Source organism: Magnolia sinica, chromosome 5, assembly GCF_029962835.1.
Source record: "Magnolia sinica isolate HGM2019 chromosome 5, MsV1, whole genome shotgun sequence".
NCBI classification, from domain to species: Eukaryota; Viridiplantae; Streptophyta; class Magnoliopsida; order Magnoliales; family Magnoliaceae; genus Magnolia; species Magnolia sinica.
The window spans coordinates 108,250,556-108,394,734 of record NC_080577.1 but is presented as its reverse complement, the minus strand read 5'-3'; the positions used below and the strand labels follow the sequence as shown (position 1 = coordinate 108,394,734).

General features: G+C 40.1%; 5 protein-coding genes across 14 annotated transcripts; 2 read left to right on the top strand and 3 right to left on the bottom strand.

Annotated features, from left to right (window-relative positions):
• The first annotated feature begins 4,622 nt into the window (after positions 1 to 4,622).
• LOC131247426 (uncharacterized) lies at positions 4,623 to 6,176 on the top strand. 4 transcript variants are annotated; one of them, XM_058247723.1, is made up of 3 exons: positions 4,623 to 4,670; positions 5,126 to 5,268; positions 5,524 to 6,175. In XM_058247723.1, the coding sequence occupies exons 1-3, from the start codon at positions 4,656 to 4,658 to the stop codon at positions 6,020 to 6,022; spliced, it is 657 nt and encodes a 218-aa protein (XP_058103706.1). In that variant the 5' UTR covers positions 4,623 to 4,655; the 3' UTR covers positions 6,023 to 6,175. The 4 variants fall into 4 exon arrangements, 3 of the variants coding, with proteins under 3 accessions (XP_058103706.1, XP_058103705.1, XP_058103704.1); XM_058247722.1 differs by lacking the exon at positions 4,623 to 4,670 and adding an exon at positions 4,678 to 4,877 and having other exon boundaries at positions 5,524 to 6,176; XR_009171729.1 differs by lacking the exons at positions 4,623 to 4,670; positions 5,524 to 6,175 and adding an exon at positions 4,678 to 4,905 and having other exon boundaries at positions 5,126 to 5,444.
• A 4,297-nt stretch (positions 6,177 to 10,473) lies between these two features.
• LOC131246635 (probable galactinol--sucrose galactosyltransferase 6) lies at positions 10,474 to 14,683 on the bottom strand. The gene is made up of 8 exons (XM_058246962.1): positions 14,423 to 14,683; positions 14,183 to 14,231; positions 13,277 to 13,522; positions 12,051 to 13,172; positions 11,650 to 11,859; positions 11,394 to 11,528; positions 10,992 to 11,301; positions 10,474 to 10,883 (listed from the first exon to the last, which is right to left on the bottom strand). Exons 3-8 carry the CDS (start codon positions 13,465 to 13,467, stop codon positions 10,503 to 10,505), a joined length of 2,349 nt encoding a protein of 782 aa, XP_058102945.1. The 5' UTR covers positions 13,468 to 13,522; positions 14,183 to 14,231; positions 14,423 to 14,683; the 3' UTR covers positions 10,474 to 10,502.
• Positions 14,684 to 44,842: 30,159 nt separating this feature from the next.
• On the top strand, positions 44,843 to 57,513 carry LOC131246633 (uncharacterized). Of its 7 annotated transcripts, XM_058246959.1 has the most exons (5): positions 44,843 to 44,904; positions 47,227 to 47,485; positions 54,609 to 54,665; positions 54,772 to 54,859; positions 54,945 to 57,513. In XM_058246959.1, exon 5 carries the CDS (start codon positions 55,012 to 55,014, stop codon positions 57,295 to 57,297), a length of 2,286 nt encoding a protein of 761 aa, XP_058102942.1. In that variant the 5' UTR covers positions 44,843 to 44,904; positions 47,227 to 47,485; positions 54,609 to 54,665; positions 54,772 to 54,859; positions 54,945 to 55,011; the 3' UTR covers positions 57,298 to 57,513. The 7 variants fall into 7 exon arrangements, with proteins under 7 accessions (XP_058102942.1, XP_058102941.1, XP_058102940.1 ...); XM_058246958.1 differs by lacking the exon at positions 47,227 to 47,485 and having other exon boundaries at positions 54,609 to 54,669; XM_058246957.1 differs by having other exon boundaries at positions 54,609 to 54,646; positions 54,772 to 57,513.
• A 4,031-nt stretch (positions 57,514 to 61,544) lies between these two features.
• LOC131246632 (alpha-mannosidase At3g26720-like) lies at positions 61,545 to 126,327 on the bottom strand. Its single transcript, XM_058246953.1, has 29 exons — positions 126,009 to 126,327; positions 125,200 to 125,283; positions 124,950 to 125,038; positions 112,678 to 112,852; positions 108,259 to 108,378; positions 107,996 to 108,079; positions 107,837 to 107,908; positions 100,140 to 100,253; positions 99,080 to 99,180; positions 98,886 to 98,979; positions 98,613 to 98,780; positions 98,414 to 98,503; positions 96,043 to 96,108; positions 95,902 to 95,958; positions 94,390 to 94,609; positions 93,920 to 94,068; positions 93,558 to 93,626; positions 93,374 to 93,433; positions 93,173 to 93,244; positions 80,319 to 80,366; positions 80,053 to 80,172; positions 79,763 to 79,828; positions 79,012 to 79,124; positions 78,790 to 78,874; positions 76,607 to 76,717; positions 76,434 to 76,529; positions 64,518 to 64,565; positions 63,863 to 63,931; positions 61,545 to 61,898 (listed from the first exon to the last, which is right to left on the bottom strand). The coding sequence occupies exons 1-29, from the start codon at positions 126,201 to 126,203 to the stop codon at positions 61,683 to 61,685; spliced, it is 3,051 nt and encodes a 1,016-aa protein (XP_058102936.1). The 5' UTR covers positions 126,204 to 126,327; the 3' UTR covers positions 61,545 to 61,682.
• Positions 73,300 to 74,650, bottom strand: LOC131246634 (uncharacterized). The gene is made up of 2 exons (XM_058246961.1): positions 73,667 to 74,650; positions 73,300 to 73,430 (listed from the first exon to the last, which is right to left on the bottom strand). Exons 1-2 carry the CDS (start codon positions 74,202 to 74,204, stop codon positions 73,393 to 73,395), a joined length of 576 nt encoding a protein of 191 aa, XP_058102944.1. The 5' UTR covers positions 74,205 to 74,650; the 3' UTR covers positions 73,300 to 73,392.
• Positions 126,328 to 144,179: the final 17,852 nt, after the last annotated feature.

Here is a 144,179-nt window from a genome sequence, read left to right as displayed (position 1 = left end):
GCTAGGCTACCAACAAAAGCCTTCATCCAGCTAGAAGGATGTCCATCATCCTAGCAGTTATAGACCTAGTCCAAGCCTTAGTATCAACGGTTGATGTGCTAGCTTAGACAAGGATGGCTGGCATCGAATAAGGCATCAGGCATCATCTATGTGATGTGGTTTTCATAGTGCTTTTGCTTGCGGAAGGGTGGAGAAAATGCTTTTGGATGTGGTGGTTTTTGTAATGTTTCGGCTCGGTTGTAACTTGTAAATTAAGGTATCCAGTACAAAAAAAACCTGCTGTGGGGTAAGTAACTCTGTTGATTGTCGACAGATTTACAAGAAAGTGGAATATTCTTAGTAGGAGATTATTTATAAATGAAAAGAAAAATTGGTACATATGGAGGTCCACGGATTCTACATCCCACAAGCATAAGATACGTGGGTTGTTTTTAAAAGCTATCAACTGTACCAGGTTTGAACATCTATTTGTTAGATTGGAAACTTTTGTCGATGAGATTAGTTAGATACAAGTCAATATCTGCTTTGCGATTTTGGGTTATTTTGGACATATCTGTGATGCATAAACCATTTCCATCTGGTGTGTTTTTTTTTCTTTTTCTTTTTCCCTTCTTAATCTTATGCAATCATTTCATTTGTTTGTTGAATACCGTGAGTGAGAAAATGCCCTTCTATCACAGGATTACAAAATTCGAGGAGCTCGTGGCATTGGGAAGTACATTGCTCGTTGGGTTTCACCAAGAGCTAGGTGAGTTCCATTCATCTTATGGTTTTTCTCTTGCTACATATTCTAGTTTTAAGTGTCATCACTCAACTCGACTCGAAGCTCGAACTCGACTCGAACTCGACCAGATCGATTCTTACAGGTTTCCTCATCCGATTCGAAGCTTTGTTTGGTTTTTTCATCAGGTTTTGTTTTGATTCTCTTAAGATTTTTGAATTTTTCATCAATGGAGGATCAAGAACAGAATCCATTACTCTCTCACCCAACAAACTCGAGCTCGACTCGAGGTAAAGTCGACTCGAACCACTAGCTTGACTCGAACTCAATTCGACAGCTTTGGCAATCATGCCAAGCTTCAGTGTTGAGCTCGAGGCTAAGCTCGAGCTCGAGCTTGAACTCGAGTACATCATGGACAAGCCAAGCCAAGCTTGGCCCACCTCAACTCGACTCCGTGAGTAAGAAAATGTCCTTCTATCACAGGATTACAAAATTCGAGGAGCTCATGGCATTGGGAAGTAGGTTGCTCGTTGGGTTTCACCAAGAGCTAGGTGAGTTCCATTCGTCTTATGGTTTTTCTCTTACTACATATTTTAATTTTAAGTGTCATCACTCACTGACTATACATATGACAGTCATATTTGGCAATCTAGAGACTGTCCAAATCTTGGGTGGTTGGCCCTATTGTTGATGGAGCTATCCCTAAATATCACACAAATTATTTGATCTTAAACATCTGACTTGCCTATTGATAGTTACCAGTGATTTTTATCCACCCATGTGATGGACACCATTTCAGTGGTTAGGAAGTTCAATCAACATAGTTTTGTTGGACTAAACCATGTTAGATTATTTAGGTCACTATTGAAGAGCTGATGAGTGGTCACACATGCTAAGGTCGCATGATATGAACCAAGTATGTGCTTACAGATAGCCCAAGTATGAACCAAGTAAAAACGACATTTGATCTTAAACTCTGTTAAAGAGCTGCTGAGTGGTCACAAATGATATGAACCAAGTATTCGCTTACAGATAGATTATTTAGGTGGGAAGTTGTACATTTGAGGTTAATCTTTCTCAATGGCTGGCAGTTGAACTTAATGATCATTGAATACATATATTGCTTGGAATACCTTTATTATCTTTGATAGTTCGAAGGTTGCCTCACTATATTGGACCCTATGAGGCAAACGAGCTAGAGTTATGTATCATCAAGAGGAGAAATTTGTGAGGTTAGTTTGTTTAAATATGTACACATACTACTTTTACTCAAGTACTCCAATATCCAGAGATTCCAGTTGTGTATTCCTTCCAATTATTCTTTTTTGTGAGGTAATTCCTTCCATATTAGAATGCTTTTCATATATTTTAATGCACAAGATATAAGAAGCTCTTAAAATTAAAGAAATAATTGTGATTCAAGAAGTATAAGCATTTCAAACATCAAAATACTTTGGATTACTTACCTTTTATTCCTACTTGACTATGAGGAAAAATTGAGGAAATGTTGTTTTTTTTTTTTTTGTAAAATGTTATTTTTACTGCATGTACTTTCCAAGTATTTGTCACCTACAACTAATTTGTTACTATTCTGAAATCTCATGCTCAACAACTTAATTGCTTGAGAAGATGTCCTTGTATTCTTTCTATTAAGACTCATTAATGTTATATTAATAACTTAAATTGCATAAAATGGCAACTTGTGTTGTTTCCTGGGATGTTCTTATGGAATCTCTAAGAGTCAAGGACCCTTTCTGCCTGGAGCTATCAGTTTCAAACTTCCAATATAGCCTTGTTAGTAAAATGGTGGATGATAATAGGTCCTTTCATGTTTGTAGGTGGAGGATAGTTGATACTTGCCCCTGTTTTGGGTACATTTTAGTGGTAGTTTTATCTGTATATGTATAGCAATCATATCCCTGATCCAGACTACTTTTTTCTTCCAATTCATGTTGATTGAGACTGACGTTGACATTAAAAAAAAAAAGTAGTTTGCTGTCTTAAAAACTGGACCAAACAACAAATAGGGGATGTAAGTGATCACAACCAATTCAAACTAGTTTTGACCATCGCAATCTTTGTAATCTTACATATAATTCAATTTATAAACTGCCAGTTAAAACTGTTTAGTCAACTGTTAATAATGTTACTAGTAAAAACTGGTTTGAATGGGTTTATGTCTTGCCATTTTTGACATATTCTATATGATTAGGAACCTTCAAGTATCATCTTGATTTATTGGTTTGCAACAGGTAAAGATTTGGGAAGACAGGAAGGCATTGCCACATGTGCACTAGGACCCTCTAATTCCTGCTTTTTCTTTGGCCCATTTGGGACTTAATTCACCTTTCTTAGTACATCTTTGTTACATATTTTGACTTAGAAGTTATTGTATCAAATGACAAAACTTCTATTACAAATTTACAATTATATGCCACATGTGCAATTTGTAAGTAATTTCTAAGCTTTTATACCAACTTCGACTGAATTAACAGAACTTTCATTCGAGGCCAATAGTTTGTAGAGATGGGGATATTTTGCATTAATGATGATGATACAGATCATTCATCTGGTGGATCCCAATGTTAATGTTCAACAGATCAGAAATCTACTCTATTGAACAATCACAGCTATCTGATCGATGGACTTCCTCGAGTTGCATATGTATATCTCTAGTTGCTGCATCATTTCATCGACAATTTGATCTTTACAAATGTTTCTGCATCATAAATACTGGGAATGTAATTACAATTTGATCATTACCAGTCTACAATTTGATCTTTGCTATTAACTAAATTATGTATTTCAAGGTTATTTTCTACATCAACGCAAGGCAGAGATGACAGATTTCCTGAGAAAGGTCAGTTTTTTTTTTTCTCTAAAGAGCAATGATGTATAAATGCATTTATGTAGAATGTTTCTTGTTGCTTGCTTTCTGCAGGTTCATATGTATGTAGATTCTCAGGAAAAGGTTATAGCTCAGTATCAGGTAACACCATTTTAATCTGGGTTTTTGTTTTTTGCTTTTTTTTTTTTGTTTTTGTTTTTTGTTTTTTTTTTGTTTTTTTTTTTTTTTGCCAAACACAGAAAAAAAGGAACCCATCATGCGGTCAAATCTTTATTTTCTACTGCCCTTTCTTATACAGAAATTGTCAAATTCTTGTCTGCAGTATTTGAATTCAAAGACAGCTGTTGGTCTATAATTGATTTGTGAATTGCCTGTAAGAAACTCTGAGTATTGGCTGATAATCCCTACCTTATGTAAGAACTTTGAAGTTGTTAGCATTTATTCTTTCATCATTTAAATTCAGAAGCATTGATTAACTTAACTGATGGAGGTTAAAGATTTTAAAAATAAAGTTAATATATGGTTGGAAGCACAATTGACTATGCCATTTCTGTTATAATAGTTACTGATGTAACATTGGTCACCGTGGCACATTTGTGCATTATTTAAGTTTCACCTGTCACATAAGATGTTCTATTTGGCACTTTTCAAACTTGTATTGCATAGCCACTCCACTGAAATATCCTTTTCATTTTTATCGTTTTAAAACTTTCTCCAAGGAGATAAAGAGGGCATTTGTGGATCTATAATGAAAGGGTGGCAATGGATTCCAACAGGAAACCAATTCCAAGTATTTACATGAGCCCAAATGCAAGAATTTGCATCTCCCTATGGTTTTCATTTCCATAGTGGATATTTTCTAGACACCCAAACCACTTTTTATGAATTGAAGTGGTTAGGATTTTGCTGTCTATTGGTGAATCTTTATGGTTTTTAGATGATGCCATGGTTGATTTTGGCTGGGCATATTCTTCTGGAATGAAAATTGACATGTTTGATCTGTTTTGTCTTTGCAAGCACTAGCATCTCAATCTCAGTGACTCAACTTGTTGTAGGAGTTGTTTGCCGATATAGCTTTAGAGGTTGATGTTTGAGCTAGAGGTAAGGAGCCAATGCATTCTCTGCTTTTCTTTCTCTCTTGAGTGTGTATGCTCAGTCGTTCTGTTTTGGCCAAAAGTTGTTGGCTGGGGCTCATCTTCAATTGGAGATTTCCTTAGTGTTTCTCTTCAACAACAGTTGGCTATTCATTAGTTATTAAGTTGGCTGAATTTGATGCTTTCTCTTTCACTAATAGTTGACTGGATGCAAGTGAGCTTTGTAATATTACAAGTTGTAAGTAAGGAAATCCAAGGAAATACCCAAGAAATACCCAAGCTGATTTTTTTGTAAAAAAAAATGCACCTCTTAGTTGAATTTGTGCATCTATATCTGTACATGATATACTCCTATTTGATGTTTTTTTTTGGAAAGATTCCTTTTGAATGTTTATCTATACTTTCAAAGAACAAAAATTATATTTAGTAGTTCTCAATGAATGTGGGTATTGGTACTTTCAGGTAGGTGTTGCAGAACTTAAAGTTGCAGTTGAAAGGAGTGGGGGGTTGGTTGTGCTGGCGGAAAGCTTTGGCCATTCTGTTTTTAAGGATTCTCTCAAATGCATTTTTCAGTCCACTGACTACGACTTTGGTCTATCATTTAAGTAAGGCATTGTCTCATAGTGAATTCATATTCCTGATTGTAACTTAGCATTTGTTGTTATCTGGTATCCATACTAGTTTTATTTTTTCTGATTCTGTAAGGAATCACATCTTGCTGTGTGATATAGTTTCTCCAAATGCATCCTAACATAAGCCTGGCATTGCTAGTATTAAGCTATGAATGCTTGTTTTTCCTTTTACTACATTTCCAATTAATGTTGTTTTGACTTCTTGCATGCATGTGCTGATTGGTACAGGCTTCAGATGAATTTGTTAAGAGGCGTGAAGAGATGTGCCCAAGTGTGTGTTGAGAAGGTCTTTATGTCTTTCGAATCCACTGTTCGTAAGAGGGCAAGCGAAATGGTATGGTCTTTGTTCAATCGTAACATGCCTCTGGCAATTGAACTGAGTGCAATAAGAATTGTTGACGGATCAAAAAGTGAATTACTATCTCAATCGAAGCATTTGGAGGTCCTCCATATGCTAAATTCACTGAAACTTCTTTTCCCTTTTCTCTCAAAGAAAGTCACTATTAAATTGTTGCTGGATTTATATAAGCTCTTGGGTTGCCATTTCTCCCCACTCACGCGGCACATTCTTGATATTCTTGGAGTACTTTTTGAATTTTCAAGAGTAGACATTCCTGTATTAGAAGTCGATAACATTATAGTTTCACTTGTATCACATGTATCTTATGGTGGGGAGAATCCAGTAGACACTGTTATGTCTGCATCAGCCTTGTTAAAGACTAGATGAGAATCTCAGTCCACTAGTTAGAATGCAAGATAAACAGCACTGATGAAGAAGATTTATGTTGTAGGAGACTGAAACATGGAACTCAAAATAAACATGGCATTGGTTACATGGGTTTCTTGTGTATGATTCTTGAGCAGCATCAAACACATGTTCATTGGATGGCCAACCTTTTTTATTTATTTTTATTTCATGACTCATGTGACCATCAGAATTAAGCTTCTAGATTATACCGACAGGCCCCAAACATCAGGTGCATTGAGGACTTTATAAGTCACACACCTACAACCTGATTGGAGTAGAGCTTGACACCATCCAAAAGACCATGAAATGCTCCTTGTAGAAGATATGTTATGTATGTTGAACTTCTTGGAAGTTGTGTATCTTTGGAAAAAAAATGTGCTCTGTCAAGATATGCCACGGCCATGGATATGCTTGCACTAACGCAAAGCAGCTACTCCAATGTAGTTTTTACCATCCTTGCTTCTCTGTTCTAGCTATTTCAGTTTTCTAGCACCACATTCCTGTCTTTGCCTAACAATATTTATATCACTCCACTATGTGCACTAATGAGCACGCATGCCTTTATCAGTTATGCATTCAAATTATTCTTTGTGATTATGATTGCAGGCTGATCACAAGGATCCAATGGCCATAGCTTGCATTAAAGATCTCAGGCCAGGTGGGTACTTGCTTGCAAATAGGGGAAATAACATATTTTCTCCTTATATAAGGGGAGGATGAGTGTAAATGGTGATCCATTAATCCTCAAATACTAGAATAGAAGGGGTTTTCTCCTTGTATAAGAGAAGGATGAATCATATGAGCATTAGGCTACACTGTGATTTGGAAGCTTTCAATAGTCTAAGACTTCATATATGCAATGCGCCTTAAAAGCCAGAGTAGCCCCTATATAGTGAATTTTATCCATCCAAGTGGGGCCCAACAGAGCAATGAGCTTGGATTTACCAAAAAAAAAAAGAAGATGAAGAGAATGCCAATCATGCATTAGATGCCCCAGTTGTTTCTGAAAAGATGCCTGATTGGATTATTTTGTTCTTTTAACTTATGTAATTCAAGAAGTTACCTCTTATTTAGTTTGGTTATTAAAGTTACATAAGTATCTCTTAAGAAAAAGTTAGCTACTTCTTTTGCTTTTCCACTTCCAAAAGCAACTTATTTCCTTTATTTCAGTCTTTGGGGCCTTTAGGAACCCGCAAGGGAGTGGTAGTTTCTCTGCATTTGGTGGTAGCAATGCCATGGGAATTGAAAAACCATCCAACCTTTTCACGTAGATGAGAAGATAGAAAGTCTCTGACAAGATTTGCAATTGAAAACCAGGTAACCAGTTGAATACCAATGCCTATTTTCTCATGACTAATAGCATTAGTTCTAGATCAAATGAAAATCCCCTGTTCTCTATTGCGTTATTCAATCCTCTAGACTAACACCTTATCATTGATAAGGAAAATTCTTAAAAGCTGGGGGGGTAGGCTCCTACAGAAAATTCTTACTGGCTCTTGTAGGTCGTTTTGAAGGAAAGCACAATAAAAAGAAAATTGCTTTTTGGGTATTGGAATATCTGCATTGTTTTTGAGGACCAGAGAAGCTATTGTTTTTTTTTTTTTTTTTGGGGTCTTGGGTTTTAATTGCATATGATTTGAAGAATGTGAAAAAGTAACATTCTTTTTGGGCCTTGAATTGGTTGGAAGAAAGATGGTTTTGTTTTAGCTGTTGTTAGAGGAACTGAATTTCGTGTTGGGTTTTGAAATTTCTTGTGTTATAGATGATTTAAGGCCTAGGTAAGTGATTTTGGATTGGTTATTAGGTTTTGATTTCATATGATTTGGATAAGTTGAAAAATGTCATTTTTTGGGCCTTGAATTGGTTTATAAGGATGTTTTTTTAGCTGTTTATGGAAGCATTCAATGCAGTATCATTAAGAAAATCCCAAGAAGGAAATTTATTGCTAAAGATGGAAAATTGTTTACAGCCATAAGCGATGAAACTTTTCATTGCCAAAAGTCTCATTTGTTTTTTAGCGATGAAACGTCTCGTAGTTAAAACTAAATCCTCGACAGACAATTTTCATCGCATAAAGTATCATCGACGTTTTTTTAACTACAAAAATTTTCGTAGCTAAAAGTAAACCTTTCTATTTTCTTCAAAAACTATTCAGAGCCTTTAGCGATGGACATTTTCGTCGCTAAATGTCCTAACCACGTTTTTTAGCTACAAAAAGTTTCGTAGCTAAAAGTAAACCTTTCGATTTTTTTTCAAAAATTGTTCAGAGCCTTTAGCGACGAACATGTTCGTCACGTCCTAACCCCGTCTTTTAGCTACAAAAAGTTTCGTAGCTAAAAGTAAACATATCAATTTTTTTCAACAACTGTTCACAGTCTTTAGCGATGAAATTTTTCATTGCTAAAAGTCGTATCCACGTTTTTAGCTAAAAGTAATCCGATTTTTTTAAAAAGTAGGTGAGGCCCAATGTAATGTATATGAAGCCTTTGTGTGGGCCCAACGGGATGTGTATTAGGCCCTTATGTGAGGCCATGGACCCACTATATGTTTAGCTCTATGTGGGCCACTCCTTGGGAGCAATGTTGATTAAATGTCCACATTGATGGGCAATGATGGTTAAATGTCCACATTGTGACCTTCCCTTAGGTCATTGTTAGGCCCATTCTCATCCTTCTCTAGTGGGTTGACCCAAATCACTGGGCCCCATGATATGTGCATGATCCATCTATTCATATTGGACTAACCCAAGATATTGGGCCCCCATTGGTTGCTAGTAAGATTATTTTCTTTTATCTTAGAGTCCATCTAGGACTTATTTGGCCCTCCTAAGGTATCTAATGGGACATATGATAGTATGGTGAAGGAAGCCCGTTTCGGATCCTTAGACTTATAGGTAGGCCACCTAGGCCCAACCTTGATTTGAGAAGAGTTCATCACCGTAGACAGAGGGATCCGTGCTATCGGATTTGGTATATCCACAGTTGAGGGTCAATCTTTATGTTATAGTTTAGATCGGTTGTCCATCTATAGACCCCACCTTGTATATAGGTCGGTTATCGATACCGATTATGAGTATGTGATAGCATAGTATCATGATACATGTTCATACGCATTATCTGCATGTTTGTTATGAGATGTGGTTGACCATTGCATGTGTCATTGGGCAGGTTGTTTATGACACTCCCTGATAGGCGGAGTTGTCCCGCATAAGCGCACTGTATGCGAAGGATTGATGCATGACTAGATTGTGTGACTCATGCACATTGCATTATGTATTGTGATTACTGTACGCCCTAGCGACATTAGGGCCATAGCCTCCATAGGCATACCATGGATGGCAGGATTAGACACCGAAAATCTTCTCTTTACATGGGGCGCGATAGATGTCCATAAGTAAAGGTCCCTAAACCTAACAGTACCGGAAGATGCTCCAACGTCGAGACCGAGTGGATGTATGAGCGCATGAGGGCCGAATACCAGGAGGCCGCATCTTCCACTGTATCGTGGTCGGTTGGAAGGGGGTGTGACCTTACCCACCCGAGGGTAGGGGCAATTGCTAGACTGAGTATGACCAGCTCGTAAATGGGTCCGCTATCGACATGCCAGATAAATATTGGCTAATTATTGGCCAAGCGGATAGTGAGGTCTCTTCCGCTTGCACGGTTGTGCGTTCAGTGTAAGGCGACAATGTGGTGTATAGTGTATTAGACCCCGGTGATTATCTAGAGAGAATTATACTGATATATAATGCTCTAGAGATGAGCTGGATTGATATGTGGATTGGTATGCTTGAGCTGCATCTTGCACATGACATTGACTATGCAGGCCTTGCATCGTATAGCCTTGGTGTGGCCGATAGCATTTATGCCTTGCATCGCATGGCTATGGTGTGGTCGATAGCATTCATGCATTGCATCGCATAACTTTGGTACGAGTGATTGCATTCATGGACTTATCAGTATGTTTCCGCATTACTCTGATATTACATACTTGCATTTCTACCTTGTGTACACACTTTCACCATTCTCTAAACTTTTTATAAGCTTATACACAATAGATGCATGCAGGTGACGCCAGAACGCAGTCATAACTGAGCAGGAGCAAGAGCGTGCAGCCGAGCTTTTAGAGTTCCGATATTGTTATTGTATTTCCCTTTATACGCATTGCACTTAAAGCTTTTAATCATAGTGGATTTTGCGATAGAGTTTTGGTTATTGTTCGTGGGTTATGCTTGTCATGGAATAAATTCATGCTTAACATCCTCCTTGTGGTATCCCAGGGGTATTACGGAGGCTGTCGGCGCCGGATTGGCGATCGAGAATTCTGCGAGCCCGGTTTCTGAGTTTGGGTCGTGACACCACCACCTCACTGGTCACCATGCTTTCATTCCCAATACTCAAAAACTTACAAAATTTGTTAACAGGAGTACATACACCCCCAAGTATACTATCATATCAATTTATACCTCAATTACTACATTGTGGAAGTTTTTATCGCCCCCTAGGATGTTAACCAAATTGAGAGTCAATAGCCCACAAGAAGAATCATAAGAGAAGTTGACAGGGTCTGATCCCACCAGACACTTCCTGGGCTTTGCTGATAAGTAAGCACCGAGCGTGCCACACCCTTTCACCTCCATGAAAACTGTCCCCACTGCTTCGGAGCTCCTATTCTCAAATGGCTGAAGAGAAATCCCATTTGCTTCCCCCATAAAACCTGAATCCAGTTCAGTTAAGGCAGCGCAATCTCCGACTTGGTATCTCAGCCCTTGTATCGCTCCTCCAGCATTGAACATGTCCACCAATCCCAATGGTGCAAAACTAAATCCGGGCATAAAGACCTGCATTGCATAGAAAAGATGGTTAAGACCGTGTGCGAGCAGCACACATCCTTTCTTCTTCTTCTTCTTCTTTTTTTCCTGATATAAATTTGAAATTTAAAGACAAACCTTGATAGGCGAAATGGTGAAAATTTCATGTTCTAAGACTTTGAGGGACACAGGCAGGACAGCACTGTTAGGGAGGCAGACCAGATCCCTGCCCCTGTGACGGTAGATGATGCAATCCCCATTCCAATCAGGGTCAATTGATGCCTCTGATAGAAGATGGACGTCGCGGCCGCTAACAGCACATGATAGGACCTCGGCCTGGGTATGGTGGAATACGTTCTTCTTCTCAATGCTACTCCATGCTGCACCTTGGCAGTTGTATACGCCCAGGACTCCAGTGTACTTGTTCATGTTCCATATCTTCAGCAGACTGAAACAAAAATCACCCCATTACAAATGAATAAATCCAATAAGTAATGGGTTTTGAGGAGAACCGAAAAAATGGGTGGTTGTGATTGGTACCTCACTCCATCGCGAGTTGGGTCAGCGAAGAGACAATCACGGGTGGGCCGACCAGGGAGACGGGCTCGGAGAATGGAGCCATCAGGCAAGACCAGCTTCTTCAACAGCTCAAAGTTGTGCTCCCCAGGCTTATCACTATTTTAATTAGATAAATGCAAATGATTAAGAAGAACAAATAAGAAGTAAATATCACAAACCAATTTGAATATACAGAGCGGGCTAATTGCAGTTTGCTAGCAAGGGGATAGATGATCACCTGACATAAATGGGTCCTCCGCTAATTGCCCTAGCTGATGCATGGTACTCCGCAGCAGGGTGGAGGGAATGGAACATGTCCCAATCCGGTTGCATGAACTCGCCGAGGAAGATGCTGTTGTAGGCCACAGCTGCTATGTGGATTGTGTGTGACATTGGATCCCGGGGAAAGAAATCATCTGAAGCTCTCACCACTGCCGTCTGTTTCGAGCTGTTTCATTGACAAACCCGTAATACAAAAAGAAAAAAAAATTAAAAACCCAAAAAATGAAATCTGAAAATGAAAAATACTTAAGGACCTGTTTGGCAGACACACAAAAAAAAAAAAAGGTTTATCTTCTTTTAGTTAATCATAATTATGTATTATTAGAGATCATATCTCCAATATGAATTAAGCCTTACCAGTAGAGTGCATCAGTGTTGTGGCTCATGCAAGCAATGCATCCGTTGTCCGGAAAATTCTTAGCGATGGACGCATCCAGCGCCTGGTGATACTGCCTTGTGAGTTGCACTCTCCCACCCAATCCAGCCCCAAGCGTCTCTAAAATGCACTGCACATCCACCTTGACACCATCCACCGCAGCCGACGCCAAGTACCCATGCAGCTCATTATAGAATCGGTACACATTCTTGGGATTCACCAGCCCCAAGCCCTGCAATGTCATTACCTCCGTCTTCATACCTGGATCATTCTCCGCCACTCCCTGCGATATCAGAGGGTACTGCATTTTCGATCCATACTGCTCCATTCCCTGAACACCGGGCCGCACCCCACCCCAATACCCTGTGATCGCGTGCCACACGTACACATACTTGAGTCCGTACTTCTCCTTGGCAATCTTCACGATGTTTTGGATCCCAATTGAAGGATCATCCCTAGTTTGGAACTTGTTGTTCTCTTTGATGTTTGTCAACCGTGGTAGGGGCTTATAATCAAGCTCTTTCTGATCGGGTTGAGGATCGGTTCCCACCGACTGCCATCCATCATCAATGATCACGAATTTGGGGGGAGTCCCACCTGCTGCCAGACTCTGCAATCCGGATTCTACGCCTTCCTGAGTGACGTCTTGATAGAATGCGTCCCACGTGCACCAACCAAAGTAATCCATGATGCTAGGGAGCTTCTTCTCGTGCCGCTGGCGGAATGTCTTCAGGTGTGACTTCACGGCCTCGATTGCTTCTGTGATGGCTGCGAATGGGTCAATCCCCGCACTGATGAAGAGGGAGTGGGTGAAAGATGAGGCTTTTGTATCAGAATCACCGCTTTCAATGCAGAGCTCAAGCTCATCTTGGGGGTTGCCTTGGAGGCAGGCCCGGAATGGGCCTTCAGTAAGAGGGAGAAAGACGGTGTAGACGATCTGGTTCTCATCATCTCTACTGCTATCGGCCAATTCGAGATAGGACCCACCTTTGGTTTCCACCAATAAGAATTGGGTTTCAAGTGGGACGTCCCGGCCTTGATCACCCATCCTCTGGGCCATCCACCATAGTTTGAATCGGAAGCATGACAGAAATCGGATGTCCCTGCGAAAATACCCAAGTAGAAAAACACTAAATTCTCTGCTTTTTTTTTTTTTTTCAATTGGATTGTTTATGGTAGTAACAATCGACGCAATTGTGTACAATACCTGAGAGTGCCGAGAGAAATCACGTGCCGGCTACTGTTTTCTGGAAATTGGGCCCCGACGAAAATACCTTCAACAGGGCTAGATGTCGCAGCAGAAGTGGAAATTACATTATCGGGCACGCCGGAAAGGATCATGCGGTCCTTGACAAAGAGTTTCTTCTCGGCAATTCTAACTGCCGGGGTGATCGTCATCTTTCTTCTTCTGATTTATCTATTCTCCTACTAAAAGAGAATTTAGCCTACGTTCCTGCAAAACACAAACACCCCAAAATCAGATCTTTCTGCTTTTCAAATAGCAAAAACCAATTACAAAAAAGAAAAAAAAGAAAAAAAAAAAAGTAAAGGAAGAAGAGGAAGATCCATTCATCAAGTTCGTTTTGCGTTGTATTGGCAGGCAATCGGAACCGTTGCTCTGCCAGCCATACTCCTACAGATGGGCCGAGGTTAAAAATCACACCGAATGGATGATCCTGGCATCTGTTGCTGGAGTTGAGAACGTTAGCCATTTTTAATTTCAACCGTCCTTTTTAAACGCCTACAATCGATGATCAGGATCATCTGTTCAAATCGATCTTTTGGATTGACCCATCCACGGTAATGCCCAACAGATGGACGGTGCCCCTAATCTGATCACCGTGATGCATGTTGGACGAGTACATAACGATGTACAGTGGAGAGTTGACAATTTTTATTCTCAACGGTACGTTCGAATGCCACGAATCCATGTAAAGAAACACCCATTCGTCATGATTCTCGAAACCAAAATGCCCATCCAACGCGGTGCCATCAGATGATTTCTTTCAAATCGTCGAACTTGGCGGCATGTACACTGGAACAACATCCAGCAACGTATATACGGAGTTCATCGCGATGTATGAAAGTCAGACTCACATCCATCCATCTATACCTGTCTTGTCTGCGGGAGGACTCGATCAAACGTCGAGAAACTGCAATGCCTAAACACGATCCAAAACACAGAACCCATCAACGATGGTAAAAAGGTGTGATAAAAATAAAAATAAAAATGAGTCCGTTTGGAAGTGAGAGATAGATGAACAGATTGTAATGATATTGTTTACAATCCAATTCGATCGTGCATCCAAACGCGGGAAAAGAATTCAGGAAAGAGAGAATGAATGGAATATACCAGAGAAAGGGGACGTTCTGGAGAGACGAGGAGAAAGACGGGAAACGGAGAAAGGGAAAGACAGAGAAGAAAGCAAGGGAAGGAATGAGAGGAAAAGGGCATGGGGGGTGGAATTTATTGAGGTAGATCGAGGACTACAGTACTGAAATCCAACCCCCTTCATCTTCTCTCTGCCTCTCGGCCTTGTCGTCACCTGTAAGAGAGCTGAGTTTTTTATGCCCTGTTAGTAACGGCACCAAAACGTTCGGAGCTCCCCAATGACTGCTAATCATCTCTGACTTAAGTACTTTCGAACGGAACCGTTAATTTTGACGGAGGATCAGATCGCCACGTTGGATCCACGCCCTGCCGATCCAGAACACGCTAGTCGAATGATGCACTGCTGTGCTGGATCCACGTCGGTTCAACACTGACGTCTCGTTTTCCGTCCGCATCGGTTTTCGTGTGGAACGGAGTTGTTTTACGAGAAATTTACGACTGTGGACCCCACCTTTTATCCAGTGGTTTTTTTTTATTAAAATACGCAGTTGGACCTCCTCGTACGAAGTCGGAATTTCAGGACGAAAATACCCCCACCTTCCTTTCGAAGACGAGCGCTGACGCTCCTCTAACCGAGAGTTGTACGAACGGCTCAAAAGAGATCAAAGTTACGTGGCCCCACAGCCATGTATTTATTATATCCACAACGTTCATCCATATTTCGAGATAATTTCGGAGCATTATCCCAAAAAAAAAAAATCATATCCAAAGATCAACTGGACCACACCACAGATAGCAGCGGGAAAATTGATTTTCACCGTTAAAAATTTTGTAGGGCCCATCATGACATTTATTTTCCATCCAATCTATTCATAAGGCCACAAAGGTCTTTATGAAGAGGAAAAACAAATTTCATAATGATCCAGAATTCTGTAACCCCTAAAAGGGTTTCAATGGTAGACGTTCAATTCCCCACTGCTTTTTACAGTGTGGTCCACTTGATAGTTAGATCTATCTTATTTTTCGTCTCAAGCTTTAATATGAGCTCGCCAAATAGATGGACGGTTTGGATATAACACAGACTTCATGATGGGACCTACAAAAGTATCGTTGTAAAAAAAAAAAAAAAATCATCACAGAAGGCTATGGCACCACCGCCCGTTTGGCGGCAGGTTCGGCGGCAGTGCCGCTGAACCGGCGGTAGCGCTGCGGTAGTATGACTTTTTTTTTTTAATTATTATTACATGGAGAACTTTTTCTCCTTACATTTTTCTCCAATACATAATTAAGTGTGTGTGTGTATAAGTGTATAAAAATATTTTTCTGTCTTTCAATTCATTTCTTTGTCTATTTATTTAACAAGCATATCTCCTGAACTAGAATGATTTACTTAATTTACCACATATGATTTTGGGGTAGGAGAAGCAAATTAAGCCAACCAACCTAGTTATTTTTTAAGATTCCATCGGGTCGATGGTCGAAAATCCATTTCATTCAGTTCGTGGTCAATTTCAATCACTTCGCGGTCAAACTGGAAATTCAGCGGGACAAATATAAAATTAAACGAAGCAAACATGAAATTGGGTGGGGAAAACTAGAAATTTAGCGGGTAAAACATGAAATTGAGCAGGGCAAACATGAAATTAGGGCTAAAAGTCGGGCCAGTTGGTTCGGGTTGGTGCTCAACCCTAACCCAACCCAAGGTTCCTATACCTAAACCTTGACCTAACCCAACCCAATCTTGGGTTGGGAATTCTCAACCCAAGCCCAACCCAAGAGAGCTCGACGGGTTGATTAGGTTAGTCGAGTGTATACATGTCTATTTGGGAGAGAAATCCGATATATCTTATTAGCTTAAGCCCTTGGAAATGACGTGGACAAATGAAACCCAACATCACTAGTGTACCTTCTACACATACAATCCACACTCAATTATAATTTATATGTAACTAATATATTGATTAGGTTCAGGTTGGGTCAAGCAACCTGAGACCTCAACCCAAACCCAACCTAAGTTTTATCGGGTTGGTGTTTGTATAGCCCAAGCTTAAGATCGAACCTGATATATCTTGTCCGAGCCTAACCCAATGTCGGGTCGGTCACAGGTCGGTTGGGTTGAACCCGCCCAACTTTCAGTCATACATGAAATTGAGGGGGGCAAACTAGAAATTCAGAGAGGCAAACATGAAATTGAGCGGAGGAAACTATAAAATCAGCGGGACAAACTTAAAAAAGAAGGTTGATCTAGAAAATCAATGGGCAAACTTCAAAGCAGGGCAAATTAGAAAATCAATGGGGCAAAACATGAAATCAATGGGGCAAACTAGAAAATCACACTGGGCAAACTAGAAAATCAGCAGGACAAACTAAAAAATCAGCGGGGCAAAATATGAAATCAGCGGGGCAAACTAGAAAATCAGCGGGGCAAACTATGAAATCAACGAGGTAAGCTAGAAAATCAGTAGGGCAAACTAGAAAATCAGCAGGGCAACTACTAGAAAATTAGCGGGGTAAACTACAAAACAGCGAGGCAAACTAGGAAATCAGCGGGACAAACATGAAATTCAATGGGGCAAACTAGACAATCAGCGGGGCGAACTTAACAGATATTTTCATTGCTTAAGCTGATAAATCTAAACTTATTCAATGTTCAAATGGACCACACGAAATGAAATTTTTAATTGAACTTCTATTGTTGATAATTTCTTAGGGGCTATAGAAGTTTTGGATCAAGCTTATAATTGTTTTTTCTATTAATCCATGTCTGTATGATCTTATGAATAGGTTTGATAACAAACAAACATCACTATTGGGCCCATTATGGTTTCAACGGTGGAAATCATTATGCCCATTATTTCCTGTGGTGTGATCCCTTCGAAATGACGTGGACAAATGAGACCCGACATCACTAGTGTACCTTCAACACAAACAATCCACACTCAATTATAATTTATAAGTAACTAATATATTGATCGAGTTCGGGTTAGGTCGGATAACCTGAGACCTCAACCCAAGCCCAACCTAAGTTTTATCGAGTTGGTGTTTATATAGCTCAAGCTTGAGATCAGACCCGATATACCCTACCCAAGCCCGACCCAATGCAGTGGGGAATTGAACGTCTACCATTGAAAACCTTTTAGGGGTTACAGAAGTTTTGTATTATTATGAACTTTGTTTTTCCTCTTCGTTAGGTCTTTGTGACCCTATGAATGAACTCAGATGAGGAGGATTTCTCACAAACATCACAGTTGGCCCCACCTGAGTTTCTAATGGTTGACGCTCATTCAACACTGTTTCCTGTAATGTGGTATAGTTAAGATTTGGATATAGCTCATTTTTGGTATCATACCATAAAATGATCTGGAAAAATATATGGATGGCATGGATGAAAATCATACATAATGATGGGGCCCACAGACCAATGACGATCCGCCATTGGCGGGTGGCAGGAGGAGTACCCAATCCGTTTCTGTGAAAAGGAGGGGTATTTCGTCTTGTATAATGAAAAGGAAGGAACAAATGGGCAAACTGAAATATGAGTGGGGCAAGCTAAAAACAATGAGGCAAATCGAAATACGAGCGGGGCAAACTAGAAAAACAGTAGGGCAAACTAGAAAAGTAGCGGGGGAAACATGAAAAATAACGGGGAAAACATGAAAAACAGGGGGGGAAACTAGAAAAACAGCGGGGCAAACTAGAAAAACGGCGGAGCAACTTCTACAATAGAGAAACATGAAAAACAATGGGGCAAACTAGAAAATTCAGGAGCCACAACAAAAGGGTACTAGAAGGAAACAAGAAAAATAAGGAAAAATATGAAAAACATGAAAAATAAGAAAAACAACGGGGAAATATGAAAAACAATGAGGGAAACATGAAAAACAAGGGGGGAAACATGAAAAACAATGGGTAAACATGAAAAACTCTATGGGCCCATCATGATAGATGTGTTTTATCCATGCTAGGTGGTTGTCCATTTTACTAGCTCATTTTAGAATATGAGCACGAAAGTGATGCAGGTCTAAACAAGTGCAGCTCAACATTTTTGGGGGCCTTAGCCAAGTCATAAAAATAAGGCTTAGAATTTAATTTTTTGAGAACTTAATTAGCAATAAAGTAGGTAGTTGTGGTCCTAGGTTTTAGGAGAAGAATTTATGGAGAATGATGTTATTATTTTGAAAAGAGACGATAGAGTTGGACTATTGTTATTGATAGTGCTAGTTTCTACGATTTGTTTTTACTAGGAGTTGGAAACATGAGCTCCGCTGTTTTTCATATTTTTCCCGTTGTTTTTCATGTTTTCCACACTGTTTTTCATGTTTTTCATGTTTTTCCCGCTGTTTTTCATGTTTCTCCCGCTGTTTTTCTAGTTTGCCCCACTGTTTTTCATGTTTCCCCCGCTGTTTTTCTAGTTTGCCCCGCTGTTTTTCATATTTCCCCCACTGCTTTTCTGTTTGCCCCGCTGTTTTTTTAGTTTACCCCGCTCATACTTCAGTTTGCTCCGCTGTTTTTCTAGTTTGCCCCGCTCATATTTCATGCTTACCTTGCTCATTTTTATGTTTGCCCCGCTCTTTTTCATGCTTGCCCCGCTCTTAGGATCGATACCAAGACCTCAAGTGTTGAAACGAGGTATTTCCACTCAGTCTGCCAGTTGAGCTATGGATCTAGGTGATAGCTAGATCTGTCTTATTTTTCGTCTCAAGCCTTAATACGAGCTCGTCAAATAGATGGACGGTTTGGATATAACACGTACCTTATAATGGGACCCACAAAATGCCGTAGGAATTATAACGAAAAAAGAAAAAGAAAAAGAAGCTAGTGAATTAGGGTCAGTGGGACCCTATAGCTAATGGTGAAAATAAGTGTTTTGACCTGATAGAGGGAGGTGGTTTCACACATACTGCATAGTGGGCTATATAGAGCATGAGTGTAGGCTTATTTTAGTTTGCCCCACTGTTTTTCTAGTTTGTCCCACTCATATTTCAGTTTGCCTCGCTGTTTTTCTTGTTTGCCCCACTCATATTTTAGTTTGCCCCGCTGTTTTTCTACTTTGTCCCACTCATATTTCAGTTTGCCCCACTGTTTTTCTTATTTGCCTCGCTGTTTTTCTAGTTTGCCCCGCTAGATTTTCAACCATCGACCCGAGGAAATCTTGAAAAATAACTAGGTTGGTTGGCTAAATTAGCTTCTCCTAACCCCAAAATCATATGTGGTACGTTAAGTAAATCATTCTAGTTTGGATCCTTACTCTTGCTCGAGTGGTAGACTCTTACGAGTTTCAACACCCGGTCAAGCGTTTGGGTATCCATAGGTGGTGAAATTCCACTAGTGTGAGTGTGTGGGGGTGTGTGTGCGTGTGTAAAAAAAAAATCATTCTAATTTAGGAGATATACTTGTTAAATACATAGATAAAGAAATGAATTAAAAGATAGAAAAATATTTTTATATACTTATATAGACATATTTACATAATTATGTATTAGAGAAAAATGTAAAGGAGAAAAAGTTCTCCCCCAAAAAAAATATAAAATTTGCCAGACTTCTGCGGCACTGTCGTGGCTGCTTATATATTTGTTTTTTTTTTTTGTGCTTTTATGAGTCCCATCATGAGGTCTGTGTTATATCGAAACCGTCCATCTATTTGGCGAGCTCATATTAAGGATTGAGATGAAAAATAAGATAGATCTAACTATCCAGTGGACCACACTCTAAAAGGCAGTGGGGAATTGAATGTTTACCATTGAAACCCTTTTAGGGGTTACAAAAGTTTTGGATCATTATGAAATTTGTTTTTCTTCTTCATCCAAGTCTTTGTGACCCTATGAATGAACTTAGACGGGGAGGATTTCTCACAAACATCACAGTGGGCCCCAACTTAGACGGGGGAGGATTTCTAATGTTTGACGCTCATTCAACACTGTTTCCAATAATGTGGTACACTAAGATTTGGATATACTCATTTTTTGTCTCATACCATAAAATGATCCGTAAAAATATATGGACGGCATGGATGAAAAGCATACATCATGGTGGGGCCCACGATCGGCCAAGATCCGCCATCAAGTGGGTAGCAGCGAGTAATGAATCTATTTCCGTGAAAAGGAGGGGTATTTTCGTCCTGAAATTTTTTGTCCGTACGGGGGAAACATAAAAATGAGCGAGGCAAACTAGAAAATCGGTGGGAGAAACATGAAAATGAGCGAGGCAAGCATGAAAAATGAGCGGGGCAATCATGAAAATGAGCGGGGCAAGCATGAAAATGAGCGGGGCAAACTTGAAAATGAGAGAAAATTCACCCCAGAGAGAGAGAGAAAAGGGTTTCATCAGCCGAAAATCGAAGATAGTGAAGAAAAATCCCTCAATTTCAAGAGAAAATGAAAACAAATCAAAGCTCATGTAAAGAAAATACCTGAAAAACGCCAACAAAGAGAGAGAGAGAGGGAGAGATTACATGGAGAACTTTTTCTCCCTTACATTTTTCTCTAATACATAATTAAGTAAATATGTATATATAAGTATATAAAAATATTTTTCTATCTTTCAATTCATTTCTTTGTCTATTTATTTAACAAGCATATCTCCTAAACTAGAATGATTTACTTAACATACCACATATGATTTTAGGGTAGGAGAAGCTAATTTAGCCAACCAACCTAGTTATTTTTCAAGATTCTATCGGGTCGATGATCAAAAATCCATTTCATTCAGTTCGTGGTCAATTTCAATCACTTCGCGGTCAAACTGGAAATTCAACGGGGCAAACATGAAATTAAGTGAGGCAAACATGAAATTGAGTGGGGAAAACTAGAAATTTAGCGGGTAAAACATGAAATTGAGTAAGGCAAACATGAAATTAGGGCTGAAAGTCGGGTCGGTTGGTTCGGGTTGGTGCTCAACCCTAACCCAACCCAAGGTTCCTATACCTAAACCTTGACCTAACCCAACCCAATCTTGGGTTGGGAATTCTCAACCCAAGCCCAACACAAGAGGGCTCGACGGGTTGATTGGGTTGGTCGGGTGTATGCATGCTAATATTTTCATTATTATATTTCAATATAGGACTTATTTTTTGTATCTATGATTTTATTAATTATATACGTGATTATTCATCATAAAGAACTTCATTTTTTTTCTTTAAAAAACCAAGCTAAAATATAGGACTACCCCTTTAAAAAGTCATGTAGCATAGCACGCAATCTATTTGGGAGAGAGAAATTCGACATATCTTGTTAGCTTGAGTCCTTGGAAATGACGTGGACAAATGAGACCCAACGTCACTAGTGTATGTTCTACACAAACAATCCACACTCAATCTATTTGCCCCGCTGCTTTTCATGTTTCCTCCGCTGATTTTCTAGTTTGCCCCGCTCATATTTCAGTTTGCCCCGCTGTTTTTCTAGTTTGCTCCGCTGCTTTTCATGTTTTCTCCGCTGATTTTCTAGTTTGCCCCGCTACTTTTCATGTTTCCCCCGCTGATTTTCTAGTTTGCCCCGCTGTTTTTCTAGTTTGTCCCGCTCATATTTCAGTTTGCCCCGCTGCTTTTCATGTTTCCCCCGCTGATTTTCTAGTTTGCCCCGCTGCTTTTCATGTTTCCCCCGCTGATTTTCTAGTTTGCCCCGCTGCATTTCATGTTTCCCCCGCTGATTTTCATGTTTCCCACGCTGATTTTCTAGTTTGCCCCGCTCATATTTTAGTTTGCCCCACTGTTTTTCTAGTTTGCCCCACTGTTTTTCTAGTTTACCCCGCTCATATTTTAGTTTGCCTCGCTGCTTTTCATGTTTCCCCCGCTGATTTTCTAGTTTGCCCCGCTGCTTTTCATGTTTCCCCCGCTGATTTTCTAGTTTGCCCCGCTGCATTTCATGTTTCCCCCGCTGATTTTCATGTTTCCCCTACTGATTTTCTAGTTTGCCCCGCTTATATTTTAGTTTGCCCCGCTGATTTTCTAGTTTACCTCGCTCTTTTTCATGTTTGCCTTGCTCTTTTCCATGCTTGCCTCGCTCATTTTCATGTTTGGCCCTCTCATTTTCATGTTTGCCCCGCTAATTTTCATGCTTACCCTCTCATTTTCATGTTTGCCCTGTTGAATTTCATGTTTGCCCCGCTGAATTTCATGCTTGCCCCGCTAAATTAACTTCTCCTACCCAAAATCATATATAGTACGTTAAGCATATCATTCTAGTTTGAATCCTTACTCTCCCTCGGGTGGTAGACTCTTAGGAGTTTCAACACCCGGTCAAATTCCACTAGTGTGAGTGTGCGTGTGCTTGTGTAAAAAAAAAAAAAAAAAAAACAAATCATTTTAATTTAGGAGATATGCTTGTTGAATACATGAACAAAGAAATGAATTGAAAGATAAAAAAATATTTTTATATACTTATATATACATATTTATATAATTATGTATTAGAGAAAAATGTAAGGGAGAAAAAGTTCTCCCAGTAAATATTTTTCTATCTTTTAATTCATTTCTTTGTCTATTTTTTTTTTTCAAGCATATCTCCTAAACTAGAATGATATTATATCCAAACCGTTCATCTATTTGGCGAGCTCATATTAAGGCTTGAGACGAAAAATAAGATAGATCTAGCTATCAAGTGGACCACACTATAAAAGGCAGTGGGGAATTGAACGTCTACCATTGAAACCCTTTCAGGGGTTGCAAAAGTTTTTGATCATTCTGAAATTTGTTTTTCCTCTCCATTTAGGTCTCTGTGACCCTATTAATGAACTTAGATGGGGAGGATTTCTGGCAAACATCACAGTGGGCTCCACCTGAGTTTCCAATGGTTGACGCTCATTCAACACTGTTTCCTGTAATGTGGTACACTTGAGACTTGGATATACCTCATTTTTGGTCGCATACCATAAAATGATCTGAAAAAAATATACGGAGGGCATGGATGAAAAGCAAACATCATGGTGAGGCCCAGATTATCCGCCATGGGCGGGTGGCAGGAGGCGTACCCAATCCGTTTCCGTGAAAAGGAGGGGTATTTTCGTCCTGGAATTTGTTGTCCGTACGAAGAGGTCTAAGTGCGTATGTTAAGTTTGTATTGTTTCGAGAATATCCAATGAATAAAAGGTGGGGTCAATAGTCGTAAATTTCTCTTGTTTTTCTGGTTGGTGTATCGCACACGGACGCGGATTGCGTACTACCCCCGCCCGTCCCTAGCTCTGAACGGGCAGTTCTGTGGACGGGCCCACCGTGATGTATTTGTACATCCAAATCGTCTATCCCTTTTTTCAGATTATTTTAAGCAACAAAACAAAAATGAGGCAGATCCAACGATCAAATGGACCACCCCATAGATGACTCTCGCATTTAACGCAACTGAAATTTAATGCTTTGTGCATTTTAATGCAACCAAGCTTATTATTTGATGTGGTCCACTTTAGCGTTGGATATGCCTCATTTTTGTGTTGATGCCTTGAAATAATCTGAGATAAGAGATTGACGGTTTAGATGTACAGATACATCACGGTAGGGCCGCACACAAAACTGCTCGTTCGGAGCCAGGGACGGGCGGGGATAGTACGTAATACGCGTCCACCGCACACCACCGACCCGGTGTGTTGTCGTCAACAATTTCTATAAATCCCGTCACGAGGTACGTGTTTTACCCAAACCGTCCATGCATTTGTGTGAAACTCGCCGCGATGCTTGATCTACACATCCATGGACTACAGTGCAAAAAGCATCAAGGGATTTAATGTCTACCACTGAAATTCTTCTGAGGTCACGTAAGTTGGGATTCAACGTCTACTATTGAAATTCTTATAGGGTCACAGAAGTTTTGAATCAGTATGATATTTGTTTTTCCTTTTCATCCGGATCTTTTGTAACCTTACGAACAAATTAGATGGAAAATAAACATTATGGTAAGCCCTATGGATGTTTTAATGGTGAGAATTATTATCCCATGATTATTTACAGTGTGGTCCACTTAGATTATTTTACAATTCATTCCTGGTCCATTCCTGGTCTCGTGCTTAAAAATAATCTCACTAAACGGGTTATACAAACTGGACGTGGATTGCGTCCGACCCCGCCGTCTCTAGCACCCACCGTGATGTATCTGTTCATCGCTTCTGTTCATCCATTTTCTTATAGCATTCTAAGACATAAATAAAAAAATGGAGTAGATCCAACATTTAGATGTACCATACCACGGATAACTCATGCTTTGTGCATTTAATGCAACTAATCTTATTATTTGGTGTGATCTATTTGAGCAAGCGTTGGATTTGTCTCATTTTTAATGTCTTAAAATGATATTTGAAAATGGATGAACAGCTTAGATAAACAGATACATCATGGTGGGCCTGCCCATGGAACTGCCCGTTTGGAGCTAGAGACGGCATGGTTAGGACGCAATCCGCGTCCATACAAACCGTTCCAAGGAGGTAAATGTTACATAGGCCCGCAGTTACATATTTATTATATGGAGCTCGAGGAGGCTCGTCTCCGCAAGACACAAACACACGCCAGTTAGGTTGGTCTGTGGTACATCAGCCAATCCGCTTCCATTTTCCCTTAAAGTGATTGGCCGGTGTACCACACACCACCGATCCATCTGGTGTTTTGTTATCACTAAGTTATGTCGGTCCTATTATAAGGTATGTGTTATATCACAACCATCATTTTATTTGGTGAGCTCAGCTAAAGGTTTCCAAATATTAAATGGACTAAGTTGCAAAAAGAAGTGGGGGATTGAATGTCTACCCTCCAAACACTCTTGGAGTAATAGAAGTTTTGTAAATGTTATAATATTTAAAGCACACTTCGTATATTATTTGTCAAATTTCGTGTAGTCAAAACATTTTATTTAGTTATCTTCAAGTATGATTCAAGATCAAGGTTCAAGTATAGTTCAAGATTTAGTAGAGGATCAAATTCAAGATAAAGTTGGTGATTGTAACGTCTCGGAAAAATTTGTGCAAAGACAAGAGTATCACCTCAGGCAAAAATCACTCGGAACCAAATCCTTTAGAAATTAGAAGAGAATTAGTTAGTGCTACACTAGAGTACCTGTAAAAATTAGCACCACTCCATGCAACCTGCACTATATTGTCTGTTTTACTTATGGAATGCGTAAGTGGGAATCCATGTTTATGCTGTATTTTATAAAATGCTAAATGGTTGTAGGATCTGAATTATTTGTTCAATACTACATTTACTACTTCATGTGATTACTTATTGGAATCGAGTGTGGTTGGGACTATGAAATGGTCCAGGCAATCGGTAACATGTCCTGGTTTGGCGGCCGAGGTTGTTTCACCACACCAGACACGTTTGAGGAATCTGAGTCGTACGCTGCTAGTCGACAGTGGTTAGGCCACGCGGAGTGCTTACGCGCTCCATGTCGATTGGCTCGACGTATGCTCGTACCAGTCGAGCTTGTCAAGTAACCCAATTGGCCCGATGTATGTTCACCATGTATGGACGCTACTGCTTGAATCTAAGGTACCAAACTCACAAGTGGAAACCCGTTTAACTTTGGTACCTCGATCCGCTAAGACTCATGAGCCGGACATGGTGATATGGGACACCGTGGTCGAGCTATCGGCCTACGCTAGGGTGACGAGACTCCCCGTAGTGACCAGTGAGCAACACCACCTCGTGAGTCGAATTCGGTGGTATGAGACACTATATTTGAACTCTCGGCCTATATTGATCAGGTGATGAGCCCTTTGTAGTGACCTCGAGCATACTCTGAAACTGCGTTGAGGCGACGAGTCTTTCCATATCAACTAGAGTATAAATTAGGCCTACATTGATCAGGTGACGAGCCCTTTGTAGTGACCTGAAACTGCAACATCGTATGAGATTTACTATGATTGACGATGTCACGCCCCGAACTCGGAAACCGGGCTCACAAAAATTTTCGATCGTCGAATCCGGCACCGACAGCCTCCGTAGAACCCCATTCTCGGCTCCCGGCACCCATTTATCAGGTTCCGATCCTTGGATCCCACAAGGAGGATTTCTAATATCAATTTGATTCGTAATTAGTGTAACCAAAAGTATAACCCACAAACAATAACCACAAGAACACCATCACAAAATCCACTATGATAAAAAACTTTTGAGTACAATACGTATGAAAGGGAAATACAAGATGATGAAAATAATAAAAACTCCAAAAGCTCGACTGCACGCTCCAACTCTGACGAGGCTATGACTGTGTCCTAACGTCACCTGCACGCATCGATCGTGCATAAGCTTATAGAAAGCTTAGAGGGTGGTGTAAGTGTGTGCAAATATAAGCGTGCTCAGAATACAAGGTCAGAGTAATGAGGAATCATGGTGATGAGTATATGAATGCAATTAACCATACCAAGGCTATGCGGTGCAAGATATGAATGCTATCGGCCATGTCAAGACCATGCGATGCGAGATGCAGTTCAAGCATGCCAATCCTCATCATATATCAGTACAGTTCTTATTCTGGATAATCACCGGGGTTTAGTACACTCCAAATGACACTGCTACTCTCTCAGCTGCACAGTCCAAGCAAGCGTAAGAAACCTCACTATTTGCCTGGCTAATAGTCTACCAATACTTATCCGGCACGTCGATAGCGGACCCATTCATGAGCTGGTCAAACTCAGCTTAGTATTGTCCCCTACTCTCGGGTGAGTAAGGCCACACCCCTTTTCAATCGACTACGACACAGTGAGAGACGCGGCTTCCTGGTATTCGGCCCTCGTGCGCTCATATATCCACTCGGTCTCGACGTTGGAGTCATCCTCTGGTATCATCGAATTTAAGGATTTTCACCCAGGGACATCTATGACACCCCAATGCTAGAAATAGTATTTTCGGTATCCAATCTGACCATCCACGATGTGTCTGTAGAGGCTATGGCCCTGATGTCACTAGGCCATATAATAATCACAATCACACAATGCAAAGTGCATGAGTCATGCAGTCCAATCATGCATCAATTCTATGCATACCGTGCGCTTATGTGGGATAACTCCACCTATTAGGGAGTCCTATAAACCACCTGCACTATGACATATGAAATGGTCAATCACATCTCATAACAAACATACGGATGATGCGTATGGACATGTATCATGATGCTATGCTGTCGTAAACTCATAATCGGCAATGGTAGCCAGTACCGATAATCGGCATCGATGATCAACCTCGACATAAGGTAGGGTTCATAGATGGACGGCCGATGATAGATCAATTAAAATCAATAGGACCCAAGCGTTTGAATTAACCTACTAGAGAATGATAAAGATGGGACTAACAAGGCCTAAGGGAAGGTCACAATGTGGACGTCCAACCATCATTGCCTATCAATGTGGACCTTTAACCAACATTGCTCCCAAGGAATCTCGCTCATAGGGTCAACCGGATAGGGGTCCATGGCCTAGCACAAGGGCTTAATATGCATCATCATGGGCCTCAATTACATCAAATGGGCCGAATCATTCAAATTGTCCGAATTAAATGGGCCGAATCAATGGGCCGATTCAAATGAGCCGGTACAAATGGGCCGAATCGATTGGGCCGATCAAAGGGGCCGAATCAAATGGGCCAGTACAAATGGGCTGATCAAAGGGGCCGAATCCAATGGGCCGGTACAAATGGGCTGATCAAAGGGGCCGAATCAATGGGCCGATTTGAATGGCCATTCATCCATTGTTAGAGGTCATTTTAAAGCATTATGTGTATTAAAAAAAATGAATCATATGCAAAGGATCATCTGGACCATACTACACGTAACAATGGTGATAATGATTTCCACAATTAGAATTTAGAGGCCCCACCATAGCATTTATCTTCCATCCAGACTGTTCATAAGGTCATAAAGACCTGAACAGTGAGGAAACAAATATCATGTCAGTTCAAAACTTTTGTAACCCAAAAGGGGTTTCAATGGTAGGCATTCCATTCCATTGTTTGGGCAGTGTGGTCCACTTTAGTGTCAAGCCTTAAACGAGCTGCCAAACGGTTGGACGGTGTGGATGAAACGTACCAGGTCAAGGTGGGCCCCACACATTGCCATGGTGGGTTTCATGTCCTGATGATGGACGGACATGATAAAATACATGCATCGCGATAGGGTACACGGAGTGGACGGTGCAGATGGACCCATCCAGCGTGGGATCCACAGGACCTGCTGGTATCTGATATGCCAGTCAGTCCCTCCTCAATCAGGTGAGTACCCACGTGGGACCCACCACAGATTAATATATATATAAATAGATTTTATTATTATTATTATATATTATTATTATTATTATTATGATTATTATTATTATTATTATTTTTTGAAATGCACTGCACGTCCAGCGTCCAGATGGACGGCTGGACAAAACACATATGTCAGATGGCCACTGGTGGGCCCACGTCCATACTGCACATGTGCAGCAGTCCCACGTGTGGGGGTCCCACCGTCCTTTGGTGTGGACGACGTGGATAAAACACATATATCAGGCTCCATGGCACCGTCCAGACCCACTAGACGATGCAGATCTCCTTACAATTTAAAGGTGGGTCCCACATAGGAGTGGCCCACCATATCATTTAATATAATATATTATATTATATAATAATATATCATATATATATTACACACACACACACACACACACACACACACACACACACACACACACACATATATAAGTGTGTGTGTGTGAGGGTGTGAAAGTGCTAGCGTCCAGACCCTCTGGATGCTAGATGGACGGTTTTGATGCAACACATGCATCAAGTGGTGGGGCCCATATTCACCAGCTTGGTGATGTCAATACACACACCAAGCTAGCCGCCCTTGATAGGGATCGACACCAAGGCCTCTAGTGTTGAAAGGAGGTATCTCCACTCGGTCTGCCAGTTGAGCTATGGATCTGGGTGTGTCCAGACCCTGGACAGCCCGGATGTAGATGCACTTCACGGTGGAGTCCCACCATTCATGATGGACAATACACAAATTAGTGGGGCCGACATCATCAAAACAGATAGAAAGAGAGAGGGAGAGAGATACGGTGATGAAGAAGAGGGACCCCGCCACTATGGGCCCTCTATTGATACAACACATACATCAAGTGGGTCCCACAACAAGTGAACCTTAAAAATTAAATTTAATGGTGGATCACCCACTTCTAGGCCTTCTCCTTGCTCCCTTAGGCTCCTAAGCTCCTTACCTTCAACTTTGATGGACGTTGATGGGATTTTGATGGTGGGGATGAGAGATGAGAGGGTGGGCCACACTTGGCTTAGGAGAGAATGTTTGGACGTATGGAATTTTTGGGGTTGCTTGAGAGATTTGAGAAATGAGAGAGAGAATGAGGTGATGGGAATGATATGGATGGGATGATGTAAGGAAGGGGATGGGAGGGTATGGTTTTGTTTGAAATATTTGTAAAAGAGGTATGGGTGAGTTTGAAAATTTGTAAAGGGGAATGGTGAGGTGGAGAGAGAGAGTTGACTTGTGGGGAAAGAGGGATGGGTTGCTTGTACCTAGGGCATGGTGTATACTTGACTTAATTGATTGATTGATTGATGGAACATGTCATAGAGATTTCTTCGAAATTCGTAACGTGTGGCGTTTCTTCGAAATAAACGTGACCCACATCTCCTTGCCTGGGTATCGGATCGATGCGCGAGTCACGGCGTTAGAACCGCTGCGACTGCGCGGTCGCTAAGGTATAAGTTTTGGTTTGAACTGACTTTGGTATGCGGGACCTGATTTAGGATCGCATGCAAATATCAAATACAGGTCGAAGATTGCCAGAATTCGACCGAAAGGACCGTGGAAGCCAACAGAACGGTACGGACTAGGACATGGGTCTTACAGACGATCCTAGAATGGATCATTATTTGAAAATTGATATAAGGGAGGTACCTTAGCTTTCCAACCCTGCTGTATGAATAAACCTAAGTAATTACTTGGTTAACATGATCATAACATTGCATTGCACGATACTTTGGCGAGGAAGTAGCATGTGTCTGGAGTGGTGCATGCCGCGACCATGAGATGAAGTTCGTGGAGGGAGTGCAGGCGAGAGCATGCATCATATCATCCCATCTTTGCATTAACAAGAGTATTTAGGGCTTGATTGTTGTATTGCTTTATCATTTCTGCTTGATTGAATCGATAACATGTTAACCTTTGCCTTATAGCTCCACTGAGTTGATCACTCACTCTCACGTTTTGGAACGGTGTTTCAAACACCAATCAAACTCTGTCTTAGTTGCAGATGGCAACGCGACGTATGAGGCGGAGCCTGACTTCTACGACGAGGAGGAGGAGTTCTCTTTCATGCAGTTATCAGGCGGGTTTACTTAGACCATCCTGATCGACAGGGGCTACAGGGTTTATCATTTGTAGTTGGACTATCTTTGATATTTTGTATTTTGAACTAATACATGTAATTATTTGACCTGGCAATGTATTCATACTCTGGAGACTGACAATGGTTTATACGTTCCATATATGCTTATATACATCTCTCAGTCTTCCGCTTGCGTTATTTAACTGCCTCTGGAGTATGATATACTGATTTGGTATAATCCCACTCATGTTTAATGCACTAATACAGACAACATTCAATCATCATCATATATGTTGCATAAGTGATGTTTTGGGACTCGGGAGTTGGGCTCCTGCTCGACCCCCGATTTTCAGGGCATTACAGAGATCAAGCTCGAAAGGCAACATGAAGTTTAAGTTCTACTAATTTTCTAATAGAAGATCAAGCTCCTTAAAGAAGTTCAAGTCTCCAATCTACTTCAAGACAATGAAGTGCAATCCATACATGTATTATAAATCCTCCTAAGGCCCACTGTACTGTTTATTTGACATCAAATATAATGATTAGGTCATAAAGAACCAAATGAACGGAAAATAAATCAGCCTGATCCAAAAGCCCCTAAAATTTTTTCAATGATCGATGTCCATTTAACCCTGTTTCCTTTAATGCGGTCCACTTAAGATTGGGATATTACTCATTTTTGGTCTCATACCATAAAATGATCTAGAAAAATAGATGGACGGCATGGATGAAACACATACATTATGGTGGGGCCCAAGAGCACGGACCACCAGCCATTGCTGGTGGTACAGGGAGTAGTCGATTCGTTTCCCATTTGAACTGTTCGTACAACTCGGAACTCGAGGTGCGTCGGCGCTCGTTTTCGCATGGCACATATCTACACCAACTATATAGCTAGTGTGTGGTACACCAACCAATCCGCTTCCCTCATTGTTCGGATAATGCGTTTGTTTATTGGGAGACACGCGGCTGCGATTGAACCCCGGAGTGCACATGAGGCGTGGATTGGTTACTAACCCCACGAGGACCTTGATAGAGACGGACAGTCCTACCAGAGGCTTTTTGAGGCCCACTGTGGTTTATATGTTTTATCCATGCTGTCCATCCATTTTAACAGATCATCTTAGCTCATGATCCGAAAAAGGAGGCAGATCCAAGGCTCAAGCGGACCACACCACACCATAGGGAGCAATGGGGATTAAAGCCTACCGTTGAAAACTTATTGAAGCCACTAAGTTTTGGATCAAGCTAATATTTATATTTTCCCTTAACCTAGGTACATGATATTGAGAAGAGGCTGGATGGCATCCATTACTATGGTCTACCTTAGCCTTCAATCTACCACCTTTTGGATCTATCTTGTAAGATGATTTTTTAAAATAATTAATACACAACACAGTAGACCTCGCATAGCATCTTATAAAGCTTTCTATCTCTATCCAGTTCGGAGGATAGTATAGAACGCCCATCCACGTGAAATTATCTAGGGTGCTTGTCACATGTTATTAGGTGGGATAGAATTGTAATTAGGATCTTGCATATTCTATTTGTTATCACTAGAATTTGATTGAACCCGTGGATCCACCCGTAAATCGTTGAGCACCTGCACATTAAAGAACAATGGACAATGGGGGCCGATCATGGTTGGAGACCCTCTGATGCTTAAGCATGTTGATGAACATAAAGTAGATGTAGCTGAAGTTAGGATTTTTGTGCGTATCCCTTTTACCCAAGGCGGAGTGGTATATTTATAGGTTTTTTAGGCAATCTGCACATTTTAGTGAATCTGTTAGATACGCTGAAGGAGCTCGTATTAGAGTAGGATATGCTCTCGAGAACATCTTCAATTTTACCTCGATTGGCGTGATTTTCAGCTAAGATCTCGTCGAATCGATCCTATCCTTGTATGATGTGAGATTCTCTCAGGATATTTCTATTTCAAGGTCGAAGTCTGTTTCTGAGGTCGAGGTCAGTTAGACAGCTTGGTCAAGATAATCAAGTCGGTTGATGAATCTTATTACCGAGTTTTGAGTTTGACTGGTTTAACTCTATAGGTGGTTCTTTCATCGAAGCCCAACTCGGCTACTCTAGTGGTAGACACATCGGTGGCTCGAGGATGTTGCATTGGGGTTTTTTACCACGTGTCTCGTATGGCTAGTTAGTTCAGTATTTCTCACAAAAGTTGCCCCCTACTTTCAAGTTCAATGTGCATGAGCTCAGGAAGTAAGAATTTGAACTGAGGTATAAGCACGGGAACTTGAAAATTTAATTGTGAGTAGCTAGCTCGGTTCGTACATCTTCCTCAATTTTGCCACTTTGTGATGATGGTGGGAATCGAAAAGGATAGTGCCTATTGCGGGAATCTAAAAAGATATTATGGTAGTTTCTTCATACGAGGAGTCCTATACACTAAGTGGGGAGCACCATTTCGTCTTCCAGATGACTCACAACAAACACCTGTCTTTCCCCCATTTAATACTTCTTTCGAGTGAACCCTGTGCCACCATGTGGCGGAGGTCATGGCTCGAGGCATCTCTTCATGCTCTCGTGGGTGCTGCTAGCATTAAAAGCATTGCCCCTTGGATGCTTATAAATAGAGGCTTCCCCCTCATTGCATACCCACCAGTCTAGACAAGTCTGAACTATGCCAACCTATTTCCTTCTTTCTCTATCCTGATTCTTCTTCGTTCACTTTGTAGTTTATGCAGAGACCTGATCTTTCTAGTACGTCTCTTCTGCGTCCCTCCCTCCTCTCATTTTCTTTCCTTTTTTGGCTTTTCTTCTTGCTGATATGTCTTCTTAGGACATTTCGAGGGGTGCTTTTGTCTCAGGGGCCTTTCACGGGAAGTTCGTACATGATGGTATGAACTCTAGGTTGGATGCATTTTTGAGGGAAACATCGCTAGTGATGGTACTTTGCGGTGGGGAGGCTTCTCTGCCTCAAGTAGATGCAGCTTCCTTGTCTTCCCTTGGGGAAGCCTTATCGGCCAACAATTTTTTATGGCTACGATCGGAGGATTTACAAGCCATTAGGTTAGAGTTTGGGATCCCAGACTCGCTAGGGCTGCGACTACCCCAAGCTGGACAACTTCCGGGTCATCCTTTCATGAGGAAGGTGGCCCTTTATCCAATTTTCTTTTCCTGTGGCCTACATTTGCCTTTCCATTCACTGGTGAGAGAGGTATTGCACCGCTTGAGGCTTACCCTATGACAACTTAATCTTAACATATAGTGAGTTGTCTTTGGGTGTTATATCTTATATCACCGGATGGGCCATTATGAGCTATCTATGGATGAGCTCTTATACTTGTACTAGGATGTCAAGTGCCAAATATTGCATATCCCCCCCATTTATACCTTGGTTTTATGAACATGATGATGCTTAATGGGTATACTTTATACATGTTTGTATTGCGAGGTGAGTCTGAGAGCTTCGATTGAAAAGAATGTTAAAAGCATGATTTAATGCTCAAGAATCATGAAGGCAAATGATGGATCTTAGGAGAATAAGATTAAAGATTTCAAGGGCACATGATTCAAGGAACCAAGTGGAGAAAAAAGGAAGTTGAAAGTACAAAGTGCATAAATTCAGCAAATCTGAACTTCACTGTCTATGTCATTGACCACCAGTCGATGACATCAAAGTAAGTGTTCGATGACATCGAACACTGGTCGATGACATCAAAGTAAGTGTTCGATGACATCGATCACTAGTCGATGACATTGAGAATTATCTGAAAATTGAAGTTTAATTAAAGGAAAAATTGGATGCATTTTTCGATGCCATCGAAGCCATGTTGGATTGCTCAAAGACTAGTTCAATGATATCAAAGGTAGTTCGATGACATCAAGATTTTTACAGATTTCTGGAACAACTTACTGGAACACTCTGGACACTTTCTCGATTAATTGAACACCTATCGTGACATCGAAGGACTGTTCGATGACATTGAAGGTATGTTCGATGACATAAAGAATTACACAGTGTGAAAAGGAGTGACTTACAGATGCGATTCAAGTTTAATGACATCGAATGCGTTATGCAGAGTGCGTAAATTTGAGGCAGTTTCAAAAGACAGTCGGACAAAGGCTATAAATATGGGTTCTTTAAGTAGTTTTAAACACAAATTAGGTTATGAAGAGCAGAGACAAAGGGTAGAGCAGCCTCCCAAGAGTTTTTCTTCTTTTTTAATTTATTTTTCATGTTTTGTTTAAGAGATTTAGGTTTAATCATGTCTATGGTTAACTAAACCTCTTAGCTAGGGCTAAGAGGTGAAGCTTGTAGCGTGTTGGGATGATTATCTTGCTTTGATTCTTGTTTATGTTAAACTTTATTGATTTCTAGTTTAAATTTAAAGAATATTTTTAAATTTCTATGATTTATTGTGAATCAAATTACAATAGATGTTGTGATAACTTTGAATATCTTCTTTTCTGCTTTGGTATGGTGAGATTGGTAAAACTCGTGATTCACCATTGTCTCCTGGACATGGTGGATGCATGAATTCCCTTCCAATCATCACAATACTTCTTCATGTGTGAACTAATTCAATGAGAAGTTCAGATTGTGCTTTAATTATTTTATCTTCTAACTGGATAAGATAGGACTATGATTCCAGTTATGCTTGTCGAATCAAGTAAGGTAGCATCCTGATAGCTACAAGTGGATCCTTAGCACTCCAGTTTCCTTTTATTATTGATAGTTTATTCTTAATTATTCTTAACTATTCCAGATTTCAATTTAGATCTTGTTCTAGTTCTAGTTTTAGTTATTTTCAAAATACGGACAAGTTTAGTCCCTATGGATTCGACCTCAATCTCACTGAGTTATTACTACATCGCGACTATGCACTTAGGGTTCTGAACATAGGACAAGAGCAGCCCTGGCTCTCATGGCTGGTATTATTTTTCCTGTTAGCTGAAGAAGGGTCATGCCATTATTACCAACAACCCCTCCTCCAATAAGGGTTGGAAGGACAAGTGATTCTTCGCTATGGGAGAGTGGGAGGCCCCTAGATCGGAGCTAGGTAAGTTGTATGCACGAGTTCCTACCATGTTTCCCCTCCCAAGTTGGATCTTGAGTTGTGGCTTTTGTGTTTGTAAGTTGTCTTTGATTTCTCATCTTGTGGTTTTTAATTCTGTTGGGGCACAAAACAAATGGAAAAGAAAGAAAGTGAAAAATGGTGAACTGATGGTCCTGTTGTGCGGTCGTGCAACGGAGAAGGGTTGTGTAGTCGCGTAATAGATAGAAATGATCAAGATTGTTTATGTGAGGGAAGGATGACCAGAATGGCTAGAAAGGCCTGTTGCGTGATCCCACAACAAGAATATGATATGTGATGACGCAAAAGAATTCTGTTGCGTGAAATTAAACTCCACATGTGTAGAGGCCTATAAATACCCCGACTAGCTGAAGCATTCCTCTAAACTACTCCCAAATACAAATAAGTCATTAATGAAAACCTCGAGAAAATTTCTAACCATATTTGAAAAAATTTCTTAATATACACCATTGGAAAGTTGTTGGGGCGTTGCATAATCCAAATGATATACGTTTAAAAGCAAATGTGCCAAATGGACAAGTGAACGTGGTTTTCTCTTAGTCTTCCAGAGCTATCTCTATTTAGTTATATCCGGAATATCCATCAAGGAAGCTATAGAAGGAGTGACCTACTACACTCTTTAAAACTTGATTAATGAATGGTAGAGGGAAATGGTGCTTCTTTGTAACCGTATTCAATTTTCTATAGTCAATACAAACACGCCAACCTATGGTGACACGTGTTGGTATGAGTTCATTATTAGAATTTTGCATGATACTTATTCCAGATTTCTTTGGAATTACTTGGGTTGGACTCACCCAAACACTATCGGATATTGGGTAAATAATTTCTACATCCAACAATTTGATCACCTTATTTTTTACAACTTCCATCATTTTTAGATTGAAATGCCTTTGAGGTTGTCCAATTGGTTTGGCGTCCCCATCGAGGTGGATCTGATGGGTGCATATAGAAGGGCTTATACCCTTAATGTCAGAAATGGTCCAGCCCAAGGCTCTTTTGTAGTCCCTTAAAATATTTAACAATTTAATCTCTTGATCCTTGTCTAAAAATAAAGAGATCACTATAAAATAAGTTTCATTTTCACCCAAGTATACATACTTAAGCTCATTTGGTAGTGGTTTTAGATCAAGCTTTAGAGCATTAGTTGGTGATGACAGAGGTCGCAAGTCCTTGATAAATAAGATTTAAGTGCGCGGTCTCCATCGGTATATTCCAATGTCCTGGGTGTTAGTGCTTTCATTATCATCATAAATTTCAGCAATCACTTTTTCTAAAAAAATTGCCAAAAATCATACTGATACATGTATCACTTGGGCCGGACTAATGGAAACAATTTGGAAGGCAAGGATTGTCCATACGCTGTTTACGATCATGTGGTCAACCTGAATTATAGATAGAACTATTTTTTTTGGCCTGTGGGCTAAAATGGGGTGATGCACCTTGTGGTATAGGTTGATTTTTAAAAAACAACATAGTATGGCCCACTCGAGCCACTGATTATTTGCTCATAAAAGTGGCTTTGACAAAGGGGATACTAGTAGTATATACTACCAACTGCAGTACTGTGTGTTATTGAAAAAGCTTTATTGGCTCCACCATGACGTATGTATATATTTTATCCATGCTATCCATCCGTTTCTATAGATCATTGTAGTTCATGAGCACAAAATTGAGGAAGATCCAAATCTCAAGTGGACCACACCACAAGAAACATGGATGGTTATAAGATTAAAAACTTATTAGGGGCTACTAAAGTTTTGGATCAAGCTGATATTTGTATTTCTCTTCATCTATGTCTTTGTGACGTTGACAGTTGGTTGGATGGAAAATAAACATTACATTGGGTTCTACGAAGTTTATAATGGTATGTGTTCAATAACCACTTTTTCTATGGTGCGGTCCACTTGATATATTGATCTATCTATTTTTAGACTCATGCCCCGATGTAAGTGGGAAAATTGGATAAATAGTGTGGATAAAAAAGCAACCATCGCGGTTAGAGATGGGCATCGAGTCGATTCAAACTGAGTTAGGGCTGACCCGACTCGATTCAGTTTTGAAATACACCTGACCCGAGCTCGACTTGACTAGGTACAGAGTCCAACATGGCTAACCCAATCCGAGTCTGGGTCTGGCCTAAACTAATCCAGACTGAATCTGACCCGAACACAAGTACCAATTCGGGTCAACTCTTAAAATAATATGAGAAAACAAATGGATGGAGTAGATATACAACGCATAGATCAAGGTGGGCCCACAATGAGGATCTTACAGACATCACTCATCTTGGGTAGCAACTAATATTCCTTACTAATCAAGCAGATCATATATATATATATATATATATATATATTAAAATTGCCTTGAGATGACATGGCCTAATTAAATTTTAGAAGAAAGAAATTGAAGGCGAATTAGCTACCGACACGTTGAGTGGCTAGACTCGCTATTGCAGTGATGCCACCAAGTTATGTGGGGCCTACCATGATGTATGTGTTGTATCCACATTGTCCATCCATTTGGAGAGATCATTTTAGGGTATGATCAAAAGAATAAGGTAGATCCAAAGCTGGAGCGAACCCCACCATAGAAAATAGTGAGGAGAGTGATGTCCACCGTTGAAGCCTTCCTAAGGTCCACCGTGATTTTTATTTGAGATCTAACTTGTTCATAAGTTAATACAGATATTAAAGAAGCGGAAACACAAATATCAGCTTGATTGAAAACTTCTGTGGCCCTTAGAAGTTTTTAATGGTGAGCGTACTCTCTTCACTATCTTCTGTGGTGAGGTCCACTTGAGTTTTGGATCTGATTCATTCTTTGGCTCATGCCCTAAAATGATCTCTCCAAATGGATGGACGGTGTGGATATAAAACATACATCATGGTGGGACCGACATAACCATGTGACGTCACTTTAGTAGCGGGTCTCGCTACTCAACCTCAGTGTTGAATCCTCAAATGAAAACTTAAATACAAATCACGATGGACCTTAAGTTAACACAGACATTGAAGAAGGGAAAACCCAAATATTAGCTTGATTGAAAACTTTTGTGACTCTTAGAAGTTTTTAATGGTGGGAATGACTCTTTCTACTATTTTCTGTGGTGGGGTCCACTTGAGTTTTTGCTCTGATTCATTCTTTGGCTCATGCCCTAAAATGATCTCTTCGAATGAATGGATGGTGTGGATACAAAAGATACATCATGGTGGGACCCATATAACTAGGTGACGTCACTTTAGTAGCGGTTCCCGCTACTCAACCCGTGCGCTGAATCCCGGATTGGAAGGGAAGCGGATTGCATAGTGGGTAACTCGCTACGTTACCTTATTGAGTAAACTCTGTGGGTTCCACCATGATTTATATATTTTATCTGCTTTGTCCATCAATTTTATTAGATAATTTTAGGGCTTGAGTCTAAAATGAAAGCATATACAATGTTCAAATGGACCACACTATAGGAAACAGTTGAATTTAACGTTTACCATTGAAAATTTCTCGGGGTCTAGAAAAGTTTTGAATCAAGCTTATAATTGTGTTTTCTCTTCATCCGTGCCTGTGTGATCTTATGAACAGGTTGGATGACAAATAAACATTATTGTGGAGCCTAGCAAGGTTTCAACTTTGCAAATCATTATCCCCACTGTTTACCATGGTATGATCCACTTTATATTTGGATATACTTCAATTTTGAGTTCAACTCCTTAAAATAAATGGAAAAATGAATGGACAGCCTGGATAGACTACGTACATACAAGGTGGGCCCAACTGAGTTCACTCGGTACAGTAAGAGAAAGAGCGTCCAGTAATCGGTATGCAAATCGATTTTCAGACGAAACCGCCTAACGGCGTTGGCTTATCGTTAAATGTAATATTTTTAAATATATTAAAAAAAACCGGTAATGAGGCACTTAAAGTGACGTGGACCAATAATAATATTGGATTCAGCTGCTCCTGTTTCCACCATGCAGAGGATCCGCAGTCTCTTGCAATTCTCCCGCACTATGCCAGCCTACTTGGACCAATCATTGCATGACACGTAAGGGTGTCACCCAAGTCGCACCCCACAAAAAATAGATGGATGACTAATTTTCAGCCATCCATCATTTCTTAAGCTAACGACCACATAATATCATGGTGGGTCTCCCACTATTTTTAATTTTTTTTCATCGGTTAGCTTGTTAGTACACACTCATGACAGTATACACACTCCATATTAACCACAAAACCGGTAACAGGGCACTTAAAGTGACGTGGACCAATAATAATATTGGATTCAGCTGCTCCTGTTTCCACGATACAGAGGATCCGCACTCTCTTGCAATTCTCCCGCACTATGCCAGCCTACTTGGACCAATCATTGCGTGACACGTAAGGGTGTCAACCAAGTCGCACCCCACAAAAAATAGGTGGTGACTAATTTTCAGCCATCCATCATTCCTTAAGCTAACGACCACATAATATCATGGTGGGTCTCCCACTAATTTTTTAATTTTATTATTATTTTTTTTTGTTTCACGGGTTAGCTTGTTATTACACACCCATGTCAGCATACACACCTATGTCAGTACTGTTAGTACTGACATGGGTGCGTATTGTTAGTACACACCCATGTCAGTACACACACTCCAAGTTAAATCACTGTTCGATTGTTATAGATGCCCGTTACGTTTTTGTTGGTTGTTTCACAGGTATGGGTCCATGAGACCTGATGTTCGTACGCCCACTGCATTATGACACGGCCGATAGTCTCTACGGGACGGTGTTTCGTATCCCACCGTGTGCCCATACATTTTACGATTTTACTACATCAGCTCAGAGAGAAGGCAGATCCATCTCAGACGGGCCATACCACGGGAAATATGCTGATTGAATGCCCACCATCAAAAACTTTGCAGGCCTATGAAAGTTTTGTATCCAGCTGATATTTGTGTTTTCCCCTCGTCCCGACCTAATTAATAAGTTGAATGACGAAAAAACATTACAGTGAGCCCTGGTAATCTTTAATGGTAGACATTCAATCGCCGCTGATTTACTGTTGTGTGGTACATCTGAGATTTGGATCAGCCTTATTTTTGGGCTCATGCCCTAAAATAATAATCCAAAATGGATGGACGGCCTGGATAAAACGCACGCATCACTGTGAGGCCCACGGAACATGGTCCAGCAGCGACGTCCGTGCTGGCAATGTCAGAGACTCAGAATGCAATCCGCGTCCCTGATATTCCATGTATTCTGAGATTGTGTTTGTTTGCATGATGGATGCCGACAGATGTTGAAATTGTTTATTTTGATGACACTACGTGGAAGTTCTCTGCCCGAGATAGTGCTGCTGTAGCATGCTTGAGGAGGTGAGTTGTGGCACACCGGTGTTGTATGCGTGCAAGATGTAGGCTTTAGAAATCGGATTGCGTACCGAGTTACTCAATACGCTCGAGTAAAATATGTCAGGCCCACCATAAATGTATATGGTTTATCTACGCCGTCCATCCATTTTTTCAGCTCATTTCAGATGCTGAGCCCAAAATTGAAGCATATCCAAAGCTCAAGTGGACCACACCACTGGAAATAGGAGAGATAATAATTTCCACCGTTGAAACCTTGCTAGTTCCACAGTGATGTGCATTTGTCATCCAACCTGTTTATAAGATCACACAGATATGGATGAAGGAAAACACAAATATTAGTTTGATTAAAAACTTACATGGCTCTAAGAATTTTTCAATAGCAGACGTTCAATTCACATTGTTTCCTTTGGTGTGCGGTCCACTTGAGCTTTGGGTATTCTTCATTTGTGGGTCTAACCTCTAAAATTATATAATAAAGTGGAGGGACCGAATGGATCAAGTACATAAATCATCGTGGACCTCACAGAGTAAACTCTTGGTAGTCTGTGTACCGAGTTGGTCATTCCTTGGCAGGCAGGGTGAGAGTGGGCCGGGCTCGAGCCTGATAACTCGGAATATTTAATAAAGCCGGCCTGAAACAGTTCAAAATCCGGGCCGAGACTTACCCAGGCCCGGCCCGTTGACACCTCTATTCCTCGGTTCTTGGGAGCGGATGAGGTGTTGCCCATGTAACATCGGCCCCTACCGTGGGGCCCACCTTGATGATTTTTTTTGTATATCCACACCGTACATCTGTTTTTTCAGCCCATTTTACAAGTTGGTCCAACCAATTATGTATATATTAATCTCAGGTGGACCATACCACAAGAAACAAAAGGTTGTTTGAGTGTCTCATCATTAGAAATTCTGACGTGGTCCAAAAAATTACGCTGATCCTGATCTCAGGTGGACCATACCACAGGAAACAGTGGTGTTTGAATGTCTCACTATTAAAAATTCCAAAAGGCCGATCTTAGGGTTTTTTGTAATGTTTATTTGCCAATCAACCTATTAATAATATAAAATAGACTCGGATAAAGGGAAAATATAAAGGTCAGATCCAAAACTTTTGTGGCTCAAAAAAGTTTTTAATGGCCATACATCGCTGTTTCTAATGATGTGGTTTACTTGGGATTTGGATCTTTCTAAGATTTGGGACCGCCCCTTAAAATGAGATGGAAAAACGTATTGATAGAGTAGATACACAACATATGCATCAAGTAGGCCCCACATAGATAGGGTAACACCCACTAAGGTGTTACCACGGTAACAGCTAATCCGTTCCCAAATTATATGATTTAGATATTTAAAAAATTAAAAAACTAATTTAGAGATATTTTTAAATATATGAAAATTTATTTTTTAATTTTCACAAATTTTAAATATTTTCTAAAATTCCTTTTATGATTTAAAAAATGTTCTTTTTATATAAAAAGAATTTCTAAAAGATTAAGTTGCTTGAGGAGAGGGAACTTGATTTTGGCAACTCTTTGGGGCAACTATATAGGAAGATGTAGACCAATCTAGTCTACTATCAATTTAGGTTTTGGCCGGATCGATTTTAGGATGTGAGTTCGAGTACAAGCCCTACGCAAAACTCAAGTAAAGTGCTCACCAGATTAAAGAAGTTGAGATGGGAAGGCTAACAACGGAGGCTTTATTAGTTTCCAATATGATCTTTAAGGCTTGTTTGGCACCTTATAATTGGAATACATTGGAATATGTGTGAATTAAAATTCTCGGCCATGTTTTATAGCTTGTAACTTGAATGTATTGGAATTTAAAAGTTATGTTTAGACACTTATAATTGACATGTCTTGGAATTCTTTAGCATACTTATAGGAGTATGAATTTGTTTAACTAAATTAGGTTTAATATCTTAAATTAATATAATATGTGATTTTTGACAAAATGATTGTAGGAAGTCCATTAAATAATATACGTATACAAAGAAAGAGAGAAATTTTCAAGCCTTACCCTACTAACAAACTCAAAGATCACAACAAGCGATTCTCCAATGTTTTTCTAGCCATCCATTTAGATGATTAGCATTTGAATGGTTTAGATAATTCGTGTGATGCAACATATAATCAAATCACTTTGAAGTATGATTAGCTTGTAACAAGTACCACTACTTAGCAGCAAAATGCACAGTTTTAATGCATTTGCCTTCTATTAGACTGACTTCCAAGGTGCCAAATGGGGGTATTACCACCCTCCTTTCCCATGACCTACCTAGAGATGGAAAGTTATGTTGGAGGGTTTTATGGGGGCCATCGTGATCTATATGTTTTATGCACAAAGCTCATCACTTTTGATAGATCAAGCCTTAAAATGAGGTGGTGCGGATTGAGCCCTTATCATTGAATACTTCATAGGCCCACCATCGTGTTTATTTGCCATTTAAATGGTTCATAAACATATATAGAGAGAAAACATAAATCTTAGCTTGATCCAAAACTTCTACTCTAAAGTCTTTTTATTGTAATTTGTAGACTTCAAATCCCTAGCAGCTGAATCCAAAACTTTTGTGGCTTGCAAAAGTTGTCCTCGGTGGGTTTTAAACCGAAAGCAAATTGGCTGGTGTACCTCACACTATCTAACTATCTAACTATTGTATTGACGTTAGTAAGTTAAGTTCTATGAGTTTGATAATTAGATATGTGTTATATCCAAACTGTCTATCCTTTTGGTGCGCTTATTTTACGGCTTGAGACTAAAAATAAGACAAATCTAACTGTCAAATGGACCACTATGCAAAAAGCAGCAGGGGATTGAAACCTTTTTGAGGGTCACAAAAGTTTTGGACCAATATGAATTTTTTTCCCTCTTCATCAAATACATGACCTTATTAACAGATTGGATGGAAAATAAACGTCATGGTAGGCTTACCAATTTTTTTAACGGTGAAGATCATTATCCTCACTGCTATTTTTGGTGTGGTCCATTTGAGCTTTGGATAGATTCAATCCTTTTTTTCTCTAATGTTCTAAAATGATCTCTAAAAATGGATGAACGGTGTGGATATAACAAATACATCATTGTGGGGCCCATGTAACCTTCATCTCCTTTGAACCGTTCGCACAACACGGAGCTCGAGGAGCGTCGGCCCTCGTCTTCGCGCGACACGTATCTACATCAGCAATATAGCTGGTGTGTGGTACACCAGCCAATCCGCTTCCCTTTAAACCCCACTGCTTCATGTGATTTGATACAGCTGAGCATTCAATCTGCATCTTTTTCGGACTCAGTGACTTAAAGTGATCTTTTAAAATGGATGGACGGCATGGATAAAACACATAGATCAAGATGTCCCCTCACGGAGTGCCAATCCGTGCCCGGCATTATAGGCCATCCAAACGGTTAATAAGGTAAATAGCACTTCGAATTTGTACAAAAACAAAGATCATACTCACCTAAAATTTCCATGAACTTCCATAAGCTTTCAATGGTAGGCGTTCAATACACAAATTTCCCTCTAGTGTTACCCATTGAATTTTAGATCTGTCTCTATTTTGGATACGCATCCCAATTTGATATGGAGAAACGGATGGACGGACTGGATGTCACATAGACATTGTAGTGGGCCCCACATAGCTTTGTGTTGCACGGGCTCTGTGCAACAGGGGTTACACGCAACTCGCTTCCAGTTAAAACAGGCAAGAGTACCAAATGAGCATGACCCGGCATGCATTTGGCGCTCTGTTGTCCCTCTGTCTCTCTCCCTGTGAGAAGCCAAAGCATCGAGAAAGTAAGTTCCTTTCTCATCATTTCTAGTTCTTCTTTCGAATATTTACAGAAATAGCCTCTAATATTCACATTGCGAGAGAAAGAGACCATTTTGCCCTTTCAGAGTGTTAACCGTAGCATACCCTTCCCAACAGCTTCTCTTATTATTATTATTAATTTTTTTTTTTAAAAAAAAATTATAAAAGATGCGAGAATTGGCTTTCACATCATTTCTAGCTTTCTACTGCTCTTGTGTTTGAAAGAGACATTCATACTACAAGAGCAAATGACCCTTTTCCCCTTCATACTGTAAATCGTGGCATACCGCTCTGAGCAATTTTTTTTTTCCTTCATCCAAGATGCTATTTCCTCCCTTTTCCTAAGCCATTTTCTGCCTCTTTTATTTTTTATTTTTTATTTTTTATTTTTTTTATTTAAGTTCTCTTTCAATTTTCATATTTTTCCTGTCTTGCATTTGTACCAGAAATTGAAAACTACCGAAATTACGAGTTTTGCTTCTGTTTCTGTTTTGCTAACCTTAACAGTGACGGTTATTTATTTATTTTTATTTTATTTTATTTCCAGCACTCTCTCTCTCTCTCTCTCTCTCTCTCTCTCTCTCTCTCAGTATTTAGTGTTTAGGGTTTATGCATAGTTTATTTGGATTCTGAGCTCCTATACATGAGGCCCGCTGCTTGATGCTCTGAACCAATGATCTGATGGGCCCCTTTGTGCCCTTGCGCCGAACCCCCCCCCCCCCCCCCACAACACACACACACACAAAATAAATAAATAAATAAAATCCTCCAATGGAACAGATCTGACCCTTTGATCAGTGTCCTCCAAATGGGTGCGTAAGGAAGAAAATTATACGAAATTTCAGCATTCAAAGGGAAAATGGCCAGCATTAGGTGTTGAGGATATTCAAGTACCAGAGATTTTTGGGGTGCTGTCTATCCATGGTTGAGCTCTTCATATCAAACCCCCAGAACTGGATGTGGGTCCCAGTTTTAGGAAATTAGGTTTGGAGGATATTATACACATCCTTGGTCTGAGGATCACGTAATTCTTCAAATTGAAGTCTGCATTTGACCATTTGATGTTATGGTTTTGGAGTTTGAGTAGTGATAGTTTGTGGAGCAAGTTTCTGTTGTCCACTTTTCGGGTTTCAATGATGTCTGAATGACATGAAATCAGTTTGTTTGAAAGCCTATTGGTTTAGCTTCCAAATGAGCCCAAGATTATGCAATTCCGATATCGTTTCAATGAGTTTGGCTGATTTTCCGAAGACATATGGTTGTGACGCCTATTGGGTTAGCTTGCAAATAAGCCCAAGATTATACAATGCCAATATCGTTTCAGTGAGTTTGGCCAATCTTTCGAAGACGTAAATGGTTGTTATGGGATTAAGGGATATTTTGATCATTTTTAATATTTTCTTGAAATAGATGATCGAAGAGAAGTAATAGATGGTTAGGATCAATGTTTTAAATAGCTATGCTATGTAGCGTGTAGGTTACACTATGTAGCATAGCTTAGCATTAATGCCACGCTGCATGATAATTTGCATACGCTACATGCTATGAAGCTCACATTGTAAGTTATTTTTCACTATCACATTACAATCAATTGATGTTTTTAATGATTTATTGCAATTTTCTATTTTCAATAAAAAAAATACATATCTTTTGAATGCTTTAAAATTAATATAAGTAACAATATCGCATCAGTTTCGTTGCTCTTTCTTTTTCTTTATACTTAGTCATTGCCCTTTCCTATTACTTTGAGTTGTGTTTGTTTGCATCAAATATCATGATATTTTGTTAAATTTCATTGTTAATTATTAATCAGTCTAATTTGGGCCAGAGTATCGTGAAACTGGTGCAACCAGGTGCGACCTTGATTAAAAATCTAGTAGTAGTATGTAGCTTATGCTACACACTTCACACCTCAGAGGGGTAAATGCTACACTACATGCTATTCACTATTTAAAACACTGGTTCGGATTATAGTAAGGGTTTTCTCTTTGTTTAAGAATAGTATATATCCATGTAAAGACTCCATTTGGAATGCTTATGATGGTATTTTGAATAGAAGTTTTTCTTAATGAATTCAAAGCATGAGTTTTATCCTGGAGCATGTGTTGCTTATCCCATCTCATTAGTTGCAGGGATAATTTGCATGCATTGCATTAACGATCATCCGGGTTGAAATTTCATATTTTGGTGAAGTATTTTGTTGGGTTGATCTTTGTGAAAGGCATGTAGCTAATTCAAAAGTCCTTTTTTTTTTTTTTTTTCTTCCAATTTGATTATGGCAACATCCTTGTGTGGTCCTCTTGCAGTGATAGGTAGGACCCACTCTCATTGCAAAGATGATTCCATCGGCCTTATGAAGAGTCTTTCTTTGGGGTAATGGCGGATTACCTTCTACAAGCTTTACGACATTCAAGGTGCAAGTGATTCAGATAAGGGCAGAAGTGGTCCAAGCCATCATTTTGTCTCCTCTCCAGGTAGTCAGGGAATTAGACCCATTCTGTCATCATGTGGGCTGTGCCATAGAAAACAAGAGGTTTGAAGAAATCAAATATTTTCCTTCATCAGGTGGGTTACATCATAGAAAACAACGGATGTTGAAGTAGAAATTTAATAAATAGAAAGTTTGGAGAAGGGAGAAAGGGAACAAAGGGGAGAAAGAGGAGAAAGAGGAGAGATGGCTTGAGAAGTTGCTGTGCTGTGTTAGGCCTGAAAGACCAACACAAATGGCTATATATATATATATATATATTACTTGAAGGAAAAAGTTACGGTACTCCACTAGGTATACAATAAACATACACACGCACACACATACATATACTTCCACACTTCCTCATAAGCTGAAGCATGTATATTGATCATGCTCAGCTTGGAATATAGACAAAGTAAATGGTAATAATGAGCAGGGAACATTGCTCCCCCTCAAATACAACATGATAAGATATAAACTTAAGCTTGCACTTCCTTCATCCTTAGAATCTTCTCTTTAAGTACATGACAATAAGAAAACTCGACAACAATCAAGCTCAAGCTGATAACATTCTCTCACAAATATGAGCGTGCATCATGTGCAACACTCGAGAGAACAAATACAAGGTGAGGGTGCATCACGTGCAATTACACTTAGAACAAACAACAAGGTGGAGGGACACTCGCACCATAAACAGGCCTAAGAAAGGAAGAGAAGATGAACTGTGAAGGGAAGAGCCACTATTTGTAAACAACCACCATGCAAAGTTGGGTGAAACATTTCACCAAACACCCTCTGTTCGCTGAATCTTCCAAGCACGTGATGAGAGTGTCAATATTGCAATCACCACCCACATGATTTTACAAGTCATTTGCAGCTCCACAACATCAAATCATGAAGAAGAAGAATCCAACAACAAAACCCACAAAATAAGAGATTACGATACCCATATCTCACAAAAGACGTCGTAATACCCACAAGCCTCGATGAAACTTCATGAATATTTTTCCTGGTGATTGCTCTTGATCAATCACACATACCCCTGGGAGAAAAACTGCTCAAAAACCCTTCAGAAAAACACCACCAGAAGGAAAGAAATCTAGACTCTCTCTCTCTCTCTCTCTCTCTCTCTCTCTCTCTCTGTGTCATTTCCTACAGAAACACCACAAAAACTACTCCAAGCTATGTAAAAAATTCTACATTATTTCTTTAAAATCCCGATCTAACGGATCCCAAACTTCTGCTTCAAAAAGACTTCATGGGCATACACAGCTGACGTTATCTTTGTGTACAGACAATGTCATCAGTGGGCCCTACTACCTCAGGTTGCGGTCAGGTCCCAGATCGGACGCTCTCTGATACCAAGTAGAAATTTAATAAATAGAAAGTTTGGAGCAGGGAGAAAAGGAAGAAAGGGGAGAAAGAGGAGAGACTGCTTGAGAAGTTGCTATGTTGTGTTAGGTTTGAAAGACCAACACAAACAATTATATATGTTAGGTCTAAAAGACCAACACAAATAGCTATATATATATATATATATATATATATATATATATATATATATATATATATATATTACTTGAAAGAAAAAATTATAGTATTCCGCTAGGTATACAATAAACACACGCACACGCACACGTATACTTCCACAATTGATTGCCAATCAACTCCATGGTACACATGTAGACCACATGATGGGTGGATTGGTCTGATTTTTGTGCTAGGTCATCTTTATGGTGGGGCCAACCTGTTGGATCTGTTGGTTGTCATACAAGCATGAGTAATGTTGGCCCCAACATGAAGAACACATGGAAGAAATTAGACATGTTCCCTCGTCATGTGGGCTACACCATAGAAAGCGATGGCAATTGCCAATCTAGTCCGAAGTACAAGTGTAGACCACTTGATGAGTGGAATGCTCTGATTTCTGTGCTAGGTAATGATGAGGATATCACGCGCACATGCGCATGCACGCCGCCCCCCTATGCACATATGGCAGAAGGAGGGCCCTACCATCGATTTGGATCGATGACGACGTCTAGGGAGGGCCTCCTAGTTAGAAGACGGAGTTTGGTTCATTGAAGTGGGCCAGATAGTTAAGTAAAGCCCATCATGGGATCTCATGATCAGGGCCCGCTAGTCGGATTAAGTTCATATTTTATATTTTGCTTATTTATGTTATTTAGAACATCACGAACGTTTTAGATTTCTTTGATTGGTTTTTATTTTGGTTTACTTCATCGCCAAGTAATAGGTTCCGCACATGGCGCGAGTTTTGGAGTATAGGGTTTTCTTATAAATAGGCACCCCTTGCAGTTCTTTTGATTCATTGAAGTTTAATAAAAATTCCAGCAAGTTTTTTTCTGCTCTCTGAGTTTCTGAGTTGTGGAAAAATTCAAGTGGTGCGGAGTCCTCCCTTTTTGAAGAGCTAACTACTGTGGTGCGAAGCCACATCTATCCCCATCCGTCCCTACCCTCTGTCATCCATATTTCTCCCATTCTACAATCATCCTTGCTTCCAATCCGCCAGTTTTTGTGGCAGATCTTTTCTTTACAGCCAGTTTCCAGAATCTGGCCCTGCAGGGGGCTGAAACTTCGACGGAGCACCACGCACAGATCACATCTTAGATCGAGCTGAAAATCAAAAGTTTTGGAGTCCTCCCCTGGCCGACCAGACCCTAGGAGTCGGTTCGGGGAATCGGGCCACGCTCGCACGTGCGGCCAAGCCCTGGCCGCACACACGGACTATCCCAAATTCAAGTTTCCTCCTTATTTTCCCCATTTTTTATACCTGTTTTCATAGCCCTAACCCTAGATTGCATTATCCCTAACTTATTTGTCCCTTTTCTCACCCTAGGGTTCCTTGAATTGAAATTGGGGAATCCCTTGGATTAGAGACTGATTGCTGTGTTTGTGTGGCTGAATTCTATTTCCCTTTGAGCATCGTTTGGTCCATAATTTTATTGATCCAGTCCTAACCTGTGTAGGCCTGGACCCGTGCAGATTCCTCTTTACTTGAATGTTTGAGCCTTTTGTGTGGGATGTGGAATTATTATGTGATTGTTCTGAACTAGTATGATCTAAGCTTGAAATCTTGCATATCATATTTAAATTTCATGTCCTGCATCAAATTTGGTATCAGAGCCTAGGGTTCTTATAGGGGAATACATTACGTGTTAGGGTTAGTATGTTTGAGTTCTTCATGCATCCAGTTCATCACATATAGCTGTTCGAAGTCCATAGTCCCTGATATCAGTTGCTGAAATTTTTGTTAGCAGGAAGTTAGCAATTCACATTGCTGTAACTTTCAGTTATTCCCTTATTTCGACAACTATGCTACTGGATTTTAGTAGCACTGCGTAGTTTCCCTCATATAGAGTCTCATAGGATCATTTAGTTCTATTTAGTTGCATATAGTCGTCATAGAAAGTCCTTAGGTGGAGTTAGCAAGTGTATGCCCACACGTACGGGTCATGGTTTTGGCTTGCACCCTACATTAAACATGGAGCAACTGCTAGAGTCATTAAACAAACTGTTCCAGCAGATTGAGTCTTTGGGTAAACGCTGGGAACAACATATAGACCAACGCTTTGATCAATTTGATGTGCACATTACCTAACTAAAGGCCTCCGCCGGGACAAACCCCACCATTGGGGTGGATGTCCAATTTCAGGCGGGTGGCTAGGAGGATAGACCAATGAATGGAGTTGGCCAAGGAATTAGTTATGGGTGTGCACCCATGCACCCACCCCATGAGGGACATCAAGACCACTATTTTGGGGGGTACAATATGTGCGGCCTTGTGGCTGGAGAGAGTGCACCAGAGGCTACTGTAGAGTTACCCACTGAGGCCATTTCCATAGTGGATGAGTTTCGTGATGTCTGTCCTGATGATCTATCGGATGAGTCTCCCCCTAGGAGGGATATAGAGCACACTAAAACATGGGACACTATAATACCTACAACCGAGTTTGCGTTTAATAGTTCTGTCGATAGGTCCTTAGGTCTCAGTCCTTATGAAGTTGTTATTGGTTATAAACCTGCGAAACCTATTGATCTTGTCCCTATGTCACTGTCCCATAGGCCGTCAGAGCCTGCAGAGTCTCTAGTGCATTACATTCATTCATGACATCAAGAAATTAGGCAGAAGATCACTACTAGTAATGAACATTACAAATTTTCTATAAACCAGCATAAATGTTTCAAGGAATTCAATGTAAGGGACTCTGTGATGGTCCACATCAGGCCCGAGTGGTATCCTCTGGAGGCCGTTCGTAAGTTACACGCGTGTTGCGTTGGACCCTTCAAAATTATAAAACGAAACGGTCTCAATGCGTATGTGGCAAATCTTCCACCCTCTACGGGAATTAGTTCCACATTCAATGTGAATGATCTAGTTGCATTTTGAGGGGCCATTGATGCATTGTTCAGCCTTTCGCCTAACCATTCTGATTCTCTAGACCTTTTTTCTTGATCCATGGCCTCCTCCCGACTCATCTTCCCAACCTTTACGTCCCATACCAACCCTTTCCGACCCATTTTTCCAGCCTCTACCTCCCATACCGACCCGTCTTCTTAGCTACTACGTCTCATACCTACCATTCCCGACCCATTTTCTCAGCCTCTACCTCCCATGCCTACCCGTCCTGACCCATCTTCTCAGCCTCTACCTCCCATACTTACAGAGGAAATAGATAATATTCTGGACCATCAGATAGTTTCAACGTCGAACGGCGGGTTTCAGAAGTACCTAGTTAAATGAAAGTCATGCCCAGCTTTAGACAGCACGTGACTCACTGAGGAAGAGCTTTAGAGACTTGATCTTGACATCCTGGAGCGGCTCAGGAGTTTTATTTCGCCGGTGGTGAAATCTTCATAGCCGGGGAGAATTGATAGGGACATCACGCTCACGTACGCCAGAAAAAGGAGGGCCCCACCATCAATCTGGATTAATGACAACGTTTAGGGGGGGCCTCCTAGTTAGAAGACGGAGTTTGATTCACTGAAGTGGGCCCGATAGTCAAGTAAAGCCCTTTATGGGATCTCATGATCGGGGCCCGCTAGTCAGATTAAGTTCATATTTTAGGTTTTACTTATTTATGTTATTTAGAACATCATGAACGCTTTAGATTTCTTTGATTGGTTTTTATTTTGGTTTACTTCATTGCCAAGTAATAGGTTGCGCACATGGCGCGAGTTTTGGGGTATAGAGTTTTCCTATAAATAGGCACCCCTTGTAGTTCTTTTAATTCATTGAAGTTTAATAAAAATTCATGCAAGTTTTTTTCTACTCTCTGAGTTTCTGAGTTGTGAAAAAATTCAAGTGGGTGCGAAGCTCTCCCTTTTCGAAGGGCTAACTACCGTGGTGTGAAGCTACATTTATCCCCATCCGTCTCTACCCTCTATCATTTATATTTCCCCCCTTCTACAATCATCCTCGCTTCGAATCCGCCAGTTTTTGTAGCAGTTCTTCTCCCTATAGCCAGTTTCCAGAATCTGGCCCTGTAGGAGGGTTGGAACTTCGGCGGAGCACTACGCACAGACCGCATCTCAGATCGAGCTGAAAATCAAGGGTTTTGGAGTCCTCCCCTGGCCGACCAGACTCTAGGAGTTGGTTCGGGGAATCGGGCCACGCTCGCACATGCGGCCAGGCCCTAGCCCGCTGTTCGCACGCGCGGACTATTCCAGGTTCAGGTTTCCTCCTTATTTTTTTCCATTTTCTTACTTGTTTTCATAGCCCTAACCCTAGATTGCATTATCCCTAACTTATTTGTCCCTTTTCTCACCCTAGGGTTCCTTGAATTGAAATTGGGGAATCCCTTGGATTAGGGACTGATTGCTGTGTTTGTGTGGCTGAATTCTATTTCTCTTTGAGCATCGTTTGGTCCATAATTTTATTGATCTAGTCCTAACCTGTGTAGGCCTGGACTCATGCAGATTTCCCTTTACTTGAATGTTTGAGCTTTTTGTGTGGGATGTGGGATTATTATGTGATTGTTCTGAATTAGTATGATCTAAGCTTGGAATCTTGCATATCATATTTAAATTTCATGTCCTACATCAGGTAATCTTCATGGTGGGGCCAACCTGTTGGGTGTGTTGGATGTCATGCATGCATGAGTCATTGGCAATTCTGCACTAGTTGGACAATAATACTATCAGTCAACTACTTGTGTATGAGACTTTGACATTGTAGGGCGGATCGAATAAAAAAAAAGTGATCATGGAGAGGATATTCTACTGTAGAGGGTGAAACCTCTTCTTTGCTAGGCTGGTCCACGTCATGGCTCCTTAACCTCTAAGTCAAGGGTTCGAGGAGTTGGTGCCATCATCATCAAAAACCTTAAAAGCTTTAACCTCTTCAAATCATGTGTTGAGTGTAAAATCTGTTCTTCCTCTTTTCTTCTTCCTTACCCATCCTACATCACTGCTGCCTCTTGTTGTGCAAGCCAAATTGTATGGTTGATTTTTCTATTCAGTGATGATCATTGCCAGTATTCTTTTCCCCCATCGATTTTATGTCAGCAGTCCGAGGTTTAGGATCAGCTGATGATGCTGACACTGTTGCTCATTTTGTGCTCCATGTTGGATGATCCTAACCCAACTTGTTGATTTCCCATTCAGTGCTGACCATTGGCAATATTCTTTTCCACCATTCATTATAGGTCACAGATTAGAGGGTTGAGATCATTTGATCAGTGAGATGCTATATCATGGCACCATGTATGGTGCAGTGCTTGGATAACCTCTACCATTATTCTTATTACTGCCTCAATAGACTGATCTTGAACCTTTTCTTAAGTGTTAAACTTTTCAGTATGAATTGGAACTTGGGGCATGTTTGGAAAACATGGAATCCAAGGCAAAAGAAAGGAAAAAACAATAATCCTCCAATGAGGATTTCCATGAGAATTATTTATTTAAACATGGATTCCAATTTTGAGTTCTTTTTGGGTTAGCAAGTGGAAATCTCATGTTCCTCTCACAATACTCACCCAGTTTCTTTTGCTAAGAATCCAAATTATAGAAAAGTGTAATGATTGCTTGGTGGAGTGCGTCCTTTTCTTTGGTATCCAAAACAAAAAAACGTCACATCAAAAGAAATCCTTTTCTTTTTCTGCTGTTTGGCATGTAGAAGCTGGATATGAACTTCACAGTTAATTGATTATGTCAATTATGCCGGACTTGGGATTTCTGATTGTTACTGTTTGGATTCAGGGAGAGATCAAAACCATCTAATGAGAGATTCCATTAAGGTAGACTGAACCAGAATTCGTAAGTACGTACTTCTCTTGTATTCTTTTGTTTACCTTATGCGTTACTAATTGAATAATATCTTCAACCATTTCATGTATTTTCTTCTTCTTTTTGTGATTTTCAGATTGGATTTGAATTCGGTATTAGAACATGGATAAAAATCTACTGCCAAACAGTTCTGTCATGAGAGATTGAGATCAAGGGAGATTCCAGTATGGTATACTGAATTGGGATTCGGAGGTAGAAGCTGAATTTCAATCTGTCCAATACTGAATTGGAATTTTGATTTTACTGCAGGTTGGTTTCATCGACTAGCCCATGTTTGGATTTGCCCGCTAGTGTTTGAATTCAAGCATTGAGATAGATGGATTCCATTGAGGTAGAAGCTCTGAAACTGAAGGCAATTGCTGAAAAGGGGATTTTGAGCAATGATTATGTAGGTGCGAGGGCAACAATACTAAGAGCGCAACAAATCTTTCCGGGGCTTGAAAACATTGATCAGATGCTAGCAGTCTGTGACATACTATGTGCTGCTGACATGGAGTTCCCAGGCTGTGGAATCGATTGGTATTGGGTTCTTCAGCTGCCACCTTCGGCCGATGTTTTCAGCATAGAAACCCAGTACAAGAAGCTCGTGGCCCTTGTCAAACCCATAAGCAATGAGTTCCCCGGCACTGACTCTGCCATGAAATTTATAAAGGATGCATTTTCTGTGCTTTCGGATCAGTCAAAGAGGTCGGCATTTGATTGGAAGAGAAGTGCGAGCAGGAATGGCGATGGGTGTTTGGGTTCAGAGGTGCTGATGGAGAGAGACATCATGAGTGTGGAGGAAGATGACGCTGGTAGGAATCAGAGCACGCCATGCTCTTCTATGGGTAAACAGGTTGCTGACGATGAAGCTTCTGATGGAAGCGACCAGACTTGTGTTTCAAGTGATCGGCCTTCAAAGAGACAGAGAGATTTAGGAGGCGGCGGCTCTGTTCTGGAGCAAGCAGTAGATTATGTCCTGACAGATGTAGGGTCTGAGGCCTTAAAGGAGAAAATAGGCACACAAGAAGCGGGATGGATTTCCGCTCTTAAAAAGTCAAAAGGAAATGTAGCAGAGAGATGTAAGGACGATGTGGGTATTGGAATGGGTTGTGATGTTTATGATGAGAATATGTGTTTGTCAACAAGACCTATATACCGCAAAAGGCCTGATCCGGATTTTTATGACTTTGAGGATGACAGAAAGGTGGAGTCGTTTGCAGTAGGACAGATTTGGGCTGCCTATGATGCAGAAAACATGCCTCGTCGTTATGCTCAGATCATGAAAATCATATCTCAACAATCCAAGGTATATGTCACCTGGTTGAAACCTGAGCCTAAATCCAGGGATGAGAAGAGGTGGTTTGATGCGGGCTTGCCTATTTCTTGTGGTTCTTTTATGATGAAGCGGAACAAAGTGGCACTGAGCGGGACCACAATGTTCTCCCATACGTTTCCCTTAGCTCAATGTGCTAAGGATGAGCGATTAGAAATTTACCCCAAAAAAGGAGATGTGTGGGCAATATACAGAGACTGTGACATGGAATGGTGCTCCAATCTGGTGGCAAGGGAGGGTTGTGAGTATGAGATGGTTGAAATTCTCACAGGTTATTCAAAGGGTGAGGGTCTGAGGGTTGCCTACTTGACGAAGGTCGAGGGATTTAGAAGCATTTTTCAAAGGTACATGAACAAAGGGAGCGAGCTGTCTTTCCAGATTCCTGCCACAAAACTGTTTGTGTTTTCTCACAATGTCCCCGCTTTCAGATTCAGGGGCATGGAGATGGATGGAGTTGCAGACGGTATGCTGGAGTTGGACCCGCTAGCCGTTCCAAACCATTTGGTCCAAGATTTTTCATATGCAACCTCGTCATCCATGAATTTGGCCAAACAGTCCATGGAAGGTAACTGTAGTGACCAAACGAGCATTACCCACCATCCTCATCCACATAGATCGAACTCTGACACCCAATGCTATAAGCGCCAATGGGCCGCAAAGGATTTTCTTGAAGATCAGGTGTGGGCCATATATGATGGTCCAGATGACATGCCACGGCAGTACATCAAAGTAAATTCTGTGATATCAGCGAGTAAAGTATCCGTGACATTCTTGGAGCCTCATCCCATGCACGATGATGAGATCCAGTGGGTCGAAGAGGATCTGCCATCCGTTTGTGGGATATTTAGATTAGGTAGGCTTATCACCAACTTGGAAATGGAAAAGTTCTCACACCTTGTTAAATGCGAACGGAGCATGAAGAGGTCTTTCTACAAAATCTACCCGAGGAAAGGTGAGATTTGGGCAATGTATAAGAACTGGCACAGCAAGTGGAGTCTCTCAGACCTTAATGGTTATCAATGTCAGGTTGTTGAGATACTTTCCGACTTCGATGAGGAAGTGGGCATGTGTATATCTCTGTTGGTTCAGGTGACGGATTGTATGACGTTTTTCCAGAGGAAATTGTACGAGGGATTTGAATTGACACGGACACTTTCGAGAAGAGATATTCTTAGTTTTTCTCATCGGATTCCCGCTTACATGGTGCTTGGAATTGAAAGCCATGGTATCCCGAAAAGCTCATGGCACCTTGAACCTGATGCATTACCTCCAAGTTTAAGCAGTTAGATTTCATCGGAGCTACTCATCAGAAAGGTACTCCGGGGAGCTTGGGCAGGTATGTAATTTTGCAAGCATTTTGGTGTCCGTCTTCTATATGTAGTCTGAGTAACTTTAGCTGTGATTTTAAACTGCTGGTTTTGGAATGTAATTGGGTTTTAATCCCTGTAATTATGATGCTTTGTGTTTCTTCCATGTGTTGATTAAGGCTATTTTCTTCAGTGCCTATGAGGGGCCTGTTTGGACGCACTTCCTCAAAAGGGAGTTTCTGAAAAGTGGGGTTTCAAGCCTGCTTTTCTGATGGACTGGACGAAAACCAATCGGATTGGTTTTCGTTTTCGCTGATTCAGCATTTCAGTGCCTATTTTGTTGAGCGAGAGATGAACTAGGAGTTTGCAAAGTGCATCCAAACACCGAACATCTAGGGGTGCAACTTGGGCGGGTTGGGTTGGATTGGTTGAACACCCTGGATCTTTGCACACGTCACGTGTGCCATTCTGAAGATTGCCAATTCTCTTTGCTGCAATACTTACTGTAATTGTTACTCCATTCCTATCACACCCTTTCTTTCTTGGGCGGGTTGGGTTGGATTGGGGGGGGGGGGGGAGGGGTGGGGCGGTTAGGGTTTGTGGGGCTATTTATATTAAGTGACCCAAACCGAGTTGTGTATCTATATTAAGTGACCCAAACCGAATCAATCCAATTTGAACCGAATTGAGTTCGAGTCAAGCTCAGTCCATCTCGGACTCGGTTCGAAAATTTTCAGAGCTATTTAGAGCTCTGAAAAATAGCTCGACTTGGCCCAAACCTAGCTTTGAGCCAAGTCGACTCAAGCTTTTCCGAGTCAAGTCAAGTGAGTTAACCGAGTTAACTTGGTGATCTACTCTTTCTATCCCTTTTTCCCCACGAGAGAATTCCAACTACACTCACTTGTGTGAGTGTACCTGCTACAAACACACTAACACTTGCATGTACCAACATGCCAGATCCAAACCGCTCATCAGGTGGACCATGCTATGTAAGCTTGAAAGGTAAAATCATCTCATCCAAAAAGCAAAACGTATCGAAAATAAATGAGCAAACCACATTCCTTGTAGTTTTGTGTCTTAGAAAATGAGTAGACGGGCTTATTTTTTCTCAACAAAATGAGCGGACAGGCTTGAAATTTTCTTGACGGAGTACTCATATTGAACCCTATCAAGTGAGGGCTTTGGATACTGGCCTTCACAATACTTGGGCCCTTGTTGCACTTGCAATGCATAATGCAAGTACACTTGCATTCTCTTAAAAGAAGGAAGAGTAAGGGTAGGCCTTTTAAGAAAAGGCTGTGGGGACAGTGTGATGTCTGTGTGACATGCATTCTTTCCATCGCACCAACTCATACTAGGACCTGGCCTCAACAACAGGCAGATTCAAAACTCGAAGTGGGCCACACCACAAGAAACAGTGGGGATTGGAATTCAAACCCTTGAAACCTTCTTATGGCTCACAGAAGTGTTGGATCTGTCTGATATTTGTGTTTTCCCTTCATCTTGACGAGTGTTACTTCATGAACGGTTTGGATCTTATGTCAACATCATGGCGGGCACCAAGAAGTTTCAGTGGTGGTCGTTTCCATCCCCACTCTTTCCCATGGCGTGGCCCACTTGAGTTTTGGATTTGCCTCATTTTATGCTCATTCTCTAATATAAGCTGGAAAAACTGATGGACGGAATAGATGTCATGCAGACATCACGGTGGACCTACAGTTTACGTTGCGTGTGTTCGATGTTATAGGAAATTTGCTTCAGATGGGCTTTGAATGTGGGGACTGTACGTTTTGTCGCTGGATCTAGGGCACGTTGCAATGATCCAAACTGCTTATAGATCAAGGGGTTGAAATAACCCAATCTGAGGTTATTTGTTTATTTATTTAAAATTTTAAAATTTTAAAATTTTAAAATTTGGGTGTTGCTATCCATGTCTTGGCTGATCATATAAACGGTTCGGATCATTAAAACATGACACCAAAACCAGCACTTGTATACCGACCCAAAACGACCAATGCAATCAGATGAATTTCACGGTACGGCAATCCCATCCATCCAAATAGTAGGGCAAGTTGTGGATTAGAGCAATCTTTGAAATCAGACCGATCAAGCAACTCTAACTATTCATTTGAGGGCAGAATAGCTATCAGTTGAAATTCTAGAGGCAGAATCTGATGGTTACAATCATATTATCACTGTAATTTTGGGTCAGCAATTTGGACGGTCTAAATTGCCATACAGTTATGTCTTACGAACAGTTAAAAAGTCGCCACCATTTAAAAAACTGTGGTGAAGTTTAGCCCATGAGCAAGGGTAGACCGTATCTCGGTGAATATCCTCTTTTGACGTTTTCTTTGATGAAGGGGGCGCACAGGAAGTACCTTTAAAAGCAGGGGTTGGGGCCGTAATAAAAATAAAAGCTGGGTGCTGTTGGTCCTGATAGCAGAAAAGTGGGGTGTGTTGGGTACTTATCAACTGATGACCAATGTTACGGGGAGTAGTAAATGCATTGAATCCTTCAACTTCTAAGCATCCAGTGTTGAAATTGAGATGTTGAAATGTTCTCCGTATAGTGGTGTGAAAATGCCTCTACATTAATCACTCCCAGCGAGGGGTCTTGAACACGAGACCTCCTGCTCTGATAATAATTAACCATTTGCTCTAAAAGCTCGAACTATTAGAATATTGCAAATTAATCATTTTATCTCATAATTCAGGCTCCACATCTCATGGGTTAGGACTTCGGCCGAACCTCCCTCGTGGGCCCCAAATCACATCGGCCGCCCATCCCGAATGTGTCATTGCATCTCATGGGCTACCTCACTCGAGCCCGATGTGAAGTACGCATTAATCACCCTTGGTGAGGAGTCTCGAACACGAGACCTCCTCCGTGAGCCCTAAATCACATGGGCCACCCACCCCGAGTATGTCCCCGCATCCGACGGACTACCCCACTCAAGCCCAGTGTGAAAATGCCTTTGCATTAACAGTTCTTAATCTCCGTTGCATATGATCATACCATTCATGTCTACTTTCCCTCATCTTATTATTTACAACTGTAACTCCTCAACCTCTCAAACACATTCATTTTTTATTTTATCATTTCTTGTCTTCCCACGATCACGTACAACTGCAAAGGCATCTCCATTTCTTCCACCCAACTTGAATCCCACAGGCAACATCCCTTTCAATTTCTCCACTCATGAATTATCAACCTCAGGTATCGAAAGTGATCATTTTGGAACTTGGTTAGCAATCTTAACTACTTCCTCATTTTCATTCCTATGGTTATTAAAAATTACACGCCGTGTGCTCTATTTTTATTTTTATTTTTCAATCTTTTAGATTCTAAAGTGCCTCGCCATAAATCTGCCTTCATGTTTATGCCTTCCCTAGTCTCATCAATCAAAAATATGTTATTAGCAAACTCAACATTTAACTATTTAATAAAGATACTAAGTAGATATAGAGATTTTTTTACCAGCTAAATAAAATAGCAAGGGCTATCCTAGGCAGTCTAGCGTTCGACTTTTACTTTTGATTTTAAAGTCGAAAGTTTGAATTGGTCTAACTCGGCTCAGTCATTATGTCACACTGAGTCGACCAAGATTTTCAGTCTTACCGAGTCGAGTTGACTGGCCAAGTTTTGGGTCAAGTTAAGAGAGTATTAGAACTATGCTGAAAAACAAGCAGAATCTCAGTCTCTAGAGCTTTCAACCAGCCATAAAATAAAACAACTAGACTGCTACCATGGAAGATTTCCACCATTTCTTAAACGGCCCATCACCAACAATGCACACGTTAGATAATTAAATCCACCTAGACTGCCAAAATAATGAGCTTGTCCCGGATGATCACAGCACAAGAATCAGATCGATCAAATGACCTTAACTGCTGAGAATGACCATTGAATTTGGACGGAGGGCCATTTTGGGTCATTTTATTCCTGATTGTCCAATGTATGGCCACCATTGGACGGTTAGGATCATCTGGTAGGGTGCATTTTGGGGGCACGACTCATTGAATTGTTGCTTGATTTGGATGATCTGGATTGACGTACATTTATGATGTGTGTGGTCGATGATCACAGCCATTCAATGAATGGTGGACAATGCACATCAAAGCAGTCTTATATTTAAAGGATAAAGAAACTACCATGGATGACTGTGACGTGTTAGAAGGTGAAACTACTAAAATCTACGACCACAAGTTCACACATGGGTGATATATGGCATATCAGAGTTTAATTAATTGAGGAAAATGTTCCAGATACATAAGACGCCACATGAAGGCATTTGGACATATGCATGAGAAAAAAACACTGCCTTCTTGATTCATATATGGATATGATTGAACTTTCACCTTTCAAGGATTGAACATCTTGATAAAATCGAACACGATAACAAAGGTGCGGATTTCCATGGGTCCCAGCTCCACCACCAGTGTAGATGGATCAACAGGCCCTCCCCTCACTTTGGGTTCTTCCTCCGGCGGGCCATCTACTTTCCAAACCAGTCTCTTCTTTTCTATTTCCACCCTTTCTTGATTAGCAGATAGTCCTGTCTCTGTCACTTTGGTTATCTAAAAAGAGAGATGTAAAGGAATGGTTAGATGGTTAAGCTGGAAAAGGTGATTGGATCTCTTGCATGCTTTGCTCTGTAAAGAAAAAACTCATTTTAGAAGAAAGTTGCCTCATTGATGGATCAAATCCGCATCCTGGATGCGTCAATGAGGATTTAGGACCAAATCATAACACATCTATATTTATATTTCTATATTTTGATCTTTCCTATGTATGGTTCAAGATGAATACTTCTGTGATTTTGTGCTTCATGGAGTTCCATGATGCACCATCCAAAACATTTAAAAGTGGCAAGCTATTGATTTGGCGGGCCATCAAGTGGATGGGCCATACTGCAAAAATTGAAGCAATCAGACTATGGTATCCAGCCAATTAGCAAGCTGGAAATGGAGGTCAAAAGAAGTTGAGCACGGGACAAGTCATGATCCACATTCAAAAGGTCAAACTCAGATTGGATGGTGAGGATGACTCCATTATTTTGGCCCCATTGCTCACCAAATCAATGATGTGCTCACCACTTGCGCTGTTTGTTCATGGAACTTCCATGAAGCATGCACCACAAGAACATTTTTGGTGACATGGTTCAAATGCACTATTAAATGTAATTTGTTGACCTTCAGGAGGCGGGTGGAGTTTCCAAACCTTCACCGACTCATCTGTTGATAGTTTTCATTGACATGGATCATGCATTATAACAGCCATCCATGCATTATAACAGCCATCACTCGAGCCCGGTGTGAAAATGCCCCTGCATTAATTACCCCCAGTGAGGAGTCTCGAACACGAGACCTCCTGCTCTGATACCAATTTGATGCAGGACAATTCACCCTTGCTCTAAAAGCTCAAACTGTTAGAGTATGGTGAATTAATCCCTTTATCTTATAGCCCAGGCCCCACATCGCATGGGTTAGGATATCGGCCGAACCCCCTTTGTGGGCCCCAAATCACATGGGCCACCCACCCCGAGTGTGTCCCAGCATCCCACGGGCACCCCCCTCGAGCCCGGTGTGAAATGCACATTAATCACCCCCGTGAGGAGTCTCGAACACAAGACCTCCTCCGTGGGCCGCACTTACCCCGAGTGTGCCTCTACATCCCACAAGCGACCCCACTCGAGCCCGGTGTGAAAATGCCCTTGCATTACAGACACCTTCACCAATGAGTTGCAATGAAGGTTTACACATTTGCCCACATGGTGAAAGGTTAACAAATCACAATATAAATACAAAATTTTCTAAATTTCGAACTTACACCAATTAAAATTTATTTACAGACAAACTAGGAGTATGCATGTGGCATGTGGAATGAGGGGATAGGGAGAGAGGGGAGAGAGAAATCAAGAGAGAGAAGGGAAAGGTGGGGCTACAACCCTACACATAGGTGCATGTTACTCAGGGAGAGAGCAAAGGGCAAAGTGGGCAACCCATCTTCATTGTTTCCCTTGCTGTGGCCTACTAGAGTCCTCTATCTGCCAATTTTTTGGGCTGATTTCCAAACATTAGCCGACTTAACAGATGTATAAAGTAGATGTCACACAGTCATTAGGGTGGGCCCCATAGAGCCTTTGTCTCACAACCTCCCTAATTATAAACACCAAGCATCTAATTAGGGAAGAGGAGGGGTTAGTGTGGGATACACACATTAAAAGAAGTCAAAGGAGGAGGTGGAATCTAATGCCATCCCTCGTGCGGTAAAATATCAAACATTCTCTCCGAAGCAGCTACATTTTTTAATGACAAATTTACCCTCTTAACCAATATTGTGAAGACTAGCGGCAATGGCCAAAATTCCCAAAGCGATTGACGTTATATATAGTAGAGATGTATCTTCCAATACCATTGTATGATTGTATGGATGTATCAGCAAGTCAGCATCGACCATATTACTATATCTGACACATCATGACCATGTTTGCCACTTGTATTTGTATTGGCAACAAGTGACATTAATGCATTATTCTTACCTTCTTGTTTGGGAATATCTTTTTAAGCTCCACTTTTGATATCACAGAAAGATCCTTATCCTCTCCCATCTTGAAAATTTCAACACAAGCACCAGAAGATGGAGTTAAGCTTAAGATTGGTGATAGTAATTTTCATGAAAATAATGAAGACAGATGAGTCAGAACGATATATTAAAGGTCTCATTTGGACGCATGCAGAATGCGAACAATGGCATGTCCGCAGCTGCAAACATGGGCGGCAATAGGCGGGCCTGGATTTGATTTTGGCCAAATTAAATTGCTGGGACTAGGCATTTAAATTTTTTTTTTTTTTTGCACAGCCCTTTCACTGTCCATCTCTAGCAGCAGCTGCAAGTGTAAATGCAATGGTAAAGGATCCAACCCTTTACCATTGCACTCTCATTTGGTACTGGTTTGTAGATGGGAGCATTTCATGTCCCCTGCTATCTGCAATTTGTAGGCTGTGCCATTTGGCATAGCCTCCACAAAAGGCGGCCCTGCCTAGCCACACTCCTTTTCATTCTTACTCAGTGGTACGCACAAACAGACCCAAAAACTGCAAGGTCACCAAAATACATAAATTTGGGAGAAAATTGTACAAGATACTTAAGTTTCCATCAGTTGGCTTCAGTATAAATGATAAACAAATAAAAACCTCATATAGGTGGGCCAATCGAAGGAGAACACTTCTGTCTTCAAGCTCCTGAAGGAACACCAAGAATGTAATAAGTTGCAACATGTGATTTTTTATTTTTTTAAAAAAAAACTTCAAAACAGAACTAATACTATGTGATTTTGTGCAACTTGGCAGGCAAAAGATTTGAATACCATTTGCCATTCCAGTCATAGCTTGTGGAAATGCACTTTTCATCTAGGAGTTCTGTCAAGCTGAAAAAAACTTCCATGTGCAGCCACACGGACCAACCTTGCACGTGTGTGGGACCTTTGATCTGTGCATCGAGTGACCCCACTGTACAGATGACATGGCATACAAAGCAGGCTGGTCCAATCAGGTGGGCTATGTCTGCAGTGAATGAGGTCACTTTCAACCTCTTTAAGCCATTCATTGCTTCTGCACATGTGCAGCCCACCAGATGAGCTAACCAACCTGATTTTTGGGACAGATCATCAATCTGGTCGGTTCCACCTGATGCACAACTCTGGTGTACCAAGTATGTGTGACTGCCTGTAAACATGCATGTTTGCTCAGCAATGCTCTTCATGCCGTATCAAGGTTTAAAAATTCAATCCATCACCAATCCATTATCTAAATTCTGTCTTGAGTTAATTTGAATGTAATGGAGAAAAGAATTGAATTACATTTCAATCCCAATGCTCAAGTGGCAAGAAACTATTTCATGCGAGACAGGGCCTGGCACTCAGTCAAGTTTTTTTTTTTTTTTTTTCTTAATTATAAATTTTGTGGTGCACTGCTTCTTTTGAGCACTTGATCTTGATTTTTAAAGTACTTGGTCAATCATAAGAACATTTGCATTGGCGATATAGATGCAGATTTTTCAAAACATCTACAACTCGATGGGCTGTCTTAGGTACAATTGGAAAAGAAGCATGCAAAAGTAGCTTTCCAGCAACTTCCACACGTTCAAGCATTAAAATGTTGGGCACTGTATGATTAATGTGATATAGGCTTTACGTGCAAAGGAACCAATGGACATATTCTCATTCTCCATAGGTATAAATTTATAGTTGACCAGAGAATATAGTGGCTTCGAGTTGAAGATAGAAAAAACAGAAGATCGATGGTAGAAAATGTTAAACAGGCCATATACCTTGTATAGCTAGTATACCTTGTATAGTTCATTTCCATAGGTAGAGGATTCCGATTTTATTATTTTCCTTATATAGATGACGGTAATCTCTATATATTCCACCCCTTAAGGTTGTCTCAAATACAGAAAACCTTTTGGCTTCTCTCCGTTTTCACTGTTTACATGGTATCAGAGACCCACCGATCCAATCCGGCACCCCCTTCGTCACCGGCACCACCTCTTGATAGATCCGACCGCCCCTGCAGCGTCACACAGCCAATCTGGCCATTCTTGCTGCGTTTGACCACCCCTGCGATGTCCGCTAGCCACTGCGACATCCGACTGCCCTTGCTACTGGTCTGCTCGCCCCTGCTGCGTCGTCCGACCGCTCTTGCTGCTCCCTCAGCCCTTCCGCACGCCCCTCTGCTCTCAGCCCTGTTGCTATTATGCCAGATCCAAAAACTGCAACCCTTGTTGCTGTTGCTATTGCGCCAGATCTAGATCCAGATCCAGATCCAGCAACCCCTGTTGCTATTGCGCCAGATCCAGATCCAGAAACTGCAATCCCTTAGGTATCTCCTTTTGCTGCGTGCTGTGTTCCTTTTGCTGCAAAGTACATCCAAAACCTCCTTCTGCTGCGACTCTTTGCGTGGTTTACATTACTTCAGATCTATGGACAAGGACTCATCCCGTACAGAGGCCCCACGTTGTAGTTTTGATGGTACCAACTACTCTCTATAGGCTATCCATTTTCGGAGCTTCCTCAAGGGTCGTGGTTTGTGGAACTAATTGATGGATTTGTTACTATCCCCACTTCCACAGATGTCGACAAATTAGCGGATTGGGAAATGAAAAATGGACGGATTATTACCTGGATTCTCGATTCGGTCGATCGGTCCATTGCTGTTGGCCTCACACCTCACTGCACTACCAAGGCAATGTGGGAGCATCTCCAGACAATTTATCAATAGAGTAATGCGGCACAGTTATACCGCCTGGAACAAGATCTCGTTAACCTTACTCAGGGTGACGACAATATTCAATCATTTTACTCCAAAATTGTCACAATTTGGACAAAGATGACTATGATGGATCCAACTTTTCCTCATGACTTTAAGATATCCCAAACTATGCATGAGAGTGCGCAAGTTCGACAGTTTCTTATGAAGCAGCGTCCTGAATTTGAGCATTGTCGGGCTGCTCTCTTGAACTGTAGCCCTACTCCTTCATTGAATTCGGTTATTAATGATTTATTGGCTAAGGAATAACGACTGAAAGTTCTCTCTCTTCCTTCCCCAACTCCGGGATCATCTGATCTGGTGCTTGTTGTGTCCACCACTACACCAAACCGTGGTTCCACTCCTTTGACTTGTCGCGGCTGTAACAAGGTGGGTCATGTCATCGCTCAATGCAAAGATTGGTGCGCTTATTGTCGACGGACTGGTCATGATATTCAGGACTGCTGTTCACGTGCCTATGCATCTTCTTTCGGTCGTGGTCGTGGCCGTAGTCATGCTCTTTCTGCTACTTCTACCCTATTTCTTCCGAGCTTTCCGTTAGTGATACTGCATCTACTGTTTCTGCTGAAGGTCTTTCCTCACCTTTGACTCCTGTGGTGCTCCAGCAAATCGTGCTGGCCCTTTCTGCGGCCGGTATGTCAGGTATATCCCCATCTTCTACATGGTTCTTCGATTCGGGTGCTTCCAATCATATGACTGGTGTTGTATCCCATCTTCACGACATTCGTCCCTACACCGAAAATCAGACTATTTCTACTGCGGATGGCACTAGACTACCCATTTAGTCCGTCGGATCATTGACTTTCTCTCCTTCTACCCATCGCCAATTTACCCTTCGTGATGTGTTTCATGTCCCTAACCTCTCCTCCAATTTAATTTCTATTGGTCAACTCATCTCCAATAACTGCTTAGTCATATTTCTTCCCAACTGTTGTTTTGTGTAGGATCTGGAAACGGGTAAGGTACTTGGGATGGGTAGGTGGCATGGTAGTCTGTACGTGTTGGACTTTGATCCATCTGTCACTCTGGATCGTTGTTTCTTTTCTCCATCTTCATCAGATATTTGTTTGGCAAATAAATTGTGGAAATTGTGGCACTTTTGCCTGAGTCATCCACATTCCGATCGGTTAATTCAATTATTTTCTTCTGGCATGTTAGAGAATATTTCTCTTAATAAAAATAATTTGGATTATTCTTGTTCTTCCTGTTGTCTTTCAAAAAGTAAGTGTATTCCATTTCCTCTAAGTACTACAAAATCATCTTCTATGTTTGAACTTGTGCATACGGATGTCTGGGGTCCTTCACCAATTATGTCTCTCTCTGGGTTACGATACTATGTTATATTCATTGATGATTTCACACGTTACACCTGGATTTACTTTCAGCAATCGAAGTCACAGGTTTTTGAAAAATTCAAGTTATTTCACTCTATAGTGGAGACTCAATTTCGGGTTCCAGTTCAAACTCTTTGCTCTGACTCAAGGGGGGGAATATCTCTCAACTGATTTTCGTACATTTCTTCAAGGTCATGAGATTATTCATCAGACCACCTGTTCTGATACTCCACAACAGAACGGGGTGGCTGAACGAAAAAATCGTCATATTGTTGAAACTGCCAACACCCTGATGACAGCTATGAGTGTTCCTCGTTCTTTCTGGGCGGAAGCAATATTACATTCAGTTTACTTGATTAACCGGATGCCAACCAAAGTTCTAAACAGTAAATCTCCCTACTTTGTTCTCCCCGGCTTACCTCCTGCATATTTCACATTTCGTATTTTTGGTTGTGTCTGTTATGTTCACCTGGCTTCACGTGAATGTAACAAACTATCTCCAAAATCGGTCAAATGTATGTACTTAGGATTTGGAGAAATGCAGAAGGGTTTTCGATGTTATGATCTTGTTTCTCGTCTTATTCGGGTTTCATGACATGTTGTTTTTCTTGAACATATTGCCTTTCATTCATCTCTTCTAATAAAAAAAAGAAAGGAGATTCACAGAGAAAGACCATATCAACTTGTTGAACGCATTAATAATTTCTATCAATGAATTGTTTCATTTCTTTTTTGTCGAGGTACACTGGAATCAGACCTAAGACCTCAAAGAAAAAGTTCCTATTTTTATAGTAAACATCTTCTAAATTTGAAGACCCAAGCACAGTGGATATGCAAATTCCAAACAGTGGCAGTCATTATTGGACAGTGCCTAAGAAGGTTCTGCACTTCTGTGTGACAAGCTATATGAGAAAACTTAGAGAATTTTATTATACTCTGGTAGAGTGTGAAGCTTCATACATATACACTCAGATATTGTACATGTTGCATGCATTTAATTCAAATTAAACCATCCGATTTGCGGGGCCCACTTCAGACGGGTCAACTACCCAAATACTATTCCGAACTTTGTTCTAGCTAGCCAACTGTTTAACATCTTTTAGATGGCTAAAATGAGAGCTAGTTAATGGTTCGTTATCAAAGAATATGTCAACTAATCAGAGGCTAGCCATTACCATGTCAATCTGGTTTTGGGTTATGACCTCTCTACAGGTCGAACAGTTTAATTTAAGAGCAGTGATAATGGTAAATGATGGTGGTGGGTTCTCCCAGCAATGACAGACAATACTCATGCTTCAAATCTCAAATATGAGAGGGTGCAAATTGGGGTTGGCCAGAGCAGGTGCAGGTTGCATCTCAAATTAGCATGCCTAGATTCCAGTGAAGATTGCAGCTGCATAGGGAAGGTGGTTCGAGGGAAAATGATCGGAGATGCAAAAACAGAGAAGACTAAATTCAAGGAAAAACAAGCGAGACAAAATGGTGGGTAGATGAAGACAGTGCGCTGGATCTAAAAAAACAGTGCTGGATTTGGTGATGACAGTGCACAAAATTTGAAGATGTCGATGGTGGAAGGGTGCGGTTACAATTAAAGAGGCATATGTTGCCGGAACAGAGTTCGGTATGTAGCCGGCTATGGGTGTGTGTGTGTGGGGGGGGGGGGGGGGGGGGGGTATGTGTGTGGAGATGGAGTTGCAGCAGATGACACAGAGTGTGCTGATGCCAACACTGCAGAAGGTGGAGGCACAACAAAAATCTGCTGGAGAAGATGGTCTCCAGTCAGAGAAGATAGGAATGCCGGTTTCAGAGATGATTCTGGCAATGTATTGTAAAGATGATGAATTCTAGTGGTGATGTCTGGGTAGAGACTCTAGAAGTAGAGGCAGATCAGATGGAGATGGTGCAGGATGGGGTTCTGTGTCACGGTGTTGTTGTAGGGGACGAGTACTAGATTTGATAGCAACAGAGGTGAAGACAACACTGACGGAATGGATCTGTTCACCCTATTGGTCTTGAGATATCAATGCCCAAGATCAAGGCAAACATGTTAGCGGGTTGTGCACAGGCTGTGATGGTTGTGCGCCTGAAGAAGATGATGGATTTTAGCAATGGACCGTATATTGGTCGTAGCTAATGGGGATGCAGGCTTATGAAAAGTGATGATCAAACACCCTGAATTGGGAGCTCTACTACCATGTTATTCACACGAGACTAAATTTTGTTGTATTTCATTCCATTGAGAATGAGAAGAATAAATAAAAGAGGTGGGAGATCCGTAGAGATCTATCATAGATCTTAACAATATACATGAATCCATCTATAAACCTATCTATGGTATGTAGTATGAGTAGAGAAGGATTTGATGAGGATAATGTGAAGAAGAGATGAGAATATTGAGAGAGAAGGAGGAGGAGAGTTTGGGAGAGATGATGTGTTAGGCTTGCTTGCCCTAACACATAATATTTTATTATGATAAAGCATATAGTACACTGCAGGGGAATAGGGAAGTGTGCACATGCACTTGCACTAAAAGGGACACACAATAAATACAATACACTAGCATTCTCTATACTCCCCCTCAAGTTGGAGCATAGATGTTGATCATGCCCAACTTGTCACGAACACGATGAAGAGCATCTCGACTCAAGGACTTTGTAAGAACATCAGCAAGTTGATCCCTAGATCGAACAAAAGGAGTGACAATTTCCTTAGAAGCGACTTTCTCCCGAATAAAGTGACAGTCAACCTCAATATGCTTGGTTCGCTCGTGGAAAACTGGGTTACGAGCAATATGGATGGCCGCTTGATTGTCACAGTGAAGAGGAATAGGACCCGAAGGAGGATAGCCAAGTTCTTCAAGAAGATTGCGAAGCCACACAAGTTCACATGTCGCATGAGCCACAGTACGATATTCAGCTTCAGCCGAGGACCGGGCAACAACTGGCTGCTTTTTGCTCTTCCAGGTTATAAGATTGCCACCTAGGAAGGTACAGAAGCCGGATGTGGAGCGGCGATCAAAAGTACTACCTGCACAATCAGCATCGGAATAGCCAGAAAGATAAAGATGACCATGCAACTGAAAGTAGAGGCCAAGACCCGGGGTTGATTTTAAATACCGAAGTATGCGGTAGACAGCCGTGAGATGAGAAGTACAGGGAGCTTGCATGAATTGGCTAACAACCCCCACTGCAAATGAGAGATCTGGGGGAGTAATAGTCAGGTAAATAAGCCGGCCTACAAGTCGTCGATACATCTCGGGATCAGTAAGGAGAGTACCATCATCTGGTCGAAGCTTCTGTGAAGTATCCATGGGAGTGGTAGCAGGCTTGCATCCTAACATGCCGGTCTCCATGAGAAGATCGAGCGCATATTTTCGTTGTGACAAGACCAATTTGGATGATGAGCGAGCAACTTCAATTCCTAGAAAGTAGCGAAGAGGACCAAGATCCTTGATTTCAAACTTGGTCTTCAAAAAATCTTTGACCTCCCTCATTCCAGCAGAATCACTACCGGACAAAACAATATCATCCACATAGACAATGAGAACCATGATGCCCGTCGATCGACGACATATAAAGAGAGAATGATCAGCATGACTACGAACAAAGCCAAACTCCAAGAGAGCCTGACTAAAATTTTCAAACCATGCACGTGGAGATTGTTTGAGTCCATAAAGAGCCTTCTTCAACCGACATACAAGTGCAGGGTTGTGAGAAGCAACAAAGCCAGGAGGTTGATGCATGTAAACTTCCTCTGTAAGATCCCCATGGAGAAATGCATTCTTAACATCAAGCTGAAACAAGGGCCACGATAAATTAACGGCCAAGGAGAGCACAACACGAATTGAATTAAGCTTAGCCACTGGAGAAAATGTCTCGAAGTAATCCACACCATGAGTCGGTGTAACCTTTAGCAACAAGACGGGCTTTATAGCGATCAATTGAGCCATCTGGAAGAAACTTGATTGTATAAACCCATCGACATCCAATAGGTTTATGCCCTAAAGGAAGTGGCACAAGGTCCCAAGTATGATTCTTCTCAAGAGCAGACATTTCTTCCATCATCACCTTCGTCCAGTCAGGACTTTGAAGAGCATGTGAGAGAGATCTAGGAATAGTCTGTGATGAAAGGGAAGCTGCAAACGACTGAAAAGACGGTGAAAGATGATCATATGAAATGAAATTACTAATGGAGTGTTGAGTACAAGATCGTGACCCTTTGCGCAAGGCAATGGGAAGATCTAAACTCGAGTTAGGAGAGTCACCTGAACCAACATCCAAAGTAAGAGGAAGGGTAGATGACTGAGCTTGTGAAGATTTATCTCGACGCTGATACACCCACAGAGGCTTAGGTTCACCTATATCACCAACAGGATGCTGAATAGAGGGGAGAGGAGTTTTCCCATGATCACTAGTGGAAAGAGGATAAGAGTCATACTCCCCCTGACGCGCAAGAGGATCACAGAGGGATCGACCTGGAAAGGAGAAAAAAGACAGATCCTCAAAGAAGGTGACATCGCCAGAGATATATTTCTTGCGAGTCAATGGGCCAAAGCATTTATAACCTTTTTGACTCCGAGTATACCCTATAAAGACACATTTAATCGCCCTGGGACTAAGTTTATCATTACTCCCATCCAAAATTTGAACAAAGCATGTACAACCAAAAACTTTAGGTGGTAGAGGAAATGGATTATCATGAGGATACAATATAGTAAATGAAGATTTATAAGACAGAATACGTGAGGGTATACGATTAATAAGAAAAGTAGTAGTTAAAAGAGCATCACCCCAAAAATGTTTGGGTAGATGCATACCAAGTAGAAGGGTGCGAGCAACTTCAAGAAGATGACGATTCTTTTGTTCTGCAATACCATTTTGTTGAGTGCGAGCACATGACGTCCTAGATAAAATACCACGTTCCTGCAAGAAGGACAGAAAGGCATGTATTCTCCCCCATTATCAGAATGGAGGGATTTGATGGAACAATGAAATTGAGTGCACACTTCATGATAAAACACTTTAAACGCATCAAACACTTCACTTTTAGATTTCAAAAGATAAATCCAAGTCATGCGAAAATAATCATCAATAAAGGTAACAAAATATCTAAATCCAAAAGTCGAGGTAACCGAAGCTGGTCCCCAAACATCCGAGTGAACCAGAAGAAAATGTTGAGATTTCCTCCCAGAAAAGCTAGGAGGAAACGTAGCACGATGATGTTTAGACAATTCACAAATATCACAGCATAATGGTTTAGTGACAGGTAAGGAGGGAAACAAAAGTCTCAATCTAGCAATGGATGGGTGGCCTAAGCGGCAATGCCACTGAGTCATGGACTCTTGATCTAGAGAAAGGGTACTAGAAGCGGCAACAGGTGTATCATCGAGAAGATAAACGCCTCCTCGCTCATGCCCCCCACCAATCACTCTCTTCGTCTGTAGGTCCTGAAACAAACAATAAGAAGGAAAGAAGGTGATTGAACAATTGAGTGATTTAGTAAGAGAGCTAACAGACAATAAGTTTAATGGAAAACGAGGCACATGCAATACGGAGGACAAAGACAAGGAAGAAGAGAGAGGGATGGAACCAATCCCAGAGATGGGAGATTGGGTTCCATCTGCGACTGTGACATACTGAGTGGGAAAAGAAGAAGAATAAGAAGAAAAGAATTGCAACTTACCAGTCATATGGGAGGAAGCTCCAGAGTCGATGACCCAGGAGGTAGGAGAGGATAACGTAAGAAAGGCGGTACCTGACTGGGCCGAAGCTGCGTGAGAAGGCTCAGGAATATCCCGAATGTGAAGCCGCATAAGGGCATCATATGTCGCCCGAGAAATAATAAGAGACTCCCCTGAAGTAGACTGCTCAGCTGTCGGGGTGGAAGACTGTGTCTCAGAAGCAACAGTGGAAGTAACAGAAGCAGCGGCATACGTAGGACGACCATGTAGCTGCCAGCAATAATCAATAGTGTGATTAGTTCCACCGCAATGTGAACAAATGCGGGAACCATCATGTCCTCGTCCACGTCCACCACGACCATGAAGACTACGGCCGCCGTGACTGCGATCTCCCTCGCGGCCTCTACCACGATCACCAAAACCAGAAATGCGCCCTGAGCTCAAGGATGGTGCCCGAAGACCAAGGAAGGACTGATCGCCAACAAGATGTGCCGAACGCTCGGGTGGCACAAATGAATGAGAAGGAAGAGTAGAGATCATAGCACGTTAACACATGGCATAGACTGTCGTCAATGGGGGAAGAGGATCCTGCATAACAACCTGATCGCGAACGTGAAGATAATCAGAACTCAACCCAGCGAGGAACTGCATGATACGAGTATCATCCCGTTGCTTATGAGCATGTTCATGATCCTCTTTACATTTGGAAGGAAGAGGCTGATACATATCCAACTCATCCCACATACCCCGAAGCATCGAATAGTAGTCTTTTAAGGATCTGGAGTTTTGTTGAAACCGACCAATTTCTTGAATAAGCTGGAATACCCGTGAAAAATTCTGAGATTCCGAGAACATATCATGAAGCGTATCCCAAATGCCTTTAGCCGAGGATAAAAACATCACTGAGTGGCTACTCGAGGAATCCATGTTATTCAACAACCATGCAATAACTTGATAATTCTCCTTTGTCCAAGACTTGCAGGTAACATCTATAGAGCTTGGGGAATCATCCAAAATATACGACAACTTGTCACGGGCTCCTAAAAATACTTTTACAGATTGTGCCCATTGAAGATAGTTGTCACCATTCAACTTAATGGAGGTAATCTGCAGGGGGTTGGATTCAAGAGACCCTATGCCAAGAGATGAGGGCCCTTTGTAAGCCATAATAGAGTCCAAGAGAAATAAACCTATGCCAAGAGACCCCCTATGCCAAGAAAGATTGATTCAAACAATTCTATCTCACTCAATCCTTCAACATAACAAGAGATAAACCTCAAACAAATATCAATCATCCAAAACACCATGAAATGCAATCAAATAGGGCCTGACCGAGTGAAAAACGGCCCAGCCGCACGCCTATTTGAGGTTAAAAACCTCTCAAACATTAATCTTAAGTAAAAAAATCCACCATGGATAGCTTGGGAGGAAGATTTCGGTCCATCTTGAGCAAAGAAACCGAAGAAAAGCTTACCGATTTGAGGTAGATCGAAGAAAAACGGAATCTGGAACCGATTTTCGAATTTCTCTATTTCGCCCAAAATACCATGAAATGAAGTCCAATAAATTCTGAAAAAATCATGACAAATCTTCTAAAATCAAGATCTATCAAACCCTAAACTTTTAGCTCAAACAGAGCCCATGCGTCCGTACAATGCTGACGTCAGCAAGGTGACGTGACGCCTCTCAACCTGTTGGATGCGGAATGCCTGGAACTTCGCTCTGATACCAAGTAGAGAAGGATTTGATGAGGATAATGTGAAGAAGAGATGAGAATATTGAGAGAGAAGGAGGAGGAGAGTTTGGGAGAGATGATGTGTTAGGCTTGCTTGCCCTAACACATAATATTTTATTATGATAAAGCATATAGTACACTGCAAGGGAATAGGGAAGTGTGCACATGCACTTACACTAAAAGGGACACACAATAAATACAATACACTAGCATTCTCTATAGTATGTACAATTGTACTTAGGTATCCTACACCCTAACAGTGTCCATGATGAATTGAATAATTCAAGTGATTTCAACTCTTCTACTTAAGAAAACCAGCCAATCTTTTATAACCAACAGCCATAAGCAACATATGCAGGACCTTTCGTTTCATTCTTGCTATTTTTTCTCTTAGTCACTTGTATAGAGAACCATAACCCAACCTAATAAATTTTCTGAAGATCAGATGAATTATATCAAACCGTAGAACTTGATTGGTGATTGGGTTTAAATTCGCAAGCCAGATGATTTTGTTGGTAGTCTATGATATGGTCATTCTGGTACAATAAATAATTGAATTTATGAGATTCTTGATATTCTCTTTTATTTAATCACCCTTTGATAGGAAACATGAAGAAAGTTTCCATAATACTCAAGACTGATTTTTTGCTATGCTTGCTTAGTTGTGTTTTTTAGACTTTTAAGTTTTCTCATTACTGATGGATGCTTTTCACAGCACATGGTTTGCTGGTTATTAAGTTTGCTTCCTTCACGAAGGTCGTGAATTAAAAAACTCACCGGCTTCTTTTAAATAGCCAACCCCAGGTTGCTGGGAGAAAGGACAAGACGACGACCCACAGGCTTTTGCAACAGATGTTTTGTAACTGATTCTCCCAACAAAAAAAATGAAAAAGAACCCAAGTATCTACAGCAAAAAGAGCATTGAAGTTCTCCACAGTGTAACTTACACCATGTGATGTTAATGAAGAACAATGAAACAGACTTTAATCTTAAAAATAAAAATTAAAAAGAAGTGAAACAGACTTTTCCTGTACCTGGAGGGTGATCATCGCAACATTATCAGGTAAGCTATATGAGGGATCCATTGCTGTGAAAGTTGATACATGAGAACTTGTCCAGCTATCTCCATCCTGTGAAATAGGAACCAGTCACCCATGTTCGACAGACCCACAACACTGAAAACAAGTGAACTAAAGACCTCTTTCACCTGTTCTGTGAATGCTAGAAGAAGTGGAGAATATATCTCCTGGCCCACCGTCCGACGCCACTTAGCACCCTCCCCCAATGGATCGATTCTAAGATAAAATTTTCCCTGAACCTATCAGAGTTACAGAAAACATTAAATTTTAAAATGGTCCATCTGTCTTTAGACATTGATAATGCCTTGATAAAGTAATTGCAATTAACAAGATGTAAGTATAAAACCACAAAATATGTGTGCTGGAAAAACATTGATGACCACAACTTTGACTTTCTAACAACATGATGCAATTGAACTCCAAAAGGTCAGTCAACTCCATTCTTCCACTATTCTTCTTCAGCGAGGTTTGTTAGCCCCACGACAACCTGTCCCACATGCACCTATCCAAGCAGTATATGTGCCAACCCGCCAGTTATGTATGACATCTGAGGGGTGCATAAGGTGGCCACCCCTATGAAGTTGCAATCAGGTTGGTCCATCTGTCAGGCAGGATACATGTGTATGTTGAATGTAGAACCTCAGAAAATCTTCACCAATGGGATATGTGTATGTTGAATGTGGACTTTTTTTTTTACTATCCTTTCCTTTCATTGATCAGCAGCCCACCTGTGAAGGGTGGGTGGACTGATATTTGACACCAGCTCATATACATGGTGGGGGCTACCTTATGCACCATTCCCATGTTCCACACACGTGCCAGGTTGTGTGTGTAAAGGTGCACATAGGCTAGCAAACCTCTATTTTAGTAAATGGGAATATTTACTGTAAATAGGAATGTTTACTTCTCCTTAAATGTTGCCTCAGGTTTTTCTCATCTGTTGTTTGGCCCCCTTAATATGACTCCCTTTTTACCCACAAAAAAAAATGTAAAATGAAATGGCTAACATGCTAGATTAAACCTCCACTCATGTAGCATATAAACAGCATCAAAGGAGAGTTGTGGATAAAGAACAAAGTATGGAGTTTTTATGAGTAATGAAACTTCTCTTAACAAGAGAGAAACGAAACATCAATAAGAGAGAACACACTCCCAATAGATAATAAGACCAATGGACCTCTCCTCTAGCTAAAGCATTGGCAATTCTATTTGCCTCTCTTCCAATATGGACAAGCGGAATGTTTGTCCTACAGGCGACAAAAAAATATAATTAAACTTCCATTGCTCATTGAAACCATGTTGCACATGAATTTATAACATGAAAAATAATTGGACTAGAGCAACTTTTGGAGAAAATTTGCAGCCAAAACCTTTGGTGCAGTAGAATCCCTAAAATTGATGGGATCAAAAAAGAGAAATAAATAAGGCCATTCTCAGCTCTCAACGTGTCACCAATGCCACTAGGACCAGGATTACCTTGCAAAGAGCTGTCCAAATTTAGCTTCCACCAACCACTAGGCAGATGATTCTATCTATGCATAGCTGCATAGTCTTCAAGACCACTACCCTTTTTACCACCAAGGATCAATCGGAAAGGAAACTGTGAGTGGCGGTCCCTAACTCGGCCCTCCAAAAAAGAGCCAGTTTTATAACACTACTTTTGGGATTTTTTTTTAAATTTTTAAATTTTTTTTTTTTTTTTCCTATTTTGAAATGTACGCTACTTTTGATTCTTTCTGCCACCTTTCACAACTGAGGTTTATTCAGTTTCTTAGTTAAGTTTGACGTAATTTTCCATTGCTAGCTGCAAGAGAAGAGCATTATCCCAAGGACAGTTGAACCAGCTCATTAGCTTTACCCTGATTCACATGACACCAGGTCTCAATGAATTACAATACAATTAACAAGTTTGTCCATGAGTCTCTACCATCCAGCATCTAGTTTCTGTGAATTCTGTCCTAAAAATTCAAAAGTACAATGAACTATCAGGCTTTTTTTTTTTTTTTTTTTTTTTTCCATTTTGCTAATACAATAGGCACTATAAAGAAATGTCCCTGCTAGGGTGTTTACTAAACGACATGTGTTTACCGTTTAAAAATGGCTGAAGAATCACAAAGATGCTTAATAAAGAAAACGTGGTGTCAAAGGCTATTCATAAAGGATGCGACAATCAACTGAGTTAAGGTTGTGAAATGGGCTATCCATACAAAATGAGACATCAAGTCATCAAATAAAGCCCAAGTGTCATACAAAATTTCACATTTAATCTTCACTCATGAGTTGTCAATGATAAAGTGCCAGATGTACTTACTGTTAGTCCCGTGCATTCATCAAGGATGCAAACTGTTTCATTCAGTGCCTCTGCAACACCTCTTGAATCATCATGAACCAACCTCCTATATAACAAGAGGAACACTAAGAGAGATTAGAAAATATTTTGTCTAGGAAAAGCTAATTATCATGAATACTCAAAGTTTAAGGAGAATACTGTAATTGAAGAAGTAAATAAAGTACTCCCAAACAAAAGACAAACCTATGGAGCATTAATTCTATTTGCCCATCCACTATGCTCGACCCCCCCACAGACCGGTCGACCAATATTGAGAGCTCCGTGCTGTTGTCTTCAATGTAAATTCCAAGATTAATCTAAAAGAGAAAACTATGTTATGTTCATTCTGTCCTCCAAAACAGCCAAAATACTCCAAAATTACATATTGAGCATTCAAATCATTTTCCAATGGAATGACTAGCAAGCCAACAAAAGAATACACAAAAATGGGGCTATCTAAAAAGCAAATTGGCAAAGTTACCAGCAAAAGAAAAGGACCAAACAATCCTTCAAAAATAAAAAAATAAATAGAAAGGGTCCAAACAGAGAAAAAGACAAGGCTCTTCCTCTTAACAGCTTAGTTTCTCCTATTTCCAGAGACTTTGCTTTCTAAACAACTGGATTCAAGAAAAGCTTTATTTTCAAAAACATCATCATCTTAAAAGAAAAACAAACTGCAAGGTTTAGATATTCCTAAATTGAATGCATTTAAATGTTCTTAAGCTGATTCCTTTTTTAAAAAAATTTTTAAATTTAAATTTAAATTTTTTAATTTTTTAATTTTTAATTTTTTTTTCGAGGTATCCACTTATTAAGCCCATGGTTAATAAGTGCAGCCCAGATATGCACCAGGTGAGGAATACGGCGAGTAGGCATCCTGCAGAAACATAGGTTTCACCATAAAAGGATAGGTTCAGAACCCCAATAAAGAAATGTTGTTAGAAGTGAAGCTTACAGGGTAATAATTTCCAGCAACAGGTTGGTTGACTTGGAGATCCCAATCTTTTCTATAATCTAGAATCTGCAAATCAAATAAGATTTCGTTTAAATTAAAAGAACCAACATAAACAAATGCACAGAAGCAACACCTAGAACTCCCATTGTAGGTCAACACCATGGCATGGAAGTATAGATAAAAAGATTGCCTGGAACGACGATTGTAGGTGACCTTGATGACATATTGACAGGAAATGCTATAACTAAATTGAAGATACAAGAAGAAAAGGGGGAGTGTATGAAGCATACCCTTTTAATAAAATCACGTCCATTAGAATCCGTGTAGAATGTTTTGTTGGTCGTCATTTTACTTGCAATTTGAGTGATGATCTCTTTCCCAAATCCATCATCAATGGGTATGGGCCCCACCTAAAATTGAGGAAATCATATTACTTCCGTGGAAATGTTGCAACAACGAAATACTCAGATTACCTCATGAAAAAAGCACAGAAGAAATTATCGTTGCTTAGAAGAAAGATTTTAATCGACTAATTGATGCATAAAGGGATGCTCACAGTGAACTCAATTTCAGCGTGCTCCTTTCCCTTGTAAACTCTACTGATCTGCAGATGCTCCAAGAATTAGTCTAATAAAAATACCAATCATGAAATCCTCAGGTTGATATTATACTCAGCCATTTTACAATATATAATTATTTAATAGTTTATGGGAAAAATAAACTAGACGGAGGAAACTTGACTCCCCATAGGATCTTGTCCATGCAGAGAATCACATTATAGGTTTCAAAGGAAGTAGCTTCTATGACAACCAGCATCAATTGACTAGAAGAGAGACAATAGAGAGGAACACCCTCCATTACGTCATAAAACCCCCATCCACAAGGCAGATGCAGAAAAATAAAATAAAACTTACGTGAGATATTTGTTGGTCACAATGTTGGAAACTATAATCTTAGTAGCTCAATATTTTATTCAAGAAACATATTTAATTACACTGAAATTGCTTTAAAAGCCAATCGTATAGTTATAGAAACATGAATTGCATCCAAACCAAATCTCAGAACATTGGATAAATGTCACTTTGCATGATCTTCTATGTAAAGGTAAGCTTCGCATTATACCATCATTGACCAAGGGAATCAAAATCAAATGTACACAAAGGACAAACAGATGCACTCATGCAGTTAGAAGCATCTATTGATAATCGTCTCAAATAAAAAACAGCATCTATACTGATTTTCAGAAGCAGCACTCTCTTCACAAGGTCTATCTGCAACTAAATCATCATGGTACGTTACATCTTGTGCCACCTTGGCATGCTATTTGTAGCCCTGAGATTCAGGCTCTATCCACGAGACATTCTTCAGAAATCAACGGAAATGACAAATAACCAAATCAAATATTCACACAACTGTTTTTAAGTTTACTAAAACCTTCACATTTTTTTATATTTTATATTTTATTTTTACCAGGAAAATAAAAAAAGAGAAATTTATTAAGAATGGAGCAAAAATTACAAACAGCGAAGGGATGCCCATAAGAAAGAAACAATCTAAGGATGCTTTCGTTAACTAGTAAGTCAGCCTCTGTATTCCCTTCTCACTGAATGTGAAAGGAGGTGGAATGATCTTTACAAATTTCCTGATCTCCAAATCTGCCCATTTCCAAGGATAGCTCCTCATAGCTTCACCCCGCTTTTTTACATTTGCCAAATGGCCCTCTATGGACACCAGCCCTAAGATGTAGTTGGCTAAGATCTATTGGTTGTTAAAGATTTAATCCAAAGGCAAAAATTTCAACCAGCCTCTGATGCAATGGAAAAGCGCAAATGAACAAAAATAGGGAATGGATGATTTAAGAGAAGTTAGCGATTTAACCATATCAAAATCATGATAGTTTAAACCCAAGAAAGATATAATTATATCAAAAGAAAAAGAGAAATATATCAAATGTCCTTCTTCATCTCCTTACATCATATTATAAGCAAAATCACCGAAACCCAGTCTAACTTCTGATGTAGGACATGAAAATCAGATATAATATGTGAGATTTCAGGCTTAGATCCTACCAATTCAGAAACAATCACACAAATTCCACGTCCCACATGAAAATCCAAACATTCAATTAAAAAGGGGAATCTATGCGGGTCCAAGCCGACACAGGCTAGGACTGGACCAATAAAATTATAAACCAAACGATGTCAAAGGGAAATAAAATCAACTACTCATGCATAAAAATCAGTCCCTAATCCAAGGGATTCCCTAATTTCAATTCAAGGAACCCTAAGGTGATAAAAAGGGGCAAATCAATTAGGGATCATGTAATCTAGGGTTAGGATTCATGAAAAACGGTTATGAGAGGATAAAAGAGGATAAAAACCTTAGCCAAAAGATGATCCCGCGTGTGGACAGCAACAATGGCCCAGACGGACGTGCGTGTGATCCCGGCCGCACGTGTGTGGGGCCCACTATTCAAAAAAAGGCCACCTTGGGCCTGGTCGGCCAGGGATGGACTCCAAAACTCCCAAATCTCAGCTCGATCCGATGTACGGTTTGTGCGTGGTGCTCCGCCGAAGTTTCAGCTCGCCTGCGGGTCGAAATTTGGAAACTTGCTGTAATGAAGAAATCTGATGTAACAAAAGGACAAATTCGAAGTACGGATGGTGGGGGAAGATGGAAAAAAAGATGATGGAAGATGGGGGTGAATTGGGATCGATGTGGCTTCGCATCACGATAATTAGCCATTCGAAAAGGGAGGGCTTCGCACCCACTTTTGAATTCTTCCACAACTCACGAAGAGAGCAAAAAAATAAAGCATGAATTTTTTATTAACTTCAATGAATCAAAAGAACTACAAGGGGTGCCTATTTATAGGGAAAACCCTATACCTAAAAACTCGCACCATGTGCGACACCTATTACTTGGCGATGAAGTAAACTAAAATAAAAACCAAACAAGGAAATCTAAAGCGTTCACGATGCTCTAAATAATAACAATAAGCAAAACCTAAAATATAAAACCAATCCGACGAGTGGGCCACGATAATGAGATCCTATGGTGGGCTTTTCTTGACTATCGGGCCACTTTTCTGAACCAAAACTTGACTTCTAGCTAGGAGGCCCTCCCTGGACATCATCATCAAGCCAGGTCGATGGTGGGGTCCTTCTACGTACGTACGTGCGTAGGGGGGCGGCGTGAGTGCGCGTGTGCGCGTGATGTCCCCATCAACTTCTATCTTAGATTCTAGGTCAAACCTACAAATTTCCAAGCCACCGTTTGAGGTCCAAAACAATCAAACTAAAACATGCAAATAAATAGCCATTGTAAATCTTGAAAAGACCTTCAAAACTAGATACGGATCGTTCAAAACAAACATATGGAAATGAGAATAATCTACTTTCCTAACAAATTTGATGGAAATTCCCTAGATCCTGATGAGCTCCCTTCTATTTGAAGATGATTGCTTTTTCTTTTTTCCTTTTATTATTATTATTAAAAAGATGATTGCTAAAACATGGATAATTACGAGCACAACTTTGGGCGAGAAACAACATAAAGTATATATCTCAACAACCTGTTGCTAGAAATCTCATCTAACCAATTTAGGTCACGTATAGTTTTAAGCCTTCTTTGCCTAGACTAAAAATTTCTATTGAAGGTGAAATTTCCTAATCAAGTGCTCTTTTTCAGGATAAATTTCAAGATGCTTAGTGAGATACAAAGAAATGAATTTTGGATTATACAAAACAATTTGAATTTTGGATTGTACTGAACAATCAATGCAATATGCTTCTTTTTCCATATTGGTTAATGGGTCGCCGAAGGACTATTTTAAGGCTTCAAGGGGTATTAGGCAAGAAGATACTCTATCTCCTTATCCTTTTATTGTGGTCAGGGAAGTTTTAAGCAAGATGCTTCGTAGAAGGGAGGTGGGTTTACTTGGAGCATTTCAATATGCGGACGACACTCTTCTCTTTTGTGACGTGGACATGGCCTCAGTTGACAACCTGCAGAAAATCATTGCTTGTTTTGAAGCAGTTTCAAGGTTGAATGTTAACATTGTTAAGAGAGAAATGCTTGGAATCCATGTGGATAGTGGGGATTTGACGAGATTGGCTGATGTTTTTGGTTGTAAGACAAGGGCTTTCCCTTCGTTATATTTTGCATAAGTAAGCCAGTTAAACATTTGTGGGACTAGGTTATAGAAAGGATCAAGAGGAGCTTCTCAAGTTGGAAGCGACGATACTTATCTTTGGTTGGTTGTCTAACTCTTATTAAAGCTGCTTTCTCCAATATGCCAATGTTCTTATGTCTCTTTTCAAGTGCCCGAAAGTGGTTCTGGATAGATTGGAAAAGCTGTGAAGAGATTTCTTATGGCAAATAGTAGAGGTTAGAAAAAAGTTCCATCTATTAAGATGAGAGGACATTTGTAAGCCAATCATCGAAGGTAGAGCTGGTATGACGCTAGCAAATATAGAGTGTGGGAGAGGGGTTATGAACTGAAAAGATCTTCTCTATACCATGCATCTGGTTTGTTTACGTCAGTTCAATATATCTTCAGTATAGGGATTTATTTCTCCTTGGGGGATGGTAGTCGCATCCGCTTTTAGGTGGATGTTTGGTGTGGGAGTCGGGCGCTTCATGAAGATTTCCCTAGTTTGGCCCACATCGCCTCAGATAGGCTCATCCCATGTGAGATTGCTTCTCACTTTGTGGTGGTCAGTTAGTTTGGGCTCCTCCTTGTTGTAGGGATATTTCAGAGGAAGAGATATCAAAGTTGTCTGCTTTGTTGGGCCAATTAAAGCATGTGGTCCCTTTGGCTCAAGATGGAGATTCAAAGGTCTAGAATGTTCATAGTTTGGGTTGTTTCTTTGTTCGATCATTTTACAAGTTGATATGTGGTATGCATCAATCCGACTATTTTCCTTATCACTTGTGGTCGTATGGAGCCCCCTCACAAGAGTGTCAGCTTTCACATGACTAGTGGGAAAAAAGAGTCTTGACTATTGTTAATTTGCAAAGGAGGTCCCTTATCCTTCTCAACTGTGTAATGATCATGGACGATGCAGACAATGTTGTCAAATCGCATACGCGATTCTATGCCATCAGAAGAACAGGAGGGGGGGGGGGGGGGGGGGGGGGGGAGTTTATTGCTTATGCCATCATTACATTAAATGATTATATTTCATTACAAACACACACACACACACACACACATATTTACCTATTTGTCTTGAAACTTAACACTTGTTCAAACTTCAATCTTAAAAGAGAATTTGAGAAAGGAGAATGAGAATAAAATTATGAGAGAGAGAGAGAGAGATTAAGAATTTATGAAAGCAGAGTGAGAGAGAAAAAGCATTAGAATGGAATATGGGGATTGCAAAAAATAAAGAATTAAAAAAGAGGTCCCAGTGATTAAAAAAGTATGACTAAGTATGCGATGGCATAATCGCATACTCAACCGCATACAAATCGCATACAAAAGTATGGCATCACATACTCTCAAAATCACATATGCCATGATGGCATATACGACATTCCTAAGCCATTTTGCATATGTGATTGCATAATTGGTTATGCGATCACATATGACAACATTGGATGTAGAGTCAATCGATCACCTCTTCGTTCATTGTGGGTTTGTACGAAAGGTGTGGGACCATTTTCTAGAAGTGTTCCATATGGCATGGGTGATGCCAAATTTTGTTGTAGATCTTCTTTGGGCTTGGCACGGAGGAGGGGTGGGCAAAGTGGGGAAAGCTGTGTGGAGACTTCTCATTTTGGCAACCTTTTGGACCATTTGGGGAGAACACAATAGGCGTTGTTTCAGGAATAGAAGATCTTCGCAGGAAGAAGTTACTAAGGAAATTAAAGTTAATGTTCTAAACAGAGCTTCTTATGTAAAGACAGTTAAATCTATCAATCTCTCCTCTTTTTTTGAGTTGTAGAGTTGGGTTGTACTCTTTCGCTTTTTTCATGCGCTTCTTAATAAAATTTAAGTAATCACTTGAAAATAAAAAAGAAGAAGAACAGTCTGTGCAGCGTATCCAATTCTTTATGGATGTATCTCTTTGCCATGCGCTTCAAGAGACCAATGTGGTCATGGATCACCTTGCAAAAGATGGAATGACAAGAGAGTCACATGTATGGAACTCGGTTCTCTTTCTTAGCCCCTTTGTTGTTTACTTTGTTCTTCTATTCTTAATAAAATTCCATTATTCATCAAAGAAGAGAAAAGAAAAATGCATTGGTTAATCTGATTTCACAGGAAACCTTCTAAGTTAAAATAGATGCAATACAGTTCAAAGTCGCATAAATTCTGATCATATAACTCAACATATTTGGTTAAACCTAGTTTCAGAATTGGTTCTTATCTTGTAGTCTACTCCTATGATTGAATTCTTCTAAAAAGTGAGGAATGATCTCAAGGACTCTCTCTCTTGGACTTCGAAAATAGTTATCCAATAATCATTATGATGCAGGACAATTAATCACTTGCTCTAAAAGCTCGAACTGTTAGAGCATGGCGAATCAATCCCTTTATTTCATAGCCTAGGCCCCACATCTCGTGGGTTAGGACCTTGGCCGAACTCCCTTGTGGGCCCCAAATCACATGGGTATCGCCTCACACGAGCCACCCGCCTCACACAAGCTGCCCACCCCGAGTGTGCCCCTGCATCCCACAGGCAACCCCACTCGAGCCCGGTGTGAAAATGCCCCTACATTACATTAACTATGAAGCATAAGTTGGAAAACTGATGCAGGACAACTAACCACTTGCTCTAAAAGCTCGAACTAAAAGCTTGAACTGTTAGAGTATGGCGAATTAATCCCTTTATTTCATAACCCAGGCCCCACATCTCATGGGTTTAGGACCTTGGCCGAACCCTCTTCGTGGGCCCCAAATCACATGGGCTGCCCACCCCGAGTGTGTCCTCGCATCCCATGGGCTACCTTACTCAAGCCTGGTGTGAAATGCACATTAATCACCCCTGGTGAGGAGTCTCGAACACAAGACCTCCCCTGTGAGCCCCAAATTACATGGGTCACCCACCCCGAGTGTGCCCCTGCATCCCACAGGCGACCCCACTCGAGCCTAGTGTGAAAATGCCCCTGCATTAATCACCCCCAGTGAGGAGTCTCGAACACGAGACCTCTCGCTCTGATACCAATTTGATGCAGGGCAATTAACCACTTGTTCTAAAAGCTCGAACCGTTAGAGTATGGTGAATTAATCCCTTTATCTTATAGCCCAGGCCCCACATCTCATAGGTTTAGGACCTCGGCCGAACCTCCTTCGTGGGCCCCAAATCACATGGGCCACCCACTCCGAGTGTGTCCCCGCGTCCCACAGGCTACCCCACTCAAGCCCAGTGTGAAATGCCCATTAATCACCCTTGGTGAGGAGTCTTGATGATGGGGACATCACGCGCACACACGCACGCACGCCACCCCTACGCACGTATGGAAGGAGAGGGAGGGCCCCACCGTCGATCTGGCCCGATGACGACGTCCAGAAAGGGCCTCCTAGCTAGAAAAAGGAGTTTTAGTTCCTTGGAGTAGGCCCGATAATCAGGTAAAGCCCATCATGAGATCTCATGATCGGGGCCTATTAGTCGTATTAAGTTCATATTTTAGGTTTTGATTATTTATGTTATTTAAAATATCATGAATGCTTTAGATTTCTTTGGTTAGTTTTTGTTTTGGATTACTTCATTGCCAAGTAATAGGTTGCGCACATGGCGCGAGTTTTGGGGTATAGGGTTCACCCCTTGTAGTTCTTTTGATTCATTGAAGTTGAATAAAAATTCTTGCGTGTTTTTCTGTTTTCTGAGTTTCTGAGTTGTGGAAAAATTCAAGTGGGTGCGAAGCCCTCCCTTTTCGAAGGGCTAACTAGAGCTGTACACGAGCAGAGTAAGCTCGGTTACTAGCTCGACTCGACTCGAAATTACTTGACTTGTCATGAGTTTGAGCCGAGCACGAGCGGTTTTTTAATACTTGTTTTGATTTCGAGTAGAGTACGGGATGGGCAGTACTCGACTCGATACTCGACTCGTATTCGATGGTATATATACCCACCCAAAAAAAAAAAAAAACCCTACTCGACCGACTCCAGTCATTTTCAGCAGCCCGCCCGAAACCCAAAACCCCTTTCCTTTCCCTCCTAGCACCCGTTCGAAACCCCCCCCCCCCCCCTCTCTCTCTCATTCCCCTGCCCGGTATTGTCCACCGTCCAGTCTGTCCCTATTCTTCCCTCTCTCTCTCTCTCTCTCTCTCTCTCCCCTGTCCGGCGGTGGTAGACCCTGCCGCTCGTCCCTGCGGCCTGCCTGGTGCCCCTGTCCGGTGCTGCAGCTCGTCCGTCATCCCTGCCCTGCACGCACGGTTCCGGTCGTTCCTGCCGCAGCTCGCCTGGCAATGTGTGGTGTTGATTTATTAATTTTTTATTATAAATTGTTAATATATGTCAGAAATTGATTTATTATTATTTTTGGAATATTGTGTGGTATTGATTTATTATTATTATTATATTTTTGTATAAATTGTTAATATAGAAATTGTTAATATGTTAATATATGTTAATATAGCTAATATATGTTAAAATTGTTAATATATGTTAATATAGAAATTGTTAATATAGAAATATGTTAATATGTTAATATAGAAATTGTTAATATAGAAATATGTTAATATAGAAATTGTTATTATGTTAATTATTGTCCTCTACTATTCAAGTCTCATGCCCTAATAGTTATTTTTTTCCATATTTCTTAATTTACTTTATAAATGACAGTTTACTTGTTACTTTGTTAGTGTTGAATGCTACCACTTTAAGATGCCTTTGATTTTTCATTTTACATTTTATTATTAGTTAGCTACATGATGAATTTCAATTTCAGCCTGCTCATTTGTTTGCATAGATATGAATTATTTGCATTGTTCTAGTTGTAGTATAGGATAATTAGTTGTCCATTTGAGGATTTTTATGTTGCCAGACATAGATTCAGTGTGTTCTTGGATGCATAGAAATTCTCAAATTGTCTATTTTTGGACAGTTCAGGGTTAGATAAATTGCAATGTCTTCATTTATTCCTATTTAAATGCATATGCCTATTCTGGTTTCGTCTCTCCTTTCTCTCTAGATATATTTCACGTATTTATTACCGTCGTCAAATGTCCACACTTTGTGTTGATGATTGACATGGGAATCAAATACAAGATTAATATATTCTGGAGAGATAAGAGGAGATGCTGCCGGAATTTCGGCGTAGCATTTAAATTGAAAAATGAAGGCATTACAATCTATCCAACCTTTGGGTGACTGATTTAGATAGTTAAGTAAGCGTGCTCGTCTAGCGATCTAGCCGTTTAGGTATAGCTATATAACATATCGAGAACTTTATTTTATAGATGACTAGTCAAGACGAAAGCCCAAATACCCCTGTAATGGGTGCATCAGCCACATCTCCTCTAATCGTAGAGGGAGACACAAACACGTCAACTGTATGCAAAGGGAAGAAGAAGAGATCAACAGTGTGGGATGATTTCGAAGATGTGATTGTTAACGGTGTACATAAGATAAAGTGTAATCACTGCAAAAGGTTATACAGCAAGATTCCAGGAGGATCTACGACACATCTAAATAGACATTTGAAGACGTGTCCTAAGAGACCAAGACTCTCTCCTCCCGACCAACAGTTGCTGTCATTTACGAAGTCAAAAGAGGACGACTCCCAAGGCGTAGTGTCCACTCATAAGTTTGACAAAGAGAAGCTGAATGAGTGGCATGCTAGATTAGTGATTCTGGAAGAAAAACCTTTCAAAATGATAGAAAGTAAAGGGTTTAGGGCTTTCAGTCAATTCCTTAACCCTCGGGCCGAGAATGTCTCCTGCGTCACAGTGCAGAGAGAGTGCATGAAGATGTACGCAAAGGAGAAGATGAAACTGAAAGAAGTTTTGGCTTCAGTGTCCAGAATAGCTTTGACGTCTGATTTATGGACGACATCCAATCAAAGAAAATGATACAGTTCATTAACCGCTCACTATGTCGATAAGGATTGGAAACTATGCAAGAGAATTTTGAACTTCCGCAACCTTCCTCGTCCACATACTAGTTTACTTATTTCAGATTGCATCTACAGTGGTCTAGAAGGCTGGGGCCTTGAGAAGAAAATTTCAGCAATAACTATAGACAATGCTTCAGCAAATGACAGTGTCATTTCATGCTTACGTAGCCAGTTCAGAGCTACAGGAAATTTATTTTTTGAAGGAAAAATATTTCAAGTCAGATATTGTGCCTATATTGTAAATTTGATTGTACAAAAAGGGCTGAAAGAAATTAACAACACTATAGAGAACATAAGAGAAAGTGTGAAATATATAAGGGGGTCGCCATCAAGACTGAGTGTATGGAATGACATCATCCAACGTTTGAATGTGCCATATAAAAAAACGTTAAAGTTGGATGTGTACACATTGGAACTCGACCTATGAAATATTAGATACGGCAATGGAATTACAGCTTGCATTTCCTGAAGACGCGGCGCGTGACAGAACGTATTCTTGGTTGCCGAGCACAGATGATTGGGCCAAAGCAAAACAAGTTCACACATTTCTCAAAGCTTTCTAGGATTGCACAAAGATTTTTTCTGGGAATCAGTATCCAACTGCGAATCTGTTTCTTCTGTCTCTTTGGAAGATTAAGGATGCTCTACAGAAAAAATGCCAGTACGGGTCCAGATTTCATACGCTATATGACAGTTGGTATGAAGACGAAGTTCGATAAATACTGGGACGAATGTCATCTGTTGATGTCCTTGGCAGTTGTTCTTGATCTTCGTTGTAATATGGGGTTGGTTAGCTTTATTTTCACGAAGCTTTATCCTACTGAAAGAGTGGCAACAGAGACGTCCAAGGTTCGTCAAGCCCTTGAAGATTTGTACAAATTGTATGTTAGTACTTTACCTGCAGCGGGTGTTGAAGAAAGTAGAGATGCGGATATTTTTGTACCTGGTAATCCGGATGTGCTAAATGAATGCATATCATACTTGGCACAAGTACGAATGGGAGTTGATACTAAGGAATCAGAGCTAGAAATGTACCTAAATGAGCCAATCGCAGTGCGATCCGAATTTGATGTGTTGGAATGGTGGAAGATGAGGGTTAGTAAATCAAAATACCCTACATTATCTGTGATGGCATGGGGTATATTATCAATACCAATTTCAATAGTGGCATCAGAATCCGCTCATTTGCTTTTATTTTTGATACATTTATATTGCTTTATTTTGTTCCTATATCAAGTTCAAATTATTTATCAATATTCTGATTTTTTTATATTAAAAATTTAGTGTAGACATGTTGTCATCTGACCCATCGACAAACATTTGGAACTACGCTTCCCTAGTTGAATCACCACCAAAGTTTGGAAAAACAAAGATTAAGTGTGGTTTGTGTAGCGCAAAGTTTGTGAACAAGACTAATCGGTTTCAGTTACACTTGTCATGTCGAGGTAGTGAGTCAAAACCATGCCCCAATGCCTCTAAGGATGTCCAAATTCTTTTTCAAGCCCTGTTAGATTGGAATAGAAAACCTTCCACTCCATCCAAACCTTCTGCTTCTGGATCTAGTACACGAATGACATACATAAAGGATACAGAGGAGGAAGCCAGATTACAAGCATTGGAGGAAGAACAATTCCAACTCGCCTAAAAGGGCAGTATGGAAGAAGTTTCTAGACTTCAGCGATATTCGAGTCAAAGACAACACGATGTTGAAGCAGGATCGAGTACGACAAACAATAAGAAGAAAAAGAGTAACAAATTCAAATTTCTGACCCGTCTCGGTGAATTTTATAAGGCATTGGATACTATATACAATTCTTCACATAAAGAAAGTTTGAAAAATCTAGTTCAAAGTATAAAAGAGCACAAAGGAAATATCTCTTCGCCTTCGGACTCAGAGGAAGTGAACCAATATGTATATGAAAAAATAGATAGCAATTCCGATGGATCAGATGACAATACAGGAAGGCACTCCTCTTATGGAGGTTATTAGTTATAAATTGTCATTTTGAACAATGTAATGTAAATATATAATTATCGAAGTTTTTTAATCATAAATTATGTACATTTTATATATTTTATTATATATTTTATTGCTTTGTTGAATTTCAATTGACTCAATTTATAACTCAAACTCGGCTCAAAGCTCAAACTCGTTGCTCGAAAACCCTGCTCGAATTGGGCTCAAATTCGGACTGGAACTTGACTTGAACACTCGGACTCGACTCGACTCGATTTCTGCTCGTACTCGGCTCGTACTCGGACGAGTAAAGCACGAGCAGGGAATCCATGCTCGATGCCCGAGCAGAGCCGAGTACGAGTAGGACTCAGGCAGTGCGAGCCGAGCATGAGCCAGGCAATACTCGGCTCAGCTCGACTCATGTACAGCTCTAGAGCTAACTACTGTGGTGCGAAGCCATATTTATCTCAATCCGCCCCCTCCATCTTATTTCATCCATTCTACAATCATTTTCGCTTCAAATTCGCTTACTTTGCAGTTGTTCGTCTCTCTACAGCCAGTTCCAGAATCTGGCCCTGCAGGAGGGTTGAAACTTCGACGAAGTGCCGCGCCTCGAATGCACATCGGATTGCAACGAGATTCGGGAGGTTTGAAGTCCCCCCCTAGCTGACTAAGGTTAAGGAATCAGTTTGGGGATTTGGGCCCCCACCGCACGTGCGCTAGGCCCTGGCCCGCTGTCCGCACGCAGGAGCTGTCCCAGGTTCAGGTTTTCTTCCTATTTTTCTCTTTTTATACCTAATTTCATAAACCCTAACCCTAGATTGCATTATCCCTAATTGATTTACCCCTTTTCTCACCCTAGGGTTCCTTGAATCGAAATTGGGGAATTTCTTGGATTAGGGACTGATTGCTATGCATGTGTAGTTGATTTCTATTTCCCTTTGAGCATTGTTTGATCCATAATTTTACTGATCCAGTCCTAGCCTGTGTAGGCCTGGACCCGTGCAGATTCCCCTTTACTTGAATGTTTGAACTTTTGTATGGGATGTGGAATTATTATGTGATCGTTCTGCATTAGTCTGATCTAAGCCTGAATTCTTGCATATCATATTTAAATTTCATGTCCTGCATCACTTGAACACAAGACCTCTCTCGTGGGCCCCAAATCACATGGGTCACCCACCCCGAGTGTGCCCCTGCATCCCACAGGCGACCCCACTCGAGCCCAGTGTAAAAATGCCCCTACATTAAAAACTTTAGTTGAATCAAGATTAACATGAAACAGCTTTGATGCAAAGGTTTCTGGTCATGAAACAGGACATAGGTGTCAGGATCAAGGTCAATAATAAATAAGAACAGACTATCATTAGTAGTGAAGAAAAGCACCTGATATATCCATGAATTGATTTTTTGATGTACTTCATCTAACAGTGGTCCCCGCAAGACAGTCAGTGGTACCTGCAACATTGACAGTTTTTACACACCGAGTATCTAAATCTTAGATGAGTTTTCCAATACTTTCCTTGGGATCATCATCATAAAAGTATATTGCATGTATTACAAACTACTTCAGAAGGCATGGTGTACCTTTCCTTCAGATTTGATGGGATAAGTGCCATTTGGACGAAAGATATATGCTCCAGAGGCCTTCAACAAGTAACAACAATCTTACGTGGTAATGAATCTTCGATTGGACAATATAATGCAAGCAAAGTAAAACACAAGACTGAAGCAAAAATGGAGACAGAGAATAGTCGTATAGAACAACTACCTGAGTATCAGTAACTGTTCCGTTAAATCCAGAATAAAAACTGTATGATTGTTCTAAAAATGCTTTCACCTTGAATAATAAGCAAAAACCACATCAGATTAAAGAAAAAAGGAAAGAAAAAAAAGAATCAGGTAAGAATAAACACATACACATACATATATATAGACACGTGCGCGTGTATCTCTAAAAAAATGAAACGAGCAAAGATATGTAATATTAGATATATTCTGAATCTGTTTGGGGAGATATAAAATGAACTGAAGAAATTTACAGATCAAAGGGAAAGAAACATATCAAATGATTATATTTTAAAAAAAAGGCAGTACGCATAGATCTGAAGTGCCACCAAGAGCACGACATACCGAGCTTCTGCTATTAGAATACTGAATAAGTTTGCCTTCATCCACATCGTAAGTGAGCTTTATATTTCCTGGCCCAACTTCTATCACATCATTTTCACTTAGTTGTGAATCTTGTGATATGTGTACTGTTGACATGGTTGCACTAGGGCCTGTAATTGGAATAGATAATACACAGTTCCATGTCAGCAAATCCTGTCTGCTCCACTTCCGATTGTTTCCCACTCATTGTGCCTCATCACGAGGTCATCTAGACCATTTGAAAAGTGGACCATAGTGTGGATGGACCACATAAAAACAATCCCATTGATCACAGATCCCACCATCAGTGCGAGGCGTTGAAATCTGGGACCTACTAGATGAACACTCTGGATCACTGCATGCGAGGCACAAGAAGCAAGCAACAATTGGACAACAACGTCAGAGATCAATGCTTACTAATATACCATAGATATGCAGTTAGATGAGTTTACCTGTCTGTTTCGCGCTTGAGATGATGTAAGTGTTGAAACCAAGAGGTGGTACAGTTGCTGGAAACACAAGCCAAAACTTAGGCATATCACTCGGAGATATGCCCAAGTATGCCCTAACATAGTGGTTTCTTATGCTTACTGAGGAATTGAGTAGAGGTATAAGCTGTGATTTGATTTCCATTCCTTTGGAATCATGAACAATAACTGATTCGCTGATAACCTGCAGAACATTTGGTTATGTGAGTTGATATTGTTAATTATCATCTATCAATAAGAATATTGTGTTCGATGTAGTGTGAAGCTTTCCCGAACCAAAACTCCCTCCATGTTTGGTATGTTATCATCTTACTGTGTTCCTTATAATTTACACAATTTGATGCAGTAATGATTGATCTTCTTAGAAGCAGACGTGAAGATCCCTAGAGAGGGTTGAGAACTTGCTCTTCATATTATTCCCAAGACCTATTGATTGAAGGAGATCCGAAGAATCTCACAAGCATTCAGGCTGTGGCAATTACTATTTATCTTGATGATTCCATCACATAGATCATATGTTTTCTTTGTTCACGTAGATATCAAGAGATATCTTGTGTCCCAGTTACTTTTGACTTTGTTAATTCATTCCTTTCAATGATCAAAAGGAAATGGTGATAGACATCTAAAAGGCAATGCTTTTAGCACCCTTCAATTATAACTTTCATGTGGCCACACTTCACCCATTATACCAGAAATGGTAACAGGAAATAAAAAACGGAATACTCTGCTTGTCATAGTTACTAACATTTACATTAAAGAATTTTATGATTCGAATTAATGAGTAGAGTTCCACAAAGTCTAGCTCATTTTGATCTACTAAGATGCAATGGACCTCAATGTTTTATTCCGGTGTATTGCTACATGTAATGGATTCCAACATCTGAGGTTAAAGCTTTGTAAGGCTGATACTCTCTCTCAAAATTTAAAATCTATTACATGACCTCTGGGAAAGGATAGTCATCATGATTCATTCTGATCAATGACTGCTAAGGTGCAGACTTGCATGTATGAAATCAGAATGTACTTGGCGAGGATCAACAAAAGAAACAATTAAGTTTATATCTGCACAACCACCTTTTTGACAAGGCGGGGAAGTTTTGCAAACTTGAAACATATTGCAAATCTGTATCATGATGCACACACAAGGATATATTCATCAAGTGTGAACCATTCTCACTAGTGGGATCTCAGGCTCTTAGATCTGCATGTCTCAAATGTGGAGCAATTTGGCTATGTGCGCATGATTCTCGCTAGTGGGTGCTAAGGCTCTCAGATTTGCATGTCTCATATATGGCAGACTTTGATGAAGATCAAAGAGAGCAATTAAATTTCAGAACTTCTCCATAAGAAGTACCGAGTACCATAGGGATGGTTGTGCAGACTGCAGACATGAAATGTCAAAAGGGAGCAAAAGCTACAGACATTCAACAACAACCCTTTTTAAAATGAACTGAGCATAATAGCAGAAACACTTACAGGTATTCGAATTATATCCTCTCGCTTCCACCCAAGAGAATTGTAGACAACAACAACCTAAAGAGAAGAAAAGAATTCTAATTTTGAAGGCAAGTTCTTCCATTGGTATTCAAGAAATAGTGAGAAGAATTAGGTCCTTACCAGGCTTTTCCCATGAGACAACTCAACTTCTGATGGAGGACAGTAACTTATATTCAAAAGAGGACACTGGAAAAGGAAATCATGTATCAAGATTCATCTGTGCTTCATTTAACTTCAAATTTAAACTTCACATGACAAAATCTTGGTCCCAGTTCAAACAAAACCCTTATAGAGGGATATGTTTGCACACTTGCATAACAGAAACAAACTTCAATATTTCACAGTATTTTAGGGAAATGCTTACATCCTTTCTTTCTACTCTCAGGATTAGAAAAATCTCTAACACCAAGTAGAAATAAAGGCTATCCGGGGGGTGTAGATGTTAATTCCTGATTATAATCCATATCATTGATCTCTGTGTCTCAAGGTACAGAGGACAAAGTGGACCTCAAGACTGTCTTTCTCTCCACTTCCCAGAATAATGTATAGGCATGAATATTCTTCATCACTATCATCGCCATCATCAGTCTTGTCCCAGCTATTTGGCGCCAGCTTTTCAAATTCTTACGATTACTTGAAAAAGTTCAATGACTAGCCAACTACCTAATACCCACCCTTCTCCTTTACCTTGGTAGGGACTGGTGTAGGAGTAAAAGTTTAGTTTCTTAGTTCTCCTAGGCCTTTTCCAATGTTATTCAATTTCAAGAACCTACATCATGCTTACTGTTGACAAATCATCATGGACGGTGATGATCTCATATGTGGCCCACTTTACATGAAGATGATGGCTTTATCATTTCATATTATTATTTTCCTCTTTAGTACTTAAAGGTGATGTGTTAGAATAGAGTTTTAAGTAAATGGGCTTTGGTTTACGTAGTAACTTAAACATAGGGTTATTTTTGTACTTTAACATATATTATGAAACCCTAGTGATAATTAAGAGGAGACACTAGGGGCATCACCACCTATGGAGCCTTATCTCTCTTTTCTTTCTTCTCCTTATATTCTCTCTCTTCCTCCTCAACCTCACTTTATGAACACGGTATCAAAGTAGTAAAAGATCCAGATCTTGTCCGTTCTCCCTTCTTTCACTCCCTCTCTTCTTTTGTTTTTTTTTCTTTTTCTTCTTTTTCCCCCCTCTACAAGGTGAAGCCCTAAATCATTTAGCACCTGGTTAACACAAATTTCCTCATTGTTGTTCAGCTACTATATGATGGGTTGTGTAGTTGTTCCTTGTGAGCGTGCTTGATGCCCCCTTCCAAACACAACTAAATAATGGTTCAAAGTCAGTAATGCAGGGGCATTTTCACACCGGGCTCGAGTGGCGTGGCTTGTGGGATGCTGGGCCACACTCAGGGTGGGCGGCTCGTGTGAGGCGGAACTAAATAATGGGTTGTGTAGTTGTTCCTTGTGAGCGCGCTTGATGCCGCCTTCCAAACACAACTAAATAATGGTTCAAAGTCAGTAATACAGGGGCATTTTCACATCGGGCTCGAGTGGCATGGCTTGTGGGATGCTGGGACACACTCGGGGTGGGCGGCCCGTGTGAGGCGGAACCCATGTTATGTGGGGCCCACGAGGGGGTTCGGCCGAGGACCTAACCCATGAGATGCGGGGCCTAGGCTATGAGATAAATGGATTGATTTGCCATGCACCATCAATTCAAGCTTTTAGAGCAAGTGGTTAATTGTCCTACATCAGTCAGTCATTTTATGTCTATGGTCATATTGAAGATCAAGTGCAGGTGTAGAGATTGTGAATGCAAGTGAAGGTTTCTACGTATTCCTCATTAATTAGTCTGTAAGATTTTTTTTTTTTTTTTTTCCGGTGATCATCGATTTATGCTCTCTTAAAGCAAGTGTTGGGTGAGTTCAAGTTCCTCCCTATGTGTTTGATTGTTTCTCTTCCTTAAATATGAACATCAAGAATAATGCTAATTGCTAAGAGAAGTCTTTTGACTTCATCTGAGTCAATGAATCTTCAAATTACATCGATCAAACTTAACAATGCAAATTTTTTACAATGGACCACATCAGTAGAAGTGTTTCTTATAGGAAGAAGGAAGTCAAGTATCTAACGTCCCTTAAATATGATGAAAGATCAACAAATTATGAAGGTTGGCCTTAACGTTTTCTCCTCTTTTCTTCTTTTTTCTCTCTTCTTTTTCTTCCCCTTCTTTTACATCTCTTCCTTGAATCTCATTCCCCTTTTCTACTTGTCACTTGAACTTTTACAACATCTTAAGAAACTTGGCCAGACTTGGTCCAATTCCATTCACAACTTTTAATCTTTATCCAATAGAAAATGTAATGTGCTCATTCTACACTACTCTGAAACAAAAGACCTTTAAGAATATACTGGCTATGATAAACACTGATATATAATTAGTGTGAACAGCTCAATAAAAAAGAGGCTAATTAGTATTTGCCTGTTGAAATTTAGTTGTTGGGTGGTCACATCCAGCATCTGAACTCGACTCTGTCAAGCAAGCGAGGGAAGATTCAACTAACTCTGCAGCCTGCAGACCAAAAAAGAACATTAAAATAGAATATGAACTTTCAATCTTGAAACGGAGAAAGAAAGCAACGTTAGAAGCATAGTGCAATGACCCAAGCTAAATTTGTCACCTCTGCATAGCCCATATACAAGCGTTTTGCATAATCATTAGCCACATGCTGCTTTTCTGTTCCACTAACTGCATCATGATGTTGAGCAATTGCCAAAGCATCAGCCAAAGTGTCTGTTTTGGGCCCTGAATTTTTCCTCCCTAGGAGGAACTCCAACTGTCTTGCTGCCTGACATACATCAGAATCCCATAACCAACACAGACCTCACGACTACAGGGAAAATTCTGAGAAACTTGGTTCTTGATATAGATTAAAAGAGAATACAAATCTTACCAAATAATAAGCACTCATTGTTCTCACATAACCTTTAAATGCTGGCCTACTGGTGAAGTATCCTGTCCAATATGCATTTGCACGATCTGCATAACTGAAATGTCCAAGCAATAAATAGTTCTGAATGTAAAAAATAAATAGACAATTTTTTGTTGGAACTAATTTTCACTATAAATTAAACATCTCTCACTCACGGAAAGAAATCATCAGTCTTCAGCGGCCAGGATTCATTTGCCGCATGTTTTGCATCAGTGTAAATTGATGGAGTTGAATATAGGGCATTGACACGCCCATCCTAAAAACACCCAAATCAGTGATTTCAATAACAAGGAATAAATTCCAGAATTCCAAAACGAGAAGTGAAAGAGAACAAGATTATAACATATAAAGAAGCAACTACTAATTCGCCTTAGCAAATGTGAAATTCAAGAATGAAAAATAGTCAGATCACAAAGAGGACGAGTGACAAGTGAGCCCAGTACAGAAAAGACAATGAGATAGCCTCAATCTTCCCTATAGGAAAGTCGAGGTGTGATGCATCCAGGCTACACACCATTTGTGATGGACAATCCTGACCATAAATGTTGCAGATCTTGTTGCATGGAATTGTGGGTCCACCACATCTAATTGGATGGCATGAAAGTTACTATCTATCCATCAGTAGCTCGTTTCATGTGTATGTGATTATCCTCATATATAATCCTCATCATCATCTAAGTTACTTCATTGTTCTATAAAAGATACTATCATGCATATTCTGCCCACTGCTTCTCTTTGGGCATCATGGATTTAAGACTGACTCATACAGTCTCATGTCAATTTGCGACTCAGTCAAGTCGGGGATGAATCATCCAACTTGCCCGAGTCAGGAGTGACACGTCCAGCTGACTTGTGGTGTCAAACCAGATTGTGTCTGGCTGAGTCCAAGTCAACTTGGACGAGTCCTCGTGCCAAAGGAGTCACACAGGGACTTGTCCAAGTCTTAAAACCATGCTAGCCATTCTCAGCACCCAATTAAGCAGAATAAAGCAAATCATTTAGCTATTCCCCTTTTGCATGAACACAGAGAAGCAAATAGACAGTCTAAAAAAAAGACGCTCTCACTTCTCCTAACATTTGAACAGTGGAAGTTCACCAGGTAACAGCACAATATTTTGCACTCAAAGCAATATTATGAAAGCCAAACTGACAAAATAAAAGCTCAATTGATGACGAACCTCAAGGCATTTCCAAAGGGAGGGAAGGGACAAATACCTTGTTGACATAATGAATGAGCTTGTCCATCTGCCTGAACCATGTGGTAGCATATTGATACTTAAAATCTGTCCCCATGCACCACATGATATGATTCGTACGAGTCACATTAGCCTACAACACCATGTGCAGCTTGTTAGCATATTTCTGTTTAAAGCATGCATGGATATGATTTATTTTTTTATTTTTTAAAGAAAAAAAAAAAGAAGAAGAAGACATAACAAAGAAAATGCAATATTTGCATTTGCTGCATCTCCAGGAGCAGCTGCAGAGCAAATTCCGAGAGCAATATTTGGTGAAGTAATGTCATCCTCATAAGTCATAACCGGAGGTGTCAAACTGTTAGGCAGACCAGTATCTGTAGAATTTTAAACAGCTTCTAGCATAAAGCGTACAATGAAGCTGGAGAGCAGCAGTTTAAACCATAACAATGGTGGCCAACAACTTTGGTTTAGATGGCTCAGTATGGTGCATAATTTTTTTGGATTTTTTCATATTAACAATGGGGTTTTTTCTTGAAATTTTCTTAATTAAGTAGGAGCATTCTTTTCATTTTTGTTGGGTTGGTTTTCCCCTAATTATAAAATGGGTAGAGAATGAATAGAAGAAAGTGAACTTTCCATACATTTATTTCCATTTCCTCTTTGCATCTTGGTATCAGAGAATGGATAATTGGATCCACCTTGCCAATCAAATCCTTGATGCTATTTTTTAAAACGCTCCAAATCAGTTACCTTAATTTACTATGAGCAATGCTGTTTTCCCTTCTTGATTTGGTGATCTCCAGTTTCACCAATCTGAGAAGGAAGAAATATATATATATATATATATATATATATATATATATGGGAAACGGTACTATGAGGTCAAGCTGTGTGGGCCCCAGCTTGATGTGTGTCGAACATCAACACCATGCATTTGATGGGTCCCCTTTAGGTTATGGGATATCCCAAAAATAAGCTGTATACGGAACTCAAGTGGGCCATACCATCTAAAACCATGTGAAGACATGCCTAAAACATATAAAAGTACTTGGTGGGGTCCACCTGAGTTTTGGATGCGGCTGACGCTTGGTCTAACCCCTCATCCAAGTGGGACACAGACAATGGATGGTTTGGATTTGTGAACCATATCCCGGTGGGCCCAATAAATGATTATGAATGTTTTAATGGGAGGGTAACCCCTCTCAACTGCTGTATATGGTGTGGCCCACCCAAGTCATGGATTGACTTGATTTTTAAGCCCGTAGCCCACCATGGAATGGTTCATCTAACTGATGGGATAGATGTTCGACACACATCACGGTGGGGCCCACACAGCTCGACCTCATAGTACCATTTTCCTATATATATATATATATATATATTCTCTGAATGGTTAGGAGCTGCTGCCATTAATGACCTTATGAATCTACAGATCTGTTGCTGCAAGGAATCCTTTGACTGTCCGATTATGCAGAGCAGTTGGCGAATCCCTCAAATGGAGATCCTGGATTGCAAATCACGGCGGTGAAACTGAATGGGACAAACTATCTTGAATGGTCCTAATCAACCAGAATGTACCGCATGGGAATGTCAGTAGGCGAATGAAGCTGGCAACATTACAGGTAAAATTGTCGAACCTGCCTCTACAGACCCATCCTACGACAAATGCAAGGATGAGAACTCAATTGTAATGTCTTGGCTGTTGCACCCATATAACCAAACATTACTAGGATTTTTTTAATATAAAAATTTTGAGAACAGCAAGAGAGATTTGGGAGAAAGTTGTAGAAGCATATTCTCAAAAGGATGATGTCAGAAACACATTAATTGCGCCAAGAAATTGCTACTATGAGAAGCAGAGATGAATATGGAAGATACTGTGGCTATCTTCATAGCAAAGAGGAGTTGGATCACTACCAGCCTCCCCTTACAATTGAAAAAATGAAGAAGCAGACACAGCAACAAAGAATGCATTTCCTGGCAAGTTTGAACCTTGAATATAAGATGCAATGAATTCAAGGTCTAGGAAAGAGCCCTCTTCCATCCCTTGGCTTTTGTGTGTAGGGGCCTTCCAGATGAAGTCAACAGAAGATCTAGCATGCAGCATTCCACAAGTCTTACACCCGAGCACTCAGCAACAGTAGCAAATTCAGGAGGTAATTTCAGGGGAACACTGGGTGGTCCCAACAGTGTAAATAGAAGAGTCACACCTACTGAGAAGGATAGATTATGGTGCTCACAATGTTGTAAAAAGAAAGACCATAGACATGTCTTGGACCCTTCAGCTAAAGCTAAAGCCACCAGAGTTCAAGCCAAAGCCACAAGCCATTCCAACTACTGTTGTGATTAGTGACACTACTGATAAACACCTTTGTCACCTTTTGAAGGTGCTTCTGTTGGTCCCATAGCTGTGAAGATTGCAAGCTTGAGGAAGCAACTTGCTCAACATACACCTTCCACTAATGTGTCTGCAACATTTGCAGCCCATCAAGCTTCAGTCTCAGAATCCAATCACCCATACTTCATAGATAATTGACTGAGGTGCCTCGCATCACATGACCAGTAAGAGCATTGGTTTTTCATACTTTTCTCCGAGTTTTGGTTCTAAACCTGTTCAGGCAGCTGATGGTTCGTGAATCTCCATCTCAAGCAGATGCACCATTCAAGTCACATCACACCTTCAATATCGCTGTCATCAGTTTACATGTTCCCTCATGGTCATCGTATCTCCTTCTGTAAGTCGCCTCACTAGACAACTAAATTGTAACATAACCTTCTTTCCTTCTCACTGTGTATTTCAAGACTTAGAAATTAGGAAGATGATTGATGGTGGTCATGAGGTTGGAGGTCTCTATTTCTTTGATGAGAAGATGCCATCTTCAATTAGTTTTCTCTCAGTCAGAGAAGCATAAAAACCAAGTTAATGTGCCTTGTTCAACTTGATGACACAGTACTTTGTATAATATATTTCACAAGAGACTATATGGTGAAAATATTGCCTATTTCATTGAGAATGACAAGAATATATAGAGGAGATGGGTGACCTGTAGAGATTTTGATAGATCTACATCTATCCACCCAAATCCATCATTGCACCTATCTATAGTATGCACAACAGTGTGTGTACATTTGTACATAGATATCCTATAACAGTATTAATTTTCTTTTTCCCTGTTTAGTTGTGTCCAATAACATAAAACGATAGTATGATACTTGTCAATTGTCCCAACACTATAGAAAACTTTTTTTCTAGTAAGAAATAAAATAAGCTTATTTATGTATCCAATTGTTCATTCTGACAACCAGGGATGATTCCCATTACTCTTTTCTTGGCTTTCACTATCTTGCTTCATTTATTGACGATTTGCTACGTGATACATGGATTTATATTATGAAATTGAAATATAATGTCTTTGTTTATATTTCAAATATTTCAGAAGATGTCCGTACTCAATTTGGCTGCCAAACCAAAGTTCTTCATTCAATTGGGTGTAGGTGGGTAGGGGGAATGGATATGTTAGTGATGAAATGAGACTTTTTCTTCAAGAACATGGAATTGATTCGGTATTCCTGTCTAAATACACCACAACAAAATGGTACAAACATAACGCAAAAATGACCATCTCCTTAAAGTTATCAAATGCTTACTTCTCAGAATGTATGTTCCAAAATTTGTTGGGATGATGTAGTCCTAACTGCTTCTTCTCAAATAAATCATATGTCATCACCAGTCTTGATGGTAGAAGTCCTATTGTGATTCTTAAACAAGAATAGATTTGTCATTATTCCTCGCGTATTTGGTTGTGTTTGCTTTTCTAATATTCTTGATCAACAGAAGGATACATTAGGTCCTCAGTCCATTATGTCTCTCTTGGATAGTAAGAACAAGTGGTATGAGTCTCATAGTCCTCACTTGAGAAAATCTTGTCTCCATGGATTTCACTTTTCCTGAGTTTATAACGTTCTCTCCTCCCGATCAACAATTTGCATCTTCTTCTTTTGAGATGGTGCATTTTCTTGCTATTCTCCCTGTTGATAGTTTGGTTGCTCCATAGAAATCGCCAATTGCTACTGAAGAGTTGTAGGGGTATACCTGACAGAGGAAGAATGTTGAATTTACGACCGCCTCAACCAACCACCAATCCAACGATTTACCATCTCTTCTGATGCAGGACAACTAACCACTTGCTCTAAAAGCTCGAATTCGTAGAGCGTGGCGAATCAATCCCTTTATCTCATGGCCCATGCCCCACATCCCGTGGGTTAGGTCCTTGGCCGAACACCCCCCCCCCCCATGGGCCCCACATCACATGGGTTCCGCATCACATGAGCCACTCGCCTTGCATGAGCCACCCACCCTGAGCGTGCCCCCGCATCCCATAGGCCACCTCACTCGAGCCCGGTGTGAAAATGCACCTGCATTAACTTCTCCTCTTGATCTTGATTTGCCAATTGATATTCATAGAGATAGTTGTTCTTGTCCTATAAGGTATCCTTCTCATCCTCTCACTTCCCATCCCCTTGGTAATTTCATTTTCAATATTTCTCTTGCTCCTTTCCAGTCATTTCTTGCTTTGTAGTCCTCTATTGAAATTCTTTCCAGTGTTGCAGATGCTCTTGCTCATTCGAAGTGGAAGAGGCAATGCAATACAAAATGTAAGCTCAAAATCAAACTTGAATTTTAATAGATCATCCCCAAGTAGTTTGGATAAGGCTTAGATGATGATGATCCTGAAGGAAAACAATAGATCGATTGCAAGAGGGTCTTCACTGTCAATTACCATCCAAATGGCTCCATTATAAAGCATGTTGGTTGCAACGAGCTCTACACAAACATTTAGTCTGGACCTTAGTTGTTGGATCCTTTTAACTACGTGCCACACCTACTTCAGACTCTCGCATTGGCACTTGCTTCTTACCTATTTATATTGTTTACATTTTGAAAGAGACGTTTCCCCACTCCAACACTTGAATCAATGTTTTCAGTATCAAAGATATTGGCTGATATATCCCACGATATATCTCGTATCCCACATGTGCAATAGGAAACGCATAGGTACTGTCTAAAAGTTTTCGCATAATAGGATAAATCGCAATATATCGCATGGTACTATGGATATTGTGAAATATTGCGAGAAATCGCGACCAATCCTTTATAAAAAATACATTGCACCAACAATATCAATAGATATTACATGAACACATGGGAATTCTAGGTATCAGGGCAGAAAAATTGGAAAAAATAAAAATAAAAAAAATCCATCCAAACCACTATGATTAGCAATCAATTGGCCCCTATTTAGTAATGTTTGTTGAAATCATCGTTACATACACTCTAATTTGGGAATTTGGGGAAGATGGGCCAATTTATGGAAAATTGAGGAAATTCAAAAATTTTCAAAATTTTCTCAAATCATAGAGGATGAGTACTAGAGTTATGCTATAGAGTATCTTCACCGGTATCATTCTACTATGACCTGAGTATAGTTTGTCAGTGTTTAGAGCAGCAGTACCATGCCCAGCCTCGTCAAGATGGAGATGATTATTTTAGGCCACCGCGCAACTCTATGTGGGTTTAAGCTACAACCACACACATTATTCATATAGGTATATTTCTAGCTTTCTATTTCTTCTTTTGCTTTTGAATGTGTTGCTTGTGTTTCCATACATGTCTTCTTACATGAATTGACTTTGAATATACTTGCATCGGTTCAATACTTCAGTTAGACATCGTGATGCTGGACGTGTGATTTAATTACTTGGATGCAGGAGATTATTAACATATTAATCATTGTAAATCAAATATAATAACATGTTGTCCAACCATGATCTAAAGACTACCAAAAAGGCAATAAATTCAGATTTATGATAAAATCACAATTCCACACAAGCATGAATCATATAAGCATGAAAACCTTAGGTCCCATGAGAGATTGGAACTCTCACACTTAGCATAGGCATAGTTCAAGTTCAAATGGCAGATTTGGCACAATTCAAGGGTTAGGAAATTGGGGGAATAAGTTTAGGCTTTCAGATTTTGGGATTTAGGATTAGGGATTCAGGCATTTAGGGATTAGGGTTTGTGGGGAAGTAGGGTTTTGAGAACTAGGAAATTGAGTTAGGGTTTTAGACTTAGGACTAGGGATCTTAAAGGGAAAAAGGAGCAATGATTGAGAGAGAGAGAGAGAGAGAGAGAGAGAGAGAGAGAGAGAGATGGCTGTACGGTCACACCCATACGGACGTACGGTCTAGGGTTTGGTCCGTACGGTCGTATGGTGTGAATAGGTTAGGTTTAGGTGGGTTTTGGATGTGATGAGGATGGGTAGTGGTTGAGAACAAAAGAAAGAAAAAGAGGTCGAAAGAAGTAAAGAGGAATTGTGAGAAATGGAGAATAAAGTAGGAGAAAATAAGTCGATTGTAGATAATGAGAGAAAATAATAAGATAATGGGCTTCACACCCTTGGATTCAACCCAAAATGTTACTCTTTTCACAAGAGGATCTCACTTCCTCAGAGCTTTTCATTTTTCTTTGGATTGGTTTAAGCCTAACAATAGAAAGGGTCGAGAATGAATAGAAGAAAATGAACTCTCCATATGTTTTATCTCCACTTCCTCTGTTCATCCATAATTTTCAATCTGTTTCGGTGGGATTTGGTTTTTCTTTTCCTGAACAGGAGAGATCCTTCCACCATTTCATCCATTTCAGTGGTCCATCTCAGAAAGGATTTTGAATATTCAAGAAAATACAAAACCCACACTTCAAAGCTGGGGTTTCGCATCGCTTTAAAAATATTTTATTTAAAAAAAAAAAAAATTATAAATCCTACCATTCAAACAGGAGGGATTGATTAACTAAAATGCCCCAAAATGCATTGTGAAATACCAACCAAATTGGTTGGAAACCAAAAACAAAGGTAAAGAAGCTGACCAGAATATTCTGGCCAATTAGACCAAAATAGGCAGAATCAACTGGAATTCTGCCAATGCTGCCATACAAATTAAATTTGTTATATTTATCAGTGTGGATTCTGCTATGAAATATTTCAACTATTTCAACAGTAACAAAATGTTTGACAATTTTGGCACACCGAGTAGAGTTGGGGAATAGAACATGCATTTATGCATTTGCTTGGACTATTTTAATCAGTTTTCAAAGTTCAAACCATCACTAGACCATACAGTCTGACCATGTTTCACCAGAACTGGAGCTTCAAATCAAACTGTTTGAAGTATAAAACCCCTCCAAACTGGACAGAACCAGGTCAAACCAGAAAAGACGGTGGTTGGACCAGTATGAGCAGTATGAGTAGACATGTTATAAAAGATAATTTCATATTGAATATGATGTCACAGTTACCAGTTCGACCAGCTGTTGAACCAGTTTGGACCAGACCAACAGCATCACTGATTTGACATCCAGATTGGTTCTTTAAAAAATTATTTTAATTTGGAGAGGATTTTCTACATTTGAAAATAAGAACCCCTTCCACTATCACTTTTGTCCTCCAAGCCCCACTTCCATACTCCAATTCACATAGGTTTTGGCTGGCTAGTGGCATGTTTAATTGTGATTCAAATACCAACAGATAAAGGCTACTCTGTAGCAAGAAACCAATTGTACAATAGGAGTGATTGAAGTTCAAGCAAAAGTCACATGTTAATCAAGGCAGAAATCTAGACATGTAAGTGTAAAAACAATGATTCCATGCTTACCTGGTTTAATGCTGCAGCTACAAAGTCATTCACTCGCTCTTGAACATTGTAATCAAACAGATGAATGTCATCCTTCAAATCCAGAATAGAAACTTAACAATCAAGCTTTGAACAAATATTGAAAAGCATCTTAGGATTCTTAGCAAAGGAAGTATTTACCTGAACAATAGGGGAATCATCATTAAATTCAAAGTAGAAACCAGTGGGTGGATCATAATGCACAGGGAACGCACCAGTGAAAATCTGCACAGGAAATGAAGAGAATTGAAAACAACTTCACTATGTAACGACGTTAAAGTGCATGGAAACAGAAACTCAATGATCAATTGCCACATGATGACACTGACAATCATATATTGAATTAATACTTTATTCATAAGTTGAAGCAGGTGAAAGGCCAAGTATATAAACAAGCCACTCACCTGTGAAGACGATCCTAAGGTCTTAGAACCACGCCAAACAACCTCAAGACTCTTTTCGTCTTTCCTCTTAGCTCTGTCTTGGTAATCAATCCGAGCAAAAAAGAGAGAATCAAATCCAACCTGCAAATTGCTGCAGTCATTAGACAATGCAGAAGTTTATAATAACAGAAGAGCATGTCCTTCTATTATATGAAGAGCTTTCCAAGCACTCAGCCTCTGATTCCACAACATATTTCCTCATATTTGATAGAACTGTAGTTTCCTTTTCTCCCCCGCCGTGTATCTTTGTTGGATAATGACCGTGTATAGACGTATGCATGAAATACATATTCATGTGTGTGTGCATTGGTCAATAAATGCATCTAAAAATGTTGGTGCAAATATGCATGTTAAACATACATGCTTGGGGAAACACTCTTACAAGATTAAGAACTCTCATAAGAAAAACATAAAATTGATTAATGTTTGCTTGGATGTGTATATTTCTGAGTCATTATGTTAAAAATAAATGCTTGGAGAGTAATGCACTGTTATCTGATGCCTTCTGTGATCCAAGAACTTTTGAGTAACAACAGGCATTGGCTAACATTTGAGTGAAAACCTCCTCTGTGAAAGAAGCACGGGAGTGTTGAAAGAATTGTTTTCATCTCTGTTTGCTGTCTTCTGCAATTCATGTACCATAACGCGGTGGATTGTGGATGGGGGACACCAAATTATGATATTAGCACAGAGTCACACACAATGATATTAAATTCCACATGCAAAGAAAGCTGAAATTGAACGCTAAAATATATGCAATCTGTTCATTCACAAATGGGAGTATTGTCGGGAGATGAAACAGAAAAGACCAAACAAAAAAAACCAAAACTACTTACTTAATATATTGGGTGGCGTGAGGAGTCACCTTGGGACTTCTATGCGAACAAATATATGCAAGATGGGGAATCTTAGAAAGATGGATATAATTTTTGCCAAAGCATTGCGTTTAAAGTGGGGAAAGGTTCTACGATAAAGTTTTGGGAAAACTGTTGGGCAGGGAAAAAGGAGTCGGCAGCAGAGTTTCCTCTTTTGTATAGGGTGGATGCTTACAAGAAAGGTAAAGGAGTGGGTATGAGATACGTGAGGAAAAGATGATTTGGACTACTATCTTCCAAGAAATTTAGGGGGTGTTTGATTTTTTGAATCCTTTTTTAAATACGCGTAGGTAGGTTATTATTACTTTTAACCCTTGTTTGCAAAGAGATGGAAATCGGAGATTATTTTCTTCTCAAAAATCGGTCTGAAATGGCTGCCTTAAATTTGTGGGCCCCACAGTGATGTATGTGACCTGTCCACGCAGTCCATCCATTTTACCAAAACATTTTAGGGCATGAGCTAAAAATGAGGCAGATCTAAAGCTCAAGTGGGCCAGACCACAGGAAACGGTGGTCATAAAGACGTCCACCATCGAAAGTTGTTTCCTTCCTAGGGCCCACATTGATGTTTGTTTGTGATCTAACTTGTTCATTAGGTCACACAAACATGGATAAAGGGAAAACACAAATACCAGCTTAATCCAAAACTTTTGTGGCCCCCCTAAAAGTTTTCAATAGTAGGTGTTCAATTCCCACTATTTCCTATGGTGTGGTCCACTTGAGCTTTGGATCAGCCTCATTTTTTGGCTTATGCCTTAAAATGAGCTGGTAGAAGAGATGGATGGCGTGGATAAGTCACATAAATCATTGTGGATCCCACACTATTAATGCTTTTTGCCTCGGGTTTCGAGACAAACTACATTAAAAGAGCATGCCTGTCAATATCACATTGGAAACTATGCTGCAAATACAAAGGTAAATAATTATTATCCATTTATGGGCATTTATAGGGGATTTGAGAAATCAAACACCCCCTTAATCCTTTAATGGATTTGGACAACAAGTGGGGTTTCCTAGAGAAGACAACAATTAGTAGGAAGTAGAAGATGAAAGAACTGGAAGTGGTAGCCTAATGGGATGGAATTTGCAAACCATCTATTAGTTTACACATGCGACTCATGGATTTTTAAAAAAAAAATTATAAAATCATTAGTGTTTCTTGGATTCAGCAATGGATGGTGATGGTATCATTTTAGTATGGAACAGGATCCATTTAAAGCTAAAGGTAAGGTTTCTTGGAAAATGCTTCCCTCACTCTTCTTTGGAGGATTTGGTAAGAGAGGAGCTGATTCATCTTCAATGATAAAGTAAAGACTTTAAGAGGGGTGGTTGAGAGCAATGACAGCTATACTATGTCTTGGGGACAATCTTGCAAAGTGTTTGTTGGTATCCTCCTAGATGAAGGCCATACTTAGGAGGCTTTGTAGGGTGCAGTGGTCTGAGCCCTTGCTTCAAGGCTTAACACTTGATTGCTGCTTTCCTTCTTTTTTGGTTTTGGTCCCCTTTTGTTTTTAATTAATATTCTTTACTATAGCCTTGCACCAAGGGTCAACATTCATCCTATGCCTCTTTGCATTAGTTATGGATGAGTTAACAAGGCCTTCGTAGGAAGAGATCCCATGGTGTATGTCATTTGCATATAACATGTTTTGATTGACAAGACAAGGGAGGGTGTATACAGTGTTCGAAATATAGGTATCGTGTTACATATCGTATCCTTGGGATACAGACACATCAGTTATCACATGGGTTATGTCGTTTGTATCAAGTAATTTATCACACTTTTTGGGAAACATGAGGAAACATTGGGAAATTTGTTTAATTTTTCAATGAAACTTCAGGAATTGTTAAAAAAGACTTTAATACACACTTTTAAATCATAATATCTCAAAAAAGAAGTGCACATAATAGGTTTCCTTTGTATAGGGTCCTAAGCTATGCATTGTTTGACTGAACTAATAGAACTATATTCAAATTGAATCCATAACATTTAGAGTTTATGTGATGATTATTTCATCTAACACTCCTAAATAGTTCGGAATTAGTCTCAATTGATAGCTGGTTGAAGGGAAATTTCAAATAATAATAATAATAATAATATTTTATTAATTTTAATTAAAAATGAATTTTATTTTCCGAAAATTAACAAGGACTTAACAAATCAGTGGATCAGCCCTCATACATGCTTGATTTCATGTTTGGAGTGCAACATTGCAAGCAATTTGGAAGAAATTGGGAAAATTTTGAATTTTCCCCAAATCGGACCACCTACACTCAAATTTCAAAAATAGAGTGTATGTGATGATCGTTTCATCAAATACTTCTAAATACTTTGAAATTAGTCTCAATTGATAGTTGGTTGAAGGAAATTTTTGAAAAAAAATCATGAAGAACATGAAGAACCAATGGATATTGAATCAAAGCTCCAATTCCATGATTTTTCATGTAAAACATGAAGAACCAATGGATTTGTAACTATTTGATACTGATTTAACATAATTTCAAAAAAAAAAAAAAAGAAGAAGAAGAAGAAGAAAGAAAGAAAGAAAGAAAAAAGAGAGAGAGAGAGATCGAAAATTGAAAATGCTCACCAGATCGAACATGTGGGATATATCATCACTACCTATGCGTTTCGTATCGCGCAGGTGGGATAAAAGATATATCGTGGGATATATCCACTGATATTGTCGATATTTAAAACATTGGGTGTAAACACAAAGATGGATTTATGGAGGGTTGCTTTAGAATCTAAAGGATTTAAAATTAGTCCGACTAAAAAAGCAAATGGAGAGCAATTAGCAACAATAGGAGTGGAAACGAGAAGATAGTTAAGAACATTGACCAAGAAGTATACCAAAATGACCACTTTCAATATCTTCCTTCAGTCGATAATTCATGAGCGTTGGGAGATTGAGAAGGATGGTGCCCTTAGAATTCAAGCTTTGTGGAAGAAATGGAGATACGCCTCTGGAGTTTTATGTGATCATCTTATACCAATCAAACTAAAGGGAAAATTTTATTGGATAGCTATAAGACCAGTCATGCTTTATGCAAAATGTTGGGCAGTTAAGGAACAACATGTTCATAGGATAATTGTAGCTAAAATGAAGATGTTGAGATGGATGAGTGGCAAGATGAGGAAGGATAAAATTAAAAAAGAATGCATTCCAGGGAACTTACAAGTAGCAACAATAGGTAATATGAGGGGAAGTAGATTTATCATGTGCAATGGAGACCAAGAACTGTACCGGTTAAGGCCCTAAACGAGCAAGGGGAAAGCCCAAAAGGACATGGGTGGAGGTAGTAAGAGAAGACTCAATGACCTTTGGTCACTGATATGGCCCTTGATAGAGTGGAAAAGCGGAATAAGAACTGCATATCCAACTCAAATTAGTTGGCATAAGGCTAAAATGATTATGATGATAATGAATAAAAAATTTTGCCTAATAAAAATTAATAATAATAAAAGAGCGAAGAAAACTATAGAAGCCAAAAAAGCACATACCTCCGCCCCCAACAAGTAAGCTTGTATTGCAGAATGTCCAAAGGGATCAATTTGCCAACCAATTCTCGGAGTTTGACCAAACTCCTCTTTAATAAATCGGTGGCCAAGAGTCGTCTGATCAATCATGTCAATGTAATGTGGTGTCGCCTCATCGTGCATGCACATACCACCATTTCTACAAAAAAATAAAAAATAAAAAATAAAAAAATGTAAACAAGTGTAAACAAATAGAAAAATTAATTTTCTATTCCTTGAACAAGATACTAGTAACTGGTCAACTGAAATATATATATATATTGTTGACCATCGACAATCTGGTCTCCTCCGAAAGTGGTGGCTTTCACTTGGCTTGCCGGAAGAACAGGATCCTGACTTTCAACAATCCGTGCAAGAGTGCAATGGTGTTGCCTAATGCCTGTCTTCTTTGTCATAGATACGCGAAATCGGCGGATCATCTATTTCTTCATTGCCCCTTTTCTTCACAAGTTTGGTCCACTATCTTGTCTTCCTTTGGAATATGTTGGGTGATGCCGAGCTTAATCGAATGCTTAATACTTTCTTGGCATGCTGGTGGTTGTGGGAAGAAGGCCATGGTTCAAGGGAGGGTTGACCTCCTTACTGTCCTTTGGTTGATATGGGGTGAAAGAAATTATCGGTATTTTTGTAATAGGAATAGTTCAGTTAGGGGGGTTTGTTAATCGGGTTATATTGTTAAAAGGATTGGGTGCCCTGATGAGATGTTTCTTTTCTTTTTTTCTTTTTTCTTTGGTCTTTGTTATGCTATTTTCTTTTCAGCCTTTGGCCTTTAATAAAGTCCATTATCTTTCCAAAAAAAAACAAAAAAACAAAATCTATACAGTTGCAAATAAAAAGAAGAAAAAAACCATAGCAGTGCACACAACAAATTAATTAGAAATCATTTATATTTAAAATGCAATTCAGTGAAAGTCCTCAACTCACTTAAATTCATAGAATCACCAAAATAAGATGTTTCTTTTCTTCGTTTTTTTTTTTCTTTCTTTTTTTTGGGGGGGGTGGGGGGTGTTGTGAATCACCAAAATAAGAATCATCATCATCATCTAAGCCTTATCCCAATTAATTGGGGTCAGCTACATGAATATTGTTCCACCACTCCACTGTATCAAGGGCATAAAACACAACATACTTACAAATTCCAATTCATATAGCCCAATATTGATTTGGAATGGTGATGAAGATTGCAATTTTGCACCTATATTGGACTAGAAGGCTTTGCTTTGAATCATTCTATTTAAGATGATTAAAAGCATTGGCCGCAATTGGTTGTGTGAACCAAAAACCTATTACTAGACACGTTCCTAGGATACAATCCAATCCGGTAAAATTCCATCATTACTCACGGATTTGTACTATCTGTTCACAGCCCAAACTCCAAAGTAATAGAGCGTATTTCTCTCAACACGAATAGAGCACTTTGAGACAAGGGAGAGAAGGGATGTCATAATTGGGTTTAAATAAGACCACTTTTTTTTCTTTTCAAAAATAATAAAATGTGCAGGAAAAGGAACAAATGGTTTCTAACAAAAACAAAATAGCATTGAAAATTGAAATGACAGATAATAAGGGTTTCAACAGACGAAGACAAAATTGATGGATGAATCAAAACATGGCTTAGACCCTCCACATAACAAATCGAGGGCGTCTAAAATGAACTTTCAATGTTTGTTCAAATGCCTCTACCACCATTGGGTAGGAAAGTGTTTGTTTGAACTTTAAACAAGCAACTTTGAGTTTGAATGACCCTAACAGTCAACTCTTGATGGATAATCTGACCTGTGAAGGGGTGTGACCCTATACACAGGATTGGATCATTTCTTTCAATTGGTCAGAAAGTGATTTATGGCTGTCACTTGCAATATTTGACAGGTTAACTCAATGGCAAAGTTGAACTTAGGCTTGGGGCCTTGAGCCGAATCAAGTAGGTCACTTTGTTGTGAATTTTCACAATAAATAGTTCATTGGTCTGTTTTGTGAAAAGTTTGACGAAGTTTTTTAAAACATAAAGTAACTTTTTTTCCCTTCTTAAAAGAGACTAAATATATTGTTTTTGTGTTTTTGTTTTTCAAAAAGATGAAAAGAGAGTGGCTAGAGGAAAAGGGATCAGGCATCAACCCTCATGAAGCACCTTATCGCACCATCTAAACTCACACAAGCGCGCAAGACATGCGGTGCAGGCAACATCACACCATCCACACTCACATACACACACATGACACATTATCTCAGGGAATGGCTAGGGCGCAAGGGCACTTATGGAGCACTTTGCACTTTGCATCATCACGAGGAGCTTGAAGAGCCTTAATCATTTCCCAACCGTTGTTGTGTTAACCGATGGAGGAGGTTGAATTCAGGAGGTGGTGGCAAACTTGTAAATAACTCAAACTTCCAATAGGCACCAGCGAGGGTTGTGTGATTGTTTAGTTTGACTGAAAAGACACATTCAAAGGCTCCAACTTGACCCACCGGGGCGTAATAAAAACCCGGGCCTGAATCATTCTAGGAATACTACAAGCTACTCTACCAAAGACCTCTTCATTACTCTAAAACCCCTCTCTTTTTCCTTAAATAGGACCTCCAAAGTGCAAAAAAAAAAAAAAAAAAAAAGGAGTTTTGCATTAGGGCCTGTTTGATATTTTAAAGCAGGTGTAAATACCCTGTAAATGGGTAATTATTACCATTTCACTCAGTTGAAAATCCATCGGGGTTTCTATCTTGGAAAACGGTTTAAAAGTGCTCTAGTTTAAATTTCTAGACTCCATTGTGATGCATATGATATATTTGTTCCGTCCATTTGTTTTACCACAACGTTTTGAGGCATCAGCCAGAAAATAAGGAAAATCCAACATTCAAGTGGCTCACACCAAAGTAAACAGTGGCTTTAAGAAGTTTTTAACGGTGAGTGTTTAATTCCCTTTTTCCTATGGTGTGGTCCACTTGAACTTTGAATCTACCCCATTTTTTGACTCATGGCCTAAATTCAGTTGGCATAATGGATGGACAGTGTAAATAATTCACATATATCATGATGGGCCCCACATATATTCGTGGGCAACCTCGATTTTAGTGTTGAAAAAAGTAGGTGTCAAATCAACCCTCGAGAACGATGAGGTAATTACCCTAGGAAGTAATTGTTACATATTTGCAATGCATTTACAATTACTCTGAAAAATCAAACATGCCCTTAGAGACTAAGCTTTTGCCAATGGCCTTTTTGCTAAACTTGAAAAATAAAATAAAAAATCATTGAATGCGGAACCCAGAAAGCACTCCACGTTAAGCGATGTTTGTTAACGCTGAACTCTTAAAGCGCTCCGTGATTTTCCTTGATTTTTTTCAGCGATGGGGGTCTGGCTTAACGGCGAATATGGAACGCGCTCCGTGGATTCTTTTAAAAAAATTGCTTACAAAATTGCCTTGCGCACGTTGCTTCCAAAGTTACATCCTATAAAACCCAACTTTTAATTCACGGAACTTCTCTAGGCTCCACCATGATTTATGTGTTAGATCTACACTATCCATCAATTTTTCTAGATCATTCTAGAGCATGAGCCCAAAAATGAGGCACATCCAAATCTCAAGTGGACTGCACCACAGAAAGCGGCAGGGATTGAACGACTACCATTGAAATCTCCATAGGGTCCACTATGAAGTTTATTTGCCATCTAACCTCTCCATAAGGTCACACAGACTTGGATGAAGGGAAAACACAAATATCAGCATGATCAAAGCCCAAGAAGTTTTCAATGGTAGGCGTCCAATTCCCACTTTTTCCTGTAGTGTGGCCCACTTGAGCCTTTGATCTGCCTCTTTTTGGATGCATTCCCTAAAATGATATGTAAAAATGGATGAATCGCGTGGACCTGACACACACATCATGATGGGACCCACAAAAGTTCTACATGTCAATACTTCTGATTTTCTTCTCTCCCCTGAATGTGCCTACACAGAGTGCAACAAAATTTGTTCAGGTGTGTGAAATTTACGCAGACCCCAACATGATGTATTTTCTAGATCCGCACTATCCATCCATTTTTTCATATCATCCTAGGCTATGAGCAAAAAAAAAAAAGGGGAGATCCAAAGCTCAAGTTGATCACACCGCAGGAAACAGTAGAAATTAACGCTACCATTGAAAACTTCTTGGAGCCACAGAAGGCTCTAATCAAGCTAATATTTGTGTTTTACCTTCACCCAAGTATGTGTGACCTTATGAACAAGTTAGATGGAAAGTAAACCTCACAATTGACCCTAGGAAGGTTTTAACAGTAGCTTGTCCAATCCCCGCTGCTTTCTATAGTGTGGTCCACTTGAGCTTTGGTTGTACCTCATTTTTGGGCTCATGCTCTAGAATTATCTAGAAAAATTGATGGACAGTGTGGATCTAACACAAAAATCATGGCTGGACCCAGAAAAGTTCCGCATGTTACAAGTTGTATTGTGTAGCATGCACTATTTGGGGAAGAGATTCGAGAGAGGAATAGGTGAGACCCCGACCTCACCCAAGACGGTGCAACCCTTACTATGGTGCCTACCTTGATGTATTTGTTTTGTATCCACTCCGTCCATCCGTTTTTCTAGATCATTTTAGGGTATTATCCCAAAAATGAAGTAGATCCAATCATCAAGTGGACCATATCATAGGACATAGCGGTGATTGACCATTAATGGGCCACAAAAGTTTTAGAACGAGATGATATTTGTTTTTTCTCCCTTCAACCAGGCTTTTGGGTCAATCACCATTGTTTTTGGGACAATGCCCTAAAATGATTCGGAAAAACGGATGGACCGTGTGGAGACAAAATTCATCCATCTTGTGAGATCATTGTATGGAATGATACAAAAAATGACGCAGATCTAAAGAGGAAATGGACCACACCACAAAAGCAATGGGGATTGAATGCATGCCATTGAAAACTTCTTGTGGTCCACAAATGTATTGGATGATGCTGATATTTGTTTTTCCCTTCATCCAAGTCTATGTGACCTTATGAACAGGTTGAATGGCAAATAAACATCCTAGTGGGCCCTAGGAAGGTTTCAACAATGGGCGCCATTGTCTCACTACTTTCTGTGGTGTGGTCCACATAAGCTTTGGATCTTCTTCATCTTTAGGGTCATGCCCTAAAATGATATTGCAAAATGGATGGACGGTGTGGATATAACACATATTAAAGGATTTACATCGATGTGTATCTATCCACGGAGAGCACTTTACGTGCAAGCCCAAGGTCGAAGTTGGATTTGTGAGAGTGGTATTGGTGGGCATTCAATAACCCTTGTTTCATGTGGTGTGGTCCACCATAGATTTTCATTTAATAAAAAAAAAATAAACCCTTTATATTGTAAAACATCTCCGAACAAGACATGAGCAAATGTGTCAAATTAACAAATTTAAGACATTTCAGACGTTTATTAACAAATAGGTTGTTTTAGATTCAATACTTAATTTCAGACTTCAGTACTTCTTTCAGACAATTACCAAACAAGTTTTCAGACTTCAGATTCAGGCTTCAAACTTCAGATTTAACAAACATGCCCTAAGTCTATGCAAATAAGTGTCTTGTGTGCTTTCAGTGAGTGTTGCTTGGATCTTGCATGTTGAAGCACACATTTCTCTGGTAGAGAGGAAGGCTCGAGTTAATCCTGGAAGTAGATTTGCTTTTAACCCTCCAACAAACAAGTTTTTAGACTTCAGATTCATATTTCATATTCAGGAATCATACTTCAGATTTCCAAACATGCCCTAAGTCTGTGCAAATAAGTGCGTTGTGTGCTTTCAGTGGGTGTTGCTTGGATCTTGCATGTTGGAGCACACATTTCTCTAGTAGAGAGGAAGGCTTGAGTTAATATTGGAAGTAGATTTGCTTTTAACCCTCCAGCAAACCGGTTTCACTATCTATAGAGAGAAAAATCACTTTAAAGAGAACGGCATTGTAACATAATTCAAGCCTCTCTTCAAAATTTCTTTCCACTTGGGCACTTTTCAATAAACAAAAATCAACAGTTCCAATAACAAACACTCTTGGTACCCTTCACACACGCGTCAAGTGCCCTTATGTTTGCCACTCCTGTGCACGTGCATACACAAAATGGCATCAAAATGCATGGTGTTCAAAGAGAATAAACATATGCATGGTTGGGAGTGTCCTAGTAGAAGATAAGAGAACTTTCCAGAGTCCAGACCCATCCTTTCTTGGATAAAAGATTTCTGTACACACACTAAAATTGGAGAAATTTTTATTTTTTAAATTTTTTTATTTTAAAGAAAATGAATAACCTACCCAAGCTTTCAACTTTTAGCTGCACAAAACAAAAGGGGAAGCAAGAGAGGATTCACATTGAGAGCAGGGTCATGCCAATTGCAAAATGATAGCAAGTCTAGTAAGGCGGAGTCAAAGTGATGGGGACATCACGTGCGTGCACACACGCACGCCGCCCCCCCTACGCACATACACAAGGAGGAGGGCCCCACCGTCGATCTGGATCAATGACGACGTCTAGGGAGGGTGTAACATCCCATACTTTGAGTACTCGGGTGTTACCATTAAACCGTAGAAAGTATTAAGGCATATAACGACTCGTATTTAAAGTCCTAAATGCCAACTTGTAATTAGGATCAACTATTCACTAGTTGATAGTAAGACGGACCATCACATCCTTAAAGAAACTTATTTTTTTATTTCAATCATCTTGATAAACAAGTCAAACCACCCATCGTTAATATTGAACCCCTAAAATCATTTTAGATTAGGTTTAGAAACTACCTGACCATCAATGTTACGAAGATTGACAAATCTGGACAAATATGACCAAAAATTCCATAGTAAATCATAATAAATTTATAATCATTTAGTGTGACTCTCTTACTCACATTATCTACCTTAAAATAGGGCCCTAGGTCCCAACAACCCTTGAATACCAAATTACCTAAATAACTTGCCCCTTAAAATTTCATTAATAGACACTTAAACCATGAGTTTTGATTTATATGACCCATCTGAGCGGTGAATCTACATGATACTTGGTCAACGGCCATTAGTGGACCTTCTAAGACAAATGGACGGAGTTGATTGGCTCTGATCACAACGTGGACCCACGTGTGATCAGTGAGTGTGCATGGATGATGTGCAGCCGCCATACACAACACCTAAATGTCAAGTCAAACGATCTTTGACCCAATAAAAATAAAAACTCCAGCGACTTCTCAAAATCCTTCCCGCCCATCTGAATTTCAAACAGACTGTTCGTCTGTTGCCGATAATGGCCCACCATCAAACCCTTTCCGGGAAATCCAGACTATCCATCGTGATCTATGAGGCCCACTGACCCTATCCACGTCGGAGTCGCACACTATGGTAACCACTCGCGAGTGCGACAGTCCACTCCAGTCTGCGAGGTGTCACGACCTATCTTTAAATGCGGAAATCCACCTCAGCAACGCCCGCTGGCAAAATCCGACCGTTCGGCTGCGTGTGTCACCATCCACGCAACACCCAAAGTCCTCGTCAACCCTACTATTTCCAAAAAAGGCACCCCTACCCGACGAAAGGCGGAAAGAATATTGCCAATTGTAGATATCTTAATCTCTGTCATTCCTTGGCTTCTAGAAAACTCGTTGGAGCATTGTGAGACATTGAGGTTAGGTTTTGTAAGAGAAATATCCTAGCAGACGAGATATGAATGAGAAATTGAAGCGGCAGTGGGTTTTTCGCCTGTTGTGTGACTGTTTTAAATCAACGGCCCTCCTTGCGCCGTGAAATGGACCCCACATCACTTTTAGGCCATATCAGGGCCATCTAAATGGCCCTGATCTATGGATAAGCCACTCAGTTAAAAAATGCCATTTTTGTCCGTCACCTTCCTTAAACTGACTGTGAGACCCACATTCTGCAAAATCGGGCCCATTCACTGATCTGGGCCGTTCATCTTGCGGCCCACCCCATTTAAAGTCCATTTGGACAGTCGTTTAACACCCTGCACCAGACCCAATACATTGGAAGACCCTGATGGCTGGCCGTTCTCGGCTAAACTCATGATTCCTCCGCACTAATCCTTGTGATTAGCTCTGGATACTTCCAGAAACAGGAGGGCTATAAATAGCCGCGTGTTAGGGCGAATCCCAAGGTAAAAAGGAGAGAAGAAATAGTAAAGGTGAGATAGAGAGAGTTTTTGACGCCGCTGGAGTGAGTTGCACGCCCTGTTGCAACCCGACTCAGTTGCGTGACCCGTCTGCAGTAAAGAAAACAGAGAGTGAGAGGTGAGATTTAGAGGGAAGGAGAAGGAATAGAGAGAAGAGAAAAGAAGGAGAAGGAAGAGAAAGTCCAGAGAGAAACGGAGGAGATGAAGGAAGAAAAGAGAAAAATAGAGAGAGAAAAGAGGAAGGGCGCCGCTGTGATGCCATGCTGAGTGACTCGTTCGAGTCTTGCATCAATCCACACCTGTAGCAGATGAGAGAAAGGAAGAGAAAGGAAGGGGATAGAAAGAAAGCAAGCAAGGAAAGAAAATGAGAGAAGATCGAAAGAAGGCGAGACCGACTGACTCGTGGCATCTGGTTCGAGTCGTAGCCGAGTTGTGGATCGAGTCCAGGCCTGGGTTCGGACTGAATGATGCTGAGATTCAGTAGAAACAAAGAGAAAAGAAAGAGGAAGAAGAAGAAGACAGAGAAGAAGGAAATGGAGAGAGGCGGATTGTCGTTCAGGTCCGATTCCGAGCTAAACTGTCTCGGTTGCAACGAGTCCAACCGAGTTGGCAGGTACTGAGTTTAGACAAGGCACATCAGATGAATCGGGCTAAGGCCGAGCTCCCTGTTAACCAACTCAGTAGCAGAGAAGCAGAAGTGAGGAAAGGAGAAGGAGAAAGAGAAGAAAAATGGGATAACTAGTCTACTGAGTTGACTCACTGAGTCAACTCGCTGTCCACAGCAAACCAAGGCAAATTCGGTGGAGTTAGCTCAGTTGGGTTTGATTAAATTTGAGGTGTCTTGAATTTAAGATCGGGTGGTAGCGTGAAGTGAGAAGTACGACCCCACCAAAGGTGAGGGATATCCCACATGGCTTTATCATTTTATTGAATTCTAAAATAGCTTAAGCTTAAAAGTATGAAGACCGTATAATTGTGCAAATGTTAATGTTGCTTCCTTAAAGCTGGAATTGATGTCGATAATCATGTAGGGTTGTCTTGAATCTTATTGCTTTATTCCATCTTATAAGAATTGTATTATGCTCATTATGCCCCATTTGAAATTGCTTATGTACATGTGTACTTCTATTAGTTGCACTAAGAGGTTAGATATATTGCTTCTATTCTAATGGTGAGTTGCTCCATTAACCCCTTGTATATATTAGATTAGTTATAAATTGAACCTAATATAGTATTAGAATGTTATAAATGGTAACTTAGTACTTTAGATTTCTATTTGGAATTGATGAATGTGGGATATTATAATAACGTCTACTACTCTAGCCCTACAATTCATAATTTTGTAATTTGGTTTAGTTTTGCATTCTCTATGCTATCCTAGAAATTGCCCAATTTTGGACATAGCTTTATTGTAGTAGAAAAGAGTCATATGATGCTTCCATTTCTTTTATCTCACAAGTTAAACAACGAATGCTAGGTGTGGAACATCACCTTTCTTATGAAGTAGAATAAATCTATCACTAATTTAGTATGCTTGAAATGTCATGTTTATGGGCCCTCATTTGGACCTAAAAAAATGTAAGTGAATCTATGATTGAAATCATGCTTGGATATTTGATATCTTGTGATCTTTGACAACGTCTATGAAAGCAACCTCATTAATCATATGGAGTGTACATGAGTATCATGATGCATGACATTCACGCATGACACATGAGCTTTTCCGAGTGCTCAATGTAAGCCATACTCTGTTTAATTTGTTGTTAAGTCTCGTTACTTCAATTAAACTCCTAGAGCATGTGCATTTGTGCCACTTTAGGCGCTCTTTCTTTTCATCAGGCTTTTCCGGGATTAGACACTCATCGGGCGTACCTCGTGTATTTTTCCAGGAGATATCCTTGGGCGCGCTCATCTGCATGGTCTTTTTCGGGTGGCTAGTTCTCCTTGGGCGTATCTTTGAATATTTTTCCGTGCGACTAGTCCTCCTTAGGCGACCCTTTATTTTGACAGCTGGATGTGTATCCCCAGATCTGTGACTTGGGCATACATTCATACATCCATACATGTATAATCGAGTTTATATTATCCTCATTGTAATTGAAGATGATTGGTTTAAACTGTTTTGGAATGACATGATATGCGTGAATCCTTACGGGAAATTCCCACTGAGTTTTCACTCACCCAATAGTGCGGTTGCACCAAATAGATACAGGTATGATGAAGGAAGATGGCGCCTATGATGGGACCCCTGGTACAGCTGATGAGGATATGGAGAGGAAGGACAGTATGCTAATACGGTTGAGCCGTTAGAGCTCAACTGATGATGTATGATTTATCTGTTTTCTTGTTTTTAGACATTATCTTCATGTTGCTTATTTGAATTTGTAATTAAAAATCCCCTGCTGTGGGATCTTGCTTTACTTCTTTGCTTTTATTCACGTATGTTGAACTCCCCTTAGTAGTTTATACAGCGGTTATATCTCAATGTTATGAAATGTGTTGATAATTAGATGAATGATAGTTTTATTTCATGACGTAACCCTCGGGTTCGCGTACTCGAGCGATCGTCCTCGGGTTATGAGAATCAAGGTGTTACAGAGGGTCTCCTAGGTAGAAGACAGAGTTTTGGTTCGTTGGAGTGGCCCAAGAGTCAAGTAAAGCCCATCATGGGATCTCATGATTGTGGCCCACTAGTCTAATTAATCTCATATTTTAGGTTTTGCTTATTAATGTTATTTAGAATATCATAGACGGTTTAGATTTCTTTGATTAATTTTTATTTGTGTTTACTTCATCGCCAAGTAATAAGTTGCACACATGGCGCGAGTTTTGCGGTATAGGGTTTTCTTATAAATAGGCACCCCTTATAGCTTTTTTATTCATTGAAGATTAATAAAATTTCCTGCGTTTTTTCTACTCCTCTGAGTTCTTGAGTTGTGGAAATCCAATTGAGTGCAAAGCCCTCCCTTCTTCGAAGGGGTGACTACCGTAGTGCGAAGCCACATCTATCCCGATTCGCCTCCATCCTCTACCATCTATACTTCTCATCTCGTGCAATCATCTACGATTCAAATCCGTTCTTTATTACAGCAGTTTTCCTCTTTACAGCAGAATTTCAGATTCTGGCCCTGCAGGAGGGCTGAAACTTTGGCGGAGCACCACGCACAGACTGCGCATCGGATTGACCTGAAACTCAGAGGTTTTGAAGCCCTCCCCTGGCCGACCAGAGCCAAGGAGGCGGTTTCTGGATTCGGGGCCCCCTCGCACATGCGGTCAGGCCCCTGCACAAGTGCGTCAAGCCTGGCTCGCTGTCCGCGCGCATGGATTGTTGCCAGGTTCAGAATTTCTGCCCCTTCTATCCCTCTCGTACTTCTTTTCCATAACCCTAACCCTAAATTGCATTGTTTCAATTTGTTTACCCCTTTTTCTTACCCTAGGGTTCTCTGAACTGAAACTGGTGACTCCCTTAGATTAGGGACTGATTGTTGTGCATGTGTGGATGAGTTTTACTTCCCTTTGAGTATCGTTTGGCTCATAATTTTTATTAATCCAACCCTAACATGTGTAGGTTTGGACCCACATAGATTCCCCTTGCTTGAATGTTTGAACTTTTGTGTGGGATGTGGAAATTTTATGTGAATGTTTCTGAATTAGTTTGATCTAAAGCTTGAGATCTTGCATATCATGGTTAATTTTCATGTCCTGCATCACAAAGTGGGTCTGAAAAATGAAGTCGAAATTGTAGATAACAATCAACTTTAAATGAAACCTGCAATAAAAGGCATGCCTATTCTTGATATTATAAAACTAAGAAAAAAAAATAACCAAACTAACCAATTTCCAAATAAAATTACATATTTACTTTAGTTAAACATGCCAAAATGAAAATAACCACTACTATTAAATTTCTCATGCCATTTTATGTGCCATTTCTTTCCAAACTAGAAAATGCCGTGACGAAAGGATATTTTCCATTTTTCTTGAGTTTCACAAGTCCATGTAAAACTTTTTTAACTGGGAACTCAAAAGATTTATTAGCACCAGATGGAAATAGTGGAGACACAAAAGAAAGACAGGCAAGGGAAGGGGTGTACATGAACTCTAGCTGGCCTGAGCTCACAAGATCCTTGACAATACTTTTAACTGCATCACTCTGCTGTCGCCACCACCGCTGGAAAAATGCCTACATCGGAAAGGGGAAATAAAAGCAAAACACCACCATAGAATCATTTTGGCATTATTCAAAAAAATAGGGAAGATCATTGTCATGAAAAAGATTCTATAAGGAGAATCTAACCAAACAAAATTAATCTAAAAACATAAATAGAAAGATGAAATCCGTACTATTTCCGCATAGATGAATTTCCGATTCTTATCCGCCAGCAATGCCGAAACAACAGATTCCAACACGTTTTGTACACAGGCTACCTTCACAAGAAGAAAATGAAGTTATCTACCCAATGTGCCATGCACAATGCTTTATCATGTGCTTCCACAAAAAGAAAAACAGACAATTTGCATTGGTCTGCCTGTCAGAAAAATTCTTCTGGTGGGACCCACCATCAACATCCCACAGTCCAAAAATCGCATGAATCAGACAACTTGGCTGTTCGAACAATTGAATTTTTTTCACATCAAGTACCGTAAGTTATGCACATCACTGATTGGACAGTTGCAATGATCCAGCCGATGGCAATTTTTGGCCACAGCTAATTGATGGTGGGGCCCAAAGAATGAAAGGTGCCGATCACTCTGCCAAAGTCCGATTCCAACTCTAACAGTTCAATAATTGCATGAATCAGACGGCCATTCAATCATTGAAATTTGGACGCATCAGATGAGGGACAATGCCAGTATCTTCTTCTGCCGTAAGTTTGCACATCACTGATTGGACAGTTGCAATCATCCGTTCAGCAAAAACTTTGGGCCACAGCTAATCTGTGGTGGGCCCTACAAAATGAATGGCACAGATCGCTCGACCATAGACTCGTCCCGGCAGTAGGTAGAAATGTGCAGGGTGCAAAGGTTAAATTCCCAAAAGAAGCGCCTCTTATATCACTTGAAATTAGTTGAGTTGAAACCGGAAATTAAAATAAATAAATAAATAAAATTACAAAAATCAAATAACTGAACATTTTAAGAAAATAGAATACCTGGATCGAATTGTTCGATCCGACGTAGTACTGATCGATGGTTTTCAACCATCCCACGTCATCATGCGTGTGAGGGACAAGATGAACGTTGATTTTCCCAGGAACGATCTGCTGCGATGTATTGTAAGCGATATACTGCGATTCAACGCACAGAAGAGCAGAGAAATACAACAGAAGAAGCGGTGCAATGGCCATGGATGTCAATGCAGGTAGGGTTGGGAGAATCAAAGAGCTTAAAAAGGGTGAATCAGTGGCAAAACTGTTATTTCCTCGACTTTGGGGGGTTTAGCGAGAAGAGAAGGATTTAGCGAGTGATTGCACTCTCAGGAAATGGCGTCTTCTTCACAGTTTTCTGACACTGAAAGTCCGACGAGAAATACTTTGATACTCTGGTAGAGAGTGATGGATGATACGCAGGCAGTTAGATATTGCTGAGAAATTGCGAATGTGGAATAGAATTAATTCAAAATAAACCGTTCAATTTGTTGGCAAAAGTTTAGATGTATCATAGAAAAAAAATTTACTTTTGTGTGGATATAGTAATATATTAGATTTCTAGGCATTTATTGGACGTTAAAATGAAAAAAACCATTTTCTTATTTTCAAAAAAGTAGTGTCCAAGAATCAGAGGTTAGGATTGTCAACCAATCTGAGATTTTAGTTCGTAACTTGGAGACGGTGACATCCACAATGTAGTCGGTTTAATTTGAGTTAATACATTCCACATTTACTATTTCTAAGTGCATGCGTATCAAGCATCATACGCAGGCAGAGTATCAAATAAATCAGCAGGTTTGAGAGTGGGTAGCGAGAAAATGACCACTGTAGACAAAACCTTTTGTCCCTTTTGTCCAGCGGTAGGAATACAAACTTAAGTGACCAACTTAGACTAGCACGTGCGGAGAGCGAATTTGAGGACGAAAATACCGCTGCTTTCTATGTTTACGGATTTAACGGACCTCTATTACTACGGATTATAATCGTAGCCTTAGGTACCGTAGCCTCTCTGAAAACCGACCCCATTGGGGTCGACGGTCAGAAGGATGTAACCTTTTGGGCCATGCTCCATCCACATTAAGTTGATTCGAGTAGTATTTTTCTACTACAATATAAAAAGTGGCAGTTGCAATTTAAATAGCATTTTTCTAATGCAAGACGAAAACAACATGAATTTGCGAATCTTTTCTTTCAAAATCATGCATCATGATGCATTCTTCTTGCATTTGGGCATCAAATACAATGGGGCAAATTTTAAATGCATCATTTACCGAATCACGTCTGAATCTAAACATGTATTGAACAATTATTCTTGTAAAAGAAATAAATTAGAGAGGCAAAGAACAATAAGCAATCAATTTCTTAGAGAAGAAAATAAAAAATGATCCAACATTCTCATATGATGGTTAAATAATTTAACATGCATAAAATCTATCCCATCCCTCAAGTAGACCATTCCTTGTTTGGCCTTGATCCAAAAATCAACTGATTCAACAATCGTCCTATTTAAAAGTATACAGAACGTCAGAAACTACTAAATTCTCATGGTATGGCCAATACTGGGAATCGAAAAAGAATATGAAGAAGAAGAAGAAGAGACTTCTCTATCCATGACATTCTCATTCTAGAAACTCAGATTTCATTGAACTTAGGTGGAGAGTTCAACACATCCAAATAACCCCTAAGGCACTTCATCGAAACCAACTAACCATGTGAGACACCGAGGAAAAGAATTGATGGCAGGCGAGGCAAACTCATTCAACTAAACAAATAGAATAAGAAAACCCAGATGATCATGGATACAGATTGTATAAATGAAAGATAAGGAAACATAAGATTTACTAATAATGAGAGCAACAACATACAAAGTATGTATTTTACTACTAGTTAAAGTATGCTTTTTAATTAGTGGTAGTTAAAAACTATGTCTCTACTTAAAGTTAGAACAACCAGTAGTTGGGCACAAGCAACCATCCACCTGTGAGATAACTCAGATTCCAATATAACCAGCTAAAAGTCAGTGCAACCAGAACCAGCACGGTGGAAGCAGCCCTCCAACAAAAGGTTAGGTTCAAATTGGCACAACAACTTAACCCATTTGATTAGTTTGCAATAGCCTTAAAAAATTACTAAAATAACAGTATTCCAAACATGCTATGAATTGGACTAAGCCATGTGGCATATTGACTATTATCTTAAAGCTTAAAACAGTCCAAAAGGGTCATACCCCAGGCAAAGGTGCATCTAAAATCTTATCTAAAATCAGGACCACACACTCCTAGGAATTGAGTGAGGCAACCTAGGATTTGAACAAGGCAAGATAAAAATTGAGCGAGGGAACCTCACAATTGAGCGAGACAACCTAAGAATTGAGTGAGAGAACCTCGCAATTGAGCGAGGGAACCTAGGAATTGAGCGAGGGAAGCTAGAAATTCAGCGAAGCAAGCTAAAAATCGAGTGAGGGAACCTAGGAATTGAGCGAGGCAACCTAGGAATTGAGCAAGGGAAGCTAGAATTTGAGCGAGGGAACCTATGAATTAAGCGAGGCAACCTACGAATTGAGTGAGGGAAGCTAGAAATTGAGCGAGAGAACATAGGATTTGAGCGAGGCAACCTACAAATTGAACAAGGGAACCTAGGAATTGAGCGAGGGAAGCTATAAATTGAGCGAGGGAACCTCACAATTGAGCGAGGCAACCTAGAAATTGAGCAAGGGAACCTAGGAATTGAGCAAGGCAACCTAGGAATTGAGTGAGGCAACATACAAACTGAGCGAGGCAACCTAGGAATTGAGAGAGGGAAGCTAGAAATTGAGCGAGGGAAGCTAAAAATTGAGCTCGACAACCTAGGAATTGAGCAAGGCAACCTAGGAATTGAACGAGGCACGTTAAAATTAAGCGAGAGAACCTAGGAATTGATCGAGGGAAGCTAGAAATTGAGTGAGGGAGGCTAGAAATTGAGCGAGGCAACGTAGGAATTAAGCAAGGCAATGTAGAAATTGAGTGAGGCAACCTACAAATTGAGGGCGAAGTCCATCTCGATAAAGAGTCATAAAGAGTCTACATACTTTAAGTCCCGATACGCCTTTAGAGTCTACATACTAGTTTGAAGGCATGCATATTACAAATGTAATCAAAGATCAATACAAGTAGAAAAATTACAAATTAATATAAAAAACAGATTAACGATAATCCGAAGTAAAACGACAGTTGGGTCTATTGATGGATATGTGGCAGCAACTCTCCCAACTTGAGCTTGATGGTTGTGGCTTCTGTTCAGTGTTGCAGAGATGCTACTAATAAATTGCATCCGATAAATTCTTGTTTTCATAATATCGGAAGATTCTCCCAAGGAAGCATCTGTATTCAACAAGCCTTGGTACAAGCCTCACACTTAACACTTCCTCTCAAGCTAGAGTATCTCAATGTTGCCCAGCTTGGTACAAGCCTCACACAATCAAAACTCACATAATCAAAACTTGGTGGACCTAGTCGACCCCGCCTATCTAAAAAATTAGTGGACTCGGTCGACCCCGAATATCTGTTCACTTACTCGATCAATCGGGTCCCAACCCTTTCGACACCGTTTGGATACCACTAAACAAGTTACTTTTTCTACTTGCAGTAGTAGATAAGTAACTTATTTGAAATAAGTAAGTTTGGTTTATGATATGGTCTTAATCTCTAACTCAGACAGTTGGTTGGTTCAGGTCTTCAACCTGGATAGTTGGATCTTAATTCATTATTCAGATATTCAGCTTGGATGGTTTGATCTTTAGTCAGGACCCTCATATGGGCTTAATCTTTAATTGCTTGGAAATGGTACTTCCTGTGGTCTCCCATTAGATGATTTAATCATCTTTCGTTAAGTCAATATGATCATTTCACTCATGGTTGTAGCCCATGGGTGGGCTTAACAGCACCATCTACCAACTTTGCCATCAACTTAACAGTGTATGAGGGAACCTAGGAATTGAGCGAGGCAACCTAGGAATTGAGCGAGGCAAGATAAAAATTGAGCGAGAGAACCTAGGAATTGAGTGAGGCAACCCAGGAATTAAGCGAGGGAAGCTAGAATTTGAGCGAGGGAACCTAGGAATTGAGCGAGGCAACCTAGGAATTGAGTGATGCAACCTACGAATTGAGCGAGGGAAGCTAGAAATTGAGCGAGGGAAGGTAGAAATTAAGTGATGAAACATAGGAATTGAGCGAGGCAACCTAGGAATTGAGCAAGGGAAGCTAGAAATTTAGCGAGGCAAGCTAAAAATTGAGTGAGATAACCTATGAATTAAGCGAGGCAACCTATGAATGTATGTAATGTTTGACGTAATGTTTATACTAAACCCATGAAATTATATATTTTACCTCAAAATGAAGAAATTCCAAGTCTTGGATATGCCACAAGCATATGATCACATCCCAGTGACTTACCAACGATTTTTATCTATTAATTAACATAAATAATATTTAGACCATGCAAATTATTGAGCGAGGGAACCTAAAAATTGAGCGAGGCAACCTATGAATTGAGCGGGGCGAGCATGAAATTAAGCAAGGCAAATTAAAAATTAAGCGGAGCAAGCATGAAATTCAGTGGGGCAAGTATGAGATTTAGTGGGGCAATCATGAAATTCAGCGGGGCAAACTACAATTTGAGCTGGGCAATCACGAAATTGAGAGGGGCAACATGAAATTGAGAGGGGCAAGCATGAAATTCTGCTGGGCAAACTGAAAGTTGAGTGGGGCAAGCATGAAATTCATTGTTAATCAATAGTAGGTTAATATCATTCCTTGCCTCTACAACTGAACCATACAAGTAATAGGCAAAACTTAGAAAAATACCACTATTTGGCGTTTTGGAATTAAGGTAGTTGCCACGGATACGCATAGTTCCAACACTTAGATCATCTTCGAAACACAGAATACAATGCCAGTCTCTGATTCTCTAGCCTTGGTGAATAGATATCTAGAAGAGATTTTGGTTATTGGAAATCTCATATAATTGATGTGGAAATTGCCATTAATGTCTTTAGTTCTGATATATGATAGCAAATGAGAAAATAAAAATGTGGAGTAGCTGGACATTGAATGATTAAAAGCATTAACCACTTCTGTTGCTTTTCTGCATATACACAAAATTCATAGGTTGAAAAATTGTCATTGAGTTCGTGTTTTATGTTCGGTTAGTAGAGAAGGACAAGCTCTTTATAACAGATGACTTATGACTGAAGAAAATTTTCAAGTAAATTGTACGAAGTTTACAGTAATCTTGTAGTGTAGAAAATTTCCAAGTTTGTGCATTTTAGTTCGAGTTTTTTCTCTAATCACGATGGCCTTGAGAGGGTTGATCCAAGGGATGAGTTGATTGCAAAAGGACCGATTAAAGCTATATTGGGTTATCTTACTGACATAATAATTTCAGGACCAGCAAGATAACCCAATATAGTTTTAATCATCCCTTTTGCAGTCAACCTATCCCTCGGATCTACCCTCCCAAGGCTATCGTGATTAGAGAAGAAACTCGGATTGAAATGCACAGACTTGGAAATTTTTTGCACTTCAAGATTACTGTAAACCTCGTACGATGTATATTCAACGATGTATATAATACAATATATATAACACGAAATGGTACATGAGTGAGACAACAATGTTCAATGTATATTCAACAATAAAATTAATACAATGTATATAATACAACATCTCTTCAAAATTCCTCCCATACCCTTGACAAATATCATCTACAGACTAGAGACAAGCAATCAATGCTATTGACTTCTTCCAATTGGCGGTGAATTTTTGCATGTCTGTTCCCACCAAGGTGAGACCACTACACAAAATGTCGATGAATCTGCTTCGACGCCGATTCATTGACTTTGATGGTCCACTTATTCCCTTCAAGCGCAAATGCTGTCTCTAGTGGCATGGAAGAGAATAGGGAGTGCATCGGTCATCTTTTTCATCTTCTGCTTGTACTTTAGTAATGGATTTGTGCATAAACTATCCATAATAACGATCTCTCTTACTCTATGATAGATGACCAGCAAAAACTAATGTCAATTTTCATAATTCATGGGCGCATACACTTGTCCATGATTTAAAAAATAATATATTAGTCAAAACATGATAGAACACATAACAGTCAGAGATGATGTTATGTGACAAGTGCATTACTCGTTCATAACACCAAATCGCTTTGGCATATGGTTTATCTCACTGATTGGCAATTGCATAGGCCGTGATCAGCTCGCCTATTAGCGAGGCCCATTCTGACGCCGATTTGGAGGCCCAGTATACGATCGAAACCAGCAAACACCCATCAAGGCTTTCCTGTTACAAACATGATCAAAGTTCAATACATGTAAGAAAATAAAAAAGGAAAATATATTAAGGAATGTCTCTCTTAATGTACTCATAGTGCAACAATTTTTCGGTACAGTAAGATCTCCAGTCTTAAGACCCGTAATAAGGGCGAAGTCCATCTCAGTAAACTACAATCGTCTCCCCCCGATCTCAAATACTAAATCACCTTTGTATCTTAGAAAAAGAAGGTAAAATAGTACCCCTATAAATCTAAAAGACGTACCATGCAATAGAAACGAGAAAAGGGATTGGCTAAACAAATTTAAGAATTAAGCGAGACAACCTAGCAATTAAGTGAGGGAACCTAGGAATTGAGCGAGGCAACCTAGGAATTGAGCGAGGCAACATAGGAATTCAGCGAGGCAATCTAGGATTTGAGCAAGGCAACTTAGATTTGAGTGAGGGAACCTACGAATTGAGTGAGGGAACCTATAAATTGAGCAAGACAACCTATCAATTGAGCGAGACAACCTAAGAATTAAGCGAGGGAAACTAGAAATTGAGCTAGGGAACCTAGAAATTGAGCGAGGCAACGTAGAAATTGAGCGAGGCAACCAGGAATTGAGCGACGGAAGCTATAAATTGAGCAAGAGAACCTAGAAATGCAATAAGACAACCTAGGAATTGAGCGAGGGAAGCTAAAAATTGAGCAAGGGAACGTAGAAATTCAGCGAGGAAACTTAGGATTTGAGCGAGGCAACCTAGGAATTGAGCGAGGGAAGTTAGAAATTGAGCGAGGGAAGCTAGAATTTGAGCGAGGGAACCTAGAAATTCAACAAGGAAACCTAGGAATTGAGCAAGGAAACTTAGGAATTGAGCGAAGCAACCTATAAATTGAACGAGGCAACCTAGGAATTGAGCAAGGGAAGCTAAAAATTGAGTGAGGCAACTTAGAAATTGAGCGAGGGAACCTAGGAATTGAGCGAGGTAATCTATAAATTGAGTGAGGCAACGTAGAAATTCAGCGAGACAACTAACATATTGAGCAAGAAAACCTAGGAATTGAGCGAGACAACCTAGGAATTGAGCAAGGGAAGCTAAAATTTGAGTGAGGCAACTTAGAAATTAAGCGAGGGAACCTGGAAATTGAGCGAGGCAATCTAGGAATTGAGTGAGGCAACGTAAAAATTCAGCGAGATAACTAACAGATTGAGCGCTAGCAACAATCAACGGCTTTAAAGTTACAACCGTTTTCTTACTGCCTTCACTTGTTCCTCCATTTATTGTGCTTTTCGTCGTTACTTGCGGAATAAGAAATCTTTCTTTTTTTAATAAAATATACCCCTAGTTAAATCATCAACAAAGATGAGAACGAATTTTGTTGAGAGACTGTTTATCCTCTCATAGATAGAGGAATAGATAGAAGAGAGAAGATCTTTTTATCTTTTCTCATAGATATAATATAGAAGAGAGATCCCTCTCATTTTTTATCAGGAGAGAGATCTCTCTTCTCCGAGGGCTTTGGATTCAATGATTTTTAAGAGCAAGATAGAGAAAAGAAGCGTTGAGATAATACCTTTCATCATAATCTCATCTACTGGAAAAGGGGGCCCTCTTGATCACTTGAAGAGATTTGTAGGCAGAATTAGCATAATTATGACCGTAAGGATTGAGCTGCCAAATGAGATTATCTTCATTCCCCGGCTGGGGTTCTAGAAGATAAGATTTATGCAGTAAAAAAAAGTCTTTTGAATTGAGCGAAGAAAGCTAGAAATTGAGTGAGGCAACCTAGAAATTGAGCCCTTACGAAGCTTCCTCAACGGTGGAGATGATGATATAAAGGTTGGATTGGTGAGGATCTAAGGTGAATTATGGTTGGATTTTTGGGATGGGTTGGACGTCCATGGCTCTTGCAATAGAGAATGAGGAAGAAAGAGGGAGGGAGAGAGAGATAGGAGAGAGAGAGAGGTGATAGTTTCTAGGCAATTAATGAGTTTGACTTATGGGGAAAAGGGAAGGGGTGGTTGCTTGTAAGGAGTTATGGCTAGGGTAGGGTAGGGTGATGTCACCCCTAGGGTGACATCATCGTAATTATAGTTTTCTAGGGAAATACAACAACAGGGATAGGTGGGTCCCGTGATCAAGCGATCAACGGCCGGGAGAATGCATAGGCCGGATCTCATAATCTGAGTGTCGCATTGACGCACGAGACGTGGCGTCGGAACTGCGGCGATGACGCAGTCGAAATGACACAGGTCTAGGGTTGAGTCGGCTCGAATTTTATAATGTCTTGAAAAAATTCGTACAAAGACCCGAGTACCACCTCAGGCGGAAATCACCCAGGACCAGAACCTTTAGCAATTAAGTTAAGATTAATAAGTGCTAAACTAGAGTACTTGTGAAATTATCACTACTTACTTTAAATATGATTTACAAGACCCAAAACATGCAGAGTCATTGACGTTACATTACCCTGAAATCTAGAATCCATCCCTAAACCCGTTTGCTCTCAGGAGCACACCGAAACTCCATATTGGACCTGGACCGCACGTCGAAAGTCCGATAACCGCAAAACTATATAGCTATGACCGCATTACTGGACTTGACAACTCTCTCGAAAATCAAGTCTTAATTGTGTCTAAAAATGCACAGCTTGAGCCCGGAGCAAAGTGTGTGAGAAACGTGAATATCTTTAAAAATAAAATTCAAATTTAAGTAAACTGAGTCGTGTCGCTGCGGGCCAAATATAAGGATTCAGACCGTCAGAATCTGACCCAAATATACCCTCGAATCAGGGAAAATTTCCCATATATGGCAATGTATTTGTGGCCTTGATCGAGTGACGGTGACCGTTGAACTGAAACTATTCCGCTACGGTCGATCTGTAAACCCAATTGGAGTGAAAACTTAGCCTGACCTAGATCCAATGTCAGAAAGTTTAAGTCTGACTGCACGAAGAAAAGGGGCTTCAGAAGTGCTCCGTTGGATCGGAACAACCGATCTTTTGACATAACCTAAGCATACCATGGCCCTGGGGCCATTACCATCAGTTCCGGGCCTATATAAGGGCCTTAAACCCTCTCTCTTATATTCCATACGAATTTTAAACCCTAAGAAAGAGAGGAGAGGGAAAGGAAGGAAAGAGAGAGAAAGAGTTGGACATTTATCCTGGGATTTGATCCCATTGCTCCACGCACTTAGCCACCCTATCTGTATCACAAATCCGGCGTTTCCGACAACGTACTTGGGTAAGAAAACCAAACCCTAATCTGTTTTAGGGTTTCAAATAGTGTAATAGATGAAATAGCTGACCTATTCACTGATATAGGTTGTTGTGGTGCCGTAGACAAAGACCTAGTGGTTAAACTGAGTTCGTTACGCATTTATCGGCGTAAGGTGCGGACTATAAACGTATAGGTTATGGTTTTCAAGGCTTTCAATGTCGGTTAATGATTTATTACTGACGTGGGTCCTATTTTACATGCCAAATGCGATGTTTGTTTCGCGTTTCAAATATATATGAACTATATTGAGTTTAGTGTATTCCATATATTTGTAGAAAGGATTGTATACGTATGGAATTTGAAAGTGTATTTGCCATGATTAATTGTCGTGTGTTTATACTAATCGTATGTGTAACAACTCCTTGGCAAAAGGATTTGCCCCAATACATGTTATGGCCAACATACGTCGTGTATGTTAAAAAGTGTAGTCTAAGTGTTTGTAAAAATGTTTGAATGAACTAGTGTTAGTAAATTGTACTTTATATGATTGTTGAGATATGATTCTTAACTACCTTAATTATGTGTATGATTTCCTCCATGTATTTTATACTATAGTGTCTGTTTAGGTATGGAATGTATATGTGTGAATTCATGTTTAAGTTGTATTCCCTAATATGCTCAAATGATTGTATGAATTGAATTATTGATTCATCGCTGCCTTAATTTTCTTATATGATTATCTGTTGAAATTGAATGCGCTTGGGACTATGATATAGTCCAGGCAATCGGTAACAGGCCCTGATTTGGTGGCTGAGGTTGTTTTCACCCCACAAGACTTGTTCGATGAGTCCGAGTCGTACTTCGGTTGTCGACAGTGGTTAGGCCACACGGAGTGCTCGTGCATTTCATGTCAATCAATTCGATGTGCACTCGTACCAGTCGAGCTCATCAAGTAACCCGATTGACCCGATATATGTTCACCATGTTTGGACGCTATTGTTTGAATCTAAGGTATCAAACTCACTAATGAAAACTCCTTTAACATTGGTACCTCGATCCGCTAAGACTCATGAGCTGGGCATGGTGGTATGGGACACCGTGGTCGAGCTGTCGACCTACGCTGGGGTGACGAGCCTCCCTGTAGTGTCCAATGAGCAACACAGCCTTGTGAGCCGAATACGGTGGTATGTGACCTATATTCGATCTGTCGGCTTACACTGATAAGGTGACGAGCCCTTTGTAGTGACCTCGAGCATACTCTAAGACCGCGTAGAGGCGACAAGCCTTTACGTAGCAACAAAAGTACATATTAGGTCTGCACTGATAAGGTGACGAGCCATTTGCAGTGACCTAAAACCGTAACATCGTATGAGATTTACTAGGACTGACGACCCTAGAATGGATCATCGTTTGAGAATCGATATAAGGGAGGTACCTTAGCTTCCCAATCCTGCTGTATGGAAAGGGTCTAATAAGAAACTCGGTAATCATGTTCATGCACCGCATTACATGTGCATTTGGTGTAGCAGGTCAAGCACTGAGGAAGAGTTGCATGCCGCGATCGTGAGATGAAGTCGCTGAGGGAGAGTAGGCAAGGGCATACATCATTATTTCATATTATTCTTGCATTAATCAAAGTATTTAGGGATGTTTGATTGTGCTGCTTTATCATTACTGCTTGACTGAATTGATAACATGTTAACCTTTGCTTTATAGCTCCACTGAGTTGATCAATCACTCCCACGTTACGGGACGGTGTTTTAAACACCAACCAGACCCTGTTGTAGTTTCAGGTGATGGCGCAGCCTGCGAGGCGGAGCTAGATTTTGAGGATGATGAGGAGGCATTATCATACATGCAGTATTCAGGCGGATTTACGTAAACCGTTCTGAAACGATGAGGCTTCAGGGTTGATACTTTGTAGTGGACCACCACATTTTGACATTTTGTATTTTGAAATAATACTTGTAAATATTCGACCTGGTAACATGATCATACATGGGAGACTCACAATCACTTACATACTTTATATACTTATCACAGTCTTCCGCTTGTGTAATGTAATTGTTTCTGGAGTATGATACGTTGTTTTGGTATAATCTCATTCATGTTAAATGCACTAATACGAACAATATTTAATCATCATTATCCATGTTGCATAAGTGATGCGTTGGAACTCGGGAGTTGGGCCAATGCTCGACCCCCGATTTTCAGGGCATTACAGGTTTACAGGACATGACTCAAGAACGTGCGCAATTGCTATCTACGCGTCACGGGTTGTCATAATTCGATAGGGAGGACCGCGGGATCCTACGAAACGGTACGGGATAGGATACTGGTCTTACAAATTGAGCGCGACAACCTAGGAATTGAGCGAGGCAACCTACGAATTGAGCGAGGTAACATAGGATTTGAGCGAGGCAACATACAAATTGAGCAAGGGAACCTAAGAGTTGAGCGAGGGAAGCTAGAAATTGAGCGAGGGAACCTAGAAATTCAGCGAGGCAACGTAGAAATTCAAAGATGGAACTTCGGAATTGCCCGAGGCAACGTAGAAATTGAGCAAAGCAACCTAAAAATTGAGCGAACAAACCTAGAAATTGAGCGAGGCAATTTAGAAATTGCATGATGAAACCTAGAAATTGAGCGAGGTAACCTTAAAATTGCGCGAGGCAACGTAGAAATTGAGTGAGGCAACCTATAGAAATTCAGTGAAGCAACCTAGAAATTGAGTGAGGAAACTTAGAATTTGAGCGAGGCAACCTAGAAATTCAGCGAGGCAACATAAAAATTGCGCGAGCTAGGTAACGTAGAAATTGAACGAGGCAACCTATAAATTGAGCGACGGAACCTAGAAATTGGCCAGGCAACTTAGGATTTGAGTAAGGCAACCTAGGAATTGAGCGAGGCAATGTAGGAATTGAGTGAGGGAACCTAGGAATTGAGCGAGGCAACGTAGAAATTTAGCGAGGAATCCTAGGAATTGAGCGAGGGAAGTTAGAAATTGATCGAGGGATCCTAGAAATTCAGCGAGGCAACTTAGGATTTGAGCGAGGGAAGCTAGAAATGGAGCTAGGAAACCTAGAAATTGAGTGAAGCGACCTAGGAATTAAGCAAGGCAAGGTAGGAATTTAACGAGGCAACCTAGGAATTGAGTGAGGCAACCTAGGAATTAAGCGAGGGAAGCTAGAAATTGAGCGAGACAACCTATAAATTGAGCGAGGCAACCTAAGAATTGAGCGAGGGAACCTAGGAATTGAGCGAAGTAACCTAGGATTTGAGCGAGGCAACGTACGCATTCAGCGAGGCAACGTAGGATTTGAGCGAGGCAACCGATGGAACCTAGGAATTGAGCGACGAAAGCTACAAATTGAGAGAGGCAACCAAGGAATTGTGCGAGGGAACCTAGGAATTGAGCGAGGCAATGTAGGAATTGAGCGAGGGAAGCTAAAAATTGAGCGATGGAAGCTAGAAATTCAGCGAGGAAACCTAGGAATTGAGCGAGGCAACCTAGAAATTGAGCGAGGGAAGTTAGAAATTGAGCAAGGGAACCTAGAAATTCAGCAAGGCAACCTATAAATTGAGCGAGGCAACCTAGGAATTAAGCGAGGCAACGTGGAAATTCAGCGAGGAAACCTAGGAATTGAGCTAGGGAAGCTAGAGCAAACTAGAAATTAAGCGAGGGAAGCTAGAAATTAAGAGAGGGAACGTAGAAATTCAGCGAGGCAACCTATAAGTTGAATGAGGCAACCTAGGAATTGAGCGAGGGAAACTAGAAATTGAGCGAGGCAACCTAAAAATTAAGCGAGGGAACCTAGGAATTGAGCGAGACAACGTAGAAATTTAGCGAGGCAACCTAAGAATTGAGCGAGGGAAGCTAAAAATTGAGTGAGGGAACTTAGAAATTTTTTGAGGCAACCAACAGATTGAGTGCTAGTTAAATCATCAACAAAGATGAGAACGACTTTTTTTGAGAAACTATCTGTCCTCTCATAGATAGAAGAATAGATAGAAGAGAGAAGATCTCTTTATCTTTTCTCATAGATATAATATAGAAGATAGATCCCTCTTATTTTTTTATAGGAAGAGAAATCTCTCTTCTCCGAGGGCTTTGGATTCAACGATTTTTAAGAGCAAGACAGAGAAAAGAAGCGTTGAGGTAATACCTTTCATCCTAATCTCATCTACTGGAAAAGGGGGCCCTCTTGATCGCTTGAAGAGATTTGTAGGCAGAATTAGCATAATTATGACCGTGATGATTGAGCTGGCAAATGAGATTATCCACATTCCTCGGCTAGGGTTTTGGAAGATAAGATTTATGCAGTAAAAAAAGTCTTCTGAATTGAGTGAGGGAAGCTAGAAATTGAGCGAGGCAAGCTAAAATTGAGCGAGGGAACCTAGGAATTGAGCAAGGCAATGTAGAAATTCAGCGAGGCAACCGAGAAATTGAGCAAGGGAAGCATGAATTTGAGCGAGGCAAGCTTGAAATTGGGTGAGGCTAACATGAATTGGAATGGACTTTAAATGTAATTGAACTAGCCTAACAATTTGCTCTTTGGTGAATTTGACTGTGCAGTTAATGAAATTGACCGAGCTTTACATTAAATTCTCTTCGGTGAATTTGACCGAGCAATTAATGAAATTGATCGAGCAGTTCATAAAATTTTTTGTTACATTACATGAATCCGTGGAAGTTCCCCATCATATTTTAATGATATTTCCGTCAAATTTATGAATTGCTCGGGGAATTTCACCAATCATGAACCGAGTCCAATGGACCAAAACCTCTTGCAAATTGGGTTATAGTTTGATCAGTACACTCTTATAGTGCTGAGTTAACTGAGTTGGGCACACCCATATCCATAGCTCAATTGGTAGACTGAGTGGAGATACCTCGTGTTAACACTTGAGGTCTTGGTATCGATCTCTAGAGGGGGTGGCTAACATGGAGTGTGTGTGATGACATGGGTGTGTCCTAACAAGCTAACCCAAAAAAAATAATTAAAAAAAAAAAACTGAGTTGGTCCTGCCTTGAATGTATGTGGACTATTCACAACGTTCATCCGTTTTTCCATTTGAAGTAAGGGTTTCAGCCCAAAATGGTGGCATATCGAAATATCAAGTGGATCATACCACAGGAAACAGTGGTTCCACCGTAGAAACCTTGTTATGCCCCCACAATGATGTATTATTTGTAATCCATCATGTTCATAGGATGATTTTTGCAGGGATGAACCGAAAACCAAGATGCGAGCTTCATCCAGCAGTTCAATGGCCCACAAAAAATTTACACCTTTAGAAAACGCAATAGCAGTGAAAAGAAGGGGTAGTTTCGTCCTCAAATTCGCTGTCCGCACGTGCTAGTCTAAGTTGGTAACTTAAGTTTGTATTCCTCCGTAAAAACCGCTGGACAAAAGGTTTTGTCTACAGTGGTCATTTTCTCGTGGAAAGCGGATGGCATCCTGCCCCTTCCTGGCCTATAATCCGTCCAGGTAGGGTTCTGTGGGTCCTACACTGATGTATAGTTTTATCCATGCAGTTAATTATTTTTTAAATATTATTTCATGGAAATATATTAAAAATAAATTACATCCATCATTCAAGTAGACCACACATAGGGGATTGAACTCCTACCATTAAAAACTTCTTGGGAGCCACAGAACTTTTGGATCGATCTTATATTTATTTCATCCCTTCATCTAGGTCTATATGACATTATGAAAAGGTTGGATGGAAAATAAGAATCACACTTACCCTTATAAATGTTTCAACGTTTTCTAACGTTGCCACCTCCACTTCCTTTGTTGTGGTCCAATCGATCTTAGATCCATCTTATTTTTTATTTTATGAAATAAAATAATCTTAAAAAATTTATGGACAGCTTGGATAAGACCCATACATCACGGTGGGCCCTGAATACTCCCTAACTGGACGGATTACTATCCAGGCGAGGGCTGGACACAATCCGCTTCCTTGAAAGTAGAGGGGGTCTATATGGTACGTGGCCGGCATCTTTGAACAGTATACACGGATTTTCAGTTTAAATTACTGGAACCCATGATTATGTCATACAGACCATTGCTCTGTTGAATATCTCCATGGATGGAGAATTTTCAAGAGAACGTCTCGGATTGGAAAATCAAAGCTTCCTAAGTTCTAGTTGAGTGTGGACCGTTGTTTAATTCTCCTCTAACCGTTTGTCTATGTTACAGAAATCAAATGGTTAAGATCTTCTTGTTCAGTATTTTTAGGACTAGGTACATCATCGATGTTACAGAGCATATAAAATGGTCTCGATTACCCATTTATGGGCCCCACTTTTCATAATCGAAAACTCGTGTACTGAGCGACGGTGCGTATCAGATATTTCATCGACAGCGATAGTGTCTTTGCTTGGAAGACTACGAGGCGGCGTGTCTTATATCCTTTTCCGCCAACTTAATATCACTTTAAAATTGAGGAATGTGAATGTGCAAATCATTGCATGAAAGTTTACATGCATCTCTCTCCTCACAGTACACGTGGAAAAACATCCTGGTGATCGGGACCGTTGATCTGGTAGACCACCTTGTCTGTGAGCTATTCACCAAAAATTACTGCCAGTGAAAAGCGATGACAGTCTAGTTGTTGAGAGTCCTAGTTGAATGTGGACCGCTGATCTAAATGTCCTGTTTTTTGCAAGCCAGTGATTCCATCGATACCACAGTGAAATCCCTCTTATTTTCTGGATATGGCCTATCTGCATGATGGCCCACCAAACGACTGTCCTGATCTAGGGATTTGTTAAAAGTTTGTCACTTATGTGAGGAGTGTAGACCCCCACATTGGAATGACTGCTAAAGTCTAATTTTTTAAGAGAGATGATCAGGAATGGGAATTTTTGAAGAAAGATGATCAGGTATGGGCTAAAAAGTTTCTGATATAGAAAGTAATTTATCCATTCTATATCTTGGTAGGAGAGCTATATTACAATTTTTTAAATTATAAAGTAATAGATATGTTGAGATTTGGGAAGATTTCTTTCAATTTGCTTAATGTACAATTTTCTTGATTGTTATAATCATGGGGAATGTCTTATGATGTAATGTGGAAGAGATTTTGACGATAGTGAGGATCCTTATGTAGATGGTGGTTTAATACCCTCCCATAGAGTTGATGTGGGCATTCACAAACCAGCAATTTGGTCTACAAGTTTTGAAAACGTGATGAAGATAATCCTTTAATAAAAATATCAACCATATTAATTTGATCTCAAGAGGAAGTATATCAGATATCAAGCACTTGTCGTACTACATTATAGTCAATCTTAAGATGTTCCATGTGGACGTGAAAAAATTAGATTTGAGGCCAAAGAGATAACACTAATATTTATCACACTAGATAATAGGTAGAGAATGTAGATAAATACAAATATATTTAAGAAGTAATCATTTCTAAAAGAGCTCAGCGGCAGTGTTGAGATAGGGAACAATATTCGGACGTGCTAGATTGGACAGTTATTGGATGTTTCTTAGAACTCCAAGAAATGATATTTTACCATAAATAAACATAAAAGCTATTGGTGGATTTACGGTCAGTAGAGTTTTCAGCTTGATAAGCATCTAAGAGTATTGCTTGTAATTTAAGATCTTCGGATAACATTTGAATTTCATAAGTGAGAGTTCCTTTTATATATTGGAGTATACATTTCATAGAGAACATGTTGACTATTTAAAAGATCCAGTCTTTTGGATTTGGTCTAGCTGGATGTACATCCCTAATGCAATTAGCATTTTCATTCATCATGCATTGAAAACAAATGGTATTGTGAACATTATTAGGTTGTATGTTTCTTTATTTAAAATTATACTCGATTTACGGTCATTAGAGTTTCCAGCTCAATCAACATTTATGAGTATTGCTTGTAATTTAATATCTCCGGATGATATTTGAATTTCATAAGTGAGACTTCCTTTTATATATTGGAGTATACACTTCACATAGAACATGTTGACTATTCAAAAGACCTGGTCTCTTGCATTTGGTGAGGCTAGATGTACATTCCTATTGCGATGTGATGCATCCATGCATTTAAAACAAGATGGTATCGTGAATGTTATTAGGTTGTATACTTCTTTATTTAAAATTATACTTGATTGACATGTCTTTGGTGTAATTTTGAAGAGATTTCTTACTAAACTATATACTCATGCTTCAACTTTCCAACATGAATAGATGGTGGAGGTGAACCTTATAAGGGTGACCTAGTAACAAGCAGCAAATAGTATGCCAAGGAGGAGCAGGTGGCTAGTGTGGCTAAGTTCTATGAGCTCAACCAATAGGCTGTTAGCGTATTCTTTTGGACAACTCTTATGTTTAGTTCATTTTGAAATTTATAGTCCCTGATCGCTACTCTGATTCATGCTATGCTAATCTGACTGTGTAAACCTATGGGAAGGCTACCCACATGGTATTTAATAGTGTGACACTCAGGTTTCTATAAAGGAAGTAATGCATTCGAGTGGCGAAAAGTTGAAGCATTACAATAGTACACATCCCAAATTGAAATTGTACATTTAGGGCTGTTTGGTTGGGAGTAAATGGAGATAAATGAAGGATTTGAGGGTAAATGGCATTTAAGGCAATTCCAATCACATGCACTTTTATTT

Bases quoted from the DNA above. Each gene is read 5' to 3' on its own strand.
- LOC131247426 (XM_058247721.1), top strand. From the start codon at position 5,051: ATGTTTATCTATACTTTCAAAGAACAAAAATTATATTTAGTAGTTCTC. The intron at 5,269-5,523 runs GTAAGGCATTGT...TGATTGGTACAG, and splicing joins GACTTTGGTCTATCATTTAA to GCTTCAGATGAATTTGTTAA.
- LOC131246635 (XM_058246962.1), bottom strand. From the start codon at position 13,467: ATGACGATCACCCCGGCAGTTAGAATTGCCGAGAAGAAACTCTTTGTC. The intron at 11,860-12,050 runs GTAAGGCTTAAT...TCAATGAAACAG, and splicing joins AACACTGATGCACTCTACTG to CTCGAAACAGACGGCAGTGG. The intron at 11,529-11,649 runs GTGATCATCTAT...TAATTAAAATAG, and splicing joins GGAGGACCCATTTATGTCAG to TGATAAGCCTGGGGAGCACA.
- LOC131246633 (XM_058246955.1), top strand. From the start codon at position 55,012: ATGGATTCCATTGAGGTAGAAGCTCTGAAACTGAAGGCAATTGCTGAA.
- LOC131246634 (XM_058246961.1), bottom strand. From the start codon at position 74,204: ATGATCTCTACTCTTCCTTCTCATTCATTTGTGCCACCCGAGCGTTCG. The intron at 73,431-73,666 runs GTAAGTTGCAAT...TGTTTGTTTCAG, and splicing joins AGCTTCCTCCCATATGACTG to GACCTACAGACGAAGAGAGT.
- LOC131246632 (XM_058246953.1), bottom strand. From the start codon at position 126,203: ATGGCCATTGCACCGCTTCTTCTGTTGTATTTCTCTGCTCTTCTGTGC. The intron at 125,039-125,199 runs GTACGGATTTCA...TTTCCGATGTAG, and splicing joins AATTCATCTATGCGGAAATA to GCATTTTTCCAGCGGTGGTG. The intron at 98,504-98,612 runs GTGACAAATTTA...TTTGGTCTGCAG, and splicing joins TGTATATGGGCTATGCAGAG to GCTGCAGAGTTAGTTGAATC.